Consider the following 142988-nt stretch of genomic DNA (forward strand, 5'->3'; position numbering starts at 1 on the left):
GACGAAGACACTAGTGATTTTTATTCTAGATTTGAGAAATGCTTTAGCATTAACAGTGGTTTGAAGACGAGTAGCGAGTCATACCCTCATCTTTTTGTTACTAAATTAGTCGAGAATTCAAGTCCACAAGTTAAGAATCGAGTTTTGAAAGTCGAAAGTACCTGGCAAGCTAGTACCCCGTCCCAGATGTTACAGATGCTCCAGTACCACCAGAATAGAATCAGAGAAGAGCAAGAACACGAGAGAAGACGTATGAAAGACACGAAAATGAAAGTACTAGTTGCACAATCTGTTCCTCAAGACAGTCAGAAGAGGGGTACGAATCAAGCCAGTCATCCTGCAGTTCCTGTTAAAGGGACATGCAATTATTGTAAACAACCAGGTCATTTTATAAACGAGTATGCAGTTCTGAAACACAATATAGCTACCGGTAAGACTAAAGAAAGACCACGTCCGCCTAGACAAGAACAAGTTTCACAGACTTCTCAGCCACAGAATGCACAACAGACAGTTACAGCACCGCAGCCTATTGCTGCAACACAACATGTTACACAGCAGATGTACCAGTATGCACAGACAGAGTATCCAGAGTATCAAGCGTATTAATGAAACAGCCTAGAGAGGGAGGTAGGCTTGCCTCTCATCGAGATTCCTGTAGATCAAGAGGGTCCCTATGTTCACAGTCAAGTATTAGGGAAAGACAGAAAGTTTCTGATTGATACAGGGGCAAGTAGGACGACTATTAGTCACGACGAGGTTCCAGGGGCTCCGCTCTCAGGCTCTAGAAATGTTTCCCTTGGATTTTCAGGAAAGCCTATTGTAAACGAGATATCAAAACCAGTTACTCTAGAAGTAGGTCCATTGTCCCGAACTACTGACCTGTTGCTTACGAAGTCATGTCCAGAAAATTTGTTAGGCATTAAGACACTGAAAGAATTAGGTGCAGTTATTTGCTGCTCCCCAGAAGGAATACGTTTGTTTTTACGTGACTTCAAGGGTCACTATGTTTTACGAGATTTTGATCCAAGATTATTGAATGTCCCCCAGCATCTATGGGCGCAAGGTCCAACTGATGTTGGTTTAATGCAAATCACACCCCATCGTGTGACTCTCAAGCAAGGTGTAGTGTTACCACGAATCAGACAGTACAGATTGCCACCTGAGGCTGTAGCGGCCTTATCCAAAATTATTGACGAGCTCATGGCTCAAGGAGTAGTTGTAGAAACTGACTCCAATGTATGTAATTCTCCTATCATTCCAGTCATGAAACGTACTGATCCAAATGCACCCCCAGTATATCGATTAGTGATTGACCTTCGAGAACTCAATAAATGTATCATTCCCCAGTACCCAGTAGTCCCAGATATTTCTTCCCTATTGACAACCATTGATTCTGAAGCCACATTTTTCACAGTTATAGACCTCAAGAACGCATTTTTCAGTGTTCCCATTCATCCAGACAGCCAGTATCTTTTCGGTTTTTGTTTAAATGGAAGGAGCTATAAATTTACACGAGCTCCTCAAGGTTTCACAGAAAGTCCTAGCATTTACAGTCAAGCACTTAAGAGACAACTAGACAACATTCACATGCCAACTGACACTGCCCTGCTCCAGTATGTCGATGATCTACTGATCACAGCCCGTTCTGAACATGCTTGCGAGCGAGCATCGCTTACAGTCCTGTATTTCCTAGCCGAGAGGGGGCACAAGGTGTCTCCTTCAAAGCTTCAATTCTGTGTCCAGCAAGCGATCTACTTAGGCCACTTACTGTCCAAGTGGGGTAGGCAGTTGACACCTGACCGTATCCAGTTAATAGCGAGTCTTCCTCAGCCCAAGACCCAGAAGGAGGTACGTGCTTTTATCGGCCTTACTTCTTATTGCAGACAATGGATTCCTCAGTATGCATTTCTAGCCAAACCACTGATACAGTTAACGACACAGGAGGCAGCCGTATCGACTGTCCTCCCTTGGACATCTGAACATACACTTAGTTTCAATGAGTTAAAGAAAGCCTTATGCCAAGCTCCTGTCCTAGCTACACCGAACTACAATAAACCTTTTACACTTTTTGTCACAGAACGTGATGGTACAGCATTATCTGTTCTTACACAAGATCAAGCAGGACAATACAAGCCCTGTGCTTATTTTTCGAGCACACTAGATCCAGTAGCCCAGGCTCTACCTGTGTGCCTCAAGTCAGTTGCAGCCACAGCACTAGCTATCAGACAAAGTGACTCCATAGTATTAGGACATTCCTTGACAGTACAAGTTCCACACTCCGTGGAAGTTCTTTTAAACCGAACACAGACTCAGCACTTGACAATTGCACGTTTAACAGGTTATGAATTGACACTGTTCCAGCCACACATAGAAATCCGACGCTGCAATGTTCTGAATCCTGCTACACTGTTACCGTCAGTTATTTCAAGTCCTGCCACACATGACTGTGTGGAAGTAGTTAACACCATGACCAAGCCAAGACAAGACCTGACAGATATTCCATTACCAGATCCCGACCTGACACTTTATGTGGATGGTTCATGTATGAGAACAAGTACAGGAGATCTAGTAGCCGCGTATGCAGTGACTACTGACACTGAAGTTATTGAAACACACCGTATTGACACCCTGTCTGCTCAAGCAGCAGAGCTAGTCGCTCTGACACAAGCCTGCATACGTGCCAAGAACCTGAAAGTTAATATTTACACAGATTCACGCTACGCATTCGGAGTTGTACACGACTTCGGAGTGCTCTGGCAGGAGAGAGGTTTCATGACTTCTCATGGAACCAAGATTCAGCATGGTTTCCTTATTCAAGCTCTGTTAGATGCAATACATTTACCGACATCTATCGCTATCATGAAGTGCAAGGCACACACGAAAGTTACTGACGTTATTTCCCAAGGTAATGATCTAGCAGATCGAACCGCCAAGCTTACAGCACAGACTCCAGACATACCAGTTAACAAGACACCGACATCCACTCTAGAACAGACTACTTGTATGACAGTTAAGGACCCTACTCAGGATGTCATAGATATCCAGTTACATGCTACTCCCGAAGAAATCAAGAAATGGTCCGAACAAGGAGGGGTCCAGACAGACCAGGGATGGGTGACGAAGAGAAAAGCCACATGGTTTCTCCCCGACTCAATGGTTCAAGTCATTATCAATACCGCACATAGTCCAGCACACTTAGGAGAAAAAGCCATGTTAGACAGTATCCAGAACATTTGGTTTAACAAGCATTTACGAGCTGCAGCCAAGCAGAAAGTCCGTACTTGTATGATATGTTGTCAATTCAATCCAGGTAAAAGTGTTCCGGTGGAACAAGGTGGATTCCAGCCCCCTGACCACCCTTTTGAAGTCCTCCAGATGGATTATATTCAGATGGAGCGATGTCGAGGTTTCAAGTATGTCCTTGTAGTTGTATGCGCTTTGTCCAAGTGGACAGAAGCATATCCAGTCCCAGATTACACAGCCGCGACCACTGCCAAGCAGTTGGTTCGTGAATATTTCCCCCGTTATGGACTCCCAAGGGTCGTATATTCTGATAACGGCCAGCCCTTCTCATCTGATTTAATGAAGCACGTTTCCCTGTTGTTAGGGTACCAGTGGAAGTTCCATTGTGTACGCCATCCAGAAGCAGCCGGTCTCGTAGAGAGACATAATCAAACCTTGAAAATCCGTATTGCCAAGGTCTGTAAAGAGAAAGGTGTAGACTGGTTAGTTGCCCTGCCAGTCGCTCTGTTTTATATGCGCATGGTCGCACATTCCAGATCAGGTCTGTCCCCTTATGAGGTCGTATTCGGCCGTCCCCCGAACGTGTGGGGTACACCCAGACCCCGAAGTATTACCGATGTTTCCAGTAATATGCTGACAGATTACCTAGCTTCCTTGATGTCTGCCCTCCACTCTTGTCGTTCACAGGTTGCCGCCGCATTTCCAGACAATACCGAGGTGAAACCGCACGAAATCGTTCCAGGAAGCTTGGTTCTTGTCCGGAATTTTGATCGTTCAAGTCCGCTGGAGCCTCGTTGGAAGGAACCGAAGCAAGTCCTTCTGACCACCCGTACGGCCGTGAAGTTGGAGGGCCGTAAGGGGTGGGTCCATCTGTCTCACGTCAAGAAATTTCATGGACTAAAATCTAAAACTTTTGCCAAGGATTGCATTTTACTTAAAGACTGCCAAAATACTATTCTCAAGGACTGTCCCGCAAAAGACATTGATACCAAGCCCTCCCTGTTAGAGAAAACTCCGCAGCAGGAGTATAAGTTGAAGCTCCGGTCTAGTAAAATAAGTCAGCCAGTTTAATTGTCTAAGTCCTCCCCTAGGTGAAACTGTGGAAAAGTAAATTCTGCCATGTTCTGTGTCCCTACGTGTCATCCATCATATGTTATGTGTGCATGATTAATATGCATATGTATTCCCTATGTTCGATTCAAGACGCAATTATAGTTGTGTCCACCTCTAGTATGTCAGTTTCCAGTCCTCGTGAATACTACGAATATCAGGCCTATGTAAAGTTACGTTGCCACGTCTCTCAGTGTGCACGTTATTCCATTGTAAAGTCCCCGTTTCTAGGCCTCAAAAGGGCCTGGACACCAGATTCAGCTCCTGTCTCCTGAAACCTCGCTGAGGAGCGATACAGCCCCCACCTGTATCCTCGACCCTTCACTTACTTCCTGCCTCGCAGTGCCCGGTTCAGCCTGGCTCTGCCTCTGAGTCTGCCAAGAATATGTTATAGTTTCAGTTATCAGTTCAGTCCTCCTTCTCTGCATTCCTAAGCTACTGAACTGCATCAATAGTTTCCGTCATTGTCTAGCCTTTCCGGCTCCATGTAAGAGAAATACTGCATTTAATGGTCATTTAATATTCTTCATCACGTACTACATGTAGAATAATGCATGGTCCAGTCTTAGAGTCTGTTAGCCTTTCCCCTCCTGACTTCTAGTTTATATCAACATGTTCTCTAAACATCAGATACTAGATACTGCTTAGGTACATGTCGCCCTGACTCTCCAGACTTCAGTCTCTGCTCCTAGCACAGAGTTCATAGCCCCCAGCTTCTCCTAGTGATACGTCATTGCCAGTTTGCGCGCACCACCAGGTTAGAGGTCCCGGCTCCTTAGGTAGCCCCCTCCATGTTTCCGCCCCATTCATGACATATTCTGTTACGTTTGCATCACATGTCTATGTATACGCCCTGTTACACCCACTTTCACCCTTATCTTTCGCGACTGCTACGCGTCACACCCTTTGCTCCACCCACTGCTCCGCCTATCATATGTACTGTAATGCAACTGTTTTACTATATATGCTTGTGTATTGTTATTAAATGCTAGCGCGCTCATCCCAGATCCAGCCCCGGCAGCTGCTGGGCCCTGCCATCCTATTCCTATGCAGGTTGTCCTGTTCATGTCCTTTATGCTGTAATAAACCTGCGAAACTCCTACTACCTCGAATCTTGACTCTTATTTATTGAGCTATCTGTTATTCATTTATACATTCAAAAATAGGGTATTATTTATTTATTTACCACATAATGGCGCCCGAATAGGAACTTGCCCTTTCCCCACGCGCCGGTGAAGCCACGCCGGCCCCCTGACCCTCTGCAGCCGTGACGGAACCATACCGTGCACGTGCAGATATTTCTGCTTCAAGTATCCCTCAGGCCCACGGAGGAGACGGAGGAGGCGGTCCAGCATCCAGACGAGGCGGTGGAGGAATGCGGCGAGTCCCGACCAGAGCCCAAGCCAAGAGTCCAAGGTCCGAGGTATCCGGAGGTCCACCCGTAACTTAAGTCCGAAGTTCGTTGTCCGTCGTCGAAGCAGTCCAGTCCAGTCCGAGGCCTTCCGTTCTTGCTGCCCGGTGAGTACCATTACTGGGGTAGTATCTAGACAGGGTCAATCTAATTGACTCTGGTCCGTGGGTTGGTGGTACCCAGACACACAAACGAAGTGTCCACTTCGGTGGATGCGGGTCCTGACGTGTCTCTTTATGAGACCGGTAAGTTTCGTACTGTTTCAGCAGTGCATCTAGTTTCTGTTCCAGTCAGTTCTGTTCTCGAGAAAATTCATATAAAGTCATATATTCTGTGTTCCGTATTCCAGGTAGTATTCTGTTCGAACTGTTATTTCTAAATGTTTTTCATGTATTTTAATGTCGTGGTATGAATGGGGAATAAGTATCGTGTTCATTGTGTATTGTATTGTGTCCAGATTATAGTTCAGTCATGCCGCTGTTTTCAAAATTACGTCAGTTAAAAACTAGAAAGGGTTTGTTAGAGGAAGCAGTTCCTGTCCCGCCTAGGGACAGTCCAGGTCATTTTATGTATCAGAAGCATGGCATAAGTGCCATACTATATCTAGATTTATGGGTAGAGTATACAAAACAGTTAGAAGAAAAGTATAAATGGCCCGTATCGGGTACATGGGATGCCGAGTGCATCATGCGAGTAGAAGAGGCATTATGGAAAAAGAAAGCCAGACAATCACAGAAAGATGCCATCGAGCTATGGCGTAAAGAAGCTCATAAAAGAACCGAAAAAGAAATCAGAAAGTCAGAATTAAGTAGAGAATCCTCGGAACGAGCACAAGAAAAAGAACTAATCGAGATAGGTGAACAAGTCAAAGCCGAACAGTCAGACAGACAGAGGAATGCCCTCATTAAGGGTATGTATCCTCTTCTTGCCGAGGGCTTGCCAAAAGCGACCCCGGAGGCATCCAGTAATTTTCCGCCACCACTAGTTCCGATCAAGTTACGTCACAAACCAACCGCAGCTGATATTTTCATCTCGTCCTATTTGGACGACACAGTCCCAGAATATGAAAATCCTGTTCCCGCTCCACCAGTCCCTGTAAATCAGGCACTTCCCGTTCCTCCAGACACCGGGGCACCCTTTGCAGCACCTGCTACGGTCCCCCCGGTCCAGCCCGCCATACAAGTCCAGCCCGCATTCCAATTTCCCACCCTGCCAGGACGAAAAGCATCAGTTGATGATTCTAGTCTAGGGGCCGCAGGAGGAGGTCCTCCTCGAACCCCGCCGCCACATAAGCGTTTAACGGCAGCCGAATTACATATGCAAGCGTCACAACGTACGCCCAGACTGTCTGTTGCAGAAATAAGAAAATCCCTTGCCGAATGCTGCTATGACCCAGTCCCAGGCGAAGATGATATGGTTTTATATTCATTACGCGTAAGAAATGTGGCCGAGTATCTAGTCACCCTACCAGATATGAAGGAAGATCTAGACAGAATATATCGTTTCATCCGTACAGGGGAAGATCCAGAAAGTATTAGTGATGTCATGTCCCAAAGGAAAGCTGAGACCCAGCTCATGATATTAAAGTTTCTGATTAATTGTCTAATAAGAGAACAAGATTACCCGTCCAAAAATCAGGCCGAAATGAAAGCCCTGATGAAGTGGAGTAATAGTATAGCCGAGGGTAAGCACAAGACTATCGGTGCTATGGAGAGTATGTACAAGAAAATCCGTAAAGAAATAATAAAGTTACACGAACAACGTAAAGCAGCACAAGTAAACGAGAAAGAAAGTAACTCTGATACTGAAGAGTTAGACGACGAGAATTCCGCCAGAATAGCGTATGTAGGACAACCTAGATTTCCAGATCGCCATTTACGTCTAGAACCCAAGTCTACGTTCCATCATCCAGTACCAGACCAAGGTTCTCTAGAACAAGTATTTCAAGCTACCGATCACATTCTGAAATCACGAATCGGTTACAGTGAGTTAAGTACTATGCATGAACAAGAACTAGCCCGATCAGCAGTCCGATGGATTACTGATTCTACCACTTTTCCAGACGAAATAGTGGCACAAATGTTTCTGAAAATGCCCCCAGCCGAGCAACGACTGGTGGGTATGTATATGATTCAGCACCTCATTACTCTGTATGAGGGTCAACATTCTGATCCAGGTCCGTTACATGATATCCTGAACGAGTTACTCCAGTATAGATGGAGAGGTCTAGGTACCGATTTAATTAGTGTCATTCTAGAACAGCGCCACAAATATAGAACGTTTCTGAACCCGCATTTTGTTCATGTCTCACCCCCAGAAAGTAAACCATTTTACATAGACAGACAGAATCCGTTACGAGAAGTCCACCCAGTTAGAGGAACGGGTGGCGAAATGCAGCGAGTGTTTGTATACACTCCGATCACAAAGATGGAACTTCTGGAGATGAAGAAATTAATTCCCTGTCATGATAAAGATCCAGCAGGGTTCCATAGAGAATTAAAAGACATGCTCCGTATGGGAGAATACACGTATCCAGATATAATTAAAATGTTAAAGGTTCTGTTGCCCGCAGGGGTGTATGAAAAGCTCAAGGAAAAAGAATGGGAGGTGGGAGAGAAAAAGATCGATTGGGCAGTTCTAGAAGCTGAAGACAAGGCACGAGTACCAGGTACCGGTCTCGGAGATAAATGTAAAGAATTACCTGAATTATTGATTCAAGTTTTACCCAGATTATTAACAACTAAAAAGGAAGACTGGGATGCAATCTCAGCCTGTAAACAGAAACAAGACGAAGATATTAGTGATTTTTATTCCAGATTTGAGAAATGTTTTAGCATCAACAGTGGCCTCAAGACAAGTAGTGAGTCATACCCTCACCTTTTTGTTACTAAATTAGTCGAGAATTCAAGTTCACCAATTAAAAATCGAGTTCTGAAAGTCGAAAGTACCTGGCAAGCTAATACCCCGTCCCAGATGTTGCAGATGCTCCAATACCACCAGAATAGAATCAGAGAAGAGCAAGAACATGAAAGAAAACGTTTGAAAGACACGAAAATGAAAGTACTAGTTGCACAATCTGTTCCTCAAAACAGTCAGAAGAGGGGTCCGAATCAAGCCAGTCATCCTGCAGCTCCCGTTAAAGGGAATTGCAATTATTGTAAACAGCCAGGTCATTTTATAAACGAGTGTGCAGTTCTGAAACACAACATAGCTACTGGTAAGACAAAAGAAAGACCACGTCCGCCTAGACAAGAACAAGTTTCACAGATTCCTCAGTCACAGAATGCACCACAGACAGTTACCGCACCGCAGCCCATCGCTGCAACACAGCACGTCACACAGCAGATGTACCAGTATGCACAGTCTGAGTATCCAGAGTACCAACAGTATTCATGAAACAGCCTAGAGAGGGAGGTAGGCTTGCCTCTCATCGAGATACCTGTAGATCAAGAAGGTCCCTATGTTCACAGTCAAGTATTAGGGAAAGACAGAAAGTTTTTGATTGATACAGGGGCAAGTAGGACCACAATTAGACACGCCGAAGTTCCAGGGGCTCCGCTCTCAGGCTCAAGAAATGTTTCCCTTGGATTTTCAGGAAAGCCTATCGTAAATGAGATCTCAAAGCCAGTTACTCTAGAAGTAGGTCCATTGTCCCGCACTACTGATCTGTTACTTACTAAGTCATGTCCAGAAAACCTATTAGGCATTAAAACACTGAAAGAGTTAGGTGCAGTTATATGCTGTTCCCCAGAGGGAATACGATTGTTCCTACGTGACTTTAAGGGTCACTATGTATTACGAGATTTTGATTCAAGACTGTCTAATGTTCCATAGCACTTATGGGCGCAAGGTCCAACTGATGTAGGTTACATGCAAATCACACCCTATCGTGTGACTCTCAAGCCAGGTGTAGTGTTACCACGAATCAGACAGTACAGATTGCCACCTGAGGCTGTAGCAGCCTTATCCAAAATTATTGACGAGCTTATTGCTCAAGGAGTGGTTGTAGAAACTGACTCCAATGTATGTAATTCTCCGATCATTCCAGTCATGAAACGTACTGATCCAAATGCACCCCCAGTATATCGATTAGTGATTGACCTACGAGAACTTAATAAATGTATTATTCCGCAGTACCCAGTTGTCCCAGATATCTCTTCCCTATTAACAGCCATTGATTCCGAAGCCACGTTCTTTACTGTAATCGACCTCAAGAACGCGTTTTTTAGTGTTCCCATTCATCCAGACAGCCAGTTCCTTTTCGGATTTTGTTTAAATGGAAGGAGCTATAAATTCACACGAGCTCCTCAAGGTTTCACAGAAAGTCCTAGTATTTACAGTCAAGCACTTAAGAGACAACTAGACAACATTCACATGCCAACTGACACTGCCCTGCTCCAGTATGTCGATGATCTACTGATCACAGCCCGTTCTGAACGTGCTTGCGAGCAAGCATCCCTTACAGTCTTGTATTTCCTAGACGAGATGGGGCACAAGGTGTCCCCTTCGAAGCTTCAATTCTGTGTCCAGCAAGTGGTATACTTAGGACACTTACTGTCCAAGAGGGGTAGGCAGTTGACACCAGACCGTATCCAGTTAATAGCGAGTCTTCCTCAGCCCAAGACCCAGAAGGAGGTACGTGCTTTTATCGGCCTTACTTCTTATTGCAGACAATGGATTCCTCACTATGCATTTCTAGCCAAGCCACTGATACAGTTAACGACACAGGAGGCAGCCGTATCGACTGTTCTCCCTTGGACATCTGAACATACACTTAGTTTCAATGAGTTAAAGAAAGCCCTATGCCAAGCTCCAGTTCTAGCGACACCGAACTACAGTAAGCCTTTTACACTTTTCGTTACTGAACGCGAAGGTACAGCATTATCTGTTCTCACACAAGATCAAGCAGGACAATACAAGCCCTGTGCTTATTTTTTGAGCACATTAGATCCTGTAGCCCAGGCTTTGCCTGCGTGCCTCAAGTCAGTTGCAGCCACAGCACTAGCTATTAGGCAAAGTGATTCCATAGTCTTAGGACATTTCCTGACAGTACAGGTTCCACACTCTGTGGAAGTTCTTTTGAACCGAACACAAACTCAGCACTTGACAATTGCACGTTTAACAGGTTATGAATTGACATTATTCCAGCCACACATAGAAATCAGACGCTGCAACATCCTTAATCCTGCTACACTGTTACCATCAGTTAATTCAAATCCAGCCACACATGATTGCGTGGAAGTAGTTAACATTACGACAAAGCCAAGACAAGATCTGACAGATACTCCGTTACCAGATCCCGACCTGACACTTTATGTGGATGGTTCATGCATGAGAACTAGTACAGGAGAACTAGTCGCCGCGTATGCAGTGACTACTGACACTGAAGTTATTGAGACACACCGTATTGACACCCTGTCCGCTCAAGCAGCAGAGCTAGTTGCTCTGACACAAGCCTGCATACACGCCAAGAACTTGAAAGTTAATGTCTACACGGATTCACGTTACGCATTTGGAGTCGTACACGACTTCGGAGTGCTCTGGCAGGAGAGAGGTTTCATGACTTCTCATGGAACCAAGATTCAGCATGGTCTCCTTATTCAAGCTCTGTTAGATGCCATACACTTACCGACATCTATCGCTATCATGAAGTGCAAAGCACATACGAAAGTTACTGACATTATTTCCCAAGGTAATGATCTAGCAGATCGCACAGCCAAGCTTACAGCACAGACTCTAGACATTCCAGTTAACATGACACACACTCCAGATCCGATTACATGCATGACAGTTAAGGACCCTACACAAGATGTCATAGACATCCAGTTACATGCTACTCCCGAAGAAATCAAGAAATGGTCCGAACAAGGAGGGGTCCAGACAGATCAAGGATGGTTAACGAAGGGTAGAGCAACATGGTTTCTCCCCGACTCTATGGTTCAAGTCATTATTAATACCGCACATAGTCCAGCACATTTAGGAGAAAAAGCTATGTTAGACAGTATCCAGAATATTTGGTTCAACAAACATTTACGAGCTGCAGCCAAGCAGAAAGTCCGTACCTGTATGATATGTTGTCAGTTTAATCCAGGTAAAAGTGTCCCGGTGGAACAAGGTGGATTCCAGCCCCCTGACCACCCTTTTGAAGTCCTCCAGATGGATTATATTCAGATGGAGCGATGTCGAGGTTTCAAGTATGTCCTTGTAGTTGTATGCGCTTTGTCCAGGTGGACAGAAGCATATCCAGTCCCAGATTACACAGCCGCGACCACTGCCAAGCAGTTGGTTCGTGAGTTCTTCCCCCGTTATGGACTCCCTAGAGTCGTATATTCTGATAACGGTCAGCCATTCTCATCTGAACTCATGAAGCACGTTTCCCTGTTGTTAGGGTACCAGTGGAAGTTTCATTGTGTACGCCATCCTGAAGCAGCCGGTCTCGTAGAGAGACATAATCAGACTCTGAAAATCCGTATCGCCAAAGTATGCAAAGAAAAAGGTGTGGACTGGCTGGTAGCTCTACCAGTTGCTTTATTTTATATGCGCATGGTCGCACATTCCAGATCAGGTCTGTCCCCGTATGAGGTCGTTTTCGGCCGCCCCCCTAACATGTGGGGTACTCCTAGACCCCGAAGTATTACCGATGTTTCAAGTAATATGCTGACAGATTACCTAGCTTCCTTGATGTCTGCCCTCAACTCATGTCGTTCACAGGTTGCCGCCGCATTTCCAGACAATACCGAGGTGGCACCGCATGAAATCGTTCCAGGATCCATGGTGTTGGTGAGGAATTTTGACAGATCAAGTCCGCTGGAGCCTCGCTGGAAGGAGCCCCGACAGGTCCTCCTCACCACCCGTACAGCCGTGAAGTTGGAAGGTCGCAAAGGCTGGGTGCACCTTTCTCATATAAAAAAGTTTTATGGACTGAAACCCGTCTTAAAGAACATTTCCCAGGATTTGAAGGATTGCCAAAGCACCATTTTTAAGGACTGTCCCGCAAAAGACAATGTTACTACACCCCCCCTGTTAGAGAAAACTCCGCAACAGGAGTATAAGTTAAAACTCCGGTCTAGTAAAATAAGTCAGTCAGTTTGATTGTCTAAGTCCTCCCCTAGGTGAAACGGTTAGACTGTTTCTGACATGTATAAAATAGACCCCCATAGTGAGAGAGTCAGTCAAAACTCAATCCGATGTATCGTTTTTCTAAGTTTCATATTATTTCTCAGCATTATGATTTCCTGCACCAGTTATGCATTTTACCTGTATCTTCCAGTTCCTCATGTAAATATGTCTTCTAATGCTACTGTAGAGCACATGTTTAGTGACCTACCTCCCCATGAACTCTCTTACCGCCTCGCTATGCGAAATAATTCCTTTATCCGCATGTTACATTACTCACACCAGACCAGCAATGCCACTAATTGTTGGGTGTGTGGTCGACTCCCCCCTTTCCAGACACCGAAGGGAGTTCTGCCACTTTTTCCTTATCCATTTTCACATAATGGTTCGTGTGGAGCATGGTCCACGTTAACGTCATCCTCAACAGATATGTCTTTTCTTAACAGTACATGTTTCCCAGACAAGCAAGGTCTCCCCCACAGAACAGGTTTAGATCTAGAAAATGAAGTGTATAATTTAGGTAACTATTCTTCGAATTTCATGGTCCTGAATGTTCAGTCTGATACTACTCCAGACTTACCTGCTATTTCAGTATTACCAGTCAAAGGCGAATTATGTGTCCGAAATTATGGTTCTGTACATGTAGGACATAGTGATTGTACTACTATTGTCAAGTATAGTGACAGTGGGAAATCTATTTTCAAAGCTTCACGTCATTCTTATTTTATTTGTGGTCAAACTGCATATGTTCGTCTGCCCCTCGATTGGGAGGGAACCTGCTACATTGCCTTCCTACTGCCACCAGTTTTCCTAGCCCCACCTGATTATCACAGAAACACACATCTAGTACACATTAGACATAGAAGGGAGTCCCCAATTGTCGATTATACTGAAACTGCTCTAGAACAGTATACAGATTTCAATAGAGGTTTCTTCTTCTTTATAGGACCTATCCAGAATAGTAAGCTAATCCGTAGGTTAACCAGAACCCTCGAAGCTGTAGTAAATGAGACTGCCTCTGCTCTAGGTAACTTAACCGAAGAGCAATCTGCTATGAGATTTGTCGTTTTACAGAATCGTCTCGTCCTTGACGTCATACTGGCCGATAGGGGCGGGGCCTGTAGAGTCATCGGATCTAGTTGCTGCATTTTCATTCCAAATAACGCGCCGTCTGTTTATTCAGCTAAAACCAGACTCCATAAAATTGCCCATCTGATACACCAAGATCCAGGCACCTGGACATGGTCCGGTTGGTTCTGGAATATAATTTCCGCATGGGGATGGAAAATATTGTCCTTCCTAGGTATTGCAGTAGCGATCATATTCAGCTGCTGTCTCTGTATACAATGTGGCCCTGCGATTTGCGGCATTTGTGCTACCTCTTGTATTCCTAATCCCAAACCCCGTTCTAAATCCCGTTCCAGGATAATTCGAGACGAGCAAATGATACTGTATGAAATGATAGATGGTATCATGAATATTGATGTTTCCTGATGGAAACGTAGTGACAAGGAGGGAATGTGGAAAAGTAAATTCTGCCATGTTCTGTGTCCCTACGTGTCATCCATCATATGTTATGTGTGCATGATTAATATGCATATGTATTCCCTATGTTCGATTCAAGACGCAATTATAGTTGTGTCCACCTCTAGTATGTCAGTTTCCAGTCCTCGTGAATACTACGAATATCAGGCCTATGTAAAGTTACGTTGCCACGTCTCTCAGTGTGCACGTTATTCCATTGTAAAGTCCCCGTTTCTAGGCCTCAAAAGGGCCTGGACACCAGATTCAGCTCCTGTCTCCTGAAACCTCGCTGAGGAGCGATACAGCCCCCACCTGTATCCTCGACCCTTCACTTACTTCCTGCCTCGCAGTGCCCGGTTCAGCCTGGCTCTGCCTCTGAGTCTGCCAAGAATATGTTATAGTTTCAGTTATCAGTTCAGTCCTCCTTCTCTGCATTCCTAAGCTACTGAACTGCATCAATAGTTTCCGTCATTGTCTAGCCTTTCCGGCTCCATGTAAGAGAAATACTGCATTTAATGGTCATTTCGTATTCTTCATCACGCACTACATGTAGAATAATGCATGGTCCAGTCTTAGAGTCTGTTAGCCTTTCCCCTCCTGACTTCTAGTTTATATCAACATGTTCTCTAAACATCAGATACTAGATACTGCTTAGGTACATGTCGCCCTGACTCTCCAGACTTCAGTCTCTGCTCCTAGCACAGAGTTCATAGCCCCCAGCTTCTCCTAGTGATACGTCATTGCCAGTTTGCGCGCACCACCAGGTTAGAGGTCCCGGCTCCTTAGGTAGCCCCCTCCATGTTTCCGCCCCATTCATGACATATTCTGTTACGTTTGCATCACATGTCTATGTATACGCCCTGTTACACCCACTTTCACCCTTATCTTTCGCGACTGCTACGCGTCACACCCTTTGCTCCACCCACTGCTCCGCCTATCATATGTACTGTAATGCAACTGTTTTACTATATATGCTTGTGTATTGTTATTAAATGCTAGCGCGCTCATCCCAGATCCAGCCCCGGCAGCTGCTGGGCCCTGCCATCCTATTCCTATGCAGGTTGTCCTGTTCATGTCCTTTATGCTGTAATAAACCTGCGAAACTCCTACTACCTCGAATCTTGACTCTTATTTATTGAGCTATCTGTTATTCATTTATACATTCAAAAATAGGGTATTATTTATTTATTTACCACAAAACGGTTAGACAGGTATCTGACATGTATGAAATAGACCCCCATAGTGAGAGAGTTAGTCAAAACTCAATCCGATGTATCGTTTTTCTAAGTTTTATATAGAAAATGAAGTTTATAATTTGGGTAATTATTCTTCGAATTTCATGGTTCTGAATGTTCAGTCTGATCCTACTCCAGACTTACCTGCTATTTCAGAACTACCAGTCAAAGGCGAATTATGTGTCAGAAATAATGGTTCCGTACATGTAGGACATAGTGATTGTACTACTATTGTCAAGTATAGTGACAGTGGGAAATCTATTTTCAAAGCTTCACGTCATTCTTATTTTGTTTGTGGTCAGACCGCATATGTTCGTCTGCCCCTCAATTGGGAGGGAACCTGTTACATTGCCTTCCTACTGCCACCAGTTTTCCTAGCCCCGTCTGATTATCATAGAAACACACATCTAGTACACATTAGACATAGAAGGGAGATCGAGTCCCCGATTGTCGATCAAACTGAAACTGCTCTAGAACAATATACAGATTTCAATAGAGGATTCTTTTTCTTTATAGGACCTATCCAGAATAGTAAGTTAATACGTAGATTAACCAGAACCCTTGAAGCAGTAGTGAATGAGACTGCTTCTGCCCTAGGTAACTTAACCGAAGAGCAATCTGCTATGAGATTTGTCGTGCTCCAAAATCGTCTCGTTCTTGACGTCATACTGGCCGATAGAGGAGGAGCATGTAGAGTCATCGGATCTAGTTGCTGCATTTTTATTCCTAATAACGCGCCGTCTGTTTATTCAGCTATAACCAGACTTCATACAATTGCCCATCAGTTACACCAGAATCCAGGCACCTGGACATGGTCCGGTTGGTTTTGGAGTATTATTTCTGCCTGGGGATGGAAAATATTGTCACTTCTAGGTATTGCAGTAGCGATCATATTCAGTTGCTGCCTCTGTATACAATGTGGCCCTGCGATTTGCGGCATTTGTGCTACCTCTTGTATTCCTAGTCCCAAGTCCCGTCCTAAATCCCGTTCCAAGAAAATTCGAGACGAGCAAATGATACTGTATGAAATGATAGATGGTATCATGAATATTGATGTTTCCTGATGGAAACGTAGTGACAAGGAGGGAATGTGGAAAAGTAAATTTTGCCATGTTCTGTGTCCCTACGTGTCCCCCATCTTATGTTATGTGTGCATGATTAATATGCATATGTATTCCCCATGATCGATTAAAGACGCAATTACGGTTGTGTCCAACTCTAGTATGCCAGTTTCCAGTCCTCGTGAAAGCTACGAGTATTAGGCCTATGTAAAGCTACGTTGCCACGTTTCTCAGTGTGCACGTTATTTCATTGTAAAATCCCCGTTTCTAGGCCTCAAAAGGGCCCGGACTCAGATTCAGCTCCTGTCTCCTGAACCCTCTCCGAGGAGCGATACAGCCCCCACCTGTATCCCTGACCCTTCACTTACTTCCTGCCTCACAGTGCCCGGCTCGGCCTGGCTCTGCCTGCCAGTCTGCCAAGAGTATGTTATGATTCTAGTTATCAGTCCAGCCCTCCTTCTCTGCATTCCTAAGCTACTGAATCGCATCAATAGTTTCAGTCATCGTCTAGCCTTTACGTCTCCATGTAAGAGAAATACTGTATTAATGGTCATTTAATATTCCTCAACACGCACTACATGTAGAATAATGCATGCACCAGTCTTAGTGTCTGTTAGCCTTTGCCCTGATAACTTTTGGATTCTATCAACATGTTCTCTAAACATCAGATACTAGATAGTGTTTAGGTACATGTCGCTCTGACTCTCCAGACTTTCGTCTCTCCTTCTAGCTCAGAAGTCATAGCCCCCAGCTTCTCCCTAGTAACACGTCATTGCCAGCTTGCGCGCACCACTAGGTTAGAGGTCCCGGCTCCTTAGGCAGCCCCCTCCATGTTTCCGCCCCATTTATGACATATTCTGTTACGTTTACATCACATGTCTATGTACACGCCTCTTGTTACACCTACTTTCACCCTTATCTCTCGCGACTGTTACAGGCCCCACCCACTGTTACGCCTACTGTATGTACTGTAATGTATTTTGTTTAACTATATATGCTTGTGCACTGTTATTAAAAGTTGCTAGCCATCCCAGATCTTGCCCGTGCAGGTTGTCCTGTTCCTGTCCTTTATGCTGTATTAAAACCTGCAAACTCCTACTACCTCGAATCTTGACTCTTATTTATTGAGCTATCTGTTATTGTTATGTCCAGTCAAAAATAGAGGTATTATTTATTTATTTACCACAGAACCATGGACAGGGGAGAAGGCAGAGCCCCGGGGGGCCTGGAGCTGAGCTCGGGGGGGGGGGGGGGGGAGGGTGAGCGCACCTTCTGACGTCAACAACACTGGAAGGGCCATCAGTTTTAGGTTAGAAGGAAAACTGCGCCTCCGACGGCCCTGCTGCCCTGATTCAGCCTCATTTAGAGGGGGCACTGCCCCCCCCCCCCACCCCCACTGTGACCAACACAAGGCTCACATCAGGATACTTCCTCTGCCTTTTATTTTCAGGCTCACGCAGACTGAGGGACGCCACCAGGAAAAAACAAGCATTTACAATGCAACGGTTTCGCCTTTGGAAAAGTTTGAGCTATTGGCATTGTAAATGACAACATTTGTATTTATGTGTTGGTTTTGAAAACAGATAAATAAATGCCCTCCATAAGACATCCTTATAGGATCTTTGCAACCATGAACCTCTCTATCCATGCAGCAAGCCACATCCTCTACTCAATGGTGATCTGACCACTTTGCACACCATCCCGCTTAAGCCACAATACCAAATTCACTGTCCTAAGACTGGAGCACATTTCTGGCCCTCGCACCTGCCAGTCAAATCTTTTCATAAACGACACACTCAATGTGTCCCCCTCTCCCTTTAATGTGAGCTGTGACTTGCTAGCCCCTTAAATGAGGTCCCAGCCCTCAAAGGAAGCATTAATGGCAGCTGAGCGTTATACCAATGACAAAGCTAATGCTGTATTTTAAAAACACTTTTAAACATTGATTTAGTGGAGTTGCAATTAAAATGCCTGTTTTATTTTGTAGCAATGAGATTTACAAGGTGCTTTTTCAAAACTGAAAAGAGCATAACGTGTTTGACTCAAACTGCTCAGTTTAGCATATTGTGTACACTTGCATGAAATCACTGTTAAATATCAGGTGCTTTATTTACTAGTCTACAAAATGTAAACTTCCGTTCAAAGAAACACGGCCAGCGGAGGGCGCATGAGGCGTGGAGCACTTTCCAATCCTGCTCTTAATATTGTATTGATTGACCTTATCTAACAGAGGCGTCACAACCCCTCCCGACCCTCAAGTCAGCATCTTGGGTGCGAAGAAGGGCAAGATCCTTTTGACACTTGCTAGTTATGAAGGATTAACACAAAACATTTACAGTGTGTGTTTTACCCTTTTGACTTTGATCGGAGACTCCTGGTTGGTTTCCAATAAGAAAGAAGCTCATAAACACCACAGCAAGAAGATAGTAGGGTATAAGTGAAAACTGAAGAAATTAGGGTAGTAGTGAAAAACGGAGGAGAGGATGTGGCATAACGGTCAGAGCTGCTGACTATGGACTTTAGGAACCAGGTTCGAACCTCGGTACAGCATCCTGTGATTCTAGGCAAATTCCTTAATCTGCTCGTGTCAACTAAAAACGAAAAAGGTGTCCTTGTGTAATGTCACTGGTGCTCATGTAAAGAGCCCCGTGGAGTTCGCACTATATAAATCTACAACAACAAGAATGGCACAAGAGATGCATGAATTCTATCATGAATCAAGAGATGCATGAATTCTATCATGAATCAAGAGATGCATGAATTCTATCATGAATCAAGAGATGCTTGAATTCTATCATGAATCAAGAGATGCATGAATTCTATCATGAATCAAGAGATGCATGAATTCTATCATGAATCAAGAGATGCATGAATTCTATCATGAATCAAGAGATGCTTGAATTCTATCATGAATCAAGAGATGCATGAATTCTATCATGAATCAAGAGATGCATGAATTCTATCATGAATCAAGAGATGCATGAATTCTATCATGAATCAAGAGATGCTTGAATTCTATCATGAATCAAGAGATGCATGAATTCTATCATGAATCAAGAGATGCATGAATTCTATCATGAATCAAGAGATGCTTGAATTCTATCATGAATCAAGAGATGCGTGAATTCTATCATGAATCAAGAGATGCATGAATTCTATCATGAATCAAGAGATGCATGAATTCTATCATGAATCAAGAGATGCATGAATTCTATCATGAATCAAGAGATGCATGAATTCTATCATGAATCAAGAGATGCTTGAATTCTATCATGAATCAAGAGATGCATGAATTCTATCATGAATCAAGAGATGCTTGAATTCTATCATGAATCAAGAGATGCTTGAATTCTATCATGAATCAAGAGATGCTTGAATTCTATCATGAATCAAGAGATGCATGAATTCTATCATGAATCAAGAGATGCTTGAATTCTATCATGAATCAAGAGATGCATGAATTCTATCATGAATCAAGAGATGCATGAATTCTATCATGAATCAAGAGATGCTTGAATTCTATCATGAATCAAGAGATGCATGAATTCTATCATGAATCAAGAGATGCTTGAATTCTATCATGAATCAAGAGATGCTTGAATTCTATCATGAATCAAGAGATGCTTGAATTCTATCATGAATCAAGAGATGCATGAATTCTATCATGAATCAAGAGATGCATGAATTCTATCATGAATCAAGAGATGCTTGAATTCTATCATGAATCAAGAGATGCATGAATTCTATCATGAATCAAGAGATGCTTGAATTCTATCATGAATCAAGAGATGCATGAATTCTATCATGAATCAAGAGATGCATGAATTCTATCATGAATCAAGAGATGCTTGAATTCTATCATGAATCAAGAGATGCATGAATTCTATCATGAATCAAGAGATGCATGAATTCTATCATGAATCAAGAGATGCATGAATTCTATCATGAATCAAGAGATGCATGAATTCTATCATGAATCAAGAGATGCATGAATTCTATCATGAATCAAGAGATGCATGAATTCTATCATGAATCAAGAGATGCTTGAATTCTATCATGAATCAAGAGATGCATGAATTCTATCATGAATCAAGAGATGCATGAATTCTATCATGAATCAAGAGATGCATGAATTCTATCATGAATCAAGAGATGCATGAATTCTATCATGAATCAAGAGATGCTTGAATTCTATCATGAATCAAGAGATGCATGAATTCTATCATGAATCAAGAGATGCTTGAATTCTATCATGAATCAAGAGATGCTTGAATTCTATCATGAATCAAGAGATGCTTGAATTCTATCATGAATCAAGAGATGCATGAATTCTATCATGAATCAAGAGATGCTTGAATTCTATCATGAATCAAGAGATGCTTGAATTCTATCATGAATCAAGAGATGCTTGAATTCTATCATGAATCAAGAGATGCTTGAATTCTATCATGAATCAAGAGATGCATGCATTCTATCATGAATCAAGAGATGCATGAATTCTATCATGAATCAAGAGATGCATGAATTCTATCATGAATCAAGAGATGCTTGAATTCTATCATGAATCAAGAGATGCATGAATTCTATCATGAATCAAGAGATGCATGAATTCTATCATGAATCAAGAGATGCTTGAATTCTATCATGAATCAAGAGATGCATGAATTCTATCATGAATCAAGAGATGCATGAATTCTATCATGAATCAAGAGATGCATGAATTCTATCATGAATCAAGAGATGCATGAATTCTATCATGAATCAAGAGATGCATGAATTCTATCATGAATCAAGAGATGCTTGAATTCTATCATGAATCAAGAGATGCTTGAATTCTATCATGAATCAAGAGATGCATGAATTCTATCATGAATCAAGAGATGCATGAATTCTATCATGAATCAAGAGATGCTTGCTTGCTGGCTGGCCATCACCTGAATATCTGCTAGAATCTCTCGCTCCAAATGTTTAGTAAATCGTTAAACTAGGGAAGATTTTATTTTATCTACCTATTTCCCTGGTATCCAACATAAGCATGCGAGTCCTGGTTACAGGAAGGGCAGTGACCAAAATTCAGTTTTCAACGATATTTCCTAAACTCGGATATGAATGTGCTTGAATGCATAACACATTTATATAATCTGTCTTCTAAGAGTGCTCGGTGCCCACTCTCGTTTCAGTTGGCATATCCCTCACAGAGGCACGCTTGGGTCATAAGACTTAAGTGCACCATGACATTGCTGCCTCTTCCGCGGCTGTTCTGTCCCGTTACCCTGCCAACAAGGATATCTGTCACTCTGCTGTCACCCAACATGGTGCCGCCGCATGCTCCCACCAGCACCTCAAGCAACACAGCCTTCTTGTTGTCAGTACACGGAGAGACGTTGACAAGCAGCCTTTGGATGTGCTATAACACGACACGCGAGTGGGAAGGAGGCTGGTGAAATATGAGAAGGGATCAGCAAACGGTAGGGCGCGCGCTACAGTCTCCCGGTGGTGCGCGCGCCACAGTCTCGAGCCCGTGGCTCGAGCAGCCTTGTTACTGAAAGAGAAGACGCACCACTGAAGAACAGGACACACGGCTGCTAATGTTTTCCGCATTGATTTTTCACGCGCTGATCTATTAAATATGCCCTCTCCTTCCATCTACTGGTCATTCTCAGTAACACTTTGGCTTTCTCTCCCCACTCGAGCAGGCAAATGGGAAAAATGTTGATCTGAGGATGGCACGCATGCAGATTTTATCTGCCGGGCCACAGAGTATAAAATAAACTAAGAGGCAGCAGGCCCACTCACAATTCAGAAGGCCAATAACGTAGCCAGAGAGAGGTCAAGCAAAATCGCATTTCAAAGATGTCGAATTTTAACTTGCAGAAGAAAACAAGTCAGGTCCCGGGCCGGCCAGCCAATCACAGCGCGGCCCGGGGAATGACATCACGGGGACAAAGGGGCGGGACTTAAAAAAAGTCCCAGAAACGCCCCCGAATCGCGTTTTCACCAGAAAGCGTGATTGACAGCCTCTGTCTCCCAATGGCTAGCCTCCATTTATGGAGCTAGCCAATGGTAGACAGAGGCTGAACCAAAGTACATATGTAGAATCATGAGGTTTCGCCGTGGGGGGGGGGCAACTGCTACGCAGTTGCCAACGCCCAGGGCGAAACCTAACAAGCATAGTGCACACTTAAGGGGTCTGGAGCTTCTTGTGGTCTGTGTCCAGGCGGAGGGATGAAGGCGGTGTACTCCAAGGTTCAGGGGTCACCCGGGAGAAAGATCTGCCGCCATTTCTGATGGTGCGGACCTTCGGCACTGTCAGAAGGTGTTTGCTATCGGACCGGAGGGTTCTTGCCTGTTGGTGAATAGTGAGTTTTTTACCTTGGTGTCATACTCGACACAAAACTCAACCTACTTTCCCACATTAATATTAATTCCATTGCAAAGTCTGCTCGATACCATCTGCGCCTTCTTTGGGGGATCCGTCGCTTCTTCCAGGAGCAGGACCTTATAACCCTGGTGCAATCGCTGGTCCTCTCCAGACTAGACTACAGCAATTCTCTTCTGACTGGCCTCCCCAAATCCCACCTGTCCCCCCTTAGATCTGTTCTACATTCAGCAGCTCGTTTCATTTATGGGGCCAAAAGAAGCGGCCACATCACACCGATGTTATCCTCCCTCCGCTGGCTTCCCATCGAGGCAAGATCTATCTACAAGACTGCCTGTATCACCCACAAAGCCTTGCACTCCTCCTCTCCTCGCTACCTGGCGAATAAACTGAAACTCTCTGGAGGCTCTAGACCCTCACGCAATGCGGAAAATCTACTGCTTGAACCTCCCACTTTCAAGAAGGAGAGAACAATGGCCCAATCCTTTTCAGGCAACGCGGTGAGAATCTGGAACTCACTTCCGCTCAGCTCCGGACCACCACCTCCTCCCAGGCCTTCAAAAGGGACCTCAAAGTTCTCCTCCTTCAAAGACACTTCCAAATTTAATTCATGCCCTCTCTATTATCTGAAGGAAGACCTTTTAGTATAGAAAATTTCTATTGTCCATGACTATGAAAGTGCCTTCCCAGTGCGTTCTTGTGGTTTGAGAGTCTGCCATTTATTGCAGTATTATCCTTGTACCTGTGTTTGGTACTCTTTTGTAACATGCACACGTCACTTTTCTCTTGTAACACACTGTTTGCTACCTCTTGTATTTTGTTTGCTTTTGATACTTTCACATGTGCCACCTTTGCCTACGTAACGTTTGTTCTTGTGTTTGAGTGTCCTCCATTTATTTCAGTATTATACCTTTACTTGTACTTTGTACGCTGTTGTAACCTGCACACATGTCACTTTTTCCTCCTGTAATGTACCGTTTGCTTTTGTAATTTGTTCTCTTGTATCAGTTCTGTTCCTCTTGTGAAGCGCTCTGATACCTTCGAGTAAAGTCCGCGCTATATAAAACCGCATAAATAAATGAGTAGTGGGGTCCTTTGTTAATGAGCGTCTTATGCACCTGACAGCACAGTTTGAAATGGATCCTCTCTTTGATTGGATGCAAGTGCAGGGTCCTTAGGCTAGGCGCGGAGGGCGAACGCGGGGGCAGATTAAGGACCAGTCCGGCCGCTGTATTCTGCATGACCTGGAGCTTGGCCAGGAGTTCTACATTAGCAGAGGCAAGGATAGAGTTACCGTAGTCCAGGCGGCTAATAATCAGTCCTTGTACCAGGGCCATGCGGGAGGAAAGTGGGATCTACTTGAATATTTTTCTGAGACTGCGCATGAGTCCATAGCAAATGCGGACCAGATTGTTAATGTGGTCGGACATCGAAAGTTTGGAGTCTACAATTACACCAAGGTTGCGCACAGCTGTCTTGGGAGGAGGACAAGGTCCTAGGAGTGTTGGTGTGTTGAAATGGACACCCCGACAATCCAGAGAGGCATTTCCCTTTTTTTACGTGTGCTGCAGCAGCACCCACGGAAAGAGGAAAAAACAAGGAGGAATAAAAATATTTGTCATAGTTCCGCCTGCCCTGGGGAGGTGGGAGGTTTTGCTGCTGCCCCAGGATTGAGTGATTAATCTGCTGCTTCTTCTCAACGTCCATCGCTTCAGAAGTCGGGTCCGACCGTGTGAGGTCAAAGGTCTGCTTTGGGGCCGAGTCGCTAGTGACCGATATTGAACAGTCTGGTTGTTCAGTGTCAAAAAGTGTGACTTGAACTGTTCTCACCGCGCGTTTAAACTGCAGCAGTCGGGCTACAGTGTAGCCTGAAGCCACGCCTTCCTTGTCACACAAGTGGATGGTGCCGTCCACAGATGACGCTTGACTTTCCATGCCATGGATGCTTGTGTCTACGACACCTTATGTCCCTGAAGGGATTTATGTCCTTATGGGAGAGACACATTCGCCAATCAGGGGTTAGCAGATTCATACGGGGCATAAAAGCAACAGACAGCGATAAATATTGCAAAGCGCACTTAGCGCTTTTATATTTATCGCCGTCTATCGCTGGAATTTATTGCCTGGTTAGCGCGGTATCAGCAACAAGTTACTCCAGTGCGATAATATTCCAGCGATATCCAGGGAAATGGGCCGACATCGCTGGAAAACCAGCGATGTTGCACTCAATACGGAGATAGCCGTGGTTATACGACCCTGTGGTCGTATCACCATAATCCGCCTCCAATGTCAGCTATGCCTTAGTAAGGATTTTAACAGACGTTAAATTCCTACGTTAAGGCATAGTTAACGCAATGATTATTATCAATAAGGCTCTTTGCTGAAATCGCAAAGCTGCCTTAGCGATAATTTCCCCTGCAGTTTTCTCAGCCCCGCCTACTTTGCATGTCATTAGTGATGTTTATCGCTGAGATGCCAAGAATTAGGAATTCGGCAGCTAACATGGGCTAATGCGTGTTAGCGCCGCCTTGTTGATAGGTCGTTAACATTATCGCCGCTTTAGCGGCAAAAAGTGCTGCTAAAGCGGCGATAATGCCCTTGATGATATGCCCCTACACGGTGTAGGAGTCGGAGCACATGAACTGGACTGCGGTGCCGCAGTGGACAGAGTCTACAATCCAGCAATAGAAATCATCAGAAAATGGAGGTGACCACACAAAACTGAGGCAGAGAGGGGAGAGGTAGAGAGAGAGGTATGGCAGGGAGAGGTGGAGAGAAAGCGTGGGAGGTGTAGAGAGACGAGTACAGAGAGTGGACGGCGCCACGTGAAACGCCAAAACTGCAATTAGTGACAGCGATAGGTAGAGAGCCGAAGGCGGGTAGAGAGAAGGAAGGAGGCAGAGAGAAGGAAAGAGGCAGAGAGAAGGAAAGAGGCAGAGAGAAAGAGAGAGGCAGAGAGAAGGAAAGAGGCAGAGAGAAGGAAAGAGGCAGAGAGAAGAAGAGAGGCAAAGAGAAGAAGAGAGAAGGAGAGAAGGAAAGAGGCAGAGAGAAGGAGAGAGACAGAGAGAAGGAAAGAGGCAGAGAGAAGGAAAGAGGCAGAGAGAAGGAGAGAGGCAGAGAGAAGGAGAGAGGCTGAGAGAAGGAGAGAAGGAAAGAGGCAGAGAGAAGGAAAGAGGCAGAGAGAAGGAGAGAGGCAGAGAGAAGGAGAGAGGCAGAGAGAAGGAAAGAGGCAGAGAGAAGGAAAGAGGCAGAGAGAAGGAAAGAGGCAGAGAGAAGAAGAGAGGCAGAGAGAAGAAGAGAGAAGGAGAGAAGGAAAGAGGCAGAGAGAAGGAGAGAGGCAGAGAGAAGGAAAGAGGCAGAGAGAAGGAAAGAGGCAGAGAGAAGGAGAGAGGCAGAGAGAAGGAGAGAGGCTGAGAGAAGGAGAGAAGAGGCAGAGAGAAGGAAAGAGGCAGAGAGAAGGAGAGAGGCAGAGAGAAGGAGAGAGGCAGAGAGAAGGAAAGAGGCAGAGAGAAGGAGAGAGGCAGAGAGAAGAAGAGAGAAGGAGAGAAGGAAAGAGGCAGAGAGAAGGAAAGAGGCAGAGAGAAGGAAAGAGGCAGAGAGAAGAAGAGAGAAGGAGAGAAGGAAAAAAGCAGAGAGAAGGAGAGAGGCAGAGAGAAGGAAAGAGGCAGAGAGAAGGAAAGAGGCAGAGAGAAGGAGAGAGGCAGAGAGAAGGAAAGAGGCAGAGAGAAGGAAAGAGGCAGAGAGAAGGAAAGAGTCAGAGAGAAGGAAAGAGGCAGAGAGAAGGAAAGAGGCAGAGAGAAGGAGAGAGGCAGAGAGAAGGAGAGAGGCAGAGAGAAGGAAAGAGGCAGAGAGAAGGAAAGAGGCAGAGAGAAGGAGAGAGGCTGAGAGAAGGAGAGAGGCTGAGGTACAGAAATTGGCAAACATAGAGAGCAATTGAGGACTCGAGTGACGCGGGTGACGGCGAGATCTGTGGTGTAGAGACACATTAGGTAAACTTAAGAGGTTAAATTAGAATCAGACGGATGAACCAGAGAGTGAGGTGACTCTATGCTCTGCTTTACAATAGTGAAACGTGCCCTGATGGCTTCACCTGGACCCAGAATATTTTTCTAGGGGTTACCCCCCCCCTCCCCGCCCGCGTGTGCCAGCGCAGTCACGACTGTCCGTGGCTCTGAAGGTGCCACCTTCCATGACGCGGCTCCGCAGACGGCAGGGCTGGGGTGGTGGCCAGACACGGGCTCCCTGCGTGTGAACGGGAGTTGTGAGCACAGCTGTGAGCTGAGGGTGTGGCCAGGTGTTAGTGCTCAGGGCATGGGTGTGGGGGAGGGGTCCAGCCCAGTTGATAACCAATGGGGGGCTGTCAATTCCTGAAGAAAGCAGAGAAACTGCCTTAATCCTTGTGCGCTCCCTAGACGGCCTTGACCCATCCCAGCCTGGATACACATAGCAACGCCGTCCCCGCGGTGACTGCGGGGTCAGTCTGTGGCCCCTGAAAACCTTAACCAAGTCAGGGCTTAATTTGAGATAGTGCTTTCCGGTGCTCAACACCAGCACTTTATTGTCTATATTGGAGCTTCTGATACCCTGCCACATGGTGGCACTGTTTGTTAAATTTTGTGTTTAGCAGAACAATAGTTATTTAATACATCAATACACATTAAAATGCCTGAAACCTGCAACCCGGAACTATAAGAATAGCCTGGGTGGCTGGATTTACTCATGTTTCATGTATATTAAAAGTCTGAGCTGCCATACTTGTACGTGTGTGATGGTTAGTTGTGATGATACTCTCATTCGCAGTGCCATGTATGACTGGGCGCACCTGGGGAGCCATGCATGACTGGGCGCACCTGCGGAGCCATGTATGACTGGGCGCACCTGCGGAGCCATGTATGACTGGGCGCACCTGCGGAGCCATGTATGACTGGGTGCCCCTGTGGAGCCATGTTTGACTGGTCGCACCTGCGGAGCCATGCATGACTGGGTGCACCTGCGGAGCCATGTATGACTGGGCGCACCTGCGGAGCCATGTATGACTGGGCGCACCTGCGGAGCCATGCATGACTGGGCGCACCTGGGGAGCCATGCATGACTGGGCGCACCTGGGGAGCCATTTATGACTGGGCGCACCTGCGGAGCCATGCATGACTGGGCGCACCTGGGGAGCCATGCATGACTGGGCGCACCTGCGGAGCCATGCATGACTGGGCGCACCTGCGGAGCCATGCATGACTGGGCGCACCTGCGGAGCCATGCATGACTGGGCGCACCTGCGGAGCCATGCATGACTGGTCGCACCTGCAGAGCCATGCATGACTGGTCGCACCTGCAGACCATGTGTAGGAACTGGGGTCGCCAGTTCCCCGGGGGTAGCCTGGCACGAGCAGGTAGGCACCCGAAAGCTTATGTGTTAAGTGACTACACAGCACACACCCACAGAGACAATAAAAGGCACGCAATGACTGACGCCACTCCAGTGAGTTTGATTAAAAATCAAATAACTTTTATGTAAGATTAAGGTTCAGGAGTGGAAAATCACAGCATCAATTACTCATCAAAGCATTTCATAGGAGGGGAGAAAAGGGAGCAGTTCAATAAACAATATAACATGTTGCAATAACATCTCATGAAAGAATTAGCATTTCATCAGTTAACAGTGAACATTTCATGGAAGACTTAGCATGGACAACCAGCTCATCAGGCACGGATGAGCAAATCCTGTAGCAAGTGTCCACAGGTCTTCAGGTAAGTCACCTGTTCAGTAGGTAAAGCAAGTAACCTCTCACCAAGCAAGGATGAACATTACATAAAACTCTTTAGCCGGAATAAACTTTTTGACTAAGCCTAAGTAATTAATTCATCGGCAACATCTCATTATAATAGAATAAACATCTCATTAGATAAGAATAAAGCTCCTTGTGCAAGAGTAACACATTTCCTTCAGCAGGAATAAGCAGAGCATTAAATGAAGATAAAACCTTTCATTAAATGCTGCATTAGGCTGGAATAACTCTTTCCCTGTATCAGGAATAAAACAGGTCATCGAAGGTAAAACATGTCCTCACTCAGAGGGAACACCTCATTAGGTAAACATGACCATTTCATCATCAATGCAGCGCATTTCAATAAACATTTGCCTGCAGGAGTAAAGGGTGGGATTCTCTAACCGCCACAGCATTTCGCAATAACCCTCTCAGGAAAGAAAATAGCGTTTCTCTACACAACAGTAAACATGTCAGTAGGTAACTGTAGGCTTCCTTTAGCATCTCATCAATCCGGAATAAACCATGCCTAAGGTGAGAAGGAGCATGTCGTTAGGTAAAATTAATACTTTCACTAGGCAAGAATCACCAATTCATCCAGCCAGAATAATCCTGACATTAGGTCATTTGAGACAAGTCATAACAGTGCCTACAGTAACATGAGCATTTCATCACATCAGAAATCAGTATGGCCTTAAACCAGCATAGGACATTTCATTGGGAATAACCATTTCCACAGGTTCCCCACCATTTCATGGCTCCGCCCTAGATATTCCCTTAGGCATTAGTAAACAATGCATGCAGGTAAAATGAGCACTGACTCAGACAAGAACAACGCGCTCACTATGAAACTACGAGCATTTAATCAACCTTTTCTTAGGCAACCACAAACAGTTCATTAGGCAAGGGTAAATCATTGAACCCGCAGGGGGGGTTTCCCTCCTGGTACTCAGCTCCTGCTAGGAGGCAATCTGGCTTAAACAATTCCCCAGCAAGGGACTACCTCCTCCTCAGACCAGTCACCAAATGAAGAATTTGGGGGTTCTGTCTCAGTCAATAAGGGCTACTGCCCAGTTCTGAGGGGGCCTTCAGTGAATAATTAGGACCAACGGGCCCCTCAGCAGTGTCCCCCAGGGAAAGGGCTAACTCAGGGCCTCCCCGTGGTTACCTGGCTTCTTCGGGCCTACATGGCCCCTTGCGCAGATTCTCAGGCGAGGTGGGTGGCCCCCGAAGGTGTTTCCGGTGCTCCTACTCTCCCCGGAGCCCCCCAAGCAGTGTCCACAGGCCTCGGATATGGTGGGCCGGTCAGGGGAGGCCCGCGCGATGCAGGCGCTCTTCCCGGGCCTCCCTTCAGCCCTAGGGCAGCTCCGGCTCTCTTCTCGGATCCCTTCGATGCCTCCTCCGGTCCCGGGCCTTCCTTTGCCTCCTCGGGCCCGGGAACCAATAGCAGGCCTGGATTAGGGGTATGTGGTGCCTGCCGCCAATCACAGCGCGACCGGCGAGGGAGTGCAGACTGGGAAACCAGCCAATGTGGGCCGAGGCGGGGCGCGGCCTCGGGACCCAATCGGGATGTGGCGATGGCGGGGCGGGGCTTGACGCGCCCCCCTCACGTGAGGGTTGAGGCCGGCTTCGGGCCTAGTCCGGCCCTCAAGGCCCAGCACGGCCTGTCTGGAATTCGCGGCGGCCTACCTCAGACTCAGGAGGCCGCCGCGGGGATCCTTCACTCTCGGGCCGGGCTGCGGCGGTGATAGCGGCCCCTGGGTGCGCCGGAAAGCGGCAGCGTCTCCACCCACTCCTCCGGACCCAGCGGGCCAACAGAACACGGCGGTGGCCCTCTACTGGCCCCGGGGGCCGCCGAGGGGGCAGATGAAAGCGCAGAGGCTCCCGCGATATAGCGGTGGGTTGGGAAGCGCTTCTAGGACACAGCGCTCCAGAGCCTCCACGCCAGGGCACCAGGTAAAGCAGCGCTGGGCAAAATCAGCCCTTTGGGGGGGGGGGGGCAGTCTCCACAATAGCGCTTCGGGGGCACAGCGCTTCTCAGGGGGAATGCAGCGCGGGGGCCCCAGGCAGCACAATCACTACACGGAGTCAGCGCTAAGGCCCCACGTGGGTCCGATACTCAGCAGAGATAGCGCTTGGAGTAGGTCACAGCGCTCGGAGGGACCCACAGTTCTGGCAATCTATGGCAGTTCAGTTGATGCAGGACAGCAGTCCACAGCGCTCCTCGGGTAGTTTCCTTAAGTGGGAGGCAGATCACAGTTCAAACAGGACAGGCCACACGACCGTGGCAGATCAGCAAAGGGGACCCCGGACAGGATTGAGGGGCGCAGAAGTAATACAGCCCAGTACCTGGTTGATCCCCAGCAGTCCTGTGGTAGTTAGATTTTCTTCTTGGCGCTTGATGGATCTTGCGCCCTTGTAAATAGCAGTTTCTTGTTACTTGAAGGGGGGTTGAGTTGGGGGCTGCTGCTGACAGGAATCTTCAGCAGGTCACTGTAGATGGTCCCTGGGTTCCCCTCTTGCCGGGCCAGATCAGTGGGTTAGTTCAGGGCACCTCACTCAACTTAAGAGGCAGCACCTAAGCCCTGTCACTCCCAGTGGCATAAGTCCCTGACTAGGCCCTACCGCCTAAATCTCCTGCGTGGGTTCCCCAGGTCAGTGATGCCCCAACTGACTGGAAAGTTTTCCCTCCCTTGCTTACATAGGCCCAGGTCAGGTGACCACCCTCTAAGGCGGCAAAACTAAGCTCCGCCTCTATTCTAGAAGGTGCCAGGAGCTTCCCTACTCTAACTGTGGCAGGCAAGGCAGGCTGGAATGGCAACAATGTTTGGGGTCCCTGCCAGCTCCTGGCAACTAGAATGCGCCTTAACAAGACCACGCTGCAGTAACAGGGGTCAGTGGCAGCCATGTTGAGGGTAGAGGGCACCTGCACCTAGCATGGGTTTTAACATTACCCAGGGCATTATAACCTCACAGGGCCTATACAATTACATTATAAAGGAGGACATCCTTAATTCGGGGAAGCAAAAAGCAAAAAACTTCCGGGAAAAGGGCCAAGTCCAACACCATGTATGACTGGTCGCACCTGTGGAGTCATGTATGACTGGTCGCACCTGTGGAGTCATGTATGACTGGTTGCACCTGCGGAGCCATGTATCACTGGTCGCACCTGCGGAGCCATGTATGACTGAGCGCACCTGCTGAGCCATGTATGACTGAGCGCACCTGCGGAGTCATGTATGACTGGACGCACCTGTGGAGCCATGTATGACTGGTTGCACCTGCGGAGCCATGTATGACTGGTCGCACCTGTGGAGCCATGTATGACTGGTTGCACCTGCGGAGCCATGTATCACTGGTCGCACCTGCAGAGCCATGTATGACTGGGCGCACCTGCGGAGCCATGTATGACTGAGCGCACCTGCTGAGCCATGTATGACTGGTCACACCTGCAGAGCCATGTATGACTGGTCGCACATGCGGAGCCATGTTTGACTGATCGCACCTGCAGAGCCATATATGACTGAGTGCCCCTGTGGGGCCATGTGCGAATGGTCGCACCTACGGAGCCATGTATGACTGGTTGCACTTGCGAGCCATGTATGACTGGGTGCCCCTGTGGAGCCATGTTTGACTGGTCGCACCTACGGAGCCATGTATGACTGGGCACACCTGCAGAGCCATGTATGATTGGGTGCCCCTGTGGAGCCATGTTTGACTTGGCGCACTTGTGGAGCCATGTATGACTGGGCGCACCTGCGGAGCCATGTATGACTGGATGCACCTGCGGAGTCATGTATGACTGGGCGCACCTGCAGAGCCATGTATGACTGGGCGCACCTGCGGAGCCATGTATGACTGGATGCACCTGCGGAGTCATGTATGACTGGGCGCACCTGCAGAGCCATGTATGACTGGGTGCACCTGCGGAGTCATGTATGACTGGGCGTACCTGTGGAGTCATGTGTGACTGGGCGCACCTGTAGAGTCGTGTATGACTTGATGCACCTGCAGATCCATGTATGACTTTTTGCACTTGCGGAGCCATGTATTGCTGGGTGCCCCTGTGGAGCCATGTATGACTAGACGCACCTGCAGAGCCATGTATGACTGGTCGCACCTGCAGAGCCATGTATGACTGGGTGCCCCTGTGGAGCCATGTTTGACTGGTCGCACCTACGGAGCCATGTATGATTGGGTGCCCCTGTGGAGCCATGTTTGACTTGGCGCACTTGTGGAGCCATGTATGACTGGATGCACCTGCGGAGTCATGTTTGACTGATCGCACCTGCAGAGCCATGTATGACTGGGCGCACCTGCGGAGCCATGTATGACTGGATGCACCTGCGGAGTCATGTATGACTGGGCGCACCTGCAGAGCCAAGTATGACTGGGTGCACCTGCGGAGTCATGTATGACTGGGCGTACCTGTGGAGTCATGTGTGACTGGGCGCACCTGTAGAGTCGTGTATGACTTGATGCACCTGCAGATCCATGTATGACTTTTTGCACTTGCGGAGCCATGTATTGCTGGGTGCCCCTGTGGAGCCATGTATGACTAGACGCACCTGCAGAGCCATGTATGACTGGTCGCACCTGCAGAGCCATGTATGACTGGGTGCCCCTGTGGAGCCATGTTTGACTGGTCGCACCTGCGGAGCCATGCATGACTGGGTGCACCTGCGGAGCCATGTATGACTGGGCGCACCTGCGGAGCCATGTATGACTGGGCGCACCTGCGGAGCCATGCATGACTGGGCGCACCTGGGGAGCCATGCATGACTGGGCGCACCTGGGGAGCCATTTATGACTGGGCGCACCTGCGGAGCCATGCATGACTGGGCGCACCTGGGGAGCCATGCATGACTGGGCGCACCTGCGGAGCCATGCATGACTGGGCGCACCTGCGGAGCCATGCATGACTGGGCGCACCTGCGGAGCCATGCATGACTGGGCGCACCTGCGGAGCCATGCATGACTGGTCGCACCTGCAGAGCCATGCATGACTGGTCGCACCTGCAGACCATGTGTAGGAACTGGGGTCGCCAGTTCCCCGGGGGTAGCCTGGCACGAGCAGGTAGGCACCCGAAAGCTTATGTGTTAAGTGACTACACAGCACACACCCACAGAGACAATAAAAGGCACGCAATGACTGACGCCACTCCAGTGAGTTTGATTAAAAATCAAATAACTTTTATGTAAGATTAAGGTTCAGGAGTGGAAAATCACAGCATCAATTACTCATCAAAGCATTTCATAGGAGGGGAGAAAAGGGAGCAGTTCAATAAACAATATAACATGTTGCAATAACATCTCATGAAAGAATTAGCATTTCATCAGTTAACAGTGAACATTTCATGGAAGACTTAGCATGGACAACCAGCTCATCAGGCACGGATGAGCAAATCCTGTAGCAAGTGTCCACAGGTCTTCAGGTAAGTCACCTGTTCAGTAGGTAAAGCAAGTAACCTCTCACCAAGCAAGGATGAACATTACATAAAACTCTTTAGCCGGAATAAACTTTTTGACTAAGCCTAAGTAATTAATTCATCGGCAACATCTCATTATAATAGAATAAACATCTCATTAGATAAGAATAAAGCTCCTTGTGCAAGAGTAACACATTTCCTTCAGCAGGAATAAGCAGAGCATTAAATGAAGATAAAACCTTTCATTAAATGCTGCATTAGGCTGGAATAACTCTTTCCCTGTATCAGGAATAAAACAGGTCATCGAAGGTAAAACATGTCCTCACTCAGAGGGAACACCTCATTAGGTAAACATGACCATTTCATCATCAATGCAGCGCATTTCAATAAACATTTGCCTGCAGGAGTAAAGGGTGGGATTCTCTAACCGCCACAGCATTTCGCAATAACCCTCTCAGGAAAGAAAATAGCGTTTCTCTACACAACAGTAAACATGTCAGTAGGTAACTGTAGGCTTCCTTTAGCATCTCATCAATCCGGAATAAACCATGCCTAAGGTGAGAAGGAGCATGTCGTTAGGTAAAATTAATACTTTCACTAGGCAAGAATCACCAATTCATCCAGCCAGAATAATCCTGACATTAGGTCATTTGAGACAAGTCATAACAGTGCCTACAGTAACATGAGCATTTCATCACATCAGAAATCAGTATGGCCTTAAACCAGCATAGGACATTTCATTGGGAATAACCATTTCCACAGGTTCCCCACCATTTCATGGCTCCGCCCTAGATATTCCCTTAGGCATTAGTAAACAATGCATGCAGGTAAAATGAGCACTGACTCAGACAAGAACAACGCGCTCACTATGAAACTACGAGCATTTAATCAACCTTTTCTTAGGCAACCACAAACAGTTCATTAGGCAAGGGTAAATCATTGAACCCGCAGGGGGGGTTTCCCTCCTGGTACTCAGCTCCTGCTAGGAGGCAATCTGGCTTAAACAATTCCCCAGCAAGGGACTACCTCCTCCTCAGACCAGTCACCAAATGAAGAATTTGGGGGTTCTGTCTCAGTCAATAAGGGCTACTGCCCAGTTCTGAGGGGGCCTTCAGTGAATAATTAGGACCAACGGGGCCCCTCAGCAGTGTCCCCCAGGGAAAGGGCTAACTCAGGGCCTCCCCGTGGTTACCTGGCTTCTTCGGGCCTACATGGCCCCTTGCGCAGATTCTCAGGCGAGGTGGGTGGCCCCCGAAGGTGTTTCCGGTGCTCCTACTCTCCCCGGAGCCCCCCAAGCAGTGTCCACAGGCCTCGGATATGGTGGGCCGGTCAGGGGAGGCCCGCGCGATGCAGGCGCTCTTCCCGGGCCTCCCTTCAGCCCTAGGGCAGCTCCGGCTCTCTTCTCGGATCCCTTCGATGCCTCCTCCGGTCCCGGGCCTTCCTTTGCCTCCTCGGGCCCGGGAACCAATAGCAGACCTGGATTAGGGGTATGTGGTGCCTGCCGCCAATCACAGCGCGACCGGCGAGGGAGTGCAGACTGGGAAACCAGCCAATGTGGGCCGAGGCGGGGCGCGGCCTCGGGACCCAATCGGGATGTGGCGATGGCGGGGCGGGGCTTGACGCGCCCCCCTCACGTGAGGGTTGAGGCCGGCTTCGGGCCTAGTCCGGCCCTCAAGGCCCAGCACGGCCTGTCTGGAATTCGCGGCGGCCTACCTCAGACTCAGGAGGCCGCCGCGGGGATCCTTCACTCTCGGGCCGGGCTGCGGCGGTGATAGCGGCCCCTGGGTGCGCCGGAAAGCGGCAGCGTCTCCACCCACTCCTCCGGACCCAGCGGGCCAACAGAACACGGCGGTGGCCCTCTACTGGCCCCGGGGGCCGCCGAGGGGGCAGATGAAAGCGCAGAGGCTCCCGCGATATAGCGGTGGGTTGGGAAGCGCTTCTAGGACACAGCGCTCCAGAGCCTCCACGCCAGGGCACCAGGTAAAGCAGCGCTGGGCAAAATCAGCCCTTTGGGGGGGGGGGCAGTCTCCACAATAGCGCTTCGGGGGCACAGCGCTTCTCAGGGGGAATGCAGCGCGGGGGCCCCAGGCAGCACAATCACTACACGGAGTCAGCGCTAAGGCCCCACGTGGGTCCGATACTCAGCAGAGATAGCGCTTGGAGTAGGTCACAGCGCTCGGAGGGACCCACAGTTCTGGCAATCTATGGCAGTTCAGTTGATGCAGGACAGCAGTCCACAGCGCTCCTCGGGTAGTTTCCTTAAGTGGGAGGCAGATCACAGTTCAAACAGGACAGGCCACACGACCGTGGCAGATCAGCAAAGGGGACCCCGGACAGGATTGAGGGGCGCAGAAGTAATACAGCCCAGTACCTGGTTGATCCCCAGCAGTCCTGTGGTAGTTAGATTTTCTTCTTGGCGCTTGATGGATCTTGCGCCCTTGTAAATAGCAGTTTCTTGTTACTTGAAGGGGGGTTGAGTTGGGGGCTGCTGCTGACAGGAATCTTCAGCAGGTCACTGTAGATGGTCCCTGGGTTCCCCTCTTGCCGGGCCAGATCAGTGGGTTAGTTCAGGGCACCTCACTCAACTTAAGAGGCAGCACCTAAGCCCTGTCACTCCCAGTGGCATAAGTCCCTGACTAGGCCCTACCGCCTAAATCTCCTGCGTGGGTTCCCCAGGTCAGTGATGCCCCAACTGACTGGAAAGTTTTCCCTCCCTTGCTTACATAGGCCCAGGTCAGGTGACCACCCTCTAAGGCGGCAAAACTAAGCTCCGCCTCTATTCTAGAAGGTGCCAGGAGCTTCCCTACTCTAACTGTGGCAGGCAAGGCAGGCTGGAATGGCAACAATGTTTGGGGTCCCTGCCAGCTCCTGGCAACTAGAATGCGCCTTAACAAGACCACGCTGCAGTAACAGGGGTCAGTGGCAGCCATGTTGAGGGTAGAGGGCACCTGCACCTAGCATGGGTTTTAACATTACCCAGGGCATTATAACCTCACAGGGCCTATACAATTACATTATAAAGGAGGACATCCTTAATTCGGGGAAGCAAAAAGCAAAAAACTTCCGGGAAAAGGGCCAAGTCCAACACCATGTATGACTGGTCGCACCTGTGGAGTCATGTATGACTGGTCGCACCTGTGGAGTCATGTATGACTGGTTGCACCTGCGGAGCCATGTATCACTGGTCGCACCTGCGGAGCCATGTATGACTGAGCGCACCTGCTGAGCCATGTATGACTGGTCACACCTGCAGAGCCATGTATGACTGGTCGCACCTGCAGAGCCATATATGACTGAGTGCCCCTGTGGGGCCATGTGCGAATGGTCGCACCTACGGAGCCATGTATGACTGGTTGCACTTGCGAGCCATGTATGACTGGGTGCCCCTGTGGAGCCATGTTTGACTGGTCGCACCTACGGAGCCATGTATGACTGGTCGCACCTGCAGAGCCATGTATGACTGGGTGCCCCTGTGGAGCCATGTTTGACTGGTCGCACCTACGGAGCCATGTATGACTGGGCACACCTGCAGAGCCATGTATGATTGGGTGCCCCTGTGGAGCCATGTTTGACTTGGCGCACTTGTGGAGCCATGTATGACTGGGCGCACCTGCGGAGCCATGTATGACTGGATGCACCTGCGGAGTCATGTATGACTGGGCGCACCTGCAGAGCCATGTATGACTGGGCGCACCTGCGGAGCCATGTATGACTGGATGCACCTGCGGAGTCATGTATGACTGGGCGCACCTGCAGAGCCATGTATGACTGGGTGCACCTGCGGAGTCATGTATGACTGGGCGTACCTGTGGAGTCATGTGTGACTGGGCTCACCTGTAGAGTCGTGTATGACTTGATGCACCTGCAGATCCATGTATGACTTTTTGCACTTGTGGAGCCATGTATTGCTGGGTGCCCCTGTGGAGCCATGTATGACTAGACGCACCTGCAGAGCCATGTATGACTGGTCGCACCTGCAGAGCCAAGTATGACTGGGTGCACCTGCGGAGTCATGTATGACTGGGCGTACCTGTGGAGTCATGTGTGACTGGGCGCACCTGTAGAGTCGTGTATGACTTGATGCACCTGCAGATCCATGTATGACTTTTTGCACTTGCGGAGCCATGTATTGCTGGGTGCCCCTGTGGAGCCATGAATTACTGGGCGCACCTGCAGAGCCATGTATGACTGGTCGCACCTGCAGAGCCATGTATGACTGGGTGCCCCTGTGGAGCCATGTTTGACTGGTCGCACCTACGGAGCCATGTATGACTGGGCACACCTGCAGAGCCATGTATGATTGGGTGCCCCTGTGGAGCCATGTTTGACTTGGCGCACTTGTGGAGCCATGTATGACTGGGCGCACCTGCAGAGCCATGTATGACTGGGCGCACCTGCGGAGCCATGTATGACTGGGCGCACCTGCAGAGCCATGTATGACTGGGCGCACCTGCAGAGCCATGTATGACTGGGCGCACCTGCGGAGCCATGTATGACTGGGCGCACCTGCAGAGCCATGTATGACTGGGCGCACCTGCGGAGCCATGTATGACTGGATGAACCTGCGGAGTCATGTATGACTGGGCGCACCTGCAGAGCCAAGTATGACTGGGTGCACCTGCGGAGTCATGTATGACTGGGCGTACCTGTGGAGTCATGTGTGACTGGGCGCACCTGTAGAGTCGTGTATGACTTGATGCACCTGCAGATCCATGTATGACTTTTTGCACTTGCGGAGCCATGTATTGCTGGGTGCCCCTGTGGAGCCATGAATTACTGGGCGCACCTGTGGAGCCATGTATGACTGGTCGCACCTGCAGAGCCATGTATGACTAGACGCACCTGCAGAGCCATGTATGACTGGTCGCACCTGCAGAGCCATGTATGACTGGGCGCACCTGTGGAGCCATGTATGACTAGACGCACCTGCAGAGCCATGTATGACTGGTCGCACCTGCAGAGCCATGTATGACTGGGCGCTTCTGTGGAGTCATGTATGACTGGGCGCACCAGCGGAGTCATGCATGACTGGGCGCACCAGCGGAGTCATGTATGACTGGGCGCACCAGCGGAGTCATGTATGACTGGGTGCATCAGCGGAGTCATGTATGACTAGATGCACCTGCAGAGCCATTTATGACTTGGGTCACCTGGAGAGCCAAATATGACTGGATGCACCTGCGGTGTCATGTATGACTGGGCACACCTGTGGAGTCATGTATGACTAGATGCACCTGCAGAGCCATGTATGAGTGGGCGCTTCTGTAGAGTCATGTGTGACTGGGCGCACCTGTAGAGTCGTGTATGACTTGATGCACCTGCAGATCCATGTATGACTTTTTGCACTTGCGGAGCCATGAATTACTGGGCGCACCTGTGGAGCCATGTATGACTAGACGCACCTGCAGAGCCATGTATGACTGGTCGCACCTGCAGAGCCATGTATGACTGGGTGCCCCTGTGGAGCCATGTTTGACTGGTCGCACCTACGGAGCCATGTATGACTGGGCACACCTGCAGAGCCATGTATGATTGGGTGCCCCTGTGGAGCCATGTTTGACTTGGCGCACTTGTGGAGCCATGTATGACTGGGCGCACCTGCGGAGCCATGTATGACTGGATGCACCTGCGGAGTCATGTATGACTGGGCGCACCTGCAGAGCCATGTATGACTGGGCGCACCTGCGGAGCCATGTATGACTGGATGCACCTGCGGAGTCATGTATGACTGGGCGCACCTGCAGAGCCATGTATGACTGGGTGCACCTGCGGAGTCATGTATGACTGGGCGTACCTGTGGAGTCATGTGTGACTGGGCGCACCTGTAGAGTCGTGTATGACTTGATGCACTTGCGGAGCCATGTATTGCTGGGTGCCCCTGTGGAGCCATGTATGACTGGGCGCACCTGCGGAGCCATGTATGACTGGATGCACCTGCGGAGTCATGTATGACTGGGCGCACCTGCAGAGCCATGTATGACTGGGCGCACCTGCGGAGCCATGTATGACTGGATGAACCTGCGGAGTCATGTATGACTGGGCGCACCTGCAGAGCCAAGTATGACTGGGTGCACCTGCGGAATCATGTATGACTGGGCGTACCTGTGGAGTCATGTGTGACTGGGTGCACCTGTAGAGTCGTGTATGACTTGATGCACCTGCAGATCCATGTATGACTTTTTGCACTTGCGGAGCCATGTATTGCTGGGTGCCCCTGTGGAGCCATGTATGACTAGACGCACCTGCAGAGCCATGTATGACTGGTCGCACCTGCAGAGCCATGTGTGACTGGGCGCTTCTGTGGAGTCATGTATGACTGGGCGCACCAGCGGAGTCATGCATGACTGGGCGCACCAGCGGAGTCATGTATGACTGGGCGCACCAGCGGAGTCATGTATGACTGGGTGCATCAGCGGAGTCATGTATGACTAGATGCACCTGCAGAGCCATTTATGACTTGGGTCACCTGGAGAGCCAAGTATGACTGGATGCACCTGCGGTGTCATGTATGACTGGGCACACCTGTGGAGTCATGTATGACTAGATGCACCTGCAGAGCCATGTATGAGTGGGCGCTTCTGTAGAGTCATGTATGACTGGGCGCACCAGCGGAGTCATGTATGACTGGGCGCACCAGCGGAGTCATGTATGACTGGGCACACCAGCGGAGTCATGTTTGACTGGTCGCACCAGCGGGCCGTTTATTGCTGGTGCGCTTGAGGTAAAGGCCAGGGAGCAACTGTCTGAAAGTGAAATCAAGCCCTAGTGATGTGAGGTCTTTGGTTAAGCTCCTGGACACCCTATCAGGTGATTAGTCATGCATTATAAATCCTGATTGATTCATTGAATGATCTTTTGTCTTGATGGCCTCAGTTCGGTCCTTGCCAGTCAACCGCATAAGGATGCTTTACTGCGTGTTCAGTCCTGACTCCAGCGGGATGATGATCCTGCTCTTACACTTGAAGTGATTGAGACAAAAGGTGTCTTCTCCGCCTTCTCTGACAGGATGAAGGTGTAATGGTGGCCCATACTTTGGTCATGTCCCTTGAGCTCTCCAGTGACTTTGCGTAATAGAAGTTCCACATGCAGACGTGTCCCATCTGGACTACGACAACTCAACACCCTTGGATATCTCATCTACTTGTGAGTGTCTTCAGATGTTAAATCAATCAATCAATCAATCAATCAAGCAATCAGGGAATTGTGAAGATCGCGCTACCCACCTGTGAGGGTGTCCTGGCCCTGGGGGAAGGGGGTGAAGCTCTGAGTTAGGCTTAAAGCCAGGTCTTGAGGCTCTTCCTGAAGGTGTGCAGAGTAGGGGAACGTCTGATGTTAACCGGGACCTCATTTCAGGCCTTCGCTGCTACGTAGGCGTAGGCGGTCTCACCTTCTCTGGTTCTGCAGTAGGGTGGGGCTGACATCTGCTTTGACTGCACTGTGGCTACCTCCATAGACTGCATTTGAGCCCCTGTGCATTATGCACAAATCTATCCATCGGTGCCCCCCATCTTCTGGGTATAAACTGCTAATGGCACCATCCTGGCCTGCATTGCCGCCACCAGATAAGTATTTCAGATCCCGCCCTTTTCTAGATAGAAACAAAGTGATCGCTTGACTTTAATTGAAGGATGGATGTCAATCGAAGGATGGATTTCAATAGAAGGATGGATGTCACTCGAAGGATGGACCTCAATAGAAGGTTGGATGTCAATTAAAGGATGGATGTCAATTGAAGGATGGATTTCAATAGAAGGATGGATGTCAATCGAAGGATGGATGTCAATCGAAAGATGGATGTCAATCGAAGGATGGATGTCAATTGAAGGATGGACATCAATCGAAGGATGGATGTCAATCGAAAGATGGATATCAATCGAAGGATGGATGTCAATCGAAAGATGGATATCAATCGAAGGATGGATGTCAATCGAAGGATGGACCTCAATAGAAGGATGGATGTCAATCGAAGGATGGATGTCAATAGAAGGTTGGATGTCAATTAAAGGATGGATATCAATCGAAGGATGGATGTCAATCAAAGGATGGATGTCAATTGAAGGATGGATTTCAATAGAAGGATGGATGTCAATCGAAGGATGGATGTCAATCGAAAGATGGATGTCAATCGAAGGATGGATGTCAATTGAAGGATGGACATCAATCGAAGGATGGATATCAATCGAAGGATGGATGTCAATCGAAGGATGGACCTCAATAGAAGGATGGATGTCAATCGAAGGATGGACCTCAATAGAAGGATGGATGTCAATCGAAGGATGGATGTCAATAGAAGGTGGGATGTCAATTAAAGGATGGATGTCAATCGAAGGATGGATGTCAATCAAAGGATGGATGTCAATTGAAGGATGGATTTCAATAGAAGGATGGATGTCAATCGAAGGATGGATGTCAATCAAAAGATGGATGTCAATCGAAGGATGGATGTCAATTGAAGGATGGACGTCAATCAAAGGATGGATGTCAATCGAAAGATGGATATCAATCGAAGGATGGATGTCAATCGAAGGATGGACATCTATCGAAGGATGGATGTCAATCGAAGGATGGCTGTCAATAGAAGGATGGATGAATGCATCTATGGATTTAGAAAACCCACACCTTGCTACAAATGAACAGAGCACTGCACAGGATAATTCTTAGTGTTCGAGGTGGAGATGGAGAGGGTAGGCACTCGCAGAGGCCCACAGGGACACAAGCTGCTGGGGACGATGGAGGGAATCAGGGAAGGAATGTTTGGGTCACTTTGTGGGTGTATTGGTTGTTGAGGTATTTGAGTTGAGTTGGTTTGAGGTGCGAAGGAATATGGTTGTGAGGGTTTTTGGATTGCTGGACTTTTGGGATTTTGGAGGTGTTTGGGCTTGTTGCCTCATTGAGCTGCTTGTTTTTTTTTTATGTCTGGGAGTTGTTGAGATCTTTGGGTTCCTTTGATTGCTGAGATGTTTGAGTTGATTAGTAGTTAGTTTATAAGGTTTGGTTTCAATGACAGCTGGTTTGGGTTTGATGATGGATTTGGTGCACTAAATGTCTTGCCCAATAGATTGATTGAATTGATGAGGTGCTTGAGCTATTGAGAGTTATGTTTGTTGAGTATTTAGGGATTTGTGGTGTTTGAGTTTATGAGTTTACTGGGGTGGGAGAATTCAGTCTCAGGGGTTGTTAATATGTTTGGTTTCCGGTCATGTTTTTCCTGCAGCAGTGTTTGACTTCCTTGTTTGGTTGGGATATCAAGGTATTATGGGACATAATTACCTTGAAAATTGTGGAGCGTGCAGGGGCGGCCTTAGGCATGTGCAAGCTGTGCATCTGCACAGGGCCACCAAACCCCAGGGGCCTCCACGCCAATGTATATCCTTAATATAATAATCCTCTGAGGAAGGATGCATATTTGCGTGGCGGCCCCTGGCAGGAATTTGGCGGCCTCCGGCTCTGTTCCACTTCCAAACATCCTGACCCCTCCCTCTTCACTGGCCTCCGCGTTCCGCCCCGCCGGGACCTCCTCTTCCGGGGCCCCCTACCTACGCTCGCTGCCCAGGGCCACCATGAGCCTAGAGCCACCCCTGGAGCGTGGCATCAAATTCTTCAGCTTAACACCGCCCTCCGCCACTTCCAAAACGCAGGGCTGCACCATATTTACCACTATACTGTGCAGCACTGCGTTTCCCCTGCGCTGGGGCTAAATCTAACAGCCTAGCACCAACGAAGGTGCCGTAGCACCATAGTGCAAGGGTGCCTCTGTTGAGGGGAAGGTTGTTTATGTGCAGTAAAGTGACCCTTCCTGCACATAAACAATCTTTAAATGGCGTTGTATAACTTCTCTGTGTGCTGCTTAATGCAGCACACACAGAAGTTGCATAACGTCATTTGTTTATTGATTGTTTATGTGCAGGAAGGGTCACCTTCCTGCACATAAACAATCAATGGCTTTTTGCTGTTTCTATGTGAGCTGCACAACGCAGCGCGCATGGAAACAGCAAAAACGAGGTGAAATTAAACATTTTTCCTCGTTGCACCTGTTTAAGACCAGATCTTTCTAGGTTCTTGTAAAGTGGTGAATAATGGGCGATGTCAGAATCAATGGGTGTTGTGGTGCAGCGCCGACTGCGACACCCACTGCCCCCCCTTTCATGCTGAGTATAGCACGAAAGGGGCCTTACTTACAAGGCGGCGTTAGGCCACATTAGGTGAATGAACACGGCCTTGTAAATAAGGCGGATCCCTTATCGCCAACACAATGTCCTTGGGCAACAGAGGCTTGCAAACTTGCCGTTACATCTGCTGCTGAGATCTTTGAGTTGCGGGTGTTGCTCTACTGAGGGGTGACCCGATGCAGTGCGTGGGACGCTTGGTGTGCCGGGGCTGCTGGGTACCTCGGCCACCGGTGTGGTTCGGCAGCAGAAAGGGTTGAGGGGGGTTACCTGCTGAGCTGCTTGAGTTGCTGATGAGTTCTGTTTGTGAGGTTGCTGGGACTTCTGTTGAGTTTGATAAACTGGGGTTTGTTCTGCTGTGGATCTGTTGTATTTTGGCTGCTGACATGGATTGGCCTCTGGGAGTTTTGGGTGGGGGAGATTTTTTGGATGCTTGGGTCTGTTTTGAGTCTCTGCAGAGTATCCGCCTCTTCTTTTGGGGTGTGGGTGGATAAGCTGATGGCTGGCTCTTTGCCCTTAGGGGATCTGGAGCTCCAGACAGTCCCTTGTTTCGAGTGAGGTTCCTGGAAAGAAGCAGGGGTCTCCTCAGGGTTACACTTACCTGGGATCCCAGCTCCTTGTCACCCTGACCTGCCTACCTCCCCCTCACAAGCTCAGGTGTTCCAAGGGCAGCAAACACTGGACTCTGATAAAGAGACCTCTTTCGGCCGGTAATGAGGTGGGGGAGTGGTGTCTGTGTGAGTGCGGCAGGTGTTGCCTTCACTCAAAGCCATGGCCAGGAATCCCTGGTTAATCATAAACTTTCCCTCTGATTTTAAGGGTATAAACCTGTGGTCGTCCCCCAGCTCTGACCGGTGACCCTCCGACAGAGAGATGATGCTACTCCTGCTGTCAGTGCTTGTTGGAGCAGCAGGTAAGGGCAGCACTCATTGGTGGGTGGAAAGACTGGAGGGTGTCAAGAGAGGAGGGGCAGACACCCTGGGGCAGATTTACAAGAAACGAACGCAGCGCGGTGCCACAAGTCATTTTTTCTGTGCTGCGCGGCATTAGTTTTGAAGCACAGGGTTGCAACATATTTACAACAATATATGGGATCTCTGGGCCCGATTCACAGAACTAACTTAAGGCAAAATCCTAAACCTACTACTTTTGGTATTCACAGAAGTTAGGATTTTATGTTAAGTTTGTCTTAAGACAGACTTAAAACAGACTTAATTTAGGATTTTGTCTTAAGTCTGTCTTAAGACAAACTTAAGACAAAATACTAACTTCTGTGAATACCAAAAGTAGTAAGTTTAGGATTTTGTCTTAAGTTACTTCTGTGCTTCCCCCTACGCTGGCGCATAAACTGCGGCCACGCTCCGTTGCAGGCACCCTTGCACCAGGGTGCCATGCTGCCTCTGTCCTGGGTAGATGGTTTTTGTGCAGGAAGGGGCCCCATCCTGCACTAAAACAATCATTTGAGGTGATTTCCTCTTCCAGTGTGAGGGGAGCAGTCACAGGCGTCTCACGGAGGTTAGTGAGGGGGGCAGTCACAGGCGTCTCACGGAGGTTAGTGTGAGGGGAGCAGTCACAGGCGTCTCACGGAGGTTAGTGAGGGGGGCAGTCACAGGCGTCTCACGGAGGTTAGTGTGAGGGGAGCAGTCACAGGCGTCTCACAGAGGTTAGTGTGAGGGGAGCAGTCACAGGCGTCTCACGGAGGTTAGTGTGAGGGGAGCAGTCACAGGCGTCTCACAGAGGTTAGTGTGAGGGGAGCAGTCACAGGCGTCTCACGGAGGTTAGTGAGGGGGGCAGTCACAGGCGTCTCACGGAGGTTAGTGTGAGGGGAGCAGTCACAGGCGTCTCACGGAGGTTAGTGAGGGGGGCAGTCACAGGCGTCTCACGGAGGTTAGTGTGAGGGGAGCAGTCACAGGCGTCTCACAGAGGTTAGTGTGAGGGGAGCAGTCACAGGCGTCTCACAGAGGTTAGTGTGAGGGGAGCAGTCACAGGCGTCTCAGGGAGGTTAGTGTGAGGAGAGCGGTCACAGGCGTCTCATGGAGGTTAGTGTGAGGGGAGCAGTCACAGGCGTCTCACGGAGGTTAGTGTGAGGGGAGCAGTCACAGGCGTCTCACGGAGGTTAGTGTGAGGGGAGCAGTCACAGGCGTCTCACGGAGGTTAGTGTGAGGAGAGCAGTCACAGGCGTCTCACGGAGGTTAGTGTGAGGGGAGCAGTCACAGGCGTCTCACGGAGGTTAGTGTGAGGGGAGCAGTCACAGGCGTCTCACGGAGGTTAGTGTGAGGGGAGCAGTCACAGGCTTCTCACGGAGGTTAGTGTGGGGAGAGCAGTCACAGGCGTCTCACGGAGGTTAGTGTGAGGGGAGCAGTCACAGGCGTCTCATGGAGGTTAGTGTGAGGGGAGCAGTCACAGGCGTCTCATGGAGGTTAGTGTGAGGGGAGAGCAGTCACAGGCGTCTCACGGAGGTTAGTGTGAGGGGAGCAGTCACAGGCGTCTCACGGAGGTTAGTGTGAGGGGAGCAGTCACAGGCGTCTCACGGAGGTTAGTGTGAGGGGAGCAGTCACAGGCGTCTCACGGAGGTTAGTGTGAGGGGAGCAGTCACAGGCTTCTCACGGAGGTTAGTGTGGGGAGAGCAGTCACAGGCGTCTCACGGAGGTTAGTGTGAGGGGAGCAGTCACAGGCGTCTCATGGAGGTTAGTGTGAGGGGAGCAGTCACAGGCGTCTCATGGAGGTTAGTGTGAGGGGAGCAGTCACAGGCGTCTCAGGGAGGTTAGTGTGGGGAGAGCAGTCACAGGCGTCTCACGGAGGTTAGTGTGAGGGGAGCAGTCACAGGCGTCTCAGGGAGGTTAGTGTGAGGGGAGCAGTCACAGGCGTCTCATGGAGGTTAGTGTGAGGGGAGCAGTCACAGGCGTCTCACGGAGGTTAGTGTGAGGGGAGCAGTCACAGGCGTCTCATGGAGGTTAGTGTGAGGGGAGCAGTCACAGGCGTCTCATGGAGGTTAGTGTGAGGGGAGAGCAGTCACAGGCGTCTCACAGAGGTTAGTGTGAGGAGAGCAGTCACAGGCGTCTCAGGGAGGTTAGTGTGAGGAGAGCAGTCACAGGCGTCTCACGGAGGATAGTGTGAGGAGAGCAGTCACAGGCGTCTCACAGAGGTTAGTGTGAGGAGAGCAGTCACAGGCGTCTCACGGAGGTTAGTGTGAGGAGAGCAGTCACAGGCGTCTCACGGAGGTTAGTGTGAGGAGAGCAGTCACAGGCTTCTCACGGAGGTTAGTGTGAGGAGAGCAGTCACAGGCGTCTCAGGGAGGTTAGTGTGAGGAGAGCAGTCACAGGCTTCTCACGGAGGTTAGTGTGAGGGGAGCAGTCACAGGCGTCTCACGGAGGTTAGTGTGAGAGGAGCAGTCACAGGCGTCTCACGGAGGTTAGTGTGAGGGGAGCAGTCACAGGCGTCTCACGGAGGTTAGTGTGAGGGGAGCAGTCACAGGCGTCTCACGCAGGTTAGTGTGAGGGGAGCAGTCACAGGCGTCTCACAGAGGTTAGTGTGAGGGGAGCAGTCACAGGCTTCTCACGGAGGTTAGTGTGAGGGGAGCAGTCACAGGCGTCTCACGGAGGTTAGTGTGAGGAGAGCAGTCACAGGCGTCTCACGGAGGTTAGTGTGAGGGGAGCAGTCACAGGTGTCTCACGGAGGATAGTGTGAGGAGAGCAGTCACAGGCGTCTCATGGAGGTTAGTGTGGGGAGAGCAGTCACAGGCGTCTCAGGGAGGTTAGTGTGAGGAGAGCAGTCACAGGCGTCTCATGGAGGTTAGTGTGAGAGGAGAGCAGTCACAGGCGTCTCAGGGAGGTTAGTGTGAGGAGAGCAGTCACAGGCGTCTCATGGAGGTTAGTGTGAGAGGAGAGCAGTCACAGGCGTCTCAGGGAGGTTAGTGTGAGGAGAGCGGTCACAGGCGTCTCACGGAGGATAGTGTGAGGAGAGCAGTCACAGGCGTCTCACGGAGGTTAGTGTGAGGGGAGCAGTCACAGGCGTCTCACAGAGGTTAGTGTGAGGAGAGCAGTCACAGGCGTCTCACGGAGGTTAGTGTGAGGGGAGCAGTCACAGGCTTCTCACGGAGGTTAGTGTGGGGAGAGCAGTCACAGGCGTCTCACGGAGGTTAGTGTGAGGGGAGCAGTCACAGGCGTCTCATGGAGGTTAGTGTGAGAGGAGAGCAGTCACAGGCGTCTCAGGGAGGTTAGTGTGAGGAGAGCAGTCACAGGCGTCTCACAGAGGTTAGTGTGAGGGGAGCAGTCACAGGCGTTTCACGGAGGTTAGTGTGAGGGGAGCAGTCACAGGCGTCTCACAGAGGTTAGTGTGAGGGGAGCAGTCACAGGCGTCTCATGGAGGTTAGTGTGAGAGGAGAGCAGTCACAGGTGTCTCAGGGAGGTTAGTGAGAGGAGAGCAGTCACAGGCGTCTCAGGGAGGTTAGTGTGAGGAGAGCAGTCACAGGCGTCTCACGGAGGTTAGTGTGAGGGGAGCAGTCACAGGCTTCTCACGGAGGTTAGTGTGAGGGGAGCAGTCACAGGCGTCTCACAGAGGTTAGTGTGAGGAGAGCAGTCACAGGCGTCTCACAGAGGTTAGTGTGAGGAGAGCAGTCACAGGCGTCTCACGGAGGTTAGTGTGAGGAGAGCGGTCACAGGCGTCTCACAGAGGTTAGTGTGAGGAGAGCAGTCACAGGCTTCTCACGGAGGTTAGTGTGAGGGGAGCAGTCACAGGCTTCTCACGGAGGTTAGTGTGAGGGGAGCAGTCACAGGCGTCTCACAGAGGTTAGTGTGAGGGGAGCAGTCACAGGCGTCTCAGGGAGGTTAGTGTGAGGGGAGCAGTCACAGGCGTCTCACGGAGGTTAGTGTGAGGGGAGCAGTCACAGGCTTCTCACGGAGGTTAGTGTGAGGGGAGCAGTCACAGGCGTCTCACGGAGGTTAGTGTGAGGAGAGCAGTCACAGGCGTCTCACGGAGGTTAGTGTGAGGGGAGCAGTCACAGGTGTCTCACGGAGGTTAGTGTGAGGGGAGCAGTCACAGGCGTCTCACGGAGGTTAGTGTGAGGGGAGCAGTCACAGGTGTCTCACGGAGGTTAGTGTGAGGGGAGCAGTCACAGGCGTCTCACAGAGGTTAGTGTGAGGGGAGCAGTCACAGGCGTCTCACGGAGGTTAGTGTGAGGAGAGCAGTCACAGGCGTCTCACAGAGGTTAGTGTGAGGGGAGCAGTCACAGGCGTCTCAGGGAGGTTAGTGTGAGGAGAGCAGTCACAGGCGTCTCACGGAGGTTAGTGTGAGGAGAGCAGTCACAGGCGTCTCACGGAGGTTAGTGTGAGGGGAGCAGTCACAGGCGTCTCACGGAGGTTAGTGTGAGGGGAGCAGTCACAGGCGTCTCAGGGGGTTAGTGTGAGGGGAGCAGTCACAGGCGTCTCACGGAGGTTAGTGAGAGGAGAGCAGTCACAGGCGTCTCACGGAGGTTAGTGTGAGGAGAGCAGTCACAGGCGTCTCAGGGAGGTTAGTGTGAGGAGAGCAGTCACAGGCGTCTCACGGAGGATAGTGTGAGGAGAGCAGTCACAGGCGTCTCACAGAGGTTAGTGTGAGGAGAGCAGTCACAGGCGTCTCACAGAGGTTAGTGAGAGGAGAGCAGTCACAGGCGTCTCACGGAGGTTAGTGTGAGGAGAGCAGTCACAGGCTTCTCACAGAGGTTAGTGTGAGGGGAGCAGTCACAGGCGTCTCACGGAGGTTAGTGTGAGGAGAGCAGTCACAGGCTTCTCACGGAGGTTAGTGTGAGGAGAGCAGTCACAGGCGTCTCACGGAGGTTAGTGTGAGGAGAGCAGTCACAGGCGTCTCACAGAGGTTAGTGAGAGGAGAGCAGTCACAGGCGTCTCACGGAGGTTAGTGTGAGGAGAGCAGTCACAGGCGTCTCATGGAGGTTAGTGTGAGGAGAGCAGTCACAGGCGTCTCACAGAGGTTAGTGTGAGGAGAGCAGTCACAGGCTTCTCACGGAGGTTAGTGTGAGGAGAGCAGTCACAGGCGTCTCATGGAGGTTAGTGAGAGGAGAGCAGTCACAGGCTTCTCACGGAGGTTAGTGTGAGGAGAGCAGTCACAGGTGTCTCACGGAGGTTAGTGTGAGGGGAGCAGTCACAGGCGTCTCACGGAGGTTAGTGTGAGGAGAGCAGTCACAGGCGTCTCACGGAGGTTAGTGTGAGGGGAGCAGTCACAGGCGTCTCATGGAGGTTAGTGTGAGGAGAGCAGTCACAGGCGTCTCACGGAGGTTAGTGTGAGGGGAGCAGTCACAGGCGTCTCACGGAGGTTAGTGTGAGGAGAGCAGTCACAGGCGTCTCACGGAGGTTAGTGTGAGGGGAGCAGTCACAGGCGTCTCACGGAGGTTAGTGTGAGGGGAGCAGTCACAGGCGTCTCACGGAGGTTAGTGTGAGGAGAGCAGTCACAGGCGTCTCACGGAGGTTAGTGTGAGGGGAGCAGTCACAGGTGTCTCACGGAGGATAGTGTGAGGAGAGCAGTCACAGGCGTCTCATGGAGGTTAGTGTGGGGAGAGCAGTCACAGGCGTCTCAGGGAGGTTAGTGTGAGGGGAGCAGTCACAGGCGTCTCACAGAGGTTAGTGTGAGGAGAGCAGTCACAGGCGTCTCAGGGAGGTTAGTGTGAGGAGAGCAGTCACAGGCGTCTCACGGAGGTTAGTGTGAGGGGAGCAGTCACAGGCGTCTCACGGAGGTTAGTGTGAGGAGAGCAGTCACAGGCGTCTCACGGAGGTTAGTGTGAGGGGAGCAGTCACAGGCGTCTCACGGAGGTTAGTGTGAGGGGAGCAGTCACAGGCGTCTCACGGAGGTTAGTGTGAGGAGAGCAGTCACAGGCGTCTCACGGAGGTTAGTGTGAGGGGAGCAGTCACAGGCGTCTCACGGAGGTTAGTGTGAGGAGAGCAGTCACAGGCGTCTCACGGAGGTTAGTGTGAGGGGAGCAGTCACAGGCGTCTCAGGGAGGTTAGTGTGAGGAGAGCAGTCACAGGCGTCTCACGGAGGTTAGTGTGAGGAGAGCAGTCACAGGCGTCTCACGGAGGTTAGTGTGAGGAGAGCAGTCACAGGCGTCTCACAGAGGTTAGTGTGAGGAGAGCAGTCACAGGCTTCTCACGGAGGTTAGTGTGAGGAGAGCAGTCACAGGCGTCTCACGGAGGTTAGTGTGAGGGGAGCAGTCACAGGCGTCTCACAGAGGTTAGTGTGAGGAGAGCAGTCACAGGCGTCTCACGGAGGTTAGTGTGAGGGGAGCAGTCACAGGCGTCTCACGGAGGTTAGTGTGAGGAGAGCAGTCACAGGCGTCTCACAGAGGTTAGTGTGAGGAGAGCAGTCACAGGCGTCTCACGGAGGTTAGTGTGAGGAGAGCAGTCACAGGCGTCTCACAGAGGTTAGTGTGAGGAGAGCAGTCACAGGCGTCTCACAGAGGTTAGTGTGAGGAGAGCAGTCACAGGCGTCTCACGGAGGTTAGTGTGAGGAGAGCGGTCACAGGCGTCTCACAGAGGTTAGTGTGAGGGGAGCAGTCACAGGCGTCTCACGGAGGTTAGTGTGAGGAGAGCAGTCACAGGCGTCTCACAGAGGTTAGTGTGAGGAGAGCAGTCACAGGCGTCTCACGGAGGTTAGTGTGAGGGGAGCAGTCACAGGCGTCTCACGGAGGTTAGTGTGAGGAGAGCAGTCACAGGCGTCTCACGGAGGTTAGTGTGAGGGGAGCAGTCACAGGCGTCTCATGGAGGTTAGTGTGAGGAGAGCAGTCACAGGCTTCTCAGGGAGGTTAGTGTGAGGGGAGCAGTCACAGGCGTCTCACGGAGGATAGTGTGAGGGGAGCAGTCACAGGTGTCTCACGGAGGTTAGTGTGAGGGGAGCAGTCACAGGCGTCTCACAGAGGTTAGTGTGAGGAGAGCAGTCACAGGCGTCTCACGGAGGTTAGTGTGAGAGGAGAGCAGTCACAGGCGTCTCAGGGAGGTTAGTGTGAGGAGAGCAGTCACAGGCGTCTCACAGAGGTTAGTGTGAGGAGAGCAGTCACAGGCGTCTCATGGAGGTTAGTGTGAGGGGAGCAGTCACAGGCGTCTCACGGAGGTTAGTGTGAGGAGAGCAGTCACAGGCGTCTCACGGAGGTTAGTGTGAGGAGAGCAGTCACAGGTGTCTCAGGGAGGTTAGTGTGAGGAGAGCAGTCACAGGCTTCTCACGGAGGTTAGTGTGAGGGGAGCAGTCACAGGCGTCTCACGGAGGTTAGTGTGAGGAGAGCAGTCACAGGCGTCTCAGGGAGGTTAGTGTGAGGAGAGCGGTCACAGGCGTCTCACGGAGGATAGTGTGAGGGGAGCAGTCACAGGCGTCTCACGGAGGATAGTGTGAGGGGAGCAGTCACAGGCGTCTCACGGAGGTTAGTGTGAGGGGAGCAGTCACAGGCGTCTCACGGAGGATAGTGTGAGTGGAGCAGTCACAGGCGTCTCACAGAGGTTAGTGTGAGGAGAGCAGTCACAGGCGTCTCACGGAGGATAGTGTGAGGAGAGCAGTCACAGGCGTCTCACGGAGGTTAGTGTGAGGGGAGCAGTCACAGGCGTCTCACAGAGGTTAGTGTGAGGAGAGCAGTCACAGGCGTCTCACGGAGGTTAGTGTGAGGAGAGCAGTCACAGGCTTCTCAGGGAGGTTAGTGTGAGGAGAGCAGTCACAGGCTTCTCAGGGAGGTTAGTGTGAGGGGAGCAGTCACAGGCTTCTCACGGAGGTTAGTGTGAGGAGAGCAGTCACAGGCGTCTCACGGAGGTTAGTGTGAGGAGAGCAGTCACAGGCGTCTCAGGGAGGTTAGTGTGAGGAGAGCAGTCACAGGCTTCTCACGGAGGTTAGTGTGAGGAGAGCAGTCACAGGCGTCTCAGGGAGGTTAGTGTGAGGGGAGCAGTCACAGGCGTCTCACGGAGGATAGTGTGAGGAGAGCAGTCACAGGCGTCTCAGGGAGGTTAGTGTGAGGAGAGCAGTCACAGGCGTCTCACGGAGGTTAGTGTGAGGAGAGCAGTCACAGGCGTCTCACGGAGGTTAGTGTGAGGAGAGCAGTCACAGGCGTCTCACGGAGGTTAGTGTGAGGAGAGCAGTCACAGGCTTCTCAGGGAGGTTAGTGTGAGGAGAGCAGTCACAGGCGTCTCAGGGAGGTTAGTGTGAGGAGAGCAGTCACAGGCGTCTCAGGGAGGTTAGTGTGAGGAGAGCAGTCACAGGCGTCTCATGGAGGTTAGTGTGAGGAGAGCAGTCACAGGCGTCTCACAGAGGTTAGTGTGAGGAGAGCAGTCACAGGCGTCTCACGGAGGTTAGTGTGAGGAGAGCGGTCACAGGCTTCTCACGGAGGTTAGTGTGAGGGGAGCAGTCACAGGCGTCTCACGGAGGTTAGTGTGAGGGGAGCAGTCACAGGCGTCTCACAGAGGTTAGTGTGAGGGGAGCAGTCACAGGCGTCTCACGGAGGTTAGTGTGAGGAGAGCAGTCACAGGCGTCTCACAGAGGTTAGTGTGAGGAGAGCAGTCACAGGCGTCTCATGGAGGTTAGTGTGAGGGGAGCAGTCACAGGCGTCTCACGGAGGTTAGTGTGAGGAGAGCAGTCACAGGCGTCTCATGGAGGTTAGTGTGAGGGGAGCAGTCACAGGCGTCTCACGGAGGTTAGTGTGAGGAGAGCAGTCACAGGCTTCTCACGGAGGTTAGTGTGAGGGGAGCAGTCACAGGCGTCTCACGGAGGTTAGTGTGAGGGGAGCAGTCACAGGCGTCTCACGGAGGTTAGTGTGAGGAGAGCAGTCACAGGCTTCTCAGGGAGGTTAGTGTGAGGAGAGCAGTCACAGGCGTCTCACGGAGGTTAGTGTGAGGAGAGCAGTCACAGGCTTCTCACGGAGGTTAGTGTGAGGGGAGCAGTCACAGGCGTCTCACGGAGGTTAGTGTGAGGGGAGCAGTCACAGGCGTCTCACGGAGGTTAGTGTGAGGGGAGCAGTCACAGGCGTCTCAGGGAGGTTAGTGTGAGGAGAGCAGTCACAGGCGTCTCACGGAGGTTAGTGTGAGGGGAGCAGTCACAGGCGTCTCACGGAGGTTAGTGTGAGGGGAGCAGTCACAGGCGTCTCACGGAGGTTAGTGTGAGGGGAGCAGTCACAGGCGTCTCACGGAGGTTAGTGTGAGGAGAGCAGTCACAGGCGTCTCAGGGAGGTTAGTGTGAGGGGAGCAGTCACAGGCGTCTCACAGAGGTTAGTGTGAGGGGAGCAGTCACAGGCGTCTCACGGAGGTTAGTGTGAGGGGAGCAGTCACAGGCGTCTCACGGAGGTTAGTGTGAGGGGAGCAGTCACAGGCGTCTCACGGAGGTTAGTGTGAGGGGAGCAGTCACAGGCTTCTCACGGAGGTTAGTGTGAGGGGAGCAGTCACAGGCGTCTCACGGAGGTTAGTGTGAGGGGAGCAGTCACAGGCGTCTCAGGGAGGTTAGTGTGAGGGGAGCAGTCACAGGCGTCTCACAGAGGTTAGTGTGAGGGGAGCAGTCACAGGCGTCTCACGGAGGTTAGTGTGAGGGGAGCAGTCACAGGCGTCTCACGGAGGTTAGTGTGAGGGGAGCAGTCACAGGCGTCTCACGGAGGTTAGTGTGAGGGGAGCAGTCACAGGCGTCTCACGGAGGTTAGTGTGAGGGGAGCAGTCACAGGCGTCTCACGGAGGTTAGTGTGAGGGGAGCACTCACAGGCGTCTCACGGAGGTTAGTGTGAGGGGAGCAGTCACAGGCGTCTCACGGAGGTTAGTGTGAGGGGAGCAGTCACAGGCGTCTCAGGGAGGTTAGTGTGAGAGGAGAGCAGTCACAGGCGTCTCACGGAGGTTAGTGTGAGGGGAGCAGTCACAGGCGTCTCATGGAGGTTAGTGTGAGGGGAGCAGTCACAGGCGTCTCATGGAGGTTAGTGTGAGGGGAGCAGTCACAGGCGTCTCACAGAGGCCAGTGTGAGGAGAGCAGTCACAGGCGTCTCACAGAGGCCAGTGTGAGGAGAATAGTCACAGGCGTCTCACGGAGGTTAGTGTGAGGAGAGCAGTCACAGGCGTCTCAGGGAGGTTAGTGTGAGGGGAGCAGTCACAGGCGTCTCACGGAGGTTAGTGTGAGGAGAGCAGTCACAGGCGTCTCACGGAGGTTAGTGTGAGGGGAGCAGTCACAGGCGTCTCAGGGAGGTTAGTGTGAGGAGAGCAGTCACAGGTGTCTCACGGAGGTTAGTGTGAGGAGAGCAGTCACAGGCGTCTCAGGGAGGTTAGTGTGAGGAGAGCAGTCACAGGCGTCTCACGGAGGTTAGTGTGAGGGGAGCAGTCACAGGCTTCTCACGGAGGTTAGTGTGAGGAGAGCAGTCACAGGCGTCTCACAGAGGTTAGTGTGAGGGGAGCAGTCACAGGCGTCTCACGGAGGTTAGTGTGAGGAGAGCAGTCACAGGCGTCTCAGGGAGGTTAGTGTGGGGAGAGCAGTCACAGGCGTCTCACGGAGGTTAGTGTGAGGAGAGCAGTCACAGGCTTCTCACGGAGGTTAGTGTGAGGAGAGCAGTCACAGGCGTCTCACGGAGGTTAGTGTGAGGAGAGCAGTCACAGGCTTCTCACGGAGGTTAGTGTGAGGAGAGCAGTCACAGGCGTCTCAGGGAGGTTAGTGTGAGGAGAGCAGTCACAGGCTTCTCACGGAGGTTAGTGTGAGGGGAGCAGTCACAGGCGTCTCACGGAGGTTAGTGTGAGGGGAGCAGTCACAGGCGTCTCACGGAGGTTAGTGTGAGGAGAGCAGTCACAGGCTTCTCACGGAGGTTAGTGTGAGGGGAGCAGTCACAGGCGTCTCACGGAGGTTAGTGTGAGGAGAGCAGTCACAGGCGTCTCAGGGAGGTTAGTGTGAGGAGAGCAGTCACAGGCGTCTCAGGGAGGTTAGTGTGAGGAGAGCAGTCACAGGCGTCTCAGGGAGGTTAGTGTGGAGAGAGCAGTCACAGGCGTCTCACGGAGGTTAGTGTGAGGAGAGCAGTCACAGGCGTCTCAGGGAGGTTAGTGTGGAGAGAGCAGTCACAGGCGTCTCACGGAGGTTAGTGTGAGGGGAGCAGTCACAGGCGTCTCACGGAGGTTAGTGTGAGGAGAGCAGTCACAGGCGTCTCACGGAGGTTAGTGTGAGGGGAGCAGTCACAGGCGTCTCATGGAGGTTAGTGTGAGGAGAGCAGTCACAGGCGTCTCACGGAGGTTAGTGTGAGGGGAGCAGTCACAGGCGTCTCACGGAGGTTAGTGTGAGGAGAGCAGTCACAGGCGTCTCACGGAGGTTAGTGTGAGGGGAGCAGTCACAGGCGTCTCACGGAGGTTAGTGTGAGGGGAGCAGTCACAGGCGTCTCACGGAGGTTAGTGTGAGGAGAGCAGTCACAGGCGTCTCACGGAGGTTAGTGTGAGGGGAGCAGTCACAGGTGTCTCACGGAGGATAGTGTGAGGAGAGCAGTCACAGGCGTCTCATGGAGGTTAGTGTGAGGAGAGCAGTCACAGGCATCTCACGGAGGTTAGTGTGAGGGGAGCAGTCACAGGCGTCTCACGGAGGTTAGTGTGAGGAGAGCAGTCACAGGCGTCTCACGGAGGTTAGTGTGAGGGGAGCAGTCACAGGCGTCTCATGGAGGTTAGTGTGAGGGGAGCAGTCACAGGCGTCTCACGGAGGTTAGTGTGAGGAGAGCAGTCACAGGCGTCTCACGGAGGTTAGTGTGAGGGGAGCAGTCACAGGCGTCTCACGGAGGTTAGTGTGAGGAGAGCAGTCACAGGCGTCTCACGGAGGTTAGTGTGAGGGGAGCAGTCACAGGCGTCTCAGGGAGGTTAGTGTGAGGAGAGCAGTCACAGGCGTCTCACGGAGGTTAGTGTGAGGAGAGCAGTCACAGGCGTCTCACGGAGGTTAGTGTGAGGAGAGCAGTCACAGGCGTCTCACAGAGGTTAGTGTGAGGAGAGCAGTCACAGGCTTCTCACGGAGGTTAGTGTGAGGAGAGCAGTCACAGGCGTCTCACGGAGGTTAGTGTGAGGGGAGCAGTCACAGGCGTCTCACAGAGGTTAGTGTGAGGAGAGCAGTCACAGGCGTCTCACGGAGGTTAGTGTGAGGGGAGCAGTCACAGGCGTCTCACGGAGGTTAGTGTGAGGAGAGCAGTCACAGGCGTCTCACAGAGGTTAGTGTGAGGAGAGCAGTCACAGGCGTCTCACGGAGGTTAGTGTGAGGAGAGCAGTCACAGGCGTCTCACAGAGGTTAGTGTGAGGAGAGCAGTCACAGGCGTCTCACAGAGGTTAGTGTGAGGAGAGCAGTCACAGGCGTCTCACGGAGGTTAGTGTGAGGAGAGCGGTCACAGGCGTCTCACAGAGGTTAGTGTGAGGGGAGCAGTCACAGGCGTCTCACGGAGGTTAGTGTGAGGAGAGCAGTCACAGGCGTCTCACAGAGGTTAGTGTGAGGAGAGCAGTCACAGGCGTCTCACGGAGGTTAGTGTGAGGGGAGCAGTCACAGGCGTCTCACGGAGGTTAGTGTGAGGAGAGCAGTCACAGGCGTCTCACGGAGGTTAGTGTGAGGGGAGCAGTCACAGGCGTCTCATGGAGGTTAGTGTGAGGAGAGCAGTCACAGGCTTCTCAGGGAGGTTAGTGTGAGGGGAGCAGTCACAGGCGTCTCACGGAGGATAGTGTGAGGGGAGCAGTCACAGGTGTCTCACGGAGGTTAGTGTGAGGGGAGCAGTCACAGGCGTCTCACAGAGGTTAGTGTGAGGAGAGCAGTCACAGGCGTCTCACGGAGGTTAGTGTGAGAGGAGAGCAGTCACAGGCGTCTCAGGGAGGTTAGTGTGAGGAGAGCAGTCACAGGCGTCTCACAGAGGTTAGTGTGAGGAGAGCAGTCACAGGCGTCTCATGGAGGTTAGTGTGAGGGGAGCAGTCACAGGCTTCTCACGGAGGTTAGTGTGAGGAGAGCAGTCACAGGCGTCTCACGGAGGTTAGTGTGAGGAGAGCAGTCACAGGTGTCTCAGGGAGGTTAGTGTGAGGAGAGCAGTCACAGGCTTCTCACGGAGGTTAGTGTGAGGGGAGCAGTCACAGGCGTCTCACGGAGGTTAGTGTGAGGAGAGCAGTCACAGGCGTCTCAGGGAGGTTAGTGTGAGGAGAGCGGTCACAGGCGTCTCACGGAGGATAGTGTGAGGGGAGCAGTCACAGGCGTCTCACGGAGGATAGTGTGAGGGGAGCAGTCACAGGCGTCTCACGGAGGTTAGTGTGAGGGGAGCAGTCACAGGCGTCTCACGGAGGATAGTGTGAGGGGAGCAGTCACAGGCGTCTCACAGAGGTTAGTGTGAGGAGAGCAGTCACAGGCGTCTCACGGAGGATAGTGTGAGGAGAGCAGTCACAGGCGTCTCACGGAGGTTAGTGTGAGGGGAGCAGTCACAGGCGTCTCACGGAGGTTAGTGTGAGGAGAGCAGTCACAGGCTTCTCAGGGAGGTTAGTGTGAGGAGAGCAGTCACAGGCGTCTCACGGAGGTTAGTGTGAGGAGAGCAGTCACAGGCTTCTCAGGGAGGTTAGTGTGAGGAGAGCAGTCACAGGCTTCTCAGGGAGGTTAGTGTGAGGGGAGCAGTCACAGGCTTCTCACGGAGGTTAGTGTGAGGAGAGCAGTCACAGGCGTCTCACGGAGGTTAGTGTGAGGAGAGCAGTCACAGGCGTCTCAGGGAGGTTAGTGTGAGGAGAGCAGTCACAGGCTTCTCACGGAGGTTAGTGTGAGGAGAGCAGTCACAGGCGTCTCAGGGAGGTTAGTGTGAGGGGAGCAGTCACAGGCGTCTCACGGAGGATAGTGTGAGGAGAGCAGTCACAGGCGTCTCAGGGAGGTTAGTGTGAGGAGAGCAGTCACAGGCGTCTCACGGAGGTTAGTGTGAGGAGAGCAGTCACAGGCGTCTCACGGAGGTTAGTGTGAGGAGAGCAGTCACAGGCGTCTCACGGAGGTTAGTGTGAGGAGAGCAGTCACAGGCTTCTCAGGGAGGTTAGTGTGAGGAGAGCAGTCACAGGCGTCTCAGGGAGGTTAGTGTGAGGAGAGCAGTCACAGGCGTCTCAGGGAGGTTAGTGTGAGGAGAGCAGTCACAGGCGTCTCATGGAGGTTAGTGTGAGGAGAGCAGTCACAGGCGTCTCACAGAGGTTAGTGTGAGGAGAGCAGTCACAGGCGTCTCACGGAGGTTAGTGTGAGGAGAGCGGTCACAGGCTTCTCACGGAGGTTAGTGTGAGGGGAGCAGTCACAGGCGTTTCACGGAGGTTAGTGTGAGGGGAGCAGTCACAGGCGTCTCACAGAGGTTAGTGTGAGGGGAGCAGTCACAGGCGTCTCACGGAGGTTAGTGTGAGGAGAGCAGTCACAGGCGTCTCACAGAGGTTAGTGTGAGGAGAGCAGTCACAGGCGTCTCATGGAGGTTAGTGTGAGGGGAGCAGTCACAGGCGTCTCACGGAGGTTAGTGTGAGGAGAGCAGTCACAGGCGTCTCACGGAGGTTAGTGTGAGGAGAGCAGTCACAGGCTTCTCACGGAGGTTAGTGTGAGGGGAGCAGTCACAGGCGTCTCACGGAGGTTAGTGTGAGGGGAGCAGTCACAGGCGTCTCACGGAGGTTAGTGTGAGGAGAGCAGTCACAGGCTTCTCAGGGAGGTTAGTGTGAGGAGAGCAGTCACAGGCGTCTCACGGAGGTTAGTGTGAGGAGAGCAGTCACAGGCTTCTCACGGAGGTTAGTGTGAGGGGAGCAGTCACAGGCGTCTCACGGAGGTTAGTGTGAGGGGAGCAGTCACAGGCGTCTCACGGAGGTTAGTGTGAGGGGAGCAGTCACAGGCGTCTCAGGGAGGTTAGTGTGAGGAGAGCAGTCACAGGCGTCTCACGGAGGTTAGTGTGAGGGGAGCAGTCACAGGCGTCTCACGGAGGTTAGTGTGAGGGGAGCAGTCACAGGCGTCTCACGGAGGTTAGTGTGAGGGGAGCAGTCACAGGCGTCTCACGGAGGTTAGTGTGAGGAGAGCAGTCACAGGCGTCTCAGGGAGGTTAGTGTGAGGGGAGCAGTCACAGGCGTCTCACAGAGGTTAGTGTGAGGGGAGCAGTCACAGGCGTCTCACGGAGGTTAGTGTGAGGGGAGCAGTCACAGGCGTCTCACGGAGGTTAGTGTGAGGGGAGCAGTCACAGGCGTCTCACGGAGGTTAGTGTGAGGGGAGCAGTCACAGGCTTCTCACGGAGGTTAGTGTGAGGGGAGCAGTCACAGGCGTCTCACGGAGGTTAGTGTGAGGGGAGCAGTCACAGGCGTCTCAGGGAGGTTAGTGTGAGGGGAGCAGTCACAGGCGTCTCACAGAGGTTAGTGTGAGGGGAGCAGTCACAGGCGTCTCACGGAGGTTAGTGTGAGGGGAGCAGTCACAGGCGTCTCACGGAGGTTAGTGTGAGGGGAGCAGTCACAGGCGTCTCACGGAGGTTAGTGTGAGGGGAGCAGTCACAGGCGTCTCACGGAGGTTAGTGTGAGGGGAGCAGTCACAGGCGTCTCACGGAGGTTAGTGTGAGGGGAGCACTCACAGGCGTCTCACGGAGGTTAGTGTGAGGGGAGCAGTCACAGGCGTCTCACGGAGGTTAGTGTGAGGGGAGCAGTCACAGGCGTCTCAGGGAGGTTAGTGTGAGAGGAGAGCAGTCACAGGCGTCTCACGGAGGTTAGTGTGAGGGGAGCAGTCACAGGCGTCTCATGGAGGTTAGTGTGAGGGGAGCAGTCACAGGCGTCTCATGGAGGTTAGTGTGAGGGGAGCAGTCACAGGCGTCTCACAGAGGCCAGTGTGAGGAGAGCAGTCACAGGCGTCTCACAGAGGCCAGTGTGAGGAGAATAGTCACAGGCGTCTCACGGAGGTTAGTGTGAGGAGAGCAGTCACAGGCGTCTCAGGGAGGTTAGTGTGAGGGGAGCAGTCACAGGCGTCTCACGGAGGTTAGTGTGAGGAGAGCAGTCACAGGCGTCTCACGGAGGTTAGTGTGAGGGGAGCAGTCACAGGCGTCTCAGGGAGGTTAGTGTGAGGAGAGCAGTCACAGGTGTCTCACGGAGGTTAGTGTGAGGAGAGCAGTCACAGGCGTCTCAGGGAGGTTAGTGTGAGGAGAGCAGTCACAGGCGTCTCACGGAGGTTAGTGTGAGGGGAGCAGTCACAGGCTTCTCACGGAGGTTAGTGTGAGGAGAGCAGTCACAGGCGTCTCACAGAGGTTAGTGTGAGGGGAGCAGTCACAGGCGTCTCACGGAGGTTAGTGTGAGGAGAGCAGTCACAGGCGTCTCAGGGAGGTTAGTGTGGGGAGAGCAGTCACAGGCGTCTCACGGAGGTTAGTGTGAGGAGAGCAGTCACAGGCTTCTCACGGAGGTTAGTGTGAGGAGAGCAGTCACAGGCGTCTCACGGAGGTTAGTGTGAGGAGAGCAGTCACAGGCTTCTCACGGAGGTTAGTGTGAGGAGAGCAGTCACAGGCGTCTCAGGGAGGTTAGTGTGAGGAGAGCAGTCACAGGCTTCTCACGGAGGTTAGTGTGAGGGGAGCAGTCACAGGCGTCTCACGGAGGTTAGTGTGAGGGGAGCAGTCACAGGCGTCTCACGGAGGTTAGTGTGAGGAGAGCAGTCACAGGCTTCTCACGGAGGTTAGTGTGAGGGGAGCAGTCACAGGCGTCTCACGGAGGTTAGTGTGAGGAGAGCAGTCACAGGCGTCTCAGGGAGGTTAGTGTGAGGAGAGCAGTCACAGGCGTCTCAGGGAGGTTAGTGTGAGGAGAGCAGTCACAGGCGTCTCAGGGAGGTTAGTGTGGAGAGAGCAGTCACAGGCGTCTCACGGAGGTTAGTGTGAGGAGAGCAGTCACAGGCGTCTCAGGGAGGTTAGTGTGAGGAGAGCAGTCACAGGCTTCTCACGGAGGTTAGTGTGGGGAGAGCAGTCACAGGCGTCTCAGGGAGGTTAATGTGAGGGGAGCAGTCACAGGCGTCTCACGGAGGTTAGTGAGAGGAGAGCAGTCACAGGCGTCTCACGGAGGTTAGTGTGAGGGGAGCAGTCACAGGTGTCTCACGGAGGTTAGTGTGAGGGGAGCAGTCACAGGCGTCTCACGGAGGTTAGTGTGAGGGGAGCAGTCACAGGCGTCTCACAGAGGTTAGTGTGAGGAGAGCAGTCACAGGCGTCTCAGGGAGGTTAGTGTGAGGGGAGCAGTCACAGGCGTCTCACGGAGGTTAGTGTGAGGAGAGCAGTCACAGGCTTCTCACGGAGGATAGTGTGAGGAGAGCAGTCACAGGCTTCTCACGGAGGTTAGTGTGAGGGGAGCAGTCACAGGCGTCTCACGGAGGTTAGTGTGAGGAGAGCAGTCACAGGCTTCTCACGGAGGATAGTGTGAGGAGAGCAGTCACAGGCTTCTCACGGAGGTTAGTGTGAGGGGAGCAGTCACAGGCGTCTCACGGAGGTTAGTGTGAGGGGAGCAGTCACAGGCGTCTCACGGAGGTTAGTGTGAGGGGAGCAGTCACAGGCGTCTCACGGAGGTTAGTGTGAGGAGAGCAGTCACAGGCGTCTCACGGAGGTTAGTGTGAGGGGAGCAGTCACAGGCGTCTCACAGAGGTTAGTGTGAGGGGAGCAGTCACAGGCGTCTCAGGGAGGATAGTGTGAGGGGAGCAGTCACAGGCGTCTCACGGAGGTTAGTGTGAGGAGAGCAGTCACAGGCGTCTCACAGAGGTTAGTGTGAGGAGAGCAGTCACAGGCGTCTCACGGAGGTTAGTGTGAGGGGAGCAGTCACAGGCGTCTCACGGAGGTTAGTGTGAGGGGAGCAGTCACAGGCGTCTCACAGAGGTTAGTGTGAGGAGAGCAGTCACAGGCGTCTCACGGAGGTTAGTGTGAGGGGAGCAGTCACAGGCGTCTCACGGAGGTTAGTGTGAGGAGAGCAGTCACAGGCTTCTCACGGAGGTTAGTGTGAGGAGAGCAGTCACAGGCGTCTCACGGAGGTTAGTGTGAGGAGAGCAGTCACAGGCTTCTCACGGAGGTTAGTGTGAGGAGAGCAGTCACAGGCGTCTCACAGAGGTTAGTGTGAGGAGAGCAGTCACAGGCGTCTCACAGAGGTTAGTGTGAGGAGAGCAGTCACAGGCTTCTCACAGAGGTTAGTGTGAGGAGAGCAGTCACAGGCGTCTCACAGAGGTTAGTGTGAGGAGAGCAGTCACAGGCGTCTCAGGGAGGTTAGTGTGAGGGGAGCAGTCACAGGCGTCTCACGGAGGATAGTGTGAGGAGAGCAGTCACAGGCTTCTCACGGAGGTTAGTGTGAGGAGAGCAGTCACAGGCGTCTCACAGAGGTTAGTGTGAGGAGAGCAGTCACAGGCTTCTCACGGAGGTTAGTGTGAGGAGAGCAGTCACAGGCGTCTCACAGAGGTTAGTGTGAGGGGAGCAGTCACAGGCGTCTCACGGAGGTTAGTGTGAGGAGAGCAGTCACAGGCGTCTCACGGAGGTTAGTGTGAGGAGAGCAGTCACAGGCGTCTCACAGAGGTTAGTGTGAGGAGAGCAGTCACAGGCTTCTCACGGAGGTTAGTGTGAGGAGAGCAGTCACAGGCTTCTCACGGAGGTTAGTGTGAGGGGAGCAGTCACAGGCTTCTCACGGAGGTTAGTGTGAGGAGAGCAGTCACAGGCTTCTCAGGGAGGTTAGTGTGAGGAGAGCGGTCACAGGCTTCTCACGGAGGTTAGTGTGAGGGGAGCAGTCACAGGCGTCTCACGGAGGTTAGTGTGAGGAGAGCAGTCACAGGCGTCTCACGGAGGTTAGTGTGAGGGGAGCAGTCACAGGCGTCTCACGGAGGTTAGTGTGAGGAGAGCAGTCACAGGCTTCTCACGGAGGTTAGTGTGAGGAGAGCAGTCACAGGCGTCTCACGGAGGTTAGTGTGAGGAGAGCAGTCACAGGCTTCTCACGGAGGTTAGTGTGAGGAGAGCAGTCACAGGCGTCTCACGGAGGTTAGTGTGAGGGGAGCAGTCACAGGCGTCTCACGGAGGTTAGTGTGAGGAGAGCAGTCACAGGCTTCTCACGGAGGTTAGTGTGAGGAGAGCAGTCACAGGCGTCTCACGGAGGTTAGTGTGAGGAGAGCAGTCACAGGCTTCTCATTGAGGTTAGTGTGAGGGGAGCAGTCACAGGCGTCTCACGGAGGTTAGTGTGAGGGGAGCAGTCACAGGCTTCTCACGGAGGATAGTGTGAGGAGAGCAGTCACAGGCGTCTCACGGAGGTTAGTGTGAGGAGAGCAGTCACAGGCTTCTCACGGAGGATAGTGTGAGGAGAGCAGTCACAGGCTTCTCACGGAGGTTAGTGTGAGGGGAGCAGTCACAGGCGTCTCACGGAGGTTAGTGTGAGGAGAGCAGTCACAGGCTTCTCACGGAGGTTAGTGTGAGGGGAGCAGTCACAGGCGTCTCAGGGAGGTTAGTGTGAGGGGAGCAGTCACAGGCTTCTCAGGGGGTTAGTGTGAGGAGAGCAGTCACAGGCTTCTCAGGGAGGTTAGTGTGAGGGGAGCAGTCACAGGCGTCTCATGGAGGTTAGTGTGAGGGGAGCAGTCACAGGCTTCTCAGGGAGGTTAGTGTGAGGGGAGCAGTCACAGGCGTCTCAGGGAGGTTAGTGTGAGGGGAGCAGTCTCAGGGAGGTTAGTGTGAGGGGAGCAGTCACAGGCGTCTCAGGGAGGTTAGTGTGAGGGGAGCAGTCACAGGCGTCTCAGGGAGGTTAGTGTGAGGGGAGCAGTCACAGGCGTCTCAGGGAGGTTAGTGTGAGGGGAGCAGTCACAGGCGTCTCAGGGAGGTTAGTGTGAGGGGAGCAGTCACAGGCGTCTCAGGGAGGTTAGTGTGAGGGGAGCAGTCACAGGCTTCTCACGGAGGTTAGTGTGAGGGGAGCAGTCACAGGCTTCTCAGGGAGGTTAGTGTGAGGGGAGCAGTCACAGGCGTCTCATGGAGGTTAGTGTGAGGAGAGCAGTCACAGGCGTCTCAGGGAGGTTAGTGTGAGGAGAGCAGTCACAGGCGTCTCACGGAGGTTAGTGTGAGGAGAGCAGTCACAGGCGTCTCACGGAGGTTAGTGTGAGGGGAGCAGTCACAGGCGTCTCACGGAGGTTAGTGTGAGGGGAGCAGTCACAGGCGTCTCACAGAGGTTAGTGTGAGGGGAGCAGTCACAGGCGTCTCACAGAGGTTAGTGTGAGGGGAGCAGTCACCGGCTTCTCAGGGAGGTTAGTGTGAGGGGAGCAGTCACCGGCTTCTCAGGGAGGTTAGTGTGAGGGGAGCAGTCACAGGCTTCTCACGGAGGTTAGTGTGAGGGGAGCAGTCACAGGCGTCTCACAGAGGTTAGTGTGAGGGGAGCAGTCACAGGTGTCTCAGGGAGGTTAGTGTGAGGAGAGCAGTCACAGGCGTCTCACGGAGGTTAGTGTGAGGAGAGCAGTCACAGGCGTCTCAGGGAGGTTAGTGTGAGGAGAGCAGTCACAGGCGTCTCACAGAGGTTAGTGTGAGGGGAGCAGTCACAGGCGTCTCACGGAGGTTAGTGTGAGGAGAGCAGTCACAGGCTTCTCACGGAGGTAAGTGTGAGGGGAGCAGTCACAGGCGTCTCACGGAGGTTAGTGTGAGGGGAGCAGTCACAGGCTTCTCACGGAGGTTAGTGTGAGGAGAGCAGTCACAGGCGTCTCACAGAGGTTAGTGTGAGGAGAGCAGTCACAGGCGTCTCAGGGAGGTTAGTGTGAGGAGAGCAGTCACAGGCGTCTCACGGAGGTTAGTGTGAGGAGAGCAGTCACAGGCTTCTCACGGAGGTTAGTGTGAGGGGAGCAGTCACAGGCGTCTCACGGAGGATAGTGTGAGGAGAGCAGTCACAGGCGTCTCAGGGAGGTTAGTGTGAGGAGAGCAGTCACAGGCGTCTCACGGAGGTTAGTGTGAGGAGAGCAGTCACAGGCGTCTCACGGAGGTTAGTGTGAGGGGAGCAGTCACAGGCTTCTCACGGAGGTTAGTGTGAGGGGAGCAGTCACAGGCGTCTCACGGAGGATAGTGTGAGGAGAGCAGTCACAGGCGTCTCATGGAGGTTAGTGTGAGGAGAGCAGTCACAGGCGTCTCACGGAGGATAGTGTGAGGAGAGCAGTCACAGGCGTCTCAGGGAGGTTAGTGTGAGGAGAGCAGTCACAGGCGTCTCAGGGAGGTTAGTGTGAGGAGAGCAGTCACAGGCGTCTCAGGGAGGTTAGTGTGAGGAGAGCAGTCACAGGCGTCTCACGGAGGTTAGTGTGAGGAGAGCAGTCACAGGCTTCTCACGGAGGTTAGTGTGAGGGGAGCAGTCACAGGCGTCTCACGGAGGATAGTGTGAGGAGAGCAGTCACAGGCGTCTCATGGAGGTTAGTGTGAGGAGAGCAGTCACAGGCGTCTCACGGAGGTTAGTGTGAGGAGAGCAGTCACAGGCGTCTCACGGAGGTTAGTGTGAGGGGAGCAGTCACAGGCTTCTCACGGAGGTTAGTGTGAGGGGAGCAGTCACAGGCGTCTCACGGAGGTTAGTGTGAGGGGAGCAGTCACAGGCTTCTCACGGAGGTTAGTGTGGGGAGAGCAGTCACAGGCGTCTCAGGGAGGTTAGTGTGAGGGGAGCAGTCACAGGCGTCTCACGGAGGTTAGTGTGAGGAGAGCAGTCACAGGCGTCTCACGGAGGTTAGTGTGAGGGGAGCAGTCACAGGCGTCTCACGGAGGTTAGTGTGAGGGGAGCAGTCACAGGCTTCTCACGGAGGTTAGTGTGAGGAGAGCAGTCACAGGTGTCTCACAGAGGTTAGTGTGAGGAGAGCAGTCACAGGCGTCTCAGGGAGGTTAGTGTGAGGAGAGCAGTCACAGGTGTCTCACGGAGGTTAGTGTGAGGAGAGCAGTCACAGGCGTCTCACGGAGGTTAGTGTGAGGAGAGCAGTCACAGGCGTCTCATGGAGGTTAGTGTGAGGGGAGCAGTCACAGGCGTCTCATGGAGGTTAGTGTGAGGGGAGCAGTCACAGGCGTCTCATGGAGGTTAGTGTGAGGAGAGCAGTCACAGGCGTCTCATGGAGGTTAGTGTGAGGGGAGCAGTCACAGGCGTCTCATGGAGGTTAGTGTGAGGGGAGCAGTCACAGGCGTCTCAGGGAGGTTAGTGTGAGGGGAGCAGTCACAGGCGTCTCACGGAGGTTAGTGTGAGGAGAGCAGTCACAGGCGTCTCAGGGAGGTTAGTGTGGGGAGAGCAGTCACAGGCGTCTCACGGAGGTTAGTGTGAGGAGAGCAGTCACAGGCGTCTCATGGAGGTTAGTGTGAGGAGAGCCGTCACAGGCGTCTCAGGGAGGTTAGTGTGAGGAGAGCAGTCACAGGCGTCTCACAGAGGTTAGTGTGAGGGGAGCAGTCACAGGTGTCTCACGGAGGTTAGTGTGAGAGGAGCAGTCACAGGCGTCTCACGGAGGTTAGTGTGAGGGGAGCAGTCACAGGCTTCTCACGGAGGTTAGTGTGAGGGGAGCAGTCACAGGCTTCTCACGGAGGTTAGTGTGAGGGGAGCAGTCACAGGCGTCTCACGGAGGTTAGTGTGAGGAGAGCAGTCACAGGCGTCTCACGGAGGTTAGTGTGAGGGGAGCAGTCACAGGCGTCTCACGGAGGTTAGTGAGAGGAGAGCAGTCACAGGCGTCTCACGGAGGTTAGTGTGAGGGGAGCAGTCACAGGTGTCTCACGGAGGTTAGTGTGAGGGGAGCAGTCACAGGCGTCTCACGGAGGTTAGTGTGAGGGGAGCAGTCACAGGCTTCTCAGGGAGGTTAGTGTGAGGGGAGCAGTCACAGGCGTCTCACAGAGGTTAGTGTGAGGGGAGCAGTCACAGGCGTCTCACAGAGGCCAGTGTGAGGAGAGCAGTCACAGGCGTCTCACAGAGGCCAGTGTGAGGAGAGCAGTCACAGGCGTCTCACAGAGGCCAGTGTGAGGAGAGCAGTCACAGGCGTCTCACAGAGGTTAGTGTGAGGGGAGCAGTCACAGGCGTCTCACGGAGGTTAGTGTGAGGGGAGCAGTCACAGGCTTCTCAGGGAGGTTAGTGTGAGGGGAGCAGTCACAGGCGTCTCACGGAGGTTAGTGTGAGGGGAGCAGTCACAGGCGTCTCACGGAGGTTAGTGTGAGGGGAGCAGTCACAGGCTTCTCACGGAGGTTAGTGTGAGGGGAGCAGTCACAGGCGTCTCACGGAGGTTAGTGTGAGGGGAGCAGTCACAGGCTTCTCAGGGAGGTTAGAGTGAGGGGAGCAGTCACAGGCGTCTCACGGAGGTTAGTGTGAGGGGAGCAGTCACAGGCTTCTCAGGGAGGTTAGTGTGAGGGGAGCAGTCACAGGCTTCTCAGGGAGGTTAGTGTGAGGGGAGCAGTCACAGGCTTCTCAGGGAGGTTAGTGTGAGGGGAGCAGTCACAGGCGTCTCACGGAGGTTAGTGTGAGGGGAGCAGTCACAGGCGTCTCACAGAGGTTAGTGTGAGGGGAGCAGTCACAGGCGTCTCACGGAGGTTAGTGTGAGGGGAGCTGTCACAGGCTTCTCAGGGAGGTTAGTGTGAGGGGAGCAGTCACAGGCATCTCACGGAGGTTAGTGTGAGGGGAGCAGTCACAGGCGTCTCACGGAGGTTAGTGTGAGGGGAGCAGTCACAGGCTTCTCACGGAGGTTAGTGTGAGGGGAGCAGTCACAGGCGTCTCACGGAGGTTAGTGTGGGGAGAGCGGTCACAGGCGTCTCACGGAGGTTAGTGTGAGGGGAGCAGTCACAGGCGTCTCACGGAGGATAGTGTGAGGAGAGCAGTCACAGGCTTCTCAGGGAGGTTAGTGTGAGGGGAGCAGTCACAGGCGTCTCACGGAGGTTAGTGTGAGGAGAGCAGTCACAGGTGTCTCACAGAGGTTAGTGTGAGGGGAACGGTCACAGGCGTCTCAGGGAGGTTAGTGTGAGGAGAGCAGTCACAGGCTTCTCACGGAGGTTAGTGTGAGGAGAGCAGTCACAGGCTTCTCACGGAGGTTAGTGTGAGGAGAGCAGTCACAGGCTTCTCACGGAGGTTAGTGTGAGGGGAGCAGTCACAGGCGTCTCACAGAGGTTAGTGTGAGGAGAGCAGTCACAGGCGTCTCAGGGAGGTTAGTGTGAGGGGAGCAGTCACAGGCTTCTCAGGGAGGTTAGTGTGAGGGGAGCAGTCACAGGCGTCTCACGGAGGTTAGTGTGAGGAGAGCAGTCACAGGTGTCTCACAGAGGTTAGTGTGAGGGGAGCGGTCACAGGCGTCTCAGGGAGGTTAGTGTGAGGAGAGCAGTCACAGGCGTCTCACAGAGGTTAGTGTGAGGAGAGCAGTCACAGGCGTCTCAGGGAGGTTAGTGTGAGGAGAGCAGTCACAGGCGTCTCACGGAGGTTAGTGTGAGGAGAGCAGTCACAGGCGTCTCATGGAGGTTAGTGTGAGGGGAGCAGTCACAGGCGTCTCATGGAGGTTAGTGTGAGGGGAGCAGTCACAGGCGTCTCATGGAGGTTAGTGTGAGGAGAGCAGTCACAGGCGTCTCACGGAGGTTAGTGTGAGGAGAGCAGTCACAGGCGTCTCATGGAGGTTAGTGTGAGGGGAGCAGTCACAGGCGTCTCATGGAGGTTAGTGTGAGGGGAGCAGTCACAGGCGTCTCACGGAGGTTAGTGTGAGGAGAGCAGTCACAGGCTTCTCACGGAGGTTAGTGTGAGGAGAGCAGTCACAGGCTTCTCACGGAGGTTAGTGTGAGGGGAGCAGTCACAGGCTTCTCACGGAGGTTAGTGTGAGGAGAGCAGTCACAGGCTTCTCACGGAGGTTAGTGTGAGGGGAGCAGTCACAGGCGTCTCACGGAGGTTAGTGTGAGGAGAGCAGTCACAGGCGTCTCACGGAGGTTAGTGTGAGGGGAGCAGTCACAGGCGTCTCACGGAGGTTAGTGTGAGGAGAGCAGTCACAGGCGTCTCACGGAGGTTAGTGTGAGGGGAGCAGTCACAGGCTTCTCACGGAGGTTAGTGTGAGGAGAGCAGTCACAGGCGTCTCACGGAGGTTAGTGTGAGGAGAGCAGTCACAGGCGTCTCACGGAGGTTAGTGTGAGAGGAGCAGTCACAGGCTTCTCAGGGAGGTTAGTGTGAGGGGAGCAGTCACAGGCTTCTCACGGAGGTTAGTGTGAGGGGAGCAGTCACAGGCTTCTCACGGAGGTTAGTGTGAGGAGAGCAGTCACAGGCGTCTCAGGGAGGTTAGTGTGAGGAGAGCAGTCACAGGCGTCTCACGGAGGTTAGTGTGAGGAGAGCAGTCACAGGCGTCTCAGGGAGGTTAGTGTGAGGAGAGCAGTCACAGGCGTCTCACGGAGGTTAGTGTGAGGAGAGCAGTCACAGGCGTCTCACGGAGGTTAGTGTGGGGAGAGCAGTCACAGGCGTCTCACAGAGGTTAGTGTGAGGGGAGCAGTCACAGGCGTCTCACGGAGGTTAGTGTGAGGAGAGCAGTCACAGGCTTCTCACGGAGGTTAGTGTGAGGAGAGCAGTCACAGGCGTCTCACGGAGGTTAGTGTGAGGAGAGCAGTCACAGGCGTCTCAGGGAGGTTAGTGTGAGGAGAGCAGTCACAGGCGTCTCACGGAGGTTAGTGTGAGGAGAGCAGTCACAGGCGTCTCACGGAGGTTAGTGTGAGGAGAGCAGTCACAGGCGTCTCACGGAGGTTAGTGTGAGGAGAGCAGTCACAGGCGTCTCACGGAGGTTAGTGTGAGGAGAGCAGTCACAGGCGTCTCACGGAGGTTAGTGTGAGGAGAGCAGTCACAGGCGTCTCAGGGAGGTTAGTGTGAGGGGAGCAGTCACAGGCGTCTCACGGAGGTTAGTGTGAGGGGAGCAGTCACAGGCGTCTCACGGAGGTTAGTGTGAGGAGAGCAGTCACAGGCGTCTCAGGGAGGTTAGTGTGAGGGGAGCAGTCACAGGCGTCTCACGGAGGTTAGTGTGAGGGGAGCAGTCACAGGCGTCTCACGGAGGTTAGTGTGAGGGGAGCAGTCACAGGTGTCTCACGGAGGATAGTGTGAGGAGAGCAGTCACAGGCGTCTCACGGAGGTTAGTGTGAGGAGAGCAGTCACAGGCGTCTCACGGAGGTTAGTGTGAGGGGAGCAGTCACAGGCGTCTCACGGAGGTTAGTGTGAGGGGAGCAGTCACAGGCGTCTCACGGAGGTTAGTGTGAGGGGAGCAGTCACAGGCGTCTCATGGAGGTTAGTGTGAGGGGAGCAGTCACAGGCGTCTCACGGAGGTTAGTGTGAGGAGAGCAGTCACAGGCGTCTCACGCAGGTTAGTGTGAGGGGAGCAGTCACAGGCGTCTCACAGAGGTTAGTGTGAGGGGAGCAGTCACAGGCTTCTCACGGAGGTTAGTGTGAGGAGAGCAGTCACAGGCGTCTCACGGAGGTTAGTGTGAGGAGAGCAGTCACAGGCGTCTCACAGAGGTTAGTGTGAGGGGAGCAGTCACAGGCGTCTCACGGAGGTTAGTGTGAGGAGAGCAGTCACAGGCGTCTCACGGAGGTTAGTGTGAGGGGAGCAGTCACAGGCGTCTCACGGAGGTTAGTGTGAGGGGAGCAGTCACAGGCGTCTCATGGAGGTTAGTGTGAGGGGAGCAGTCACAGGCGTCTCACGGAGGTTAGTGTGAGGAGAGCAGTCACAGGCGTCTCACGCAGGTTAGTGTGAGGGGAGCAGTCACAGGCGTCTCACAGAGGTTAGTGTGAGGGGAGCAGTCACAGGCTTCTCACGGAGGTTAGTGTGAGGAGAGCAGTCACAGGCGTCTCACGGAGGTTAGTGTGAGGGGAGCAGTCACAGGCGTCTCACAGAGGTTAGTGTGAGGGGAGCAGTCACAGGCGTCTCAGGGAGGTTAGTGTGAGGGGAGCAGTCACAGGCGTCTCACGGAGGTTAGTGTGAGGAGAGCAGTCACAGGCGTCTCACAGAGGTTAGTGTGAGGGGAGCAGTCACAGGCGTCTCAGGGAGGTTAGTGTGAGGGGAGCAGTCACAGGCGTCTCACGGAGGTTAGTGTGAGGGGAGCAGTCACAGGTGTCTCACGGAGGATAGTGTGAGGAGAGCAGTCACAGGTGTCTCACGGAGGTTAGTGTGAGGGGAGCAGTCACAGGCGTCTCACGGAGGTTAGTGTGGGGAGAGCAGTCACAGGCGTCTCACGGAGGTTAGTGTGAGGGGAGCAGTCACAGGTGTCTCACGGAGGATAGTGTGAGGAGAGCAGTCACAGGCGTCTCACGGAGGTTAGTGTGAGGAGAGCAGTCACAGGCGTCTCACGGAGGTTAGTGTGAGGAGAGCAGTCACAGGCGTCTCACGGAGGTTAGTGTGAGGAGAGCAGTCACAGGCTTCTCACGGAGGTTAGTGTGAGGAGAGCAGTCACAGGCGTCTCACAGAGGTTAGTGTGAGGAGAGCAGTCACAGGCGTCTCACGGAGGTTAGTGTGAGGAGAGCAGTCACAGGCTTCTCACGGAGGTTAGTGTGAGGAGAGCAGTCACAGGCGTCTCACGGAGGTTAGTGTGGGGAGAGCAGTCACAGGCGTCTCACGGAGGTTAGTGTGAGGGGAGCAGTCACAGGCGTCTCACGGAGGTTAGTGTGAGGGGAGCAGTCACAGGCTTCGCAGGGAGGTTAGTGTGAGGAGAGCAGTCACAGGCGTCTCACGGAGGTTAGTGTGAGGGGAGCAGTCACAGGCTTCTCACGGAGGTTAGTGTGAGGGGAGCAGTCACAGGCGTCTCACGGAGGTTAGTGTGAGGAGAGCAGTCACAGGCTTCTCAGGGAGGTTAGTGTGAGGAGAGCAGTCACAGGCGTCTCACGGAGGTTAGTGTGAGGGGAGCAGTCACAGGCGTCTCACGGAGGATAGTGTGAGGAGAGCAGTCACAGGTGTCTCACGGAGGTTAGTGTGAGGGGAGCAGTCACAGGTGTCTCACGGAGGTTAGTGTGAGGAGAGCAGTCACAGGTGTCTCACGGAGGTTAGTGTGAGGGGAGCAGTCACAGGCGTCTCACGGAGGTTAGTGTGGGGAGAGCAGTCACAGGCGTCTCAGGGAGGTTAGTGTGAGGAGAGCAGTCACAGGCGTCTCACGGAGGTTAGTGTGAGGGGAGCAGTCACAGGCGTCTCACGGAGGTTAGTGTGAGGAGAGCGGTCACAGGCTTCTCACGGAGGTTAGTGTGAGGAGAGCAGTCACAGGCGTCTCACGGAGGTTAGTGTGAGGAGAGCAGTCACAGGCGTCTCAGGGAGGTTAGTGTGAGGAGAGCAGTCACAGGCTTCTCACGGAGGTTAGTGTGAGGGGAGCAGTCACAGGCGTCTCACGGAGGTTAGTGTGAGGAGAGCAGTCACAGGCTTCTCACGGAGGTTAGTGTGAGGAGAGCGGTCACAGGCTTCTCACGGAGGTTAGTGTGAGGGGAGCAGTCACAGGCGTCTCACGGAGGTTAGTGTGAGGGGAGCAGTCACAGGCTTCTCAGGGGGTTAGTGTGAGGGGAGCAGTCACAGGCTTCTCAGGGAGGTTAGTGTGGGGAGAGCAGTCACAGGCGTCTCACAGAGGTTAGTGTGAGGGGAGCAGTCACAGGCGTCTCACGGAGGTTAGTGTGAGGGGAGCAGTCACAGGCTTCTCAGGGAGGTTAGTGTGAGGGGAGCAGTCACAGGCGTCTCACGGAGGTTAGTGTGAGGAGAGCAGTCACAGGCGTCTCAGGGAGGTTAGTGTGAGGGGAGCAGTCACAGGCGTCTCACAGAGGTTAGTGTGAGGAGAGCAGTCACAGGCGTCTCACGCAGGTTAGTGTGAGGGGAGCAGTCACAGGCGTCTCACAGAGGTTAGTGTGAGGGGAGCAGTCACAGGCGTCTCACGCAGGTTAGTGTGAGGGGAGCAGTCACAGGCGTCTCACGCAGGTTAGTGTGAGGGGAGCAGTCACAGGCGTCTCACAGAGGTTAGTGTGAGGGGAGCAGTCACAGGCTTCTCTCTGAGGTTAGTGTGAGGAGAGCAGTCACAGGCGTCTCACGGAGGTTAGTGTGAGGAGAGCAGTCACAGGCGTCTCACAGAGGTTAGTGTGAGGGGAGCAGTCACAGGCGTCTCACGGAGGTTAGTGTGAGGAGAGCAGTCACAGGCGTCTCACGGAGGTTAGTGTGAGGGGAGCAGTCACAGGCGTCTCACGGAGGTTAGTGTGAGGGGAGCAGTCACAGGCGTCTCATGGAGGTTAGTGTGAGGGGAGCAGTCACAGGCGTCTCACGGAGGTTAGTGTGAGGAGAGCAGTCACAGGCGTCTCACGCAGGTTAGTGTGAGGGGAGCAGTCACAGGCGTCTCACAGAGGTTAGTGTGAGGGGAGCAGTCACAGGCTTCTCACGGAGGTTAGTGTGAGGAGAGCAGTCACAGGCGTCTCACGGAGGTTAGTGTGAGGAGAGCAGTCACAGGCGTCTCACAGAGGTTAGTGTGAGGGGAGCAGTCACAGGCGTCTCACGGAGGTTAGTGTGAGGGGAGCAGTCACAGGCGTCTCAGGGAGGTTAGTGTGAGGAGAGCAGTCACAGGCTTCTCACGGAGGTTAGTGTGAGGAGAGCAGTCACAGGCGTCTCACGGAGGTTAGTGTGAGGGGAGCAGTCACAGGCGTCTCATGGAGGATAGTGTGAGGAGAGCAGTCACAGGCGTCTCACGGAGGTTAGTGTGAGGGGAGCAGTCACAGGCGTCTCACGGAGGTTAGTGTGAGGAGAGCAGTCACAGGCGTCTCACAGAGGTTAGTGTGAGGAGAGCAGTCACAGGCGTCTCACGGAGGTTAGTGTGAGGGGAGCAGTCACAGGCGTCTCACGGAGGTTAGTGTGAGGGGAGCAGTCACAGGCGTCTCACGGAGGTTAGTGTGAGGGGAGCAGTCACAGGCTTCTCACGGAGGTTAGTGTGAGGGGAGCAGTCACAGGCTTCTCACGGAGGTTAGTGTGAGGGGAGCAGTCACAGGTGTCTCACGGAGGTTAGTGTGAGGGGAGCAGTCACAGGCGTCTCACGGAGGTTAGTGTGAGGAGAGCAGTCACAGGCGTCTCACGGAGGTTAGTGAGAGGAGAGCAGTCACAGGCGTCTCACGGAGGTTAGTGTGAGGGGAGCAGTCACAGGTGTCTCACGGAGGTTAGTGTGAGGGGAGCAGTCACAGGCGTCTCACGGAGGTTAGTGTGAGGAGAGCAGTCACAGGCTTCTCACGGAGGTTAGTGTGAGGGGAGCAGTCACAGGCGTCTCACAGAGGTTAGTGTGAGGGGAGCAGTCACAGGCGTCTCACAGAGGTTAGTGTGAGGGGAGCAGTCACAGGCGTCTCACGGAGGTTAGTGTGAGGGGAGCAGTCACAGGCTTCTCAGGGAGGTTAGTGTGAGGGGAGCAGTCACAGGCGTCTCACGGAGGTTAGTGTGAGGGGAGCAGTCACAGGTGTCTCACGGAGGTTAGTGTGAGGGGAGCAGTCACAGGCGTCTCACGGAGGTTAGTGTGAGGGGAGCAGTCACAGGCGTCTCACGGAGGATAGTGTGAGGAGAGCAGTCACAGGCTTCTCACGGAGGTTAGTGTGAGGGGAGCAGTCACAGGCTTCTCAGGGAGGTTAGTGTGAGGGGAGCAGTCACAGGCGTCTCACAGAGGTTAGTGTGGGGAGAGCAGTCACAGGCGCCTCAGGAGCCCACATGCAGCTCACGGGAGGACATGTCGTGTCCACTCACCTGGAGTGTGTCGTGGGTGGTCTGACCCACACGCGTTGAGTCGGCCGCTCAGCCACTGGTCACTGGAGCTATGTTCCATTCACTCCCAGAGAGGAGATGTTGTCTGTGTGACCCCCCCCCCAGAGGCAGTGTCCCCTGCCCCCCAGGGTCACTCAGGAGCAGGTGTCTGACAGCCTCTGAGGTCAGTCTGTCTGTCCTTCCAGCTGCTGCCCCATGGGGTGAAGAGAAGATCGTCGGGGGCTACGAATGCCCGCCGCACTCCCAGCCGTGGCAAGCGTCCCTCAATTATGGCTACCACTTCTGCGGGGGGTCCCTCATCAACGACCAGTGGGTGGTGTCTGCCGCCCACTGCTGGTACAAGTAAGTCACTGCACCGCTGGTGCTCCTGGGCCCCTGCTGATGCTGGGTCCCCTGGGGAAGGATTTGTGGCCCCTGGGGAGGGTGGTCAGGGGCTCCTGGGAAGTGTGATCAGGGGGCCCTGGGGGGGGGTCAGGGTGCCCCTGGGGGGGGTCAGGGGGGCCCTGGGAAGGGTGGTCAAGGGGCCCCTGGGGAGCGTGGTCAGGCGACGCCTGGGAAGGGTCAGGAAGGCCCTGGGGGAGGGTGGTCAGGGGGCCCCTGGGAAAGGTGGTATGTGGCCCCTGGGGAGGGTGGTCTGGGGCCCCGGGGAGAGGGTGGTCTGGGGCCCCTGAGAGAGGGTGGTGTGAGGTCCCTGGGGGAAGGTGGTCTGAGACCCCTGGGGGAAGGTGGTCTGAGGCCCCTGGGGGAAGGTGGTCTGAGGCCCCTGGGGGAGGGTGGTCTGGGGCCCCTGGGAGGGTGGTCTGAGGCCCCTGGGGGAGGGTGGTCTAAGGCCCATGGGGGAGGGTGGTCTAGGGCCCCTGGGGGAGGGTGGTCTGGGGCCCCTGGGGGAGGGTGGTCTGGGGCCCCTGGGGGAGGGTGGTCTGGGGCCCCTGGGGGAGGGTGGTCTGGGAGCCATGGGGGAGGGTGGTCTTAGGCCCCTGGGGAGGGTGGTTTGGGGCCCCTGGGGGAGGGTGGTCTGGGGCCCCTGGGGGAGGGTGGTCTAAGGCCCCTGGGGGAGGGTGGTCTGAGGCCCCTGGGGAGGGTGGTCTGGGGCCCCTGGGGGAGGGTGGTCTAAGGCCCATGGGGGAAGGTGGTCTGAGGCCCCTGAGGGAGAGTGGTCTAAGGCCCATGGGGGAAGGTGGTCTGAGGCCCCTGAGGGAGAGTGGTCTAAGGCCCATGGGGGAGGGTGGTCTAAGGCCCCTGGGGGAAAGTGGTCTGAGGCCCCTGAGGGAGAGTGGTCTAAGGCCCATGGGGGAAAGTGGTCTGTGGCCCCTGGGGGAAGGTGGTCTGAGGCCCCTGGGGGAGGGTGGTCTGAGGCCCCTGGGGGAGGGTGGTCTAAGGCCCCTGGGGGAAAGTGGTCTGAGGCCCCTGAGGGAGAGTGGTCTAAGGCCCATGGGGGAAGGTGGTCTGAGGCCCCTGGGGGAAGGTGGTCTGAGGCCCCTGGGGGAGGGTGGTCTAAGGCCCATGGGGGAGGGTGGTCTGGGGCCCCTGGGGGAGGGTCGTCTGGGGCCCCTGGGGGAGGGTGGTCTGGGGCCCCTGGGGGAAGGTGGTCTGAGGCCCCTGGGGGAGGGTGGTCTAAGGCCCATGGGGAAAGGTGGTCTGAGGCCCCAGGGGGAAGGTGGTCTGAGGCCCCTGGGGGAGGGTGGTCTGAGGCCCATGGGGGAGGGTGGTCTGGGGCCCCTGGGGGAGGGTGGTCTGGGGCCCCTGGGGGAGGGTGGTCTAAGGCCCCTGGGGGAGGGTGGTCTGAGGCCCCTGGGGAGGGTGGTCTGGGGCCCCTGGGGGAGGGTGGTCTAAGGCCCATGGGGGAAGGTGGTCTGAGACCCCTGGGGGAAGGTGGTCTGAGGCCCTTGGGGGAGGGTGGTCTAAGGCCCATGGGGGAGGGTGGTCTGGGGCCCCTGGGGGAGGGTGGTCTGGGGCCCATGGGGGAGAGTGGTGTGAGGCCCCTGGGGGAAGGTGGTCTGAGGCCCCTGGGGAGGGTGGTCTGGGGCCCCTGGGGGAGGGTGGTCTGGGGCCCCTGGGGAGGGTGGTCTGGGGCCCCTGGGGGAGGGTGGTCTGAGGCCCCTGACGGAGAGTGGTCTGGGGCCCCTGGGGAGGGTGGTCTGGGGCCCCTGGGAGGGTGGTCTGGGGCCTCTGGGGAGGGTGGTCTGGGGCCCCTGGGGGAGGGTGGTCTGAGGCCCCTGACGGAGAGTGGTCTGGGGCCCCTGGGGAGGGTGGTCTGGGGCCCCTGGGAGGGTGGTCTGGGGCCCCTGGGGGAGGGTGGTCTGAGGCCCCTGGGGGAGGGTGGTCTGGGGCCCCTGGGGGAGGGTGGTCTGAGGCCCCTGGGGGAGGGTGGTCTGGGGCCCCTGGGAGGGTGGTCTGGGGCCGCTGGGAGGGTGATCTGGGGCCCCTACCCCCTCCCTCCTCTCTTTCCTGCATCATCTTTCCAGGGCTTCTGCTCCTCTCATGGGTGTCCCTAAGATTCCTCGTCACTGGATTGGTCCTGAGAGTGACCTCTTCACCCCTGCCTTGTCCTTCTTCCCTTTTCATAGCTCCACTGCTCTCTCTTGTTTCTTGCAGTGCCTCTCACACTGAACTCTCACTTTGGCTGTCTCTTTCCCTGCCTCTCACACTGAACTCTCACTTTGGCTGTCTCTTTCCCGGCCTCTCACACTGAACTCTCACTTTGGCTGTCTCTTTCCCTGCCTCTCACACTGAACTCTCACTTTGGCTGTCTCTTTCCCGGCCTCTCACTCTGAACTCTCACTTTGGCTGTCTCTTTCCCGGCCTCTCACACTGAACTCTCACTTTGGCTGTCTCTTTCCCTGCCTCTCACACTGAACTCTCACTTTGGCTGTCTCTTTCTCTGCCTCTCACACTGAACTCTCACTTTGGCTGTCTCTTTCTCTGCCTCTCACACTGAACTCTCACTTTGGCTGTCTCTTTCACTGCCTCTCACACTGAACTCTCACTTTGGCTGTCTCTTTCCCGGCCTCTCACTGTGAACTCTCACTTTGGCTGTCTCTTTCACTGCCTCTCACACTGAACTCTCACTTTGGCTGTCTCTTTCCCTGCCTCTCACACTGAACTCTCACTTTGGCTGTCTCTTTCCCGGCCTCTCACACTGAACTCTCACTTTGGCTGTCTCTTTCCCTGCCTCTCACACTGAACTCTCACTTTGGCTGTCTCTTTCCCTGCCTCTCACTCTGAACTCTCACTTTGGCTGTCTCTTTCCCTGCCTCTCACACTGAACTCTCACTTTGGCTGTCTCTTTCCCTGCCTCTCACACTGAACTCTCACTTTGGCTGTCTCTTTCCCGGCCTCTCACACTGAACTCTCACTTTGGCTGTCTCTTTCCCTGCCTCTCACACTGAACTCTCACTTTGGCTGTCTCTTTCTCTCCCTCTCACACTGAACTCTCACTTTGGCTGTCTCTTTCTCTGCCTCTCACCATGAACTCTCACTTTGGCTGTCTCTTTCCCGGCCTCTCACACTGAACTCTCACTTTGGCTGTCTCTTTCTCTGCCTCTCACACTGAACTCTCACTTTGGCTGTCTCTTTCTCTGCCTCTCACACTGAACTCTCACTTTGGCTGTCTCTTTCTCTGCCTCTCACACTGAACTCTCACTTTGGCTGTCTCTCTCTCTGCCTCTCACACTGAACTCTCACTTTGGCTGTCTCTTTCCCTGCCTCTCACACTGAACTCTCACTTTGCTGTCTCTTTCTCTGCCTCTCACACTGAACTCTCACTTTGGCTGTCTCTTTCACTGCCTCTCACACTGAACTCTCACTTTGGCTGTCTCTTTCCCTGCCTCTCACACTGAACTCTCACTTTGGCTGTCTCTTTCCCGGCCTCTCACTGAACTCTCACTTTGGCTGTCTCTTTCCCTGCCTCTCACACTGAACTCTCACTTTGGCTGTCTCTTTCTCTGCCTCTCACACTGAACTCTCACTTTGGCTGTCTCTTTCTCTGCCTCTCACACTGAACTCTCACTTTGGCTGTCTCTTTCTCTGCCTCTCACACTGAACTCTCACTTTGGCTGTCTCTTTCACTGCCTCTCACACTGAACTCTCACTTTGGCTGTCTCTTTCCCTGCCTCTCACACTGAACTCTCACTTTGGCTGTCTCTTTCCCGGCCTCTCACTGAACTCTCACTTTGGCTGTCTCTTTCCCTGCCTCTCACACTGAACTCTCACTTTGGCTGTCTCTTTCTCTGACTCTCACACTGAACTCTCACTTTGGCTGTCTCTTTCACTGCCTCTCACACTGAACTCTCACTTTGGCTGTCTCTTTCCCGGCCTCTCACTGTGAACTCTCACTTTGGCTGTCTCTTTCACTGCCTCTCACACTGAACTCTCACTTTGGCTGTCTCTTTCCCGGCCTCTCACACTGAACTCTCACTTTGGCTGTCTCTTTCCCTGCCTCTCACACTGAACTCTCACTTTGGCTGTCTCTTTCCCGGCCTCACACTGAACTCTCACTTTGGCTGTCTCTTTCCCTGCCTCTCACACTGAACTCTCACTTTGGCTGTCTCTTTCCCTGCCTCTCACACTGAACTCTCACTTTGGCTGTCTCTTTCCCTGCCTCTCACACTGAACTCTCACTTTGGCTGTCTCTTTCCCTGCCTCTCACACTGAACTCTCACTTTGGCTGTCTCTTTCCCTGCCTCTCACACTGAACTCTCACTTTGGCTGTCTCTTTCCCGGCCTCTCACTGAACTCTCACTTTGGCTGTCTCTTTCCCTGCCTCTCACACTGAACTCTCACTTTGGCTGTCTCTTTCTCTCCCTCTCACACTGAACTCTCACTTTGGCTGTCTCTTTCTCTGCCTCTCACACTGAACTCTCACTTTGGCTGTCTCTTTCCCTGCCTCTCACACTGAACTCTCACTTTGGCTGTCTCTTTCTCTGCCTCTCACACTGAACTCTCACTTTGGCTGTCTCTTTCCCTGCCTCTCACACTGAACTCTCACTTTGGCTGTCTCTTTCTCTGCCTCTCACACTGAACTCTCACTTTGGCTGTCTCTTTCTCTGCCTCTCACACTGAACTCTCACTTTGGCTGTCTCTTTCACTGCCTCTCACACTGAACTCTCACTTTGGCTGTCTCTTTCCCTGCCTCTCACACTGAACTCTCACTTTGGCTGTCTCTTTCCCTGCCTCTCACTGAACTCTCACTTTGGCTGTCTCTTTCCCTGCCTCTCACACTGAACTCTCACTTTGGCTGTCTCTTTCTCTGCCTCTCACACTGAACTCTCACTTTGGCTGTCTCTTTCTCTGCCTCTCACCATGAACTCTCACTTTGGCTGTCTCTTTCCCTGCCTCTCACACTGAACTCTCACTGTGGCTGTCTCTTTCCCGGCCTCTCACTGTGAACTCTCACTTTGGCTGTCTCTTTCTCTGCCTCTCACACTGAACTCTCACTTTGGCTGTCTCTTTCCCTGCCTCTCACACTGAACTCTCACTTTGGCTGTCTCTTTCACTGCCTCTCACACTGAACTCTCACTTTGGCTGTCTCTTTCTCTGCCTCTCACACTGAACTCTCACTTTGGCTGTCTCTTTCACTGCCTCTCACACTGAACTCTCACTTTGGCTGTCTCTTTCCCGGCCTCTCACTCTGAACTCTCACTTTGGCAGTCTCTTTCCCGGCCTCTCACTGTTAACTCTCACTTTGGCTGTCTCTTTCCCTGCCTCTCACTGTGAACTCTCACTTTGGCTGTCTCTTTCCCTGCCTCTCACACTGAACTCTCACTTTGGCTGTCTCTTTCACTGCCTCTCACACTGAACTCTCACTTTGGCTGTCTCTTTCCCGGCCTCTCACACTGAACTCTCACTTTGGCTGTCTCTTTCCTGGCCTCTCACACTGAACTCTCACTTTGGCTGTCTCTTTCCCTGCCTCTCACTGTGAACTCTCACTTTGGCTGTCTCTTTCACTGCCTCTCACTGTGAACTCTCACTTTAGCTGTCTCTTTCCCGGCCTCTCACTGTGAACTCTCACTTTGGCTGTCTCTTTCCCTGCCTCTCACTGTGAACTCTCACTTTGGCTGTCTCTTTCCCTGCCTCTCACACTGAACTCTCACTTTGGCTGTCTCTTTCTCTGCCTCTCACACTGAACTCTCACTTTGGCTGTCTCTCTCTCTCTGCCTCTCACACTGAACTCTCACTTTGGCTGTCTCTTTCCCTGCCTCTCACACTGAACTCTCACTTTGGCTGTCTCTTTCTCTGCCTCTCACACTGAACTCTCACTTTGGCTGTCTCTTTCCCTGCCTCTCACACTGAACTCTCACTTTGGCTGTCTCTTTCTCTGCCTCTCACACTGAACTCCCACTTTGGCTGTCTCTCTCTCTGCCTCTCACACTGAACTCTCACTTTGGCTGTCTCTTTCCCTGCCTCTCACACTGAACTCTCACTTTGGCTGCCTCTTTCCCTGCCTCTCACTGTGAACTCTCACTTTGGCTGTCTCTTTCTCTGCCTCTCACACTGAACTCTCACTTTGGCTGTCTCTTTCCCTGGCTCTCACATTGAACTCTCACTTTGGCTGTCTCTTTCCCTGCCTCTCACACTGAACTCTCACTTTGGCTGTCTCTTTCCCTGCCTCTCACTCTGAACTCTCACTTTGGCTGTCTCTTTCCCTGCCTCTCACATTGAACTCTCACTTTGGCTGTCTCTCTGTCCTTCTTTAATCTCCTTTTCTTTCTCACAGTGTCTCGCATGCACTGGGGCAGTCTCTTCTCTCTGTCTGTCGCACTCTCTCACATCCACCTCCATCTTGCTGCCTCTCCAGTTTTCCACCTTAATATCAAACCCAGAGTCTGGCTCTCAGGAAGAGGTCGGTGGTGTATCAGATCCACTCAGGTGGGTTCCACAGACCCCTGCTGAGCCCCCGGGAGCTGTGGCGCGAGCAGCAGGCGCCTCCAAAGAGTATTTTAATTTCAAACAGTACTAGAAATGTTAAACTAATGGACACAAACAGTAAAGTTCCCAAACCAATTAAGAAAAATAGAGAAACATTTAATAAGCAGAAACACTGAGGGGCATATTTACAAGGGAAGTGGCGGAGTGAGGCGTTAGCCTTCCTGGCTTAATGACACGCTCGGCCACGCTAGAAACGCAGGGCGGCGCCATATTACAAGGATATGGTGCAGCCCTGCGTTCCCCCTGGCGCTGGGGCTTAAACGCCTGCGCGCTAAGCGTTTTCCCGCTGTGCGCTGCGTTTTTCTAAAAGCTGCGTTACATGACGAGCTCAGCTTTGTAACATCCATTTGTGCTGCTTCATGCAGACACACAGAAGTTACAAAACAGCATTTTTTTAAAAAATGATTGTTTATATGAATGAAGGGGGACTGTTGACCTGGCACCATTGGCTTGGGTCTCCCCTGTATTATTGCCTTTGTCTCCTTTATTTTTCTGTATGCTGGACTCAGTTTTGCTGGTCTAGACGCTTTGGGCACTTTGTCACTGCTGTCCAGTGCCACAGTGCAAGTGCTCCCTATTTAAATGATTGTTATGGATTAGTGATGCCGTGATTGGCTTATTTGATCAACTAGTCAGTCCGTAGTGCAGTGCACAGAGTGTGCCCAGGGCCTGTAAATCAAATGCTGCCGGTGGGCTTGCAGCACTGGTTGTGCCACCCACAGAAGCAGCCTGTAAAGTGTGTCTCAGGCCTGCCATTTTTTTTTTTTTGGGGAGTTTTATATAGCGCGAACTAGAACCGAACCGAATCAGTTATCAGAGCGCTTTACATAGCACCAGTTACGTTACATGAGGACACACTTTCATTTTTTTTATTTTTAGGCACGGGGAGATTAAGTGATTTGCCCAGAATCACAGGGGGTTATTGGTGTCGTTACCGAGACTCGAACCCAGATCCCCAGGTCCGAGGTCGAGCGCCCTAGCCGTTAGGCCAACCCCTCTCGCCATTGCGGAGCCTGTGTGCAGCCTGGGGCTGCCATGTCGACTTGGTAAGTGCACCCACTTGCCAGTCCCTAAACCTTCCCTTTTCTTCATATCAGACACCCCTAAAGTAGGCCCAAGGTACCCCTGTGGGCAGGGTGCATTGCATATGAAAGGTAGGACAGGCCCCGATGTGTGTGGCATGTCCTGATAGTGAACTACGCACACGACTGTTATCACTGTTTTTGATACATAAGATCGGACACGCGTGAGTGGGCTGCCCACATCTCTCCCGGTCGTTTCATTGTCACCTTGGTTTATTGTTTTTCGGGAGCTCACCCCTGATGAAGGGCAGCGATGTGCCCGAAACGCATTGGGGACATTTGCAACCTTCGTTTGATGTTCTCCATTGATGCGTATGGTTTATATTTGCACATGAGTGATGTGGACAAATATAACAAGAAATACATTAATTGTGAAGATTAATAAAGAATTTCAAATGAAATAATAAGTTGACTTGAGATTAAATTGATTACATTTTCCATGTATGAACTCGGCCGTGCACTGAAGGGACACCTCGCAGAGGGAACGCGCAACAGTTGTTATAGAGATATCTCATTTAAACATCTATGCGGTGTCCAGATAGCATGATTGGTCACTCGCTCTAAATCTGACTTCAACATGCGAAACACATGAAACATGAAAAGTGGCCTCCACACCTGATGGCAGTGGAAAGATGGCTGGCTGATGGATACACCAGATATTACAATTTATGCTTGTTCTACACATCCGATTCAGTACACAAATGTGTAAACCTTTGAGTAAAAATTAACCCTGCGTTTGTCATTCTAAGTCAAGCTCCCGGCGCACCGTGCCAATAACAAGTGTAAACTCATGACATAACAAACTACGGAGCATATTACCAACGATTAGCGATATTTATCGCTAACGAGGCTTAGCAACGATTTTTTTAACGCTAAGATTCGCCGGAAATTATCGCAGAGATAACTTGCTATTAGCAAGGTTTATCTCAGAAGTGATAAAAATCCTTGTGCTAACTGCCAAATGAAAGATTATCGCTGGAAAACCAACGATAATCTCTCGGAGTTTGGCGTTAGCTTGACAATAGGGGCTCAGAAACTTAGCCATGATATCCACCTTCCATAGGATATCATGGCTAAGTCAGGAAAATACCAGGTGTAAAAAAAGCAGTGCTAACCGTGTATAGCGCTGCTTTTTTTTATCACTAACAGGGTTAGCGAAATCCTTGATAATAGGAGAAATATCGCTTAACAACATTTCTCCTAATATTTTTCTCTGGAACGCCCCCTTTGCATCTCATTAGAGATGCAAGGGGAAGCGTACAGAAAAAGGGTGCTAACATGCGAATTTGCGTGTTAGCACCCTGTTGCTGATAGGGAGATAATTTTATCTCCGCTTTCTTGGCTTTTAAAGCCAAAAAAGCGGAGATAAATCCCTTGAACCAAGCCAGGAAAGGACAAAACTTTAAGAGCCCACCAATGATGGCCCTCGTCACCCCATAAACACTGAGGAGTCTCCTTCCTCCTCCTTGAGTCAAGCGCTGACATCCAACATCTGCTTCGTCCACTCCTCCTTGGGCCCTGTACCTGCGTCATAAATAAGAAAAATAAGGCCTCTCCCCCCATCTCAGAACAACTCACTATCTTTTTCTAGCATCTCATTGTAATGGAATATGTAATGATCTGGGAACCAACACATCACAAAAATCCCCTAAAACATGACTTAATCCCAACCCCACTCCCTCCGGGGCAGGGCAGAGGTCAGCAGACAGAACAATGCCATGCTGGCATCATCACCTCTGTGTCCTTAATAGAATTGAAACTTTCCTTTTCAATAGCCAGAGAATGATGGATTTCATGCCAGACTGGGTGTGAGGATCAGAATGCTCTCTGCTTTCTCTCCAAATGTGCGGCTACTCCGATGATTGGCTTAAAGAAGAACTTCTTAACAGTTGATTCAAAGAATCAGTCAACTGCGTTCATAAAGTCCTCGAGTCTCTCCCACAGGGAGCCGAGTGTTTCCAAAGTTTGGGACATTAATTCCAGCCTCCTGCATTACCCATCTTACCCATCTAGCAATGGAAGGCGAAGAGCTGCCTTATAGGGTGTTTTGAGGGCAAATAACCCTTGATGCCCTTACGCTGGTCTCGACTCAGGCGTTATTTCTCCATTGGCTTTGATACAACTTATTATAGTGAGTTTAACATTTTCAGGTCCCTCTTCTCTTTCTCCCACAGCCCCTTCTCCTACAGCCCCTATGCATGTTGGTCCCTTTTCTCTTTCTCATGCAGCCCCCCCCAATGCCATGATTTTCCTTCTTCCCTTTCTCTTACAGCCCCTATGCCATGTCGGTCCCTCTTCTCTTTCTCCTATAAACCCTGTGCCATGATGGTCCCTCTTCTCTTTCTCCTATAAACCCTGTGCCATTATGGTTCCTCTTCTCTTTCTCGTACAGCCCCTATGATGTGTTGGTCCCTCTTTCTTTCTCCTACAGTCCCAGTGCCTTGATTGTCCTTCTTCTCTTTCTCCTACAGCCCCTGTGCCACGTTGGTCCCTCTTCTCTTTCCCCTTCAGCCCCATGCCATGTTGGTCACACTTCTCTTTCCCCTAGAGCCCCTATGCCATGATTGTCCTTCTTCTCTTTCTCCTACAGCCCCTGCGCCTTGATTGTCCTTCATCTCTTTCTCCTACAGCCGCTGTGCCATGATGGTCCTTCTTCTCTTTCTCCTACAGCCCCTGTGCCATGATGGTCCTTCTTCTCTTTCTCCCACAGCCCCTATGCCGACAATTGTCCTTCTTCTCTTTCCCCTAGAGCCCCTATGCCACGAGTGTCCTTCTTCTCTTTCTCCTACAGCCCCTGTGCCATGATTGTCCTTCTTCTCTTTCTCCTACAGCCCCTGTGCCACGTTGGTCCCTCTTCTCTTTCTCCTACAGCCCCTTTGCCACGAGTGTCCTTCTTCTCTTTCTCCTACAGCCCCTGTGCCATGATGGTTCTTCTTCTCTTTCTCCTACAGCCCCTGTGCCATGATGGTTCTTCTTCTCTTTCTCCTACAGCCCCTGTGCCATGATGGTCCTTCTTCTCTTTCTCCTACAGCCTTGTGCCATGATTGTCCTTCTTCTCTTTCTCCTACAGCCCCTGTGCCATGATGGTTCTTCTTCTCTTTCTCCTACAGCCCCTGTGCCATGATTGTCCTTCTTCTCTTTCTCCTACAGCCCCTGTGCCATGATTGTCCTTCTTCTCTTTCTCCTACAGCCCCTGTGTCATGATGGTTCTTCTTCTCTTTCTCCTACGGCCCCTGTGCCATGATTGTCCTTCTTCTCTTTCCCCTACAGCCTCTGTGCCATGATCGTCCTTCTTCTCTTTCTCCTACAGCCCCTATGCCATTATTGCCCTTCTTCCCTTTCTCCTACAGCCCCTGTGCCATGATTGTCCTTCTTCTCTTTCTCCTACAGCCCCTGTGCCTTGATTGTCCTTCTTCTCTTTCTCCTACAGCCTTGTGCCACGAGTATCCTTCTTCTCTTTCTCCTACAGCCCCTGTGCCATGATTGTCCTTCTTCTCTTTCTCCCACAGCCCCTGTGCCATGATTGTCCTTCTTCTCTTTCTCCCACAGCCCCTGTGCCATGATGGTCCTTCTTCTCTTTCTCCCACAGCCCCTGTGCCATGATTGTCCTTCTTCTCTTTCTCCCACAGCCCCTATGCCATGATGATCATCCTTGGGGACCACAATCTGAACATCTTCGAGGGCAGAGAGAAGATGATGAAGATTGACCGCATCGTGTGGCACCCCAGCTACGACTACCAGACCCTGGACCACGACATCATGCTGATCAAGCTCTTCCACCCGGTGCCCCTGGACGAGGCGGTGCAGCCCGTGCCCCTGCCCACCGGGTGCCCTGCGGTGGGCGACATGTGCGTGGTGTCTGGATGGGGCAACACCCGCAGCGACACCGGTCAGTGGCCTCTGCCTTCCTTGTGCAGCCTACTCCTTGGTGCCCTTGCCCGCCAGCCTAGTCTGAGGACTCCTTGGTGGCATAGATTTGTCAGGACGGCCCTATGCAGCTCCTCAAGGCTCCAGTCCTCCCCAGCACTTCAGATTTAAAGATGGGCGCCACCCTGGGGGACACGCGCCTCGTGCCATCATAAGGGCGCAGAGATAGGACCTGACTTCCTGATCTCTGAAGAGAAGCCCAGGGTGGGGCCCCAGAGAAGAAAGACGGCCCAGGTTGGGACCCAGAGAAGAAGACAGCCCAGGGTGGGACCCAGAGAAGAAGACAGCCCAGGGTGGGACCCAGAGAGGAAGACAGCCCAGGGTGGGACCCAGAGAAGAAGACAGCCCAGGGTGGGACCCAAGAAGAAAGACGGCCCAGGGTGGGACCCAGAGAAGAAAGACGGCCCAGGGTGGGACCCAGAGAAGAAGACAGCCCAGGGTGGGACCCAGAGAGGAAGACAGCCCAGGGTGGGACCCAGAGAAGAAGACAGCCCACGGGTGGGACCCAGAGAAGAAAGACGGCCCAGGGTGGGACCCAGAGAAGAAGACAGCCCAGGGTGGGACCCAGAGAGGAAGACAGCCCAGGGTGGGACCCAGAGAAGAAGACAGCCCAGGTTGGGACCCAGAGAAGAAGACAGCCCAGGGTGGGACCCAGAGAAGAAGACAGCCCAGGGTGGGACCCAGAGAGGAAGACAGCCCAGGGTGGGACCCAGAGAAGAAGACAGCCCAGGGTGGGACCCAAGAAGAAAGACGGCCCAGGGTGGGACCCAGAGAAGAAAGACGGCCCAGGGTGGGACCCAGAGAAGAAGACAGCCCAGGGTGGGACCCAGAGAAGAAAGACGGCCCAGGGTGGGACCCGGGGAGGAAAGATGTCCCAGAATGTTACCAAGAGAGGACACTCAGCCCAGCTTGTGGCCCCAGAGGGGAAAGAGGGGCCCAGCATGAGGCCCTAGTGAGGAAAGATGGCCCGAATGGGGCCCATAGAGGACAGACAGCCCAGGGTGGGGCTCAGAGAAGAAATATAGACCAGGGAGGGGCCCCAGAGAGGACAGCCAGCCCAGGGTGGGGCCCCAGAGAGGAAACACATCCCAGGATTGGGCCTAGAGAGGAAAGACAGCCTAGGTTGGGGCCCCAGAGAGGACAGACAGACCACAGTGGGGCCCAAGAGAGGACAGACAGACCACAGTAGGGTCAAATAGAGGACAGACAGCTCAGCATGGGGCCGAAGCGGGGAAAGACGACCTATCAGTGGCATTCAACACCGTCTCCCACCGCACACTAGTCGTGAGACTACACGACGCTGGCATACAAGGAACAGCCCTGGACTGGATCTGATCATTCCTCACCGGATGTAGCCAAAGGATCAAACTCTCACCTTTCCTCTCCGACCCCACGAAAATCACAGGTTGCATCCCACATGGGTCATCACTGAGCCCCACTCTCTTCAACATCTACATGGCCCCCCTAGCATCCATCGTCTGACAACCCGGCATCAACATTGTATCCTACGCCGACAACACCCAGCTCATCCTCTCCCTCACCAAAGACCCCACCACTGCCAAACTCATCTTCCAGAAAGGAATGCAAGACGTCGCAGTCTGGATGACCAACAACTGCCTTAAGCTCAACGCCGAGAAAACAGAAGTCCTCGTCCTCGGTACCACCCCTTCTGCATGAGACAGCACCAGGTGGCCAACCGCCCTCGGAAACAGCCCTTCCCCCTCAGACCACGCCAAGAACCTCAGCATCGTACTCGACTCATCACTCACCATGAACTGACAGGTCAACACCGTCACCTCCAGATGCTTCAACACTCTCCGCATCCTCCACAAGACCTTCAAATGGATCCCCCCTGAGTCAAGGAAGACAGTTACCCATGCACTCCTCACCAGCAGACTGGACTAAGGAAACTCAATCTACGCCGGCATCAATAAGTCCTTACTCCGCAAAACTCCAGACAATACAGAACACCGCCACCAGACTCGTCGTCGACATCCCAGACACGAACACATCATCAGTCAACAATTACGAAGTCTCCACTGGCTCCCTGTGGAGAAAAGAGTCACTTTCAAAATCCTCACTCACGCCTAAAAATGTCTACACAACAACAGACCCAAATACCTCACTGACGGAATCAACTTCCACGTACCCAAAAGAAACCTCCGATCCTCCAACCTCGCACTGGCCGCAACCCCGCGCATCCACAGAGCCAGAGCAGGCGGAAGATCCTTCTCTCACATTGAAGCCAAGACCTGGAACGAGCTGCCGGCAGACACCAGACGTGCCCCCTCCCTGCACACCTTCAGGAAGACCCTCAAGACCTGGCTGTTCAGCTAAACAGATCTGCGGACTCCCCCTGTGTAAGAATAACCAGGGCAGTGGGGTCTGCCAGGGAGCCTGCCGGGGGAACGGGGTCTGCCGGGGAGCCTGCCGGGGGAGCGGGGTCTGCTGGGGAGCCTGCCGGTGGAACGGGGTCTGCGGGGAGCCTGCCGGTGGAACGGGGTCTGCGGGGAGCCTGCCGGGGGAACGGGGTCTGCCGGGGAGCCTGCCGGTGGAACGGGGTCTGCGGGGAGCATGCCGGGGGAACGGGGTCTGCGGGGAGCCTGCCGGGGGAACGGGGTCTGCCGGGGAGCCTGCCGAGGGAACGGGGTCTGCCGGGGAGCCTGCCGGGGGAACGGGGTCTGCGGGGAGCCTGCTGGGGGAACGGGGTCTGCCGGGGAGCCTGCCGGTGGAACGGGGTCTGCGGGGAGCCTGCCGGGGAAACGGGGTCTGCCGGGGAGCCTGCCGGTGGAACGGGGTCTGCGGGGAGCCTGCCGGGGGAACGGGGTCTGCGGGGAGCCTGCCGGGGGAACGGGGTCTGCGGGGAGCCTGCCGGGGGAACGGGGTCTGCGGGGAGCCTGCCGGGGGAACGGGGTCTGCGGGGGAGCCTGCCGGTGGAACGGTGTGAGAAGTTGGCCTGATAGGTGATGTTTCCAATTCTGGAACCACCTATTATCAGACCAAACAATCCCTTATGGTGTCAGGTTGTAAGTCAACCTTGTTAGACAAGCTATCCTAGGGGTAGCATGGACTAAGCAGCCTAAAGGCTTAACTTAAGAGGTCGTGTTAAGCGAGCTGTTTTACCACATACAATCCTGTAATATCAAATGAAAGGACACCACACAAGTATATATTATAAAAATATATGTGTTTATTACTAAAAACAATCCCCAGTATTCTTTATGAATAAAGGGGCACAAGCGTTAAATCAAAAGCACAGTTTAAACATACAAGTTGCACAATTATGGATGAGGGCGGGTGGCCACTCAAACCATATACTAAACAAGTGGTATAAGAGATACCAATCGAACAGTGGTTAGGCCTAGGGCCTAGGGAATCGCTGGGAGCAGTCAGGACAAGCAGTGCAGAAGTCGGGAGAGGCCCACGGGATTCGGGAGCAGTGCGGAAAGCGCACGCATGCACCAATGTTAACCAAAGGTGCGTAAAAGTTACAAAGTTAAAGTTTAAGGACACTTCCGCTGAACCTAGAGGAACAAAACTTAAGACACAGACCCTAGAGATGTGTACCAGTGTGGGAACACCGGCGGAGCAAAGTTACCTCACCCACAGGAAGCGGGTGCACAGGGTCGAAGTTGAGTCGGGTTTCGTCACGCAGGCTCTTGGTGCTTGAAGCTGAAAGGGCTGCAGGCGGGGTGAAAGAAAAGTGTCCGGTGGAGTCCAAGGGTGGACTCGAGTCGAAAAGTACCTGAAAGCAGAGGGGACAGAGTCTGGGTCACTCAGCAGTGACCAGGGTGGAACCAGGACGGAACCAGGCAATGTCGGGCGCAATCAGGTCGCTGTCGAGGTGCTTCTCTCCGCTGTCACGTGGGCTCTGGGGCATCTACGACGTCCAGGAGCAGGTCACGATCTGTCCCACACAGGCTCTCGCCGTCGGCGCTGTCGGCTTCAAGATTGGAGCAAACAACACTTGGCAAAAGCAATCCACGCGGAACCGGGAGATTGCTTCTCACTCAAACCAGGAGGGTCAGAGTGGGGGCTCCTTTTCAGAGGAGCTGGTGCAGATCTGGAGCAACCAGATTCACAAGTCGATTTCAAGTTTTCATCGGCACAGGGGCCACTAGCCGGCTGGCAAGTGACCGGGCCAACGCGTTGAGCCAAAAGTAGCAGAAGGGCCCCACGCAGCACTCGATGAGTGTAGAGGGGTGAGCTTCGGTGCAAGAGTGGCTCAGGGTTGGGGCTTCTCAAACCCCGGTGTACAGCTTCGAGGGTCACTCGTGGGCTGCACAGTCAGCGTCTCGTGGTCAATTCAAGATGGCGTGCCCCACGCTTCCGGTCGCCTCCACGGGTCTCAGCTCTGCAGGGACTGTGGATCGGCCTCTTGGAAGGCAGGCAGGCTTGATCTTGTTGATCTCTGTCGCTCGAGTTCCGGCGGGAACTGCAACAAAGTAGATGTCGATGGCTGGATGGTGCCTGTTTGCACAGGGTGGTCACTCCTTGACCACAAGGGAGATTCTTCGGGCTTCTATGTCGAGTAGGATGTCGAAGGGTCCAGAATTTCGTTTCTTATGTTTCTTCAGGATAATCTGCCGTGCATTGGCACTGCTCCCAGTCTTATACTAATTTTGGGGGCTGGATTACCTGCTAGGTCCCCTCCTATGGGTGGGACCCAGGAAGTGGGTGGATACACCCCCTTCCTTTGATCCAGGCCGCCCTGGCACGAGGGCTGGAGTGCCCCAGAACCGGTTTGGCCGGATTATGCAAGGGGCAGCCTTGTGCTCCCCATGCAGTGTCTGGTTTCTTTCAAACCTCCCTGCTACAATCCACTATCTCCTGTCTGAGGGGGTGTAACACCTCCCTGCAACAGGAAACCCTTTGTCCAGGCCCCATTTGGCTGAGTTTCGGTCAGCTTCAGGGGGTCAGACTCTTGTCTGTGGCAGAGGCATCCATTTTGTGGATCTAAGGTCCTTTTAGAAATTAAACGCATTTAAGTAAAGTAACATGTCTTACCCCTCTAGAGGGGTGGAATGCTATCCCCGTCGCCAGAACTGGCGAGGGGATAGTATTCCAAATCGTATGACACCTTACACGACATGTTTTGATAAAGCCAAACCAGAGTTGCTATATAACCGCGAGGATTATAAGGCACTTAAGAGTATATGGTATGGCGTTATCCTGAAACAGCTTAGGGAGTTGTTCCCGACAGCTGCAGACAGGCTCAGCTCATGCTAGAGCTCCATCTCACATTAAACCACGCACTCTGCCTCCAGGATTGATGAGGCCTTCCATAGGAGTGGCTCACAGGTTTATATGTGTCCAGATATAGGTTTAGATATAGGTATACTATACCTAAGTAAGGGGTGATTACACCACCTTACCCCAGCTGAGTGATCAGCCAGTTGTGTCAATTTAAGAACCAGCCAGGGGTGGCAAAAGATATGCTGCAGCCCCTGGTAGGCCTTGGTGGCCCCTATGCCCTGGGCACCTATAGTGCATTATACAGGGGCTGACAAGGAGTCCATTTCCAATTGTGGTATGTACCTAGGGTACATGGAATCCATTTTACAGAGAGAGCAGATGGCCTGGGGCCCTGATTAGCAGGGAACCAGGTCAACTAAGTCAAAAACCAGCTAAACACAGGCAAAAAATCTGGGGTAACCATAGTCAGGTAGCCACCTTCCTACACAACCCCCCCCCAAACGAAAGGAGATAAGGCTATCCTTGGCCAGGTAAGCCTATATTGCCTGAGTGGCCATATAAGGAAGTACCTGCACTAGCATGGGTACCCCCTGTCTCATGGTCCACTAAGCAGTCCCTCACCCTTGGGGTATTAGAGGGTCTCCACCATAGGGAATCGCTACCTTGGGTGTGTTTATGCAAAGTTAAAGGCTGGTTTGGATATGGAGTACTGAAGTGAGGCTCTACTAATTTAGGGCTTAGCTTCCTCCAATTGTCTTCCACCATGTGTGCCTTTCTTTCTTTAACTGAGTTGCACTGTGCTCTCAGGGTCAACCTCTGGCTACCTAAAGCTGGAGGCTGGGTCCCTCTGGTTGGCTTGCTGGAGGGACAGTTCAGGTTTGGGCCCTTTGGGTCCCAGGTTTGGCTGTGCCCAACAGAATCCATCTGTGGGAGGTCCCTAACTGTTTTTAAGGGGGCTCCCTCAGGAGTTTTTAAAGTTTTCACCTCACTAGGGCTACTAGTTTTGGTGCCCCTAATCTGTTGATGGGGGTGCTTTATTTGACAGGGGGCCCTCTGGGTCTCACTGTCCTTCTTGTCCTCTGCAGCCCTGGGCTGGCTAAGGCAAGGGAGAGAGGGGCAGGTTACCTGCTCCAGACTGGGTCCCACCTGAGAAGGGTCCACTGCCATCAGAGGCTCTGTCAGGCCAGGCCTAACAACCTCTGGGGCAGTTCCTTCATCAGGGGTAAGATCAGTTCCCTGAGGAGGCTGATCCTGTCCTAAAGTCTGGTGAGGGGGAGATTTCTCTTCCTCCTCCATGCTCTCAGTTTGTGTGGAGTTATCCATCTTTTCAGGCTTCACAACACACATATCAGTTTGAGTTTGGGCTGTGGCCATCACAGCCCCACCAACCTTTTCAGGAGGAGACTCAGTTTGGGTTTCTGCTGTTATCATAACAGCTTTGCTATTCTGTTCAGGAAGAGCTTTTGCTAAAGATGGGGCAGAGAGTATCTCAGCCCTACCAACCTTTTCAGGAAGGACACCTTGAATTGGGGCTGTAGCCATTACAGCCCCACTAACCTTTCCATTGGAATTTACCATTCTAGAATGGGTTTCCTGTTCAACCTCAGCCCAGGCTGAGATTTCCAAATCATTACCAAGTAGGCAGTCTACAGGCAAGTTTGATGACACTGCCACTCTCTTTGGGCCAATGACACCTCCCCAGCTGAGACTTACTACTGCCATGGGATGATTTGTTTTGATGCCATCAATGTTTGTTACCTGGTATGTGGCACCAGGTAAAAGTTGCTTAGAGGGGACTATACCATCAGCCACCATGGTGATGCTAGCCCCTGTGTCTCTAAAAGCTTCAACTTTCAAACCATTGATGATGGGTTCTTGTCTATATTTGCTCAAAGTATTTGGGCAATCAGAGAAGTTGGCAAACCCCCTGCCAGTCTCATAAACAAGATCATTTGGGGATGGGGACCTGGATAGGCCAGGGTCCTCCTGGGCTCCAAAAGTAAACCCACCCAGATTCCTGGGTGTGCTCCCACTTCCTGGGGGATTACTGCTGACAGTAACAGGAGGTGTTGGAGCTGGCTTTGGAGGTATATTCTCTTTATTGCCATTCTTGGGACAACAGTTGTCTGTTTTGTAATGCCCAACCTGCTTACAGACATGACAATAAGGCTTTTTCTCAGTTGAAGAAGTGTCTTGGGACCCACCCCCATTCTTGGAGTTTTGGGGCCCTGGGGAAGTCTTTTCTTTATTTTTATCCCCACCCTTATCTTGAGGCTTGGTAGACTCCTTCTTCTGGTTACTGTCCTGATTCTTAGGCCTAATCCTGGTTCTGACCCACTTGTCTGCCTTCTTTCCCAATTCTTGGGGAGAGGTCAGATCAGAGTCCACCAGGTGCTGGTGTAAGAGCTGGTTCTGACAATTACTTAGGATCTGCTCCCTCATAATCAAATTATACAATCCTGTAAAGTCATGTACTTTGCTGCCATGTAGCCAACCCTCCAGAGCCTTAGTTGCACAATCAACAAAATCAGTCCAGTCCTGAGTCTGTGTCTTCTGGGTGTCTCTGAACTTCAACCTGTACTGTTCAGTGGTTAAGCCAAACCCATCTATTAGGACACTCTTCAGGACTTTGTAATTGTTTGCATCCTCATGTCTGACAGTGAGGAGCTTATCTCTCCCTTTCTCTGAAAAGGAGTACCATAAGATTGCTGCCCACTGTTCCTCAGGAACCTGCTGTACCATGCAGGCTCTCTCAAGAGCAGTTATCCACTTGTGGATGTCATCCCCTTCCTTGTAGGGGGGCACAATCTTTGTCAGGTTTCTACTATCATAGGACCTGGGTTTCTCTTTAGGAATATTGCTGCCACCAGTGGCATCTAAGCCACTCAATTTCTGCTCTCTTGCCAAGGTAAGTCTAGCTTGAGCCAAGGCTACCTCCTCCCTCTCTATTTGGAGTTTGACAGCCCTCATCCTGGCCCTATGCTCTAGCTTTTGAGAAGCACTCATGCCTCTCTGTGATTCTCTTGAGGCACTAGAAATATGAGAGTCCCCTGAGGGGGATCTCACTCTTCTGTTGCCTGGGAGAATAACATGGTGGGTTCTGGGGAGGTGCTGGCCCTCTCCATTCCCCAGTAGGTCCAAGTTGGCCTGGTTAAGCCTGGCAACTTGGACCTGGCTACCCCTCTGATCCTGATTCTCTGGGTCCTCTACATCTGAGTCCTCCTCCTCTTCTTCCTCTTCTTCTTCCTCCTCTTGAGGGGTATCAGTTACAGGGGGGTTCACTCCTTCTCCTGATTCTAAGGGAGGTTCATTTCCCTTCTCTAAGTCATCCTGCTCTAGAATGGCTATCAGGATAGGACAGGTGGGACTTCTGCCCCTTTTTAACCCTCTTGATACGCACAAGGCAATCAAGTCCTTTCGGGTTAGTTTGTCATAGCTGAAAGTTGCCTGGGTAAGGTCAACTGTCACAGGAGTGGACCCTGAGGCTACTCCTGTGTCAGACATGACTCTAGTGTGGTGTAAGTGATGCACCTACCTACACTAAGTGTTTTCCTACTGTACCTTGCTAGTGAGTTGTAGTCAGGGTGTGCTACTCCCTTTAATCTACAACTACTAAGTTCAGTAGAACTTAATATGCTAAGCTTTTGATTTATATGTACCTAGAGGTACTTGATGTGATCTTTCAATTTGATAAAAGATTGCAATGGTAAAACAACAGCAAGCTCAAATCCGCACCGCTGCTCACCAATGTGAGAAGTTGGCCTGATAGGGGATGTTTCCAATTCTGGAACCACCTATTATCAGACCAAACAATCCCTTATGGTGTCAGGTTGTAAGTCAACCTTGTTAGACAAGCTATCCTAGGGGTAGCATGGACTAAGCAGCCTAAAGGCTTAACTTAAGAGGTCGTGTTAAGCGAGCTGTTTTACCACATACAATCCTGTAATATCAAATGAAAGGACACCACACAAGTATATATTATAAAAATATATGTGTTTATTACTAAAAACAATCCCCAGTATTCTTTATGAATAAAGGGGCACAAGCGTTAAATCAAAAGCACAGTTTAAACACACAAGTTGCACAATTATGGATGAGGGCGGGTGGCCACTCAAACCATATACTAAACAAGTGGTATAAGAGATACCAATCGAATAGTGGTTAGGCCTAGGGCCTAGGGAATCGCTGGGAGCAGTCAGGACAAGCAGTGCTGAAGTCGGGAGAGGCCCAAAGGGATTCGGGAGCGGTGCGGAAAGCGCACGCATGCACCAATGTTAACCAATGGTGCGTAAAAGTTACAAAGTTAAAGTTTAAGGACACTTCCGCTGAACCTAGAGGAACAAAACTTAAGACACACACCCTAGAGATGTGTACCAGTGTGGGAACACTGGCGGAGCAAAGTTACCTCACCCACAGGAAGCGGGTGCACAGGGTCGAAGTTGAGTCGGGTTTCGTCACGCAGGCTCTTGGTGCTTGAAGCTGAAAGGGCTGCAGGCGGGGTGAAAGAAAAGTGTCCGGTGGAGTCCAAGGGTGGACTCGAGTCGAAAAGTACCTGAAAGCAGAGGGGACAGAGTCTGGGTCACTCAGCAGTGACCAGGGTGGAACCAGGACGGAACCAGGCAATGTTGGGCGCAATCAGGTCGCTGTCGAGGTGCTTCTCTCCGCTGTCACGTGGGCTCTGGGGCATCTACGACGTCCAGGAGCAGGTCACGATCTGTCCCACACAGGCTCTCGCCGTCGGCGCTGTCGGCTTCAAGATTGGAGCAAACAACACTTGGCAAAAGCAATCCATGCGGAACCGGGAGATTGCTTCTCACTCGAACCAGGAGGGTCAGAGTGGGGGCTCCTTTTCAGGGGAGCTGGTGCAGATCTGGAGCAACCAGATTCACAAGTCGATTTCAAGTTTTCATCGGCACAGGGGCCACTAGCCGGCTGGCAAGTGACCGGGCCAACGCGTTGAGCCAAAAGTAGCAGAAGGGCCCCACGCAGCACTCGATGAGTGTACAGGGGTGAGCTTCGATGCAAGAGTGGCTCAGGGTTGGGGCTTCTCAAACCCCGGTGTACAGCTTCGAGGGTTACTCGTGGGCTGCACAGTCAGCGTCTCGTGGTCAATTCAAGATGGCGTGCCCCACGCTTCCGGTCGCCTCCACGGGTCTCAGCTCTGCAGGGACTGTGGATCGGGCTGTTGGAAAGCAGGCAGGCTTGATCTCGTCGATCTCTGTCGCTCGAGTTCCGGCGGGAACTGCAACAAAGTAGATGTCGATAGCTGGATGGTGCCTGTTTGCACAGGGTGGTCACTCCTTGACCACAAGGGAGATTCTTCGGGCTTCTATGTCGAGTAGGATGTCGAAGGGTCCAGAATTTCGTTTCTTATGTTTCTTCAGGATAATCTGCCGTGCATTGGCACTGCTCCCAGTCTTATACTAATTTTGGGGGCTGGATTACCTGCTAGGTCCCCTCCTATGGGTGGGACCCAGGAAGTGGGTGGATACACCCCCTTCCTTTGATCCAGGCCACCCTGGCACGAGGGCTGGAGTGCCCCAGAACCGGTTTGGCCGGATTATGCAAGGGGCAGCCTTGTGCTCCCCATGCAGTGTCTGGTTTCTTTCAAACCTCCCTGCTACCATCCACTATCTCCTGTCTGAGGGGGTGTAACACCTCCCTGCAACAGGAAACCCTTTGTCCAGGCCCCATTTGGCTGAGTTTCGGTCAGCTTCAGGGGGTCAGACTCTTGTCTGTGGCAGAGGCATCCATTTTGTGGATCTAAGGTCCTTTTAGAAATTAACCGCATTTAAGTAAAGTAACATGTCTTACCCCTCTAGAGGGGTGGAATGCTATCCCCGTCGCCAGAACTGGCGAGGGGATAGTATTCCAAATCGTATGACACCTTACACGACATGTTTTGATAAAGCCAAACCAGAGTTGCTATATAACCGCGAGGATTATAAGGCACTTAAGAGTATATGGTATGGCGTTATCCTGAAACAGCTTAGGGAGTTGTTCCCGACAGCTGCAGACAGGCTCAGCTCATGCTAGAGCTCCATCTCACATTAAACCACGCACTCTGCCTCCAGGATTGATGAGGCCTTCCATAGGAGTGGCTCACAGGTTTATATGTGTCCAGATATAGGTTTAGATATAGGTATACTATACCTGAGTAAGGGGTGATTACACCACCTTACCCCAGCTGAGTGATCAGCCAGTTGTGTCAATTTAAGAACCAGCCAGGGGTGGCAAAAGATATGCTGCAGCCCCTGGTAGGCCTTGGTGGCCCCTATGCCCTGGGCACCTATAGTGCATTATACAGGGGCTGACAAGGAGTCCATTTCCAATTGTGGTATGTACCTAGGGTACATGGAATCCATTTTACAGAGAGAGCAGATGGCCTGGGGCCCTGATTAGCAGGGAACCAGGTCAACTAAGTCAAAAAACGAGCTAAACACAGGCAAAAAATCTGGGGTAACCATAGTCAGGTAGCCACCTTCCTACAAACGGGGTCTGCGGGGAGCCTGCCGGGGGAACGGGGTCTGCCGGGGAGCCTGCCGGTGGAACGGGGTCTGCGGGGAGCCTGCCGGGGGAACGGGGTCTGTGGGGAGCCTGCCGGGGGAACGGGGTCTGCCGGGGAGCCTGCCGGGGGAACGGGGTCTGCGGTGGAGCCTGCCGGGGGAACGGGGTCTGCCGGGGAGCCTGCCGGGGGAACGGGGTCTGAGGGGGAGCCTGCCGGGGGAACGGGGTCTGCGGGGAGCCTTTCGGGGAAACGGGGTCTGCCGGGGAGCCTGCCGGGGGAATGAGGTCTGCCGGGGAGCCTGCCGGGGGAACGGGGTCTGCGGGGAGCCTGCCGGGGGAACGGGGTCTGCCGGGGAGCCTGCCGGGGGAACGGGGACTGGGGGGAGCCTGCCAGGGGAACGGGGTCTGCCCGGGAGCCTGCCAAAGCCATGGAGGAACCCCCCAAACTCTAAGCAGGGGGCTGGCAGGAGAGAGAGACAGGACATTTGCCACTTGATCGCCTCTGAATGACGCTCTTGCTGTAGTTGGGTCTGGGTTTCTTTTGGTTTTATATATGTTGAATGAATGTTGTATATCATTTTGCAGACATGTTTCTTGACGCTTGTGGTTGGCTGCTGAGCTTTTTGTAACTAGGGTTGCCACTTTTCAGGACAAAAATACCAGCTGTTTGTTGTTGTTTTAAGAGTCTGCAAAGGCCCAGGTATTATATCAGCTACAACACCGGCTGTATTCATTTGCAGCATGACTTTCAGCCATTGTTCACTTCAATTATTAGTCCGGGACCCTTAACGCAGCTCGAAGACACATTTAAAATTGCTTTATTTATATTTGCTGGTCAATGTATTTACAGATAGGGGTTAAAAATTCCGGATTTAGGGGAAGTTCCTTATTTTTGTACCGGCTTGGACATTAAAATCCCAGTAGTGCCGGTCGAAAACCGACGAGGTGACCACCCAAAGTGTAACCCCTTCCTGTGTGTTATTGTGCAGTGATGAACCCAAAGTGTAACCCCTTCCTGTGTGTCATTGTGCAGTGATGAACCCGAAGTGTAACCCCTTCCTGTGTGTCATTGTGCAGTGATGAACCCGAAGTGTAACCCCTTCCTGTGTGTCATTGTGCAGTGATGAACCCGAAGTGTAACCCCTTCCTGTGTGTCATCGTGCAGTGATGAACCCGAAGCGTAACCCCTTCCTGTGTGTCATCGTGCAGTGATGAACCCGAAGTGTAACCCCTTCCTGTGTGTCATTGTGCAGTGATGAACCCGAAGTGTAACCCCTTCCTGTGTGTCATTGTGCAGTGATGAACCCGAAGTGTAACCCCTTCCTGTGTGACATTGTGCAGTGATGAACCCGAAGTGTAACCCCTTCCTGTGTGTCATTGTGCAGTGATGAACCCGAAGTGTAACCCCTTCCTGTGTGTCATCGTGCAGTGATGAACCCGAAGCGTAACCCCTTCCTGTGTGTCATCGTGCAGTGATGAACCCGAAGTGTAACCCCTTCCTGTGTGTCATCGTGCAGTGATGAACCCGAAGTGTAACCCCTTCCTGTGTGTCATTGTGCAGTGATGAACCCGAAGTGTAACCCCTTCCTGTGTGTCATTGTGCAGTGATGAACCCGAAGTGTAACCCCTTCCTGTGTGTCATTGTGCAGTGATGAACCCGAAGTGTAACCCCTTCCTGTGTGTCATTGTGCAGTGATGAACCCGAAGTGTAACCCCTTCCTGTGTGTCATTGTGCAGTGATGAACCCGAAGTGTAACCTCTTCCTGTGTGTCATTGTGCAGTGATGAACCCGGAGTGTAACCCCTTCCTGTGTGTCATTGCGCAGTGATGAACCCGAAGTGTAACCCCTTCCTGTGTGTCATTGTGCAGTGATGAACCCGAAGTGTAACCCCTTCCTGTGTGTCATTGCGCAGTGATGAACCCGGAGTGTAACCCCTTCCTGTGTGTCATTGTGCAGTGATGAACCTGGAGTGTAACCCCTTCCTGTGTGTCATTGTGCAGTGATGAACCCGAAGTGTAACCCCTTCCTGTGTGTCATTGTGCAGTGATGAACCCGAAGTGTAACCCCTTCCTGTGTGTCATTGTGCAGTGATGAACCCGAAGTGTAACCCCTTCCTGTGTGTCATTGTGCAGTGATGAACCCGGAGTGTAACCTCTTCCTGTGTGTCATTGTGCAGTGATGAACCCGGAGTGTAACCCCTTCCTGTGTGTCATTGCGCAGTGATGAACCCGAAGTGTAACCCCTTCCTGTGTGTCATTGCGCAGTGATGAACCCGGAGTGTAACCCCTTCCTGTGTGTCATTGTGCAGTGATGAACCCGAAGTGTAACCCCTTCCTGTGTGTCATTGCGCAGTGATGAACCCGAAGTGTAACCCCTTCCTGTGTGTCATTGTGCAGTGATGAACCCGAAGTGTAACCCCTTCCTGTGTGTCATTGTGCAGTGATGAACCCGAAGTGTAACCCCTTCCTGTGTGTCATTGTGCAGTGATGAACCCGAAGTGTAACCCCTTCCTGTGTGTCATTGTGCAGTGATGAACCCGAAGTGTAACCCCTTCCTGTGTGTCATTGTGCAGTGATGAACCCGAAGTGTAACCCCTTCCTGTGTGTCATTGTGCAGTGATGAACCCGGAGTGTAACCCCTTCCTGTGTGTCATTGCGCAGTGATGAACCCGATGTGTAACCACTTCCTGTGTGTCATTGCGCAGTGATGAACCTGGAGTGTAACCCCTTCCTGTGTGTCATTGTGCAGTGATGAACCCAAAGTGTAACCCCTTCCTGTGTGTCATTGCGCAGTGATAAACCCGATGTGTAACGCCTTCCTGTGTCATTGTGCAGTGATGAACCCGAAGTGTAACCTTCTCCTGTGTGTCATTGTGCAGTGATGAACCCGAAGTGTAACCCCTTCCTGTGTGTCATTGTGCAGTGATGAACCCGAAGTGTAACGCCTTCCTGTGTGTCATTGTGCAGTGATGAACCCAAAGTGTAACCCCTTCCTGTGTGTCATTGTGCAGTGATGAACCCGGAGTGTAAACCCTTCCTGTGTGTCATTGTGAAGTGATGAACCCAAAGTGTAACCCCTTCCTGTGTGTCATTGTGAAGTGATGAACCCGATGTGTAACGCCTTCCTGTGTGTCATTGTGAAGTGATGAACCCGAAGTGTAACCCCTTCCTGTGTGTCATTGTGCAGTGATGAACCCGAAGTGTAACGCCTTCCTGTGTGTCATTGTGCAGTGATGAACCCAAAGTGTAACCCCTTCCTGTGTGTCATTGTGCAGTGATGAACCCAAAGTGTAACCCCTTCCTGTGTGTCATTGTGAAGTGATGAACCCAAAGTGTAACCCCTTCCTGTGTGTCATTGTGAAGTGATGAACCCGATGTGTAACGCCTTCCTGTGTGTCATTGTGCAGTGGTGAACCTGGAGTGTAACCCCTTCCTGTGTGTCATTGTGCAGTGATGAACCTGGAGTGTAACCCCTTCCTGTGTGTCATTGCGCAGTGATAAACCCGATGTGTAACGCCTTCCTGTGTCATTGTGCAGTGATGAACCCGAAGTGTAACCTTCTCCTGTGTGTCATTGTGCAGTGATGAACCCGAAGTGTAACCCCTTCCTGTGTGTCATTGTGCAGTGATGAACCCAAAGTGTAACGCCTTCCTGTGTGTCATTGTGCAGTGATGAACCCAAAGTGTAACCCCTTCCTGTGTGTCATTGTGCAGTGATGAACCCGGAGTGTAAACCCTTCCTGTGTGTCATTGTGAAGTGATGAACCCAAAGTGTAACCCCTTCCTGTGTGTCATTGTGAAGTGATGAACCCGATGTGTAACGCCTTCCTGTGTGTCATTGTGAAGTGATGAACCCGATGTGTAACGCCTTCCTGTGTGTCATTGTTAAGTGATGAACCCGATGTGTAACGCCTTCCTGTGTGTCATTGTGCAGTGATGAACCTGGAGTGTAACCCCTTCCTGTGTGTCATTGTGCAGTGATGAACCTGGAGTGTAACCCCTTCCTGTGTGTCATTGTGCAGTGATGAACCCGGAATGTAACCCCTTCCTGTGTGTCATTGTGCAGTGATGAAACCGAAGTGTAACCCCTTCCTGTGTGTCATTGTACAGTGATGAACCTGAAGAGTAACGCATTCCTGTGTGTCATTGTGCAGTGATGAACCTGGAGTGTAACCCCTTCCTGTGTGTCATTGTGCAGTGATGAACCTGGAGTGTAACCCCTTCCTGTGTGTCATTGTGCAGTGATGAACCTGGAGTGTAACCCCTTCCTGTGTGTCATTGTGCAGTGATGAACCCGGAGTGTAACCACTTCCTGTGTGTCATTGTGCAGTGATGAACCCAAAGTGTAACCCCTTCCTGTGTGTCATTGTGCAGTGATGAACCTGAAGTGTAACCCCTTCCTGTGCGTCATTGTGCAGTGATGAACCTGGAGTGTAACCTCCTCCTGTGTGTCATTGTGCAGTCATGAACCTGAAGTGTAACCCCTTCCTGTGTGTCATTGTGCAGTGATGAACCCGGAGTGTAACCCCTTCCTGTGTGTCATTGTGCAGTGATGAACCCGGAGTGTAACCCCTTCCTGTGTGTCATTGTGCAGTGATGAACCAAAGTGTAACCCCTTCCTGTGTGTCATTGTGCAGTGATGTACCCGGAGTGTAACCCCTTCCTGTGTGTCATTGTGCAGTGATTAACCCGAAGTGTAACCCCTTCCTGTGTGTCATTGTGCAGTGATGAACCCGATGTGTAACCCCTTCCTGTGTGTCATTGTGCAGTGATGAACCCGATGTGTAACCCCTTCCTGTGTGTCATTGTGCAGTGATGAACCCAGAGTGTAACCCCTTCCTGTGTGTCATTGTGCAGTGATGAACCCGAAGTGTAACCCCTTCCTGTGTGTCATTGTGCAGTGATGAACCCGGAGTGTAACCTCCCCCTGTGTGTCATTGTGCAGTGATGAACCGAAGTGTAACCCCTTCCTGTGTGTCATTGTGCAGTGATGAACCCGAAGTGTAACCCCTTCCTGTGTGTCATTGTGCAGCGATGAACCCGGAGTGTAACCCCTTCCTGTGTGTCATTGTGCAGTGATGACCCCGAAGTGTAACACCTTCCTGTGTGTCATTGTGCAGTGATGACCCCGAAGTGTAACACCTTCCTGTGTGTCATTGTGCAGTGATGAACCCGAAGTGTAACACCTTCCTGTGTGTCATTGTGCAGTGATGAACCCGAAGTGTAACACCTTCCTGTGTGTCATTGTGCGGTGATGAACCCGGAGTGTAACCCCTTTCTGTGTGTCATTGTGCAGTGATTAACCAAAGTGTAACCCCTTCCTGTGTGTCATTGTGCAGTGATGAACCAGAAGTGTAACCCCTTCCTGTGTGTCATTGTGCAGTGATTAACCCGAAGTGTAACCCCTTTCTGTGTGTCATTGTGCAGTGATGAACCCGAAGTGTAACCCCTTTCTGTGTGTTATTGTGCAGTGATGAACCCGATGTGTAACCCCTTCCTGTGTGTCATTGTGCAGTCATGAACCCGAAGTGTAACCTTCTCCTGTGTGTTATTGTGCCGTGATGAACCCGGAGTGTAAACCCTTCCTGTGTGTCATTGTGCAGTGATGAACTCGAAGTGTAACCCCTTCCTGTGTGTCATTGTGCAGTCATGAACCCAAAGTGTAACCCCTTCCTGTGTGTCATTGTGCAGTGATGAACCCGAAGTGTAACCCCTTCCTGTGTGTCATTGTGCAGTGATGAACCCGATGTGTAACCCCTTCCTGTGTGTCATTGTGCAGTCATGAACCCGAAGTGTAACCCCTTCCTGTGTGTCATTGTGCAGTGATAAACCCGGAGTGTAACCCCTTCCTGTGTGTCATTGTGCAGTCATGAACCCGAAGTGTAACCCCTTCCTGTGTGTCATTGTGCAGTGATGAACCCGGAGTGTAAACTCTTCCTGTGTGTCATTGTGCAGTGATGAACCCGAAGTGTAACCCCTTCCTGTGAGTCATTATGCAGTGATGAACCCGAAGTATAACCCCTTCCTGTGTGTCATTGTGCAGTGATGAACACGAAGTGTAACCTCCTCCTGTGTGTCATTGTGCAGTAATGAACCTGGAGTGTAAACCCTTCCTGTGTGTCATTGTGCAGTGATGAACCCGAAGTGTAACCCCTTCCTGTGAGTCATTATGCAGTGATGAACCTGAAGTGTAACCCCTTCCTGTGTGTCATTGTGCAGTCATGAACCCCAAGTGTAACCTCCTCCTGTGTGTCATTGTGCAGTGATGAACCCGGAGTGTAACCCCTTCCTGTGTGTCATTGTGCAGTGATGAACCCGAAGTGTAACCCCTTCCTGTGTGTCATTGTGCAGTCATGAACCCGAAGTGTAACCCCTTCCTGTGTGTCATTGTGCAGTCATGAACCCGAAGTGTAACCTCCTCCTGCGTGTCATTGTGCAGTGATGAACCCGGAGTGTAACCTCCTCCTGTGTGTCATTGTGCAGTGATGAACCCGAAGTGTAACCCCTTCCTGTGTGTCATTGTGCAGTGATGAACCCGGAGTGTAACCCCTTCCTGTGTGTCATTGTGCAGTGATGAACCCGAATTGTAACCCCTTCCTGTGTGTCATTGTGCAGTGATGAACCCGAAGTGTAACCCCTTCCTGTGTGTCATTGTGCAGTGATGAACCCGGAGTGTAACCCCTTCCTGTGTGTCATTGTGCAGTCATGAACCCGAAGTGTAACCCCTACCTGTGTGTCATTGTGCAGTGATGAACCGAAGTGTAACCCCTTCCTGTGTGTCATTGTGCAGTCATTAACCCGAAGTGTAACCCCTTCCTGTGTGTCATAGTGCAGTCATGAACCGAAGTGTACCCCATTCCTGTGTGTCATTGTGCAGTGATGAACCCGAAGTGTAACCCCTTCCTGTGTGTCATTGTGCAGTGATGAACCCGAAGTGTAACCCCTTCCTGTGTGTCATTGTGCAGTGATAAACCACAGTGTAACCGCTTCCTGTGTGTCATTGTGCAGTCATGAACCCGAAATGTAACTGTTGGACCCGGCCTCATGGCGTGGTCCTACCCCTCCCGCATGGCGGGCCCAGGACGACATCGGCCCTCCACCCAGCATCGGGCAGCCCTTTTGCCCGACACTGCACTCCCCAACATTGTTGGTCCGGTCACCATCCCAAACCCCCACTACCGGCCTGGCTCCATCATGGGCCCCTCAGGACCTAAGCACGAGGCCGCGCCCGACTCCATCTTGGGCCCACCACATCCCGACCACGTGGCCTCGGCCCCGGCCCAGGTCCAGCGAAGCCCAGACATTGAGGCACCAAGATCCACCCAGGTGGTCGAGTGGCCACTCGACAGATCCCCGAGAAAAGGGAGTTTCGATGGCCCTCCAGCCGTCCCCGGACGCCTGGTTTCGATCGCCCTCCGGCCTCCCTGGGCGCTGGCTCCACCCCCCTGCTGGGGGTCTGGACACAATCATCCCATTCCCGGCCCCTCTGACCCCCAGGCGCGAGGGTCCGGACATCAAAGGACTCCAGTCCTATATCTGGGCCAGCCCCGGAGTAGGACGCCAGTTGTATCCTGGACTGGAAGCCCTGCTGACGCTGTCACGGCCAACACCAGAAGAACTCATTGCCAGTAACCTGAAGAGACCCTGAGAGCCTGCTGGCGCTGCCGCGGCCCACCTTTGCTGTACCATCCTAGGAGCCTGCTGGTGCTGCCGCGGCTGAACCACCTGAGAGCCTGCTGGCGCTGCCGCGGCTGAACCATCTTGAGAGCCTGCTGGCGCTGCCGCGGCTGAACCACCTGAGAGCCTGCTGGCGCTGCCGCGGCTGAACTATCTTGCGAGCCTGCTGGCGCTGCCGCGGCTGAACTATCTTGAGAGCCTGCTGGCGCTGCCGCGGCCTCCTCTCCGTTAAGACCACCTGTCGAGTCCTGCTGGCGCTGCCGCGGCTCGACCTCTCGGAACCCCCGTCTCGAGGATTGAGAGCTGTGCGCAGGGTATCCCTTCCTGTATCCATACCGAGACTGTCCCGCTACCCTGTCCCTTTTACGAGACTCTACAGATCCCTCGATCTGCCTGTATATACCGCTGAGACCCAGCAACCTTTATTCTTGACAAAGCCTAAGAACTTAACCTCTTGTGTGGTGTCCGTTTGTAGTGTTGTGGTTACCCTGCTGTCCGATCCTAGGAGAGGACCCTCACCCAGGAGGCCTCTCGATAACGCTCGGCTACTTCTCGACGGAGGGGTGGACCTAGGGGTGGTCAGTCAGACATCTTCTGCCTCCCCCGGGATCGCCTTTCTAACATTGGTGGCAAGCGATGGGATCCGAGCCGACGCAGATCGTACAGAGGGTGATTCACTCACTACCGAGAAAAACACACTACGACCATGACTACGCAAGAGACAAGACCGACTACGGAATTCTAGAAAGAAAAAATGGAAGATTACAGTCACAAAGAATTAAAACAATTCTGCAAAAATCTGGGCATCGCTACCACAGGGCTAAGCACCAAGGAAGACTTTAAATCAGCCCTACAAGCATGGGTGGATGCCGATGAGACACCACCCCGGAATGAAGACAGCCCGGGCCCGAGCGGACGCCCGGAGACCGACACGACCCCAGCGGGGGAGAGACCCGCCAATCCAGGCACGAGCCCCCACGAAGACGCCCGAGAGCGAGAGAGGAACCGGCTCCACGAGTTGGAGCTCGCCCGACTCCGGTTGGAGAACTACAGCTGGAGGAAAGGAAAATCGCACTCGAGCAACTACGGCTAGAAGGAGACCTGGAAGAGAAGAGAAGACAAAGAGACCTCGATGAAAAGAGACTCATGCTCGAGCATGAGCGCAGCCTAAAAGAACTAGAACTCAAGGCCAAAACGAATGATGCCAATGCCTCCGGGGGCAAGACCTCGCCCCTGCCTTCGGACACAAAGGTGCACATACCCAAGGATGTCGTCAAGGAATATTACAAGAACGACGACATCCAACAGTGGTTCAAAGCCTACGAGGTCGCCATGACCGCCCATCGAGTACCCCTCAGGGACTGGGGCGTCGGCCTGTGGGGGAAGTTCGTCAATGAGGGGAGAGACGCCCTGCTAGAGCTCCCCGACGCCGAGATGACGTCGTACGAGCACATGAAAACCGCTCTCCTCACTCGCTATAGACTCACCCCCGAGATGTACCGGCAGCGATTCCGAGACTGTAAAAAAATCCCCGGTACCACTTGGGTGGAATACGTGAACTTTCACAGCAGAGCCTTCGAGGGGTGGATCAAAGGCAGCAAGGTCACCACCTACCAGCAGTTGGTCGACCTCATTATATGGGAACATCTGTCCAACAACTGCTTCATCGAACTCCGGCAGCACCTCCTCGACAGCAAACTGACTGAGCCCCGAAAACTCGCTGTCGAGGCGGATAGATGGGTGAGCACCCGAGTCCCCCGGAGTCCGATGGGAGACTACGGCCGGGGATCCCCGGGGATCCACTGACCACGGGGCGGCGGAGGAGGCCAGAGCAGGGGATGAGACACCCCCACGGGGTCCTCCCCTACCTCCACTTCACCAGCCCTGGGCCGAAGGGGGGTTCCCCTAGCCCGAATGTGACGTGCCACAGATGCCAGCGACAGGGTCACTACGCGAATGACCCCCTCTGCCCGATGAACCAGCGACCCGGCACCACCGGTCCTCCCAACCGCCAGATCGCGGCCGCCGCCCTGGGGGAAGAAAGAGGCGAGGAAGACGACAACGACCACGAACAGGCCGAGTGGGAGCCCGCCGCCATGATCTTGGCATGCCTGGGTGATCGGGACATGGTCCCCCGAGACCCAATTCCAGGCAACACCCAGAAATATCGCCAATGGGTCACCATCAACGGCCGCCGGGCCGAAGCCCTCCGAGACACTGGAGCCAGCGTAACAGCGGTCCGACGCCACTTGGTGACCCCAGAGCAAATTCTCCGCAATATCATGTGCCCGGTGCGGACGGCGGACAACTCCGAGAGTTTGTGCCAGATGGCCCGCATCCCCTTCGAATGGGGAGGGGTGTCGGGTATGCTGAAGGTGACCGTCCGGGACTATGCCCCCGTGGACTGCCTCCTCGGGAACGACCTGGAAAGTTCCCCCTGGGCCAGCGTCGGGCGGAGAGAGCATCTGGGGATGCTAGGCCTTCCAGAGTGGGTCTGTGCGACCACCCGCTCCATGTCCGCCCGAGCCTTCGCCCCACCGGAGGATGCTCCGACCGAGGAACCAGAGTGGCCCGCACCGCCACCGGCCGCTGTCCCCGAGGACGCCGACCCTGAACCTGGCCCCCAGGGGCCCAACCATGAAGACCTCACAGAGCTCGGCCACCTTCCAGAACTAGCTCAATGGCGCCAAGAAGGTGGCCCCACCCGCGAACAATTCCGGCAGGAACAGAAAACCTGTCCCTCCCTTGAGGGAATCCGACAACAAGCCGCCACTCAAGCCGCGGGAGGCCCCTCGGGGTCCCACTGGGTCTATTGGGACCACGACCTTCTCTACAGCGAGCAGAAAGTTGCCGAACTAGGGGCCAGCCGAGTACTGGTCGTTCCCCTCCGTTTCAGAGACTTCCTCTTGAACTTGGCCCACGACGTGCCCCTCGCCGGGCACCTGGGGCAGGATAAAACTTACAGCCGCCTGGTGACCCATTTTTACTGGCCGAAGATGCGCAACGATGTGCACAACCACTGCCGATCCTGTCCAACGTGTCAAGCCAGCGGGAAGAGCGGGGGAAAAGTCAAGGCCCCACTCCAGCCCTTTCCTGTGGTCACCACCCCCTTCGAGAGAGTGGGGATCGACATCGTGGGGCCCTTGGACCCCGCACCTCTCAGGGGCACCGCTTCATCCTCGTTCTGGTGGACCATGCCACCCGCTATCCTGAAGCCATCCCCTTCCGAACCATCACGGCCCCAGTAGTAGGCCGAGCCCTGATGGGGATCTTCTCCAGAGTCGGCTTCCCCCGAGAAGTCGTGAGTGATCGGGGTACAAACTTTATCTCCAAGCATATGCGATCCCTGTGGCAACAGTGCGGGGTCACATACAAGTTCACCACCCCGTATCACCCCCAAGGAAATGGACTTGTAGAACGGTTTAACCGAACACTGAAGGGGATGATCAAAGGCTTAAACGAGCCACTACGACGCAGATGGGACGTCCTGCTGCCCTGCCTCCTGTTTGCGTATCGAGAGGTACCCCAGAAGTCCCTGGGGTTCAGCCCCTTCGAACTATTGTATGGGCACCCGGTCCGAGGCCCCCTCAGCCTGGTCAAAGAAGGCTGGGAGACGGCTGTCCGGGGTGCCCCACCAGATGTCTACCAGTACCTCCTGACACTCCGCAACCAGACTCGGAAGTTCCGGGAACTTGCCGAGGCCAACCTCGAGGCCAGTCAGGAGGAGATGAAACGCTGGTATGACCAGAACGCCTCATCCATCGAATTCGAGCCGGGCCAGCAAGTCTGGGTCATGTCCCCGGTTGAACCTTGCGCCCTCCAGGACAAATGGACGGGGCCCTTCAAAGTGGTGGAGCGCAAGAGCCCCGTCACTTACCTGGTGGACCTGGAATCCCCCCGGAACCCCCTCCGGGTTCTGCACGCTAACCGGCTCAAGCCACACTTCGCCCGCACTGAACTAAGTCTGCTGCTAGCGACCGATGACGGAGCTGAAGACGACTCCGAACCCGTACCAGATCTCATGAGCATCACCGAGAAAGACGGCTCCATCGAAGGGGTCACACTCTCCTCTACCCTGACCCCAGAACAGCACCAAGACTGCCGGGAGCTGCTGGGGCAATTTGCAGACCTATTTTCCCTCACCCCTGGAGTCACCCGGTGGTGTGTCCACGATGTGGACACCGGAGACAACCCGCCTGTAAGACACCGAGCTTTCCGAGTGCCCGACCGTGTTCGGGCCTGCATTCAATCCGAAGTGGCCAAGATGCTAGCTCTGGGGGTAGTCGAACCCTCCGACAGTCCCTGGGCCAGTCCTGTTGTCCTGGTCCCTAAAGCCACCGTCCCTGGCACCCCCCCGGAGCTCCGGTTCTGTGTTGACTACCGGGGGCTGAATGCAGTCACCCGGACCGACGCCCATCCCATCCCCCGGGCGGATGAACTGATCGATCGCCTGGGGGCCGCCAAATATCTCAGCATCTTCGACCTCACGGCGGGGTATTGGCAGATCGGCCTCACCCCTGGTGCACAAGAGCGATCGGCCTTCTCGACCCCTGATGGCCACTACCACTTCAAAGTGATGCCCTTCGGCATGAAAAACGCCCCAGCCACCTTCCAGAGACTCGTGAACCGGGTACTGGCCGGACTAGAAGAATTCAGTGCCGCCTATCTAGACGACATTGCGGTGTACAGCCGCCACTGGGGTGAGCACCTGACCCACCTCCGGGAGGTCCTGTCGGCCCTCCGACGGGCTGGACTAACAATAAAGGCCAGCAAGTGCCAGATCGGCCAAGGGTCCGTGACGTATCTGGGACACCAAGTGGGGAGCGGCCTGGTGGCTCCCCTCCAGCCAAAGATTGACGCCATCCGGGCCTGGGAGCCCCCGATCACCCAAACAGCCGTCCGAGCCTTCCTGGGGCTCACAGGATACTATCGGCGCTTCATAAAAGACTATGGAAGCATTGTGGGGCCCCTAACAGAACTGACCTCCAAGAGGCTACCCCAGAAGGTGAGCTGGACCCCAGAGTGCCAAACAGCCTTCGAGGCTCTAAAGACTGCCATGTGCACCGCCCCTGTGCTCCAGGCCCCCGACTACAGCCGAGAGTTTGTGGTCCAAACCGACGCCTCGGAGCACGGCATTGGGGCGGTCCTCTCACAAGTGAACCCTGAGGGAATCGACCTTCCCGTTGCCTTCATCAGCCGGCGGGTGCTGGCCAGAGAACAGCGCTGGAGCACCATCGAGAGGGAAGCCTTCGCCGTCGTGTGGGCACTAAAGAAGCTCCGGCCCTACCTCTTCGGCACCCACTTCCGGGTCCAGACCGACCACCGGCCCCTGCGGTGGTTGATGCAGATGCGGGGAGAAAACCCGAAACTGTTGCGATGGTCCATCTCCCTGCAAGGGATGGACTTCACGGTGGAGCATCGCCCCGGCAACGACCACGCCAATGCTGACGGCCTGTCCCGATTCTTCCGCCTCGGCGAGGAGAATCCCCAAGAAGATGGGTGACTTTCCCCTGCCTTCAGCTGGGGGGGATGTGTGTTGGACCCGGCCTCATGGCGTGGTCCTACCCCTCCCGCATGGCGGGCCCAGGACGACATCGGCCCTCCACCCAGCATCGGGCAGCCCTTTTGCCCGACACTGCACGCCCCAACATTGTTGGTCCGGTCACCATCCCGGACCCCCACTACCGGCCTGGCTCCATCATGGGCCCCTCACGACCTAAGCACGAGGCCGCGCCCGACTCCATCTTGGGCCCACCACGTCCCGACCACGTGGCCTCGGCCCCGGCCCAGGTCCCGCGAAGCCCAGACATTGAGGCACCAAGATCCACCCAGGTGGTCGAGTGGCCACTCGACAGATCCCGGAGAAAAGGGAGTTTCGATGGCCCTCCAGCCGTCCCTGGACGCCTGGTTTCGATCGCCCTCCGGCCTCCCTGGGCGCTGGCTCCACCCCCCTGCTGGGGGTCTGGACACCATCATCCCGGCCCCTCTGACCCCCAGGCGCGAGGGTCCAGACATCAAAGGACTCCAGTCCTATATCTGGGCCAGCCCCGGAGTAGGACGCTAGTTGTATCCTGGACTGGAAGCCCTGCTGACGCTGTCACGGCCGACACCAGAAGAACTCATTGCCAGTAACCTGAAGAGACCCTGAGAGCCTGATGGCGCTGCCACGGCCCACCTTTGCTGTACCATCCTAGGAGCCTGCTGGCGCTGCCGCGGCTGAACCACCTGAGAGCCTGCTGGCGCTGCCGCGGCTGAACCACCTGAGAGCCTGCTGGCGCTGCCGCGGCTGAACCATCTTGAGAGCCTGCTGGCGCTGCCGCGGCTGAACCACCTGAGAGCCTGCTGGCGCTGCCGCGGCTGAACTATCTTGCGAGCCTGCTGGCGCTGCCGCGGCTGAACCATCTTGAGAGCCTGCTGGCGCTGCCGCGGCTGAACCATCTTGAGAGCCTGCTCGCGCTGCCACGGCCTCCTCTCCGTTAAGACCACCTGTCGAGTCCTGCTGGCGCTGCCGCGGCTCGACCTCTCGGAACCCCCGGCTCGAGGATTGAGAGCTGTGCGCAGGGTATCCCTTCCTGTATCCACACCGAGACTGTCCCGCTACCCTGTCCCTTTTACGAGACTCTACAGATCCCTCGTTCTGCCTGTATATACCGCTGAGACCCAGCAACCTTTATTCTTGATAAAGCCTAAGAACTTAACCTCTTGTGTGGTGTCCGTTTGTAGTGTTGTGGTTACCCTGCTGCCCGATCCTAGGAGAGGACCCTCACCCAGGAGGCCTCTCGATAACGCTCAGCTACTTCTTGACGCAGGGGTGGACCTAGGGGTGGTCAGTCAGACATCTTCTGCCTCCCCCGGGATCGCCTTTCTAACAGTAACCCCTTCCTGTGTGTCATTGTGCAGTCATGAACCCGAAGTGTAACCTCCTCCTGTGTGTCATTGTGCAGTGATGAACCCGGAGTGTAACCCCTTCTTGTGTGTCATTGTGCAGTGATGAACCCGAAGTGTAACCCCTTCCTGTGTGTCATTGTGCAGTGATGAACCCGAAGTGTAACCCCTTCCTGTGTGTCATTGTACAGTGATGAATCCGAAGTGTAACCCCTTCCTGTATGTCATTGTGCAGGCATGAACCCGAAGTGTAACCTCCTCCTGTGTGTCATTGTGCAGTGATGAACCCGGAGTGTAACCCCTTCCTGTGTGTCATTGTGCAGTGATGAACCCGGACCGGTTGCAGTGCGTGGACGTCCCCATCCTGAGTCACGCCGACTGTGAGAAGTCCTACCTTCTGACCAGCACCATGGTGTGTGCCGGCTACTTCGAGGGAGGCAAGGACGCCTGCCAGGTAACTGAGTGGTGGCCACCATCCTGGCCAAACCGGTCAAGGACGGGTCCGAGCTCCACGCGGGGCCAACACTAAGGACCGCCTTCAAATGAGCACTCATCCAACAGCAGAAGGTCCACCGTGGGTCCGGTAATGGGGACAGACTCCAGTGTGTGATGAGCCATGGAGGGGGGGGGATAGACAACGGCAGATGTTGGAGTCCAGTCTGTGACAGGACCGGGGGTGTAAGCAGCCAGGGAAGGGGCAGTCCAGTCTGTGAGGGACCCAGGAGAAGGGGGGGTCTAGACATAGGGGGGAGTTAGAATTCAGAACGTGACAAGGATGAGGGGGACAGACAACAGGGGACGTTAATGTCCAGTCTGTGACGGACCCAGGAGAAGGGGGGAGTTAGAATTCAGAATGTGAATAGGATGGGGGGGGACAGACAACAGGGGACGTTAATGTCCAGTCTGTGATGGGGCCGAGGGCGTTATAGACGAAGGGGGAGTTAAAATCTGGTCTGTGACAGAGTCGAGGGGCGTACACCAAGGGGAGTTAGGGTCCCATCTGTGACTGGGTCAGGGAGGGATGGACAACAGGGGGAGTTGGACAGAGTCCAGTCAGTGATGGGTCCGGGGGTATAGACAAAGGAGGAGTTAGCGTGCAGTCTGCGACTGAACCCAGGGAGGCGTATGGGCAATGGTGGAGTTAGAGTCCAGTCTGTGACTGAGCTAGAAGTGTCCACAGCGAGGGAAGTTAGAGTCCAGTCTATGACAGAGTCTGGGGGTATAGACCATTTGGGGAGTAACAGTCCCGTCTGTGACAAGGTCCGGAGGGTAACCTTTGGAGCAAACCATATCCAATAAATTTCTCTATCAATTCCAGAAAAAAATTCAAACACAACCTCAAACAAGTCCCTGAAAGACTAATAGCAGCTATAAGGCCAACAACGGTCACCTGAAAATGGACCTCCTCTTTTACTCTATACGCCCTGGAAAATGGAGAGACGCCTTCCTTCTCCGCATGCATGTCACAAAGTCACCAACAATTCCTCATGGAATAAACTCCCAACTGTCCCTTCCAAAGCTTTAGGGGGATATCTCCATGGCTCACGCCAGAACAGGGAACATACGAATCCAAGCCTCCAGCCAACACCCCGCCATCTTTGAAGGACACTTCCCGTCGCCTCTTGCCTCACTAACATGAGATGTTTCTACCATCAACCGTCCCCTCTTACCGCCATCTTTGACAGTCAGGGGCAGATTTACAACCCCCTGGCGCCATTTTTGAGTCACTTTTAACTTGAAAAAAGTGACGCAAAAGTGTCGCAAGGGGCTTGTAAATCTGCACCTCAGTCCCTAACTCACCTCCCCCAGGACTCCGCGACCACTCATGCCACCGCTGCCCCCCTCACACCACACCAGCGTCCAAGGGGTGTCAATCCATCCAACATCTCACACACCTTACACTTGATCACCCGGCCAGGCTGCACCTCGACCTGCGTACCAGAACTGAGCGCACCAGCCCGGCTTCAGTCCTCACACTCCTCTTCCCCTCTCAACCTCCACTCTCCTCACTCAACTCTCTGAACCCAAACTAACCACCCATTCCGCCCAACGTGATGACTCTGCCCCTTCTCCTCCTCTGTGAAACACCGGTCCACCCTGGACTCGACGCCCCATATCCACCCGTCCCCTTCCAACCAAACCACCTCTTCCTCCTCTGCTGACCGCCTGCCCACCTCAAGACCCTCCGCTGTCCACAGCGCCCCTAAGCAGAGAGCCGCCTTGAAACTCAACCGGCGCTTGAGTTTAAAAGAACACAAACTTGACTCCCTAACCATAGACCTCTCTCAAATCTACAATCTAGTCTTGTGAACATGATTATGTCCCAATCCTACACCCCCCTTAGAACAGGGGACCGCTCTCCCCTAAACAGGTCTCCTACGACAACCAACTCTCCATCGTGTCCACTTTACGCCTGAGCCGACGACCCCCCAGGCTCCCGAGCCCTCCAGCCCCTATCCCCCGTGAAAGCAGAACCCCTCAGCCAGTCCTGCCGACCTCAAACCTCCCTCTAGAATCTCTGTGATCCTGGGCACAAACGGGTTCCCCTGATTCCGGGCATCACCCAGACCACCCGCCCAGCACCCCACTAACCAGGCTCTACTCTCCATGACCACTCGCCCCAGCTCTCTATCCGGCATGCTCACTAACTGCCGATCAGCAGTGAGACACGTCACCGAACTAGCCAAAATGATACTGGAGGACGACATTGACATTTCATTTCGGACTAAAAGCTGGCTCAACGAACACTCCACCCAACTACTGACTGACTTCATCACGCATCACTCCCTAAATAACTTCAATGGCATTTTTCTTGGTGACTTTAACCTGCACTGGTACGATGACGCTGATACCACAGTCCGTAGCTTAACCAACTATCTTGATACCAATGGAGCCGATTCACAGAATTAACTTAAGACAGACTTAAGTTAGGATTTTGTCTTAAGTCTGTCTTAAGTCTGTCTTAAGTCTGTCTTAAGTCTGTCTTAATTCTGTCTTCAGTCTGTCTTAAGTCTGTCTTAAGTCTGTCTTAAGTCTGTCTTAATTCTGTCTTCAGTCTGTCTTAAGTCTGTCTTAAGTCTGTCTTAAGTCTGTCTTAATTCTGTCTTAAGTCTGTCTTAAGTCTGTCTTAAGTCTGTCTTAAGTCTGTCTTAATTCTGTCTTCAGTCTGTCTTAAGTCTGTCTTAAGTCTGTCTTAAGTCTGTCTTAATTCTGTATTAAGTCTGTCTTAAGTCTGTCTTAAGTCTGTCTTAAGTCTGTCTTAAGTCTGTCTTCAGTCTGTCTTAAGTTTGTCTTAAGACAAACTCCTAACTTTACTTATACTAAATGTCTTCTGTAAATACCACAAGTAGTAAGTTTAGGATTTTGTCTTTAGTTAGTTCTGTGAATCGGCCCCATTCGTAGCAGCAGCGCAAGCTTCTCTCACACCCAGAACAGGTACAGCGCTGGGAGCAGCAGTGCAACCTTATGTCAGACCCAGAACAAATTCAAATTCAGAAATGTAGCTATTCTGGGTCTGAGAGACGCTTGCACTGCTGCTCTCAGCGCTGTATCCGTCTGGGTCCTACATCACATTTACACTCGAATCCGTTTTTTTCTTAGATAAGTGCACACAAAAGGGAAAGTACCTACATGCCCTGGGTGGGGTATACTATGAATAGATAAGAAACAGGAAGGAAGAATGACATGAGTAGACGGGCTGTGGATGGAGAGGCTAGGTCAGGCAGAGTCAGGCACTCGGAGTCATGGTACTTGTTATGACTGGGGGCGGTAGGATAAGAGCTGCTGGGGGAATAATGGTCACAGCTTGTTTTGGTGGATGATTCTTCTTTTCTTTCTCTTCTGGTGCAGGGTGACTCTGGAGGGCCGCTGGTCTGTGGGGGTGAACTCCATGGCATCGTGTCCTGGGGCTACGGCTGTGCAGAGAGAAACTATCCAGGGGTCTACACCAAGGTCTGCGCCTTGCTGCCCTGGATACACAGTACTCTGGCATCAAATTAAACCCAGAACCATAAGAGGCCGGCCAAAGCAAAGACCACTCTTGTGCCAATCCATAGAATCGAACACCACTTGAGGCCGGCCGACCTGAAGACCACTCTTGTGCAAATCCATAGAATAGAACACCACTTGAGGCCGGCCGACCTGAAGACCACTCTTGTGCAAATCCATAGAATAGAACACCACTTGAGGCCGGCCGACCTGAAGATCACTCTTGTGCAAATCCATAGAATAGAACACCACTTGAGGCTGGCCGAAGCAAATACCACTCCTGTGCCAACCCATTGAATCGATCACCTCTAGAGGCCGGCCGAAGTGAAGACCACTTTGGTGCCAATCCATGGAATCGAACACCTCTAGAGGCCGGCCGAAGCGAAGACCACTCCTGTGTCAATCCATAGAATCGAACACCTCTACAGGCCGGCCTAAGCGAAGACCACTCCTTTGCCAACGCATGGAATCCAACACCTCTAGAGGCTGGCCAAAGCGAAGACCACTCCTGTGCCAATCCATAGAATTGAACACATCTACAGGTCGGCCGAAGCGAAGACCACTACGGTGTCGACGCATGGAATCCAACACCTCTAAAAGCCGGCCGAAGCGAAGACCACTCCTGTGCCAATTCATAGAATTGAACACCTCTAGAGGCTGGCCGAAGCAAAGACCACTATGGTGCCGATGCATCAAATCCAACACCTCTAGAGGCCGGCCGAAAGCGAAGACCACTCCTGTGCCAATCCATGAAATCCAACACCTCTAGAGGCCGGCCGAAGTGAAGACCACTCCAGGGCCAATCCATGAAATCCAACACCTCTAGAGGCCGGCCGAAAGCGAAGACCACTCCTGTGCCAATCCATGAAATCCAACACCTCTAGAGGCCGGCCGAAGTGAAGACCACTCCTGTGCCAACCCAGAGAATCGATCACCTCGAGAGGCCGGCCAAAGCGAAGACTTCTTCGGTGCCAATCCATGGAATCAAACACCTCTAGAGGCCGGCCGAAGCGAAGACCACTTCGGTGCCAATCCATGGAATCCAACACCTCTAGGTGCCGGCCGAAGCGAAGACCACTCCTGTGCCAACCCATAGAATCAATCACCTCTAGAGGCGGCCGAAGCGAAGACCACTTCAGTGCCAATACATAGAATCGAACAGCTCTCGAAATCATCTGACTGGACTCTTTTCAGCTAAGATGTGGCTACTGCACACCAGCACAATAAAAGATTTGGTAACATCAGAACATTTTGTTTCATGATTTTATTGAGGGAGGAAGTGATATTGGATGTCTGGTGTCACTGTGCTGTCCAGACCGTAGGCTCCGGGCCACAGTCAGATCCATGGGGGTCTAGGGCTCCTCTCAGGCTCCACGGCGCCCACTGAAGCGTGTGGGTTCAGGTCACCTGGTGTGGGCAGTCAGAAGGGTTTAATCTTGAAACAGGCAATATCACACAGAAGAGTGTTTTCAAGGCTCTTGTGAATGTATGAACCTAGGCTCTAATCCTAGATGGACAGGAAGAAAGTTCTAAGCTTTTGAGGCATGGTTGCAGTGTTTGCATCCTGTTTAGTTTTGGAATTTCCCTCCTATTTTGCCTCAAAGACGTTCATTTTCTGAGGGTTGTGAGCTCGAACAGTTCATACTGACTCTTGCAGAGTTGTGTGGCACAGCAGCACATAAACACAAACACCTGGGGCATGCTTTAGATTTTGGGGGACGGGTCGCTCCATCAAACAGTGATGAATAACCCGTCCATCGGAATATAAATCCCATTATATCCTAAGGAATTTATGTTTCGACAGACGGGATATCCCTCACCAATGTGACAGACTAACCCGTCCGGCAAGACCAAATTCAGGCTCTAAATATGAATACATAGGGGCATATTACCAACAACTAGCGATAATTATCGTTATGTTGGCTTAGCGGCAATATTTTTATCGCCGAGCTGCGGCGATTTTTATCGCTTAGGAACCTTGCTATTATCAAGGTTTATCTCCTAATCGATAAAAATCGGCCGAAATGCATGAATATCGCTGAAAAGTCAGCGATATTCATGCATTACCGAGCTAATGCTCTTAGTTATGTTATCCACCTCCCATTGGATAACATGGCTAAGAACTGCTCAGGGCAGGTGTTAGCTTTTGGAGATATTCGCGCTTAGCGCGAATATCTCCAAAAGTTGGTAATAGGAGATAGCGATGTTAGCGACTGTTTCCAGTCGCTCACATCTTGGCACGCCCACTTTGCATGTCATTAGTGATAAATATCACTGACATGCAAAGCGGGGCCCAAGATGGTCGCTATCTCCTACTAGCTGTCGCTAACTGGTGTTAGCGACAGCTAGATAATAGGGAGATAATTTTATCTCCGCTTTCTTGCCTTTTAAAGCCAAAAAAGCGGAGATAAATCCCCTTGATAATATGCCCCTGTGTCTTTACAGGTTTGTAATCGATAAACGTTTTATTACTTTTCTTATCTCTGCATTCAATATACTAGAACAACCTTCCACATTTGGGACTTTACTCAAATCTTTATAGATATCATGGTGATCTTGTTCCGACTCGTTAGGGCGTTTGGTAGTGGAGTTCTTTCCCTTCATCTCCAGATTCTGTTAGAATTCCGGTACTTCATAAACTGTGTGCCCTTCATCGCCTCCCTTCATCCTACGGCCCTCATTGGGACTTAACTCCGATGCTAAGCATTATTCCAATGTTCCCCTTTTCGATTAGCTGCAGTGGAATTTCCATTTGGTGTTGACTAATGAACATAGATTTATTCCCCTGAGAAGCACAGTGGCCCAAACCACTACAGCTACAATTTTGATAATCTGGACAGAGAAGAACCAAATGCCGAACACTTCGTCCGCTGGTCTTATACAATGCCGAAAAGGCATCCGACAGGGTGGATTGGGAGTCTACATGAGCTCATGGAGGAAATGTTTATCCCCGGTACTTTATTGAATGGATTCAAATACTTTATTGCACTCTGCAGACCTGGAGCCCGATTCACAAAGATAAACTAAGACGAAAGTATAACTTTATGACTTTCGGTATTCTCAAAGGGCATTTGCGAGTAGTAAAGTTAGTTTTGGGCTCCGTTTAACTTAGGTTTGCACTCCAAAACTTAAGTTAAACTGAGACAAACGTCTAACTTTACTACTCGTAAATGCCCTTTGAGAAAATCAAAAGTCGTAAAGTTCGACTTTCGCCTCAGTTTACCTTTGTGAATCGGGCCCCTGGTTTTTATATATTGAACATTTGAAGTCAGTCCAGATACCCACCAAGGGTACCAGCTTTTTTCATTTCAGTCTGAAAACGTTAGTGTATGGCTCACCGAAAGCACCTTACAAGGATGCCCGCTTTGCCCTACACTCTGTGCCTCATGTAGCGTTCTGTCGAACACAGCTGATGAGATTTGGTTGAAGGAGTCCCAGGCCATGTAGATGACCGAGTTTCCAGTCAAGCTCAGGGCCGGGTTTACCAGCCCCTTGCGCCGCCGGTCCGTCACTTTTTGTGACGCACTGGCAGCGCATTTCTCTGCCCCATTTTTACAAAGGCATGTAAAGCCACCTTGAGTGGCTTTTCCTCTCCTTGTAAATACGGCCCCTTCAGACGTAGCACTTTTCATCAGAGGGGCGTTCCAAGGGTGTTGCTGTGGGTGTTCCCACGCAACACCCATCATGAAGATAGAATCGGAGGGAAGTGGCGGGCGAACAACAACTTACTGCACAGACCGTCTCCTCCTGTTGTATAATACGAACAGCAGTCGGCTGCTCGGACCTTCAGCCTTCTGCAGCCAGTCCTTCCAGCCGCTGTGCACATCGGCACTCTGCCTTCTAGCCGCTGTCCTGGACAGCGAAGTGAGGTTTTATTCTTTCCACGTCATTGTCCAGACAGCCTTCTATTTCACTTTCACAGTAAACGATGCACATTCACGCGATCTGCCAGGCCTGCCTTCGGGAATTGTCGGATTGCCCAGCGGGCCCAGTGCGAAGAATCCAAGGAAAGCACGCTGGATGACGCGGATGGGGATTGTGGCATAAGATCTTGGCAATGAAAGCATTTCTCCTCGTTGCGCCTTGCTACGCCACCTCTAGGGTGGCGTAGCATTCAGACGCATCTCTAGATTTACGATTCCTCGTAAATCTGGAAATATGTCTGGGTCTGTGTGTGTTGCGTGGGAACGCCCACAGCAACACCCATGGAACGCCCCTTCCACGCACAGCGCTGCGTGTGTAGCGACCGTATTTGCAAGGAGAGGAAAAGTCACGCAGGGGGGCTTTTCCTGTCCTTGTAAATATGATGGGGCAGCAAGATGCGCCGTCGGTGCGTCACAAAAAGTGATGCAACGGTGGCGCAGGGGGCTTGTAAATTTGCCCCTCAGTGTCCATATTGTTATAAATTGTCTCACTCGGATGTCCGTCGTAACAGCGAGCGTGAATTGAAGCACAAGGACTTGCTGAAATTGTCATTAATCCCATTGGTGCAGCGCGCTGGGCACAGGACCTGACTTGTTCTCACAAGGGGAGGCCTGCTCGGAGTTGTATTAAACAATGCTTGTTTTGTCACTGTGAGGAAAGCACAGCCGTGAGATGCCTTTGACTTCCTTCACCTGGGATCCGAGGGGCCCCTGGGGCCCCCGGCGGGGTTTGGGTTGAACTGAGATCCAAGTTACTCCAGGACTTCAGAGCGACCTGCAGGAGGGAGGAGTGACGTCATAGACTCACCCGGAAGTGACGTCGGCGTCTATGATCTGCACCTACCTCTTCTCCACACACCTCACAACCTGGGTCTATGGGTCAGAGTCATAGATTGATGGTCCACACCAGCCTCTTCACCACACACCACCTTCCTCCTCACCACACACCACCTGTCTCTTCACCACATATCACCTGCCCTTCACCACATACCACCTGCCTCCTCAACACACACCACATGCCTCTTCTCCACATACCACCTGCCCTTCACCACATACCACCTGCCTCTTCACCACACACCACCTGCCTCTTCACCACACACCACCTGCCTCCTCAACACACACCACATGCCTCTTCTCCACATACCACCTGCCCTTCATCACATACCACCTGCCCTTCACCACATACCACCTGTCTCTTCACCACATATCACCTGCCCTTCACCACATACCACCTGCCTCCTCACCACACACCACCTGCCTCCTCAACACACACCACATGCCTCTTCTCCACATACCACCTGCCCTTCACCACATACCACCTGCCTCATCACCACACACCACCTGTCTCTTCACCACATATCACCTGCCCTTCACCACATACCACCTGCCTCCTCACCACACACCACCTGCCTCCTCAACACACACCACATGCCTCTTCTCCACATACCACCTGCCCTTCACCACATACCACCTGCCTCTTCACCACACACCACCTGCCTCTTCACCACACACCACCTGCCTCCTCAACACACACCACATGCCTCTTCTCCACATACCACCTGCCCTTCATCACATACCACCTGCCCTTCACCACATACCACCTGCCTCTTCACCACACACCACCTGCCCTTCACCACATACCACCTGCCTCTTCACCACACGCCACCTGCCTCCTCACCACATACCACCTGCCTCTTCACCACACACCACCTGCCTCGTCACCACATATCACCTGCCTCTTCACCACACACCAACTGCCGCTTAACCACACACCACCTGCATCTTCACCAAATATCACCTGCCTCTTCACCACATACCACCTGCCTCCTCACCACATACCACCTACCTCTTCACCACATACCACCTGCCTCTTCACCACATACCACCTGCCTCCTAACCACACACCTCACACTCTGGCTCTGTGTGTGCCACCACTTTTCATTTCATGATAGCTCCTGCAGGGAAGGGCGTGGCTACCATTAGTGCAGCAGGTGCAGTGGCACCAGCACCCGAGCACTGATAGTTGCAGCAGGGGGGGCACTAGAGAAGTGTGGCTCAGTGGTTAGAGGCGGCAGACCCGGAAGCTGAGATCAGCCGTGGACCAGGGTTCGATTCCCCGCCTCGGCGGGTCTCGTGCTCTAAAAATTCCACGGACTCGATAATTCTCGCTCCGGTGCCTACTCGACTCACGGGGTCACACTCTGCGACTCTGGGCAATAGCTTGCTTAATCTCCACTACGGCCCCTCGCGGCGGGATGCCTGGCTTTCACCTTGTGGATACCCTGCCGGGGTATCTCACAGGGGAATACCAGGACGGGTTCCCTAAGCAAGCGCTTAGATACCGTGTCGGTGATTTGCGTTATATAAATACATGTACTAGACTCATGGCGGCCCTGGGCAGGGAGCCTAGGTAGGGGGCCCCCGGAGGAACGCAGGCGCGGAGGCCAGTGAAGAGGGGGGGTCAGTGTGTTTGGAAGTGGAACAGAGCCGGAGGCACCAAATCCCTGCCAGGGGCCGCCGCGCAAATATGTATCCATCCTCAGAGGATTATTATATTAAGGATATATGTTGGTGTGGCGGCCCCTGGGGTTTGGTGGCCCAGTGCAGGTGCACAGCTTGAGCATGCATAAGGCCGCCCCTGGTTGCTGCGGTCAGAGGGGCCCTTGTCCTCGCTGCTTCGGGCCCCTGGGCTCCCTGAGCTGTCCCGCAGGTGATGCCTGGTTGTAAACTCCTCTTGATCTCTGGCTTGCACTGGTGATGTCACTGCCGGGCGCGGTCCATCCCACAGCACCGCATGATTATCACATGTAAGGCACTGTAATCACGGCGGAGGTGATAATTACAGGCTGAGGCTGCTCCTGGCCTCGGACATCTGAGGGACCCGAGCTCAGCCCAGCCTCTGGAGCCCTGAGCTCACCCCTGCTCTGGGCCCAGCGCCCTCTCATCTGTCAGCAGAGAGGCTCAGGTGAGCTCAGCGCTGCCATGGTTCGAAGCAGCCTGTGATCCTCGGCAGGCAGCGACAGGCGTTCCTCCTGAGGCAGGAGGCGCAGCACCCCGGGGCGCAGGTCCTAAAAGACTAACCAAGGTAGTCAATGTGCAGCATCATGGCGCGTGACATCACAGCGCTTGACAACACGAAGCGTGACATCACAGCGCTTGACATCACAAAGCAGGAAATCACCGCGCATGATGTCACAAAGCATCATAACACGAAGCGGGACATCACAGCGCATGACGTCACGAAGCGTGACATCACAGTGCATGACATCATGAAGCGTGACATCACAAGTGCCTTTACAGGAAGTGGCATCACAACCTCACAGGAAGTGACATCAGCTCTTAAGACCTCACAAACATGTTTACCAGTTCTGTCATGAGTACATTTGAGCGCATTACAATATTTAACCAAAGAGATTTTGCGTTGGTGCTGTACCAAAAAAGGTACGCAACCCCGATACAAAACCTGGGTCTCAATTTATACAAATGCGGCAAATGTATAATAACGTTGCGCAGCGAGTCACCTACATGCTGCGTGTCAGGGAAAGGGCAGAATAGCACCGCGATTAAAAGGATACGGCGCATTCCTGCCTTTCCCCAGTGCTGGCGTTCAGTGTGGTGCCGAGAGCCACTGCCGGTACCCTTGAGCCGTGGGGCACGGGTGCACGGGTGCACGGGCGCCTGTGTTGTAAGCAGGACTGCGGCCCTTCCTTCACAAAAAAAATCCCCTCAGGCATTTTCCTCTTTCTATATGAGCTGCAGAATGCAGCCCACAAAGGTATTTCTCCTCGTTACGCCTCGCCTGGGGATTCGTATCATTGTGGCGCGTTCCCAGGTCTACTACTAAGGGTAAATGTAAATTGTAAATTGATACTTGTATAGCGCACTACTCACCCACAAGGGTCTCAAGGCGCTTGTACGAATACCGCTGTGGAACCCATCCTGGCTTTCCCTGTGAGGTGTCCACTCCTGCGCACCCCCAAGGTGAAGCCAGGCATCCTTAGCGTTGTGGGGGCCGTTATGGAGATTAAGCAAGCTATTGCCCAGAGTCGCAGAGTTGGACTCCATGATTGGAATAGGCACCGAGGCGAGAATTATCAGGTCCGAGGAATTTTTGAGCCCAAGACCCGCCGAGGCGGGGAATCTGAACCCTGGTCCCGGGCTAGACCTCTGCATCAGGGTCTGCCGCTCTAACCATTGAGCCACACTTCTCCAGGGTGAATCTGGGAATGCCGCAAAATCCATGGCTGTCACTTGTGCTCACCCACGATCCACCCTTGGACCGCCTCCCTGGCTCACAGTGACGCAGCGCAGCGACTTGTGCTCACCCACGACCCACCCTTGGACCGCCTCCCTGGCTCACAGTGACGCAGCGCAGCGACTTGTACTCACCCACGACCCACCCTTGGACCGCCTCCCTGGCTCACAGTGACGCAGCGCAGCGACTTGTACTCACCCACGACCCACCCTTGGACCGCCTCCCTGGCTCACAGTGACGCAGCGCAGCGACTTGTGCTCACCCACGACCCACCCTTGGACCGCCTCCCTGGCTCACAGTGACGCAGCGCAGCGACTTGTGCTCACCCACGACCCACCCTTGGACGCCTCCCTGGCTCACAGTGACGCAGCGCAGCGACTTGTGCTGCGTTGCGATACTCCAGATTTATCAAACCGCTCGGGTCCCACCAGGGGGCCTCACGTGGTTTGATGGATTGCGCTGCTTCTGCCTCCCGCTGGTGGCACAAAAGCGACACGACGCTCTGAGAAATGCGCCCCTTATGTTTAAAACTCCGCCACAGCGACATTTACAAGAGAAACGTGGCAGAGAATCCCTTCTGTTTCATTGGTTGCAAAGTTTGCATTTTCCAGCATCTCTTGGGGTTGAGGCACCTGCTGCAGGGATCTCTGTGAGGAGCATGCTTGGAGCCTCTGGAGGGTCCTGTGTTTGCCGGACGGATCTGTGCGGTGTTTAGTCTCCGTTTGAACCAGAGGCGCTTAGAGGGTTAATTTGTCTCCTGCAAACCACATGATGTAACGCACAGATGACAGGTTTTGTTTTGAAGCAGCTCGGTGGGTGGATCACTGGTTTTAACTCCGAGGTCCTTTTGTTCCTCGCGGTTCATAAACTGTGATCCGTTTAACACGGCACAGTGAGGTGAGAGGGGCGCGTGACTCCGACACCTTGTAACCCCCACTGTCTTATGTAACACACCCTGGACATTGATTTACACACGTACCATTCACTGTCAACGTACGCAGTGTATGCGTGATGTAAAGCGCTCCGACACCCTGCATTGGGATGAGTAGCGCTATAAAAGAAGTAAAACAAAACAAACATGTTTAAATTGTTATTCGTGTAAATACTGGGGCGACCAACGCATCTGGCGTTCTTTTATATCTCTTATATACAGGGACAGAACAAAGTCAAAAGCATTCCTCTCATGAGTCCCCGTGAAGTGATCGCCGCGAGCCTTTGTTTCCCTCCATTGCGTTTAACTATGAGGCTTCGAAGACTCCCAGCCAAGATACTCCCACACAAGGCGGTCTGATGGCCCTTACCTTCAGCCTTTGTTTTGGGCTCAGATGGACTATATGATAAAGCCCCCTCCCGCCTGCCCCTTGCTGCTCGGAATGAAAGAAGACACATTTTATGTGGACTATGCAGTCCTTAAACATATAAAAATCGGCATAAAAACAATGCCTAAAAATCACAAATTACACAATAAAACGATAAAACAACATCATAATTATCAAGTTAAAATTGTTCGTTCTCAACTTCCAACCATAAAACATATCCTAACACGTATCATAGGTTGAGGCAAGAATTCATTGTTGGGCGCATTTCAGATTCCTTTAGCTTGTCACAGGCTCTCCCCGAGGGCACAAACTATAGATGCGTCACCGTACGATCCCAGGGTAAGATCGTCGATCCTATTTTCAGCCGTACTTCCTACACATATCCTGCCGATAGGCGAACTTGAGGGCGCTAATCGCATTTCAAAAATTCTTTTACTTTTTGAATAAACCTTCCCAGAGCACAGGCTCCATCCAAATCCCTCATTTCTAGTAAAAGGTTCTGCTCCCTCTGCCCTTTTTTTCATGCTATACTTTTTAAAAATTGGGCGTAAACTTTATTTCCGTATATCTAAAACCAATTGGCAATCCAATAAAATGTGTTCGATATCACCTGTTGTCCCCATAGAACAGCTACTTTTCCCCTTACAGTCGACCACGACTCTTTTTACTCCATTGTTGAAGTCGCAGGGGTTAACACCGATTCTCAGCTTTAAAACTTCTCTTCTCAGTCGTCGGCCGGGTAATCTACCAATGTAGGGGAAATTAAATTCATTTTGCCATTTATCCAGCGCTCTGATTGAAAAACTGTCTCAAAAACGCTACCTATCACCTCAAAACTCACCATTAATCATGAAACACATATAAAGGCCCATAATACCAATGAGACAATTTTTGAGCAAATGAATCAGGTGGTCTGATTAATTAAAACTAATCTCATATTATTTACACATTATATACATCTGCAGTTTATCAATTTTCACCATGGTTTAAACATTTATCATTCTTTAATCAGGCCACTAAGTCGATTGGATCAACTGATGGAAAATAGACCATGAATAAACAAGACCAGCTTGTCTTTTCAAATCTAATTTTATTAACTTTATTTTCATAAATAAAAAGCATTTACGTTTTAGAATCTTTATTTTATAAGCAAATAAGAAAGCAGCATTTTAATAATGAAATGAATTAATGAACTGACATTTTCAAAGCAAGCTCAGAAACATGAAATATGAGCAAAATAACAGTTTCCATTCCCTAAATCTATTTCCCTGTCTATTTCTCACTTCACCTAGAAAGAAAAATCATTTAAAGTCTGCTGTCCTTACGTGCGCCAAAAGTCCAACAGCATGTCACGTCAATCAGGAATCAGAAAGCGAGAGTTTTTTCCCTGCTCATTGTGTCAGGTTTTATACCTTTCTTTCTAACTAAACTTTCTACATTTTACATTCTTTAAAGCAAATGCGAGCTTTTCATTGGCTGTCCTGTGTCAGTCCACGATAAAAGTATTATGTCATCTCCGATTCTAGACCATGTCCAGGCTTCACATAAGCCCTATTGTCTTTCACTTCCACATCTTTCAGCTTCCTCAAGAAAGTTACTTTTCCTCGAGTTTCAAACATTTACTTCCTAGCCTTGGCAGACACTTTAAGTTCCTGTCCTTGAGCCTTTTCTCCAAGAGCATGTCCAGTACAACCAAAGAACTGCTTTTTCAATTAACGATGACAGTGCAGTAAAAGTCTTCACAGCTACGCATGTGCAAAGACTTCACTCTGGACAAGCTTTTGCGTCTGCAGCTCTGTCAGCCATGTTTTCTGAACCACCTTTAGGCCTCACTTTGGAAACTATTATTAAACAAACACAAGACATCAATTAATTAAAGAATTGAAACCCATTCTGTTACCCACCCCCTTTACTAATTAATCCTGTTAATTATGTTACCTAGCAAAAGCACAATCAGGCAGCATTATATTAACTTCTCCTTTAGGAACTGCACAAACTCCTTGAGCTTTCGTCACAGAAAAGACATAACATAAGCACACAAAATAAGCACATGCCATTAGATAAACAGACGCATTTAATACTGACAAAGACAATAGACAAGGTTAGTTTATTATTTTCTTTGCATTTGCAACATAAAGCACATTAGTTTATCCCGCGTGTACTGATGAATGTATTCTTTAAACTAAGTTGATTAGTCATTTTCACCACAAGCTTATTAATTTAATTATTACTGTTATGGGGGATTAACTTCACAAGTTTGAACAAAATCTTGTTCTTCACCTTGCTCCATCACCATGAAGTAGCCATAAACATACTGATTTTTCCCCTTAGTTACTCCTGATCCTTAGCTTGCAAGGTTTCTTTTCCCATAGACCTGAGTTCCCTCTTCTCGGCCTAAATTTGTAGGGACAGAGGGCTGAACTTAAGCCTTGTCATAGTAGAATCTTTTATCAGGGTTTTTCCTACCCCTTTTGACCATGTTAGATCGCTCCTCACTGTTAGACCTGGCACCATTGGCGTGGGTCTCCCTTCCCTTTTTCGCTGTTGTCTCCTCTGCTTTTGCTGGTATTCGATGCTCTGGGTGCTGTGCCACTGCCATTCAGTGCCACAGCGCAAATGCTACCTGTGTAAATATGATTGTGAATTGGTATATCCCTGATTGGCTTATTTGGGTTATCTGTTAGTCCCTAGTAGTGTGGCCTGTGTGTGCCCAGGGCTGGTAACCCAAATGCTGCTGGTGGGCCTGCAGCACTGGTTTGCGCCACCCACAGAAGCAGCTTGTAAAGAGTACCTCAGACCTGCCACTGCAGTGCCTGAGTGCAGTCCAGGACTGCCATCTTGGCTATGAAGTGCCCACACTTCCCATCCCCTGAACCTTCCCTTAGCATCACGTCAGTCACCCCTATGGTAGGTGCATTGTGTGTGTAGCATGTCCTGGTAGTGAATCGCCCTCCATTTTATTTTTCACTGCTGCAAGGCTACCTGTTCTCCATAGGCTGGAATGGGCAGTTAGATTATTACATCTTATAGTCCTATCTGACTCAGGGAACATGGTAGAAATTCGAGTTTAGTATGCCTGAAATCAGAATGATAAAATACATCTTTTAGTGAAGTTGGTTTTAACATTCTGTGTTTGAAAATACCACTTTTAGAAAGTGGGTATTTTCTTGCCTAAGCCTACAGTGTGCTCTGATGTTATGTGTATTGGATCTCTGGGTTTAAAGGGACAAGGCAGGCTGAGTCAGACCTGGGTTGAATAGAGAGATCTGCATTGAGTACTGGGGAGGGGTAGCTCCTGGACTTGAATAGGGCTGTGCCTGGCAAGGTGAATGCTAGCTCCACCTCCTGCTGTGCGTCTGATTGCAGACCCCCTCTTTCTGAAAGGAAGGATGCAGCCTGGTAAAAAAAAGTGCTCCAGACCTGAGCAGAACTGGTTCTAGCTAGGTTCAGTGACTACAGGCTTTTGAGAACAAAGACTTTTGGGGTATAAATATCTGTGCCCAAACCCCTGATTTTGGTATTGCTCCTGGATGTCAAGAGGAACCTCGGTCCGTGCTACCGAAGGAATCTGCAGGAGAGGACTGTCCTTGTGCTTGTGTGCTGTTTCTAGGATTGGCCTGCAGTAGTAGTTGCCCTTGGACCTGGAAGAAGAGGGAAAAGGACTGGCTGCAAGACTGCATGTGCTCTCCTTAAAACAGCTGTACCCGGCTGTGAAAGTAGGCCCAGCTATCGCGGAATGTCGCCTTTGTCATTATAAACGTGAAACTCTAGCGCACATTCTGTTATGCTGTCCTGCACTGCTATCAGCCCGTAGAATCCACCTAAGGCCCATTTTTCTTCAATTAGGTGTGCGGACGGTAAAAGAGGCAGTTCTTCAACTATATTCGTTGGACACGGTGAAGCACATGGCCAACTTTGCCAAATTCATTTATTCTGCGCGAACAGCATTAATGGATAACACAACCATGGCATAAAGTGACTTTTTACTTCGGGGAATCTTTTATGTAGCACATGCTTTTAAGCCATACATTGTTTTACTAAATAAATTTTTTTTTTTATAATGATTGCTTTTATTCACACTAATTGCTATTTTTTTATATTGATTTTAATTAATCATTCAAATAAATTATTTGTCATTGAAGAAGAGGGAAAAGGACTTTTGAGAGAACTTTTATTTTGCTAAGCAATCACCCAAGGGCGAGAAGAGAGCTAGCCTCCTGCTGGAGTCACAGGCCCATCTGACTCCCCCACCAGCCTCCTGATTCCTCCCAGCGAGGATTTCTATCTGCAGGTGAGGCCCCTGTGAGTTCCAGGGCCTCTAGTTCTACTACAGAGAAGAGAGAGCTGAAAATCATCGCTAACGCCGTTTGCGAGCCACCGCAGCTGAAGAGCGTAAGAAAATCCATGCACTGCTGCCGCCGAGCGCTCACAAACCAAAGATCATCGCATTGCACGCCCCAAAGTGCTTGCTAACCCCCGAGATCATCGCACATTTGCAGGCTTTTCGAAGGCTCGCTAACCCCGGATCATCGCATCAAGATCATCGCAGAGCGGGCGCGGTGTGTCCGCCATTTTCTTCGCATCGCACACGGAACGCCGCTACCTCATGGGGCGCCATTTTCTTTCATCGCAACAAGATCGCACACGCAACAGGATCAGCGCATCATCCTCCCTTGAGGCAAGGATAAAACACATCGCTGGCTTAGCGTGAAGAAGTCTGTCGCTTTGTCCGGCACGCACCCGCAGACCGGCGCATCATCCTCCCTTGCGGCCAGGATTCATCGCATCGCCGGCCTAGCGTGGGGAAAATCATCGCTAAAGTTTGTTTGCAACATTTTGCTTGTTTTGCTACGAAATCCAGGTACTTTGTAAGTAAAAGGGTCGCAGAGAACACTGCTTTGAACTGAACCCCTATTTGTACACTTTGAACTCTTTTTCCAGCTTTTCAAGAGTACCCCCTTTTTCAGTGTTGTGGCTTTTTACCGTTATTGGTCTTGTGTTAAGTCTATATATAAAGATACTTATTTTTTATAACTACTTGTGTGGTGTCCCTTTGTAGTGTCCTTCACTGTGTTACTGTGTATGATAATAAATGCTTCACACACTGCCTCTGAGATAAGCCTAGCTGCTCGTGCTACGTTACCACAGGGTTGAGCAGGGGTTATCAAAGGGTGTAGCCCCCTTACTCTGACTTAGGAAGAAGGGTCCCTACTTTGACTGTGGCATGCCACTGCCAACTAGAGACCCCCATTTCTAATACTCACTATCTCGTTTCTGCTCCACTTTGAGACTTTATTATCCTCACCTAGTGCCGGGCGCTACCAGAATCTTACCAGGGCCATGCCGACCATTATTCCACGAGGTGATACCTGTTTCTAGCCTCACCGCTTCCACCATTGATGATTTGGGCAAGGATAATACTTTTTTTCAGGGCCTTTCCCTCTTCACCGTCCAATCCAGTTTTCCCACTCAGGTATTGTAGTTTGGCTCTATATAGGGGCTGCGGTGCAACCATAGCTGTACATGCTTTTAAAACTGGTCTGTCCGACTTTTCCCCGTACACTCCATTGAATTTCTTTAAACCCCTGATCGAAGCTGATGTCCTTACTTTCAATGCCTCGAGGTGGGTAGACCGGTTCATTTTTTTCCGGAACCACATACCCAAGTGCCTGTATTCATCTACTATTTCCAACTTTGTGGAGCCCGCGTCCCAGCTGAACCTTATTCTCTTTCTTCCAAATCTCATGATCTTTGTTTTATCCATGTTCACTATGATTTTTTTATGCCCACAATATTTGTTAAAGCTGTTCAGCTTTCTTTATAGACAAATCTCTGTTTGGTCTACAATTGCTAGGTCATCTGCATATAAAAGACAAGAGATATGTTTCCCATCTACCTTTGGACTGGCCCACCTTTCTTTGCCTAAAACTGAGGGCAAATCTGCAATGAATAGGGAAAATAATAGGGGGGCAGTACACACCCCTGTCTCACCCCATTTCCAATCTGTATTTTTTGAGACAGGCTCCCCTCTGCATCTAGAATTACTTGCGCCCAATTTGAAGTATGAAGTTCTTGTATCAGGCCTAGTAGGTCTCTTGGGATGTCGTAACCAATCAGCGTCTCCCACAGCTTCTCTCGGTAAACTAAATCAAATGCTGCGCGGAAGTCCACGAAGCAGCAATACAGACAGGGCCGGACTGGGAACCACGACCGGCCCTGTCAAAGTGCTCGGCTGCCCCCCCCACTCGGGGGGGGGTTGGGGGGGGGGTTGGAGGTGCCACCGAGCTCTTTGCCGGGGCCGGTTTTCAGCCGCTTTTGGTACAGGGCCGAAAACGGCCCTGTAACAAAATCGGCCCCCAGGGACCCAAAGCCCGCCCCCACCCGTGTGGCACACCGGGGGATTGCTCGGTGCCCGCTATGGCCAGTCCGGCCCTGAATACAAACTTCCAGTCTGCTCAAAGGACTTCTGCGCAATGGGCCAGAGCATAAAGCAGTGATCGACCGTTGAGTATCCCTCCTGAACGGTATACACCCATTACAACGCATTTTTTACAACGCACTACCATTACAACGGAACTTTTACAACGCAAATACTATTACAACGCATTTATTTACAACGCATGTTTTTACAACGCAGGTACCTTTACAACGCATACCATTACAACGTAAGTATTGGTAAGTATATAATTATATTTAAAATGTTATATGTTAGGTTTTTTTTAAAGGGGTATTTTTAGGGTTCAGGGTCAGTTTTGGGTTTTTGGGTAAAAGGGTATTTTTAGGGTTCAGGGTCAGTTTTGGGTTTTTGGGTAAAGGGGTATTTTTAGGGTTCAGGGTCAGTTTTGGGTTTTTGGGTAAAAGGGTATTTTTAGGGTTCAGGGTCAGTTTTGGGTTTTTGGGTAAAGGGGTATTTTTAGGGTTCAGGGTCAGTTTTGGGTTTTTGGGTAAAGGGGTATTTTTAGGGTTCAGGGTCAGTTTTGGGTTTTTGGGTAAAGGGGTATTTTTAGGGTTCAGGGTCAGTTTTGGGTTTTTGGGTAAAGGGGTATTTTTAGGGTTTAGGGTCAGTTTTCAGTTTTTGGGTAAAAGGGTATTTTTTGGGTTCAGGGTCAGTTTTGGGTTTTTGGGTAAAGTGGTATTTTTAGGGTTCAGGGTCAGTTTTCAGTTTTTGGGTAAAGGGGTATTTTTTGGGTTCAGGGTCAGTTTTGGGTTTTTGGGTAAAGGGGTATTTTTAGGGTTCAGGGTCAGTTTTCAGTTTTTGGGTAAAGGGGTATTTTTAGGGTTCAGGGTCAGTTTTGGGTTTTTGGGTAAAGGGGTATTTTTAGGGTTCAGGGTCAGTTTTCAGTTTTTGGGTAAAGGGGTATTTTTAGGGTTTAGGGACAGTTTTCAGTTTTTGGGTAAAGGGGTATTTTTTGGGTTCAGGGTCAGTTTTGGGTTTTTGGGGTACAGGGTAAAAATAAAATAAAATTAAATTTAAATTAAATTAATTAAATGAAATTAAATTAAATTAAATTAAATACAATTACATTAAATTATATTAATTTTAAATAATATACAATTAAAAAAATTATATATACTTACCAATACTTACGTTGTAATGGTATGCGTTGTAAAGGTACCTGCGTTGTAAAAAAATGCGTTGTAAATACATGCGTTGTAATAGTATTTGCGTTGTAAAAGTCCCGTTGTAACGGTATGCGTTGTAAAAGTATGCGTTTTAACGTCATACATCCCTCCTGAACCCCCCCTGCTCCGGGGGCACAATCTGGTTCACTTCTGCCCACTCCTTAAGACTCTCCAAGATTAATTTGGGGAATACTTTTTCACCTATATCTAAGAGGTTGATTAATCGATAGTTCTTTGGGGCATTTATGTCTCCTTTTCTATGGATGGGTCTTATTATTGTGCCTCTCCAGTTTTCTGGTCTGCTCCCTGTATTAATTATCCATAGAAACATTTTTGAGAATAAGTCTACTCACCATTCAGGCCTATTTTTTATGATCACTGCCGGGAGGTTATCTGGGCCAGCCGCTCGAGTCAATGTTAGATTAGATAGTTTTTTTTAAATCTTGCTGGCTGTAAACTCATCCTTAAATTCCTTTCTCACTCCTAGCCATAGTTTTGAGATTGGTCCCTCATTTTCTTTCCAATTACCATAAATTTCCCCCGGGTAAGTAACCCAGGCATCTTCTGGTACCAAACATTCAAGGAACCTGAAGATTTCCCCGAGCTTTCTTGGACCAATTTCCAGAAGCCTTTCACACCTTTAGATTCTATCGCAGTCAGCAATTTAACCCAACAGCTCTCTTTGGAGGATCTTTTTTTATTTCTTACCATCATTTTATAAGTTTGCCTTTTGTTTTTGGAGGCTGTAATGCAATTCTACCTCGTACGTTCCCTAAGTTTTCTTTCTCGTTGTTTGATACTTGCTTTAGCTTTGCGACATTCTTCGTCAAACCATTTCCTCTCTATGCTTTGTGGTTGTTTTTTTCCCCCCACACCCTGGTTTTCGAAATTAAATTTTTACCCTTATACATTCCACCAGTTTCCCAAAATTATTTTTGAACCAGATAATATCATAAGAATTTGGAGCATTTTCCAACAAAAGTGTCTGCTGTGAGGGTGCCGGCTTTTCTAAAGAATCTTCTGATATCCTAGTTGTGAGGCGTCTTGGGTAATCGACATGGACCGGTAGCACAGTGTCTCCTTGTTTTTTCTTTGTGCCATGTACTTCTGTCTTCAGGGGGTAATGATCGCTTCCTTCTGCATTTACCACCTCAAAGTGCCTAATTAAATCTAAGCTCCAGGCATTCACAAACACATAGTCTATTGGGCAGAGTTGCCGGCCTGACATGAAGGTGAGCTTTGCCGGTCTATCCGTGTCCAATCTGCCGTTCACACAGACCAGACCCAAGGCGCCAAACATTTGACCTAGAGACACATCATAGGCTGACATAACCCTCCTTGGAAATAAGGCTTCCCTAATTTTATGTGAGCTTCACAATTCCTTGCACCATTGATCGGTTCGACCTGGGTATAGCTTGAGGTTAAAATCACTCATCACAAACAATACATCTTTTTGATAATTATCAGATAGATTTAACGAATCCTCATTTAATTTTTCCATTTCAGCCTCATAACCATGCTCTTCCCCCTTCTGAATGTATACATTTACAATAACTATGCCTCCAAATCGATGGTCTGGGTTCAATACCAGTATCTACACTATATTGCCTATTTGCATTTTACATCTAGAGGTACCACCTTCCTGGCAACCTTAGATGAGACCAGCGTCCGTTGCCCTCCTGAGGGTCGGCCAAACGATTCTTTTTTTAAACCTTCGTCTGGTGGGCAGAACCCTCAATTACTAGTGTTTCGTCGCACAGCCAGGTCTCCTGCAAACAAATAATCTCATTGCTGTCGATGGTCTTTTTGAAGCTACCCTGGTTCGCTATTCTGTTATAACCATTTATATTCCAGGATAGTTTGGTTAGACTGTGCGATGACCCGGGCTCCTAATCCATCTCACTCGTCTCCCTCATATCCTGGGGACGCTCGGACTCTGGATCTGTTTCCTGCTAGAGATCCTTCATCGTCTCTCTCACGCTCCGAACCTCTTGTGGTGATTTCAAGATCATCTTTTCTATCCCAGCGGGTATCAATCATCGAACCTGCCTCTGGCCCAGCCCGGCATGTTTTTTAAGAAAAGATCTCTCATCCTTATTATGAATTTGCAATTCTATCCTTTTTACTAATCTGATCCCTTCCTTGAAAAGCTCATGTTCCGCTTTAGTGGAGAAGTGTGGCTCAATGGTTAGAGCGGCAGACCCTGATGCAGAGGTCTAGCCCGGGACCAGGGTTCAATTCCCCGCCTCGGCGGGTGTTGGGCTCAAAATTCCACGGACCTGATAATTCTCGCCTCGGTGCCTATTCCAATCATGGATCCCTCTCTGCAACTCTGGGCAATAGCTTGCTTAATCTCCACAACGGCCCCCTCAATGCTAAGGATGCCTGGCCTCCACCTTGGGGGTGCCCAGGAGTGGACACCTCACAGGGAAAGTCAGGATGGGTTCCACAGCGGTATTTGTACAAACGCCTTGAGACCCTTGCGGGTGAGTAGTGCGCTATACAAGTATCAATTTTACATTTACATTTACTTTAGTTATTGCGGTCTTCGCTAGTCGAGAGTAAAGTAAGACCTTGGTTACATCTGTCCCCTTGCTATTCAGGGTAAATCCAACTTCTCTAAGATCCTCTGTGCCGATATTCCATAGGCTTTCACAATTAGATTGGGAGGATAGCAGTTGCGATCGATTTAAAGGACCTCATTTCCTCATTGTTTCCCCTCCTTTACCCCGGCCGATCGGCTCCTAGAATATCCACAAGTCCTGTCTACTTTTTGTCTCTGTCTCTCGGGCGCCCCCTTTAGATCGTACTCGCTTCTACCTTGATAAAGTGGCTCCTTGCCTTTCTCCACATGGCCTCTAATGATTCTTGTACCTCCTTGCAATGCGTTCTCCAACTTTCATTCCCTTTCCCCCTCCTTTTTCCCTACTCGTTCTTTAATTATACTATTTTTCCTCGTCCTAAGTTTTCCTGGGCCTTTTTCTTTCCTTTCCTTGGCTTCTGTGTCACTCACAGGTGTTCCTTCTCCGAGATGATTTACCTTTGGTGTGGCTAACCTCACCTTCTTTCCTACGAGCCCTTGTTCTTCTTCTCTCACTTCCTTCCTTAACCCCTGCTGTAATGGAGCTTGGCCCTGTCTAGGTTTCCTCTTCCATCACTCTGGGAGTGGGATACACCGCTTGTAGCTCCTCCTCCCCCCCCTGTTTTTTATAATCATTGGGTGCCATGAAACATATACACTATGCCCTTCGTTCTGCGATGGGGTCTGCAGTGCGGCACCTTCCTGCCGATGCCTACCCCCCTCTTCGTGGACCTCGCCAACGGGTCTAGCTATGGAGGACATGAGCTCCCTGATCTGTTTCAGCTCCCCATCATGATTTTGGACTGATCCCTTTGGGTTTTTAAGACCTCGTTATTCATTACTGCCACCTCTAGCAACCCTTGAAAAGGTTTTTGTAAAATTAGCATTGCGTCCAGCATGGAGGCGCTCGAGGTACCTGTTACCTCCAAATTAAATATAGAGGGTCTCGAAATATCATTTGCTTTGTCCTGGGAATTTTCCACATCAGTTTAAACAATGTGGACGGTCCCACTATGTGTGTGTAATTAGTTTTGTCACTGTTTTGTGGCCTGAGTTTGGACCCATTAGGTGTTATTAAAAGACCCCTCACACACCAACCTAGTTGGTGTGATGCTTCATCATTGGAGTCCCATCCAGGTGGGGCTGAATGCCACCCGGTTGTGCTACGACGCCTGATTACAGCGGAGCTGGTGTGGGTGCAAAGAATGTGATGTGATGTGATATGATACAGTTAAAAATACCCCTGGGAATCCTTACCTTTGTATTTTAATGGTGGTGGCCCAGGTTATCGTTAAAATATGTGTGGTGCAACTACTAAAGGAATAATATAGCTATGAGTTGGCTTATATGTGGGGGTCTACATGTTTCAGCCCCCGCTGTGTCATTAACGGGGCTTTCTTCAGGACCAGAACGGTGAAAGGTGAGTGGCGAAAGGTGAAAGTAGCCACTTGAAAAACCAGTGTTGTACCTACACACTCGCTAAGGTGTGATTTGAAAACATGTCGGTGTATTCACAGACACTTTAAAATAGCAAAATAAGTTTCAATGCTAAGAGGGTTAGGGGTTTTGGGGTTTCTGCTTAACCCTTGTTCTGACCCATTTGTCTGCCTTCTTTCCCAATTCTTGGGGAGAGGTCAGATCCGAGTCAATCAGGTATTGATGCAACAACTGGTTCTGGCAATTATTAAGGATCTGTTCTCTCATTATTAGATTGTACAATCCTGTATAGTCTGTAACTTTACTTCCCAGTAACCAGCCCTCCAAAGCCTTAGTGGCACACTCAACAAAATCAGTCCAGTCCTGAGTCTGCGCTTTTTGGGTGTCTCTGAACAACAACCTGTATTGCTCAGTGGTTAGGCCAAACCCATCAATAAGAGCACTCTTCAGGACAGTGTAGTTTTTAGCATCCCCAGGGCTAACAGTGAGGAGCTTATCTCTCCCTTTCTCTGAAAAGGAGTACCATAAGATTGCTGCCCACTGCTCTTCAGGAACCTGCTGTACCATGCAGGCCCTCTCCAGAGCAGTCATCCATTGGGCACAATCTTGCTCAGGTTTCTATGTTCATAGGACCTGTCTTTATCTCTAGGGATATTGCTGCCACCAGTGGAATCTAATCCACTCAATTTGTGTTCCCTTATGTAATGTAATGTAAGAGACATCTCTAACGCGCAGCTTTCACTCCAAGGAGTATCTTGGCGCTCGCACAACTCAGATGGAAGAGTTGGAAGGAGAAAAGGATGTCCTGCATTCTACACCACAATTATACCAGAGTCCTACACATGGCATCAGGCAAAGAGAAGATCCAAGTTTTCAATGCTTTCCTGAAGGGAGTTTCTTGGGAGAGCGAACGTAAAAAGGGGGGGAGCTTATTCCAGGCCCTAGCACCCAAAACAAAAAGGGATTTACCGCCCTTTGTGACCAATTTGAACCGAGGCAGAGTGAGTAAATTCTGACTGGCAGACCTCAGGCAGCGCGTCGGGTGATATCTTTTGAACCCGTTACATATGTATTTTGGACCTCGTTGGTAAAATGCCCTAAAGGTAATTAAAAGAATTTTGAACAAAACTCTTTTACCTATTGGCAGCCAATGAAGAATGTTGAGTGCTGCTGAGGCTGAAGATCTACGGGGCCAGCGCAGTACGAGGCGGGCCGCCGCATTTTGGACCATTTGTAACCTGTGGAGAACGATCTTATTGGCTCCAGCATACAATCCGTTACAATAGTCTAGCCTAGAACTTATTAAGGCCACTGCGACTGTTTTCCTCGCCGATAACGGAAGTAGATCGAAAAACTTCCTCAGTGCTTTTATGATCTGAAAGCACATCCCTGCCACTGCCACAGCTTGAGGTTTAAAAGATAATTGATCGTCAAATTTGATACCCAAGTTGCAGGCGGAAGTGATGGTATTGGGAGGAGCATCTGCCTCCACTGGCCAACACGTTTTTGGGGAAAACAAATTATGACTCCCGACTGGTAAAATTTCTGTTTTTCCGGCGTTGCACTTTAAATGGTTGCTGGTCATCCATTTAAAGACAGCTGCCAAGCATTCCTTAAGATCTTCCTCGGCACCTGGCCGTTCCCTATCCAGCACCAGTATGAGCTGAGTATCGTCAGCATATGAGATAGAACTGATCTGGAATGACGCGATCAGTTTCACTAGGGGTACCATGTACAGATTAAAAAGTACAGGACTCAGGCTTGAGCCCTGAGGGACCCCTGAGCTGACGTCTTTAGCCTCAGACTGGTATTGGCCTAGCACTGTGACTTGGCGTCTATTGCTGAGGAAGTTCCTAAGCCACGCCAAGACCTGTCCTCCTACCCCTGCGGCAGCCAACCGGTCCACTAAGATGTTATGTGAGACCGTATCGAAGGCTGCCGACAGGTCAAGTAGGATAAGGACAGCCTTCTTTCCTTGATCCATTGCCGCCCGTAAGGTCTCTGCGGTAAAAAGCAGGGCCGTCTCGGTAGAATGTTCTGACCGAAATCCTGACTGATTAGGATGGAGAATGTTGTTCTTCTCCAAGAAGTTAGTCAGTTGACTATTGACGAACTTTTCGGCCAGTTTAAACAGGACAGGTAGCAAGGAAATAGGGCGCAGATTGGAAAGGGTGGTTGGATCAGCAAGTGCCTTTTTTTGGAGAGGCTTGACAGCTGCAAGCTTCCACTCTTTAGGAATGCTTGACGTAGTTAGAGAGGAATTAATAATCCTATTAATTATAGGATTAACCATCTCTACTAAAGTATGCAATGCCGGAGGGGGACAGGGGTCGAAAGGGGATCCCGATTTGCAAGCCAAGATTGCCTTGGAGGTTTCTTCAAGAGATACTGGAGCGAATTTCTCAAGGCAGGGATGGGCCGTTGACTCCACTATCTGTTCAGCATCCGCGATCGCGGTTGCTCCTGATGGAAAGGTGTTCACGATAGCAAGGATCTTATTATCAAAGTAATCAGATATCGCGTTACAGAGTTCTTGAGATGGGGGAATTTCTTGCGATAGCGCTGATGGATTCATAAAATCCTTAACAATCTTAAAAATTGCTTTTTGTTCCTGGCCTGCCATGGATAAGGCCTGTAGATAGTGGGGTTTTTTTGCAGATTTTATTCCTGCGTGATACTTCCGTCGCGCTGCCTTGTAGATGTTACAGGCGGAGGCATCATAATTTCGACGTCACCTCCGTTCCAGTACTCTGACCTCACCTAGCTTAAGTTTCAAAGTCATTGAGAACCAAGGGGCATTCTTTTTAGACTTGATGGTTTTAGAGTTGTTGTTTTTCCAGGTGGGCTTAACAGGGTTCCCGCTTTAGCGATCCAGTCACAAAAAATGTGGTTATCAGCTGGGGTAAGATCGGTTAGAACGGGAATACTATCTTTTAACATATCAATTACGTCAGGTCTAGTGGCCAATGATTTCCAATTAGGGATAGGTTTGAACTTAGGTTTATTTGTGCGCGTCATAGAGTTAGTGATGGATTTCATGTTCCATACAATGTTAAAAGGAATAAAAAAATGATCCGTCCAGGTTTGGGGACTAGGAGATTTAACTCTCAGGCTGGTTGAGTTTGAGCAAATGCAATCCAGCAGATGACCCGCCTGATGGGTGGGTTCCTGATTCACAAGTGTGAGTCCTAAAACATCAATAATATCCATAAAACAACCCACTCCAGGTTCACTAAGGGATTCAAGGTGCAAATTTAGATCACCTAAATTAGAAAATTGGGAAAATCTGAGTGCTAATTCACTCAGGGCATCACCCACTGTTTCCAGAAACTTTGATGGTGGCCCCGGGGGGCGATAGATAAGAGCCCCAGAGAAGACGAAGGTGTCATGAATCTCCAGAGAGAACGCTAATGCCTCTGCTCCCTTAATATCCGTCAGTTCTTGAGAGGAACACTTCAGGGTATTGCGGTAAATAATGGCAAGGCCCCCTCCCCATTGTTCGGGTCTATCCATACGTTGGATAAGAAAATTATGTGGGAGAGCTATGGCTAGATCAGGATTACACCAGGGCTTTAACCATGTTTCTGTCACCAGAAGCCAATCGAGGTGATTTTCAACAATGAGGTCATAGATG

At 51.8% G+C, this 142988-nt stretch overlaps 1 protein-coding gene across 1 annotated transcript; it reads left to right on the forward strand.

The window, feature by feature from the left end:
* The first annotated feature begins 45221 nt into the window (after positions 1-45221).
* Positions 45222-119463, forward strand: LOC144767923 (serine protease 1-like). The gene is made up of 5 exons (XM_078651262.1): positions 45222-45349; positions 76215-76371; positions 87668-87927; positions 114553-114683; positions 118079-119463. The coding sequence occupies exons 1-5, from the start codon at positions 45310-45312 to the stop codon at positions 118226-118228; spliced, it is 738 nt and encodes a 245-aa protein (XP_078507388.1). The 5' UTR covers positions 45222-45309; the 3' UTR covers positions 118229-119463.
* Positions 119464-142988: the final 23525 nt, after the last annotated feature.

The sequence above is a fragment of the Lissotriton helveticus genome, chromosome 7, assembly GCF_964261635.1.
Source record: "Lissotriton helveticus chromosome 7, aLisHel1.1, whole genome shotgun sequence".
NCBI lineage: Eukaryota > Metazoa > Chordata > Amphibia > Caudata > Salamandridae > Lissotriton > Lissotriton helveticus.

Bases quoted from the DNA above. Each gene is read 5' to 3' on its own strand.
- LOC144767923 (XM_078651262.1), top strand. From the start codon at position 45,310: ATGATGCTACTCCTGCTGTCAGTGCTTGTTGGAGCAGCAG. The intron at 76,372-87,667 runs GTAAGTCACTGC...TTTCTCCCACAG, and splicing joins GCCGCCCACTGCTGGTACAA to CCCCTATGCCATGATGATCA. The intron at 114,684-118,078 runs GTAACTGAGTGG...CTTCTGGTGCAG, and splicing joins GAGGCAAGGACGCCTGCCAG to GGTGACTCTGGAGGGCCGCT.